The sequence below is a fragment of the Haemaphysalis longicornis genome, unplaced genomic scaffold (genome assembly GCF_048455015.1).
Source record: "Haemaphysalis longicornis isolate Haplotype H1 unplaced genomic scaffold, Haemaphysalis longicornis Haplotype H1 scaffold_9, whole genome shotgun sequence".
NCBI classification, from domain to species: Eukaryota; Metazoa; Arthropoda; class Arachnida; order Ixodida; family Ixodidae; genus Haemaphysalis; species Haemaphysalis longicornis.
This window is the reverse complement of record NW_027526460.1, coordinates 13,972,203-14,114,381: the sequence shown is the minus strand read 5'-3', so window position 1 is coordinate 14,114,381 and position 142,179 is coordinate 13,972,203. Positions and strand designations below refer to the sequence as shown.

At 47.6% G+C, this 142,179-nt stretch overlaps 5 protein-coding genes and 1 long non-coding RNA gene across 8 annotated transcripts in view; 4 read left to right on the top strand and 2 right to left on the bottom strand.

Annotated features, from left to right (window-relative positions):
* Positions 1-45,634, top strand: part of LOC144153076 (monocarboxylate transporter 11-like) — a 128,213-nt gene extending 82,579 nt beyond the window's left edge. The window contains exons 2-5 of the mRNA XM_077684721.1: positions 28,482-28,815; positions 35,271-35,547; positions 38,602-38,977; positions 42,431-45,634. Coding sequence (XP_077540847.1) covers positions 28,482-28,815; positions 35,271-35,547; positions 38,602-38,977; positions 42,431-43,137 — 1,694 coding nt within the window. The 3' untranslated portion in view covers positions 43,138-45,634. The remainder of the gene's footprint in view (positions 1-28,481; positions 28,816-35,270; positions 35,548-38,601; positions 38,978-42,430) is intronic.
* On the bottom strand, positions 20,047-21,472 carry LOC144153078 (uncharacterized). The gene is made up of 3 exons (XR_013319307.1): positions 21,387-21,472; positions 21,178-21,300; positions 20,047-20,133 (listed from the first exon to the last, which is right to left on the bottom strand). It is a non-coding gene; the product is annotated as an uncharacterized LOC144153078 (long non-coding RNA).
* Positions 45,635-51,764: 6,130 nt separating the features above from the next.
* LOC144151650 (putative U3 small nucleolar RNA-associated protein 11) lies at positions 51,765-60,734 on the top strand. 2 transcript variants are annotated; one of them, XM_077682764.1, is made up of 8 exons: positions 51,765-51,963; positions 52,065-52,126; positions 52,221-52,323; positions 52,399-52,512; positions 52,613-52,706; positions 56,906-57,033; positions 60,101-60,211; positions 60,589-60,734. In XM_077682764.1, the coding sequence occupies exons 1-8, from the start codon at positions 51,904-51,906 to the stop codon at positions 60,676-60,678; spliced, it is 762 nt and encodes a 253-aa protein (XP_077538890.1). In that variant the 5' UTR covers positions 51,765-51,903; the 3' UTR covers positions 60,679-60,734. The 2 variants fall into 2 exon arrangements, with proteins under 2 accessions (XP_077538890.1, XP_077538889.1); XM_077682763.1 differs by having other exon boundaries at positions 51,766-51,963; positions 56,906-57,037; positions 60,105-60,211.
* Positions 60,735-63,014: 2,280 nt separating this feature from the next.
* Positions 63,015-83,063, top strand: LOC144151648 (organic cation transporter protein-like). The gene is made up of 11 exons (XM_077682760.1): positions 63,015-63,414; positions 71,928-72,144; positions 72,533-72,636; positions 74,114-74,268; positions 75,882-76,050; positions 77,427-77,538; positions 78,025-78,179; positions 78,715-78,929; positions 79,514-79,698; positions 80,178-80,314; positions 82,460-83,063. Exons 1-11 carry the CDS (start codon positions 63,272-63,274, stop codon positions 82,521-82,523), a joined length of 1,656 nt encoding a protein of 551 aa, XP_077538886.1. The 5' UTR covers positions 63,015-63,271; the 3' UTR covers positions 82,524-83,063.
* LOC144151649 (uncharacterized) lies at positions 82,713-88,843 on the bottom strand. Its single transcript, XM_077682761.1, has 10 exons — positions 88,396-88,843; positions 88,138-88,313; positions 88,013-88,048; positions 87,850-87,927; positions 87,672-87,780; positions 87,150-87,256; positions 84,082-84,195; positions 83,785-83,840; positions 83,250-83,349; positions 82,713-82,867 (listed from the first exon to the last, which is right to left on the bottom strand). Exons 1-10 carry the CDS (start codon positions 88,508-88,510, stop codon positions 82,799-82,801), a joined length of 960 nt encoding a protein of 319 aa, XP_077538887.1. The 5' UTR covers positions 88,511-88,843; the 3' UTR covers positions 82,713-82,798.
* A 96-nt stretch (positions 88,844-88,939) lies between these two features.
* Positions 88,940-116,816, top strand: LOC144151647 (uncharacterized). 2 transcript variants are annotated; one of them, XM_077682758.1, is made up of 16 exons: positions 88,940-89,083; positions 89,551-89,663; positions 89,731-89,904; positions 90,987-91,090; positions 92,000-92,081; positions 93,720-93,988; positions 94,484-95,134; positions 96,747-96,949; positions 97,520-97,628; positions 99,336-99,509; positions 103,138-103,228; positions 103,847-104,546; positions 108,779-109,158; positions 113,021-113,595; positions 115,247-115,279; positions 115,365-116,816. In XM_077682758.1, exons 2-16 carry the CDS (start codon positions 89,621-89,623, stop codon positions 115,419-115,421), a joined length of 3,645 nt encoding a protein of 1,214 aa, XP_077538884.1. In that variant the 5' UTR covers positions 88,940-89,083; positions 89,551-89,620; the 3' UTR covers positions 115,422-116,816. The 2 variants fall into 2 exon arrangements, with proteins under 2 accessions (XP_077538884.1, XP_077538885.1); XM_077682759.1 differs by lacking the exon at positions 88,940-89,083 and adding an exon at positions 89,119-89,403.
* Positions 116,817-142,179: the final 25,363 nt, after the last annotated feature.

Below are 142,179 nucleotides of genomic sequence, written 5' to 3'. Positions count from 1 at the left end.
ATCCTGCATCTCGAAACGCTGCGGCGCGGCCGACTCCTGCATCTCGAAACGCTGCGGCGCGGCCGACTCCTGCATCTCGAAACGCTGCGGCGCGGCCGAATCTCTCTGCGGAGAACGACCCAAACAAGGGCATGTCGCTACGCCCGGAGGCGAGGTCACGGAGACGGCGGCGGCATCGCTCTCCCTTTCCCCATTGGCGGCGCAGCTGACTCACCGCTTCGCTACCATTCGTCGGAATTCAAACTTCAGGCAGCGAGAGCCCTGATTGGAGCATTTCGAACTTCTTGGGGCCACAACGAACTTCCCGGGCTATAAAAGAAGCGCGGAGGCTCTCATCGTCGGCATTCCTCGGCGGCTTCTCTCCGGCACCAGTCTCTTCGGAAGCACCGAGTGAAAGGGGTGCTGTCGCCTTTGTGCGAGTTATGTAACGTTTGCTTACCCTGTACATACTGTATATAAATGTTACTTCAAGTTTTCGTCGGCTCGAGAACTTCTTCGCTCGGCTCTGCGCCGCGTCGATAGCGGACGGAGCAAGGCAACATCGCTACACCGGTGACTGCGCTCGGGTGGCCAGTCGCAACAGCGGAGACAGCGTCGGGATGGCTGATTCCCAACATCGGTGACGAGCAGGAAGGCGAGTCGCAACCTTGGCGACCGCCCTGGGATAGCTCTTTCCCAACAGTGGTGACAGCGGTGGGATGGTCATTCCCAACCTCGGTGACGAGCGGGAAGGCGAGTCACAACCTGGTAACGGCCCTGGGATCGTCATTCCCAACATTGGTGGCAGCGGTGGGATGCTCATTCCCAACAGTGGAGGCTGCGGTGAGAGAGCCCATTTCCCAACATTGGATGGCAGCTGCGGGATCGACCGGCAACGGCTACTACCTGGTGTGGTAAGCGCTCGACGTTTTCTCTCAGTTCACCAGACTTCTCTAGCACAGGTTATGGTAGTTTAGAGAAGGGCTGGGTGAAGCACTGTGTATAGCTTTGAGTGTTTCAAGCCTAGAGAAAGTGCGGTGAAACCAAAGCTAGTGCCGAGAGTATAAACGAAGGAGCGTAGAGAATTACTTGCGCGTGCCCTACTAGTAGTTCGATAGTATAGGAACGGCAAGGGAATTCTAAAGCGGGTAAGCAGCAAGAGGCCAGTGCAAACGATGGAGGACCTTAAAGTGAAGGAACTCATCGAAATTTGCGAGGAGCTGGGCCTTGACTTAGGCCGTGCGAAACGGAAGCATGCGATCCTTGAGATCATGCGGAAGGAGAACGTAACGGCTGAGGAAGTCAATGAGGCCAGGGCTGATATCAAAGAGCACCGCGAGCGCGAGGAGGCCGAAAAGAAAGAGCGCCGGGAGCGCGAAGAAGCCGAATGGCAGGAACGGGAAGCTGAATGGCAGAAATGGGAAGCTGAAAGGCAGGAACGGGAAGCCAAAAGGCAGCTCGAGTGGCTCGAGTTGATGAGGCTAGAGTCGGAGCTCCGGCAGGGTTCGCCGGCGCCTAGCGTGACTTGTCTAACGGTTCAGGCGAGCGGTCCGAGAAGTCGGGACCAACGGCCGCCGTTCGTTGTTGAGAGGTCAGGGCCGGAAGACGGAGCGTCCAAGGCCAAACGCGAAGCGACCGCACTCGTATTCTTGGCAAGAGAAGCGAGCCAAGAGAGCGGGAACGGCGCGGAGGCAGAGAAGCCGCTTCGAAATAAAGATTTCGAAACGCGCGCACAGTCCGCGAGCAGTGGCCAGTGCATGGCACAGGGCATGGCACTTTCGAGTTCGCAAGCGGGGAGGCTCTCGGAGAATGTTGACTCTTCCCCAGCGAGCGAGAGGCGAAAGGACGCCGAGAAGCTTAGCCCGAACTACGAGCCGACCGAAAACCATCGCGGTAGGCTAGTGGAACCGCCAGCAACAGAACGGGGTTGCGCGAAATCCTTCAGTGGAGAAACGCAGCCGGGCGAGACGAACGAAACGTTGTCACCGATTTCTGATGAGAGGTTACGCGAACACGAGCTCAAGGTCGGAGCGCTGCCGACAGGGCCGACAGAGAAATCCGGTGAGCTCGTAGCGAGTGACGTTGACAGAGACCGTACCGCCGTCTCGGAGAGCAAGGGCGTACCTGAAGTAGATAACGCACTTGCTGAGACGTCCGATAGAGGGCCGTGCGGGTCCGCTGATCGCGTTCATGTGTCGGTCTCGGGTTCAACGATCTCGGCAGAACGCTCAGAATCAGAGGAGGCCTCGGAGACGGCTTCCAAGAGGATCGCGCACAGTGCGCGAGATGGCGAGGTTTCTCGTGAAAGTTTGGGCAGCGAGGCTAGCCAGACGAAGCCGCTAGAGCCCCCGGAAACAGAAAGCGTTCCTTCGGGTGCGAGCTCTAACTCGGGCGATGTTGTGGCTAAGCCTGCGAGCAGGACACGAGAGACGAGCGAGCAACGAAGGCCGAGCGGCGAGCGGACCGAAAGCTCTGGCAGTAGCTTAATCGAGCCGCCGTCGGCCGAAGCGGGTTGCGCCATCCCCATCGGCGGGGAAACCCAGGTGGCCGCGCGTTGCGAGGCGAACTCTCCGTTGTCCCTAGTTCTCGATGGCTTGCTTGAAAGCAAGGTGGGGCACTTTCACCCGCATTCCAAGCCAGTGGAAGTGGAACGAAGGCGCTCAGGGCGAAAGCGGGAGTTGAGAGCTTTCTGCTTTGAGCGGAAACGCGATTCGGAGGCATGCGTGCCTGCCGCTGTGTTGACCTTGAAGTCAGCTCCGCGCGAGATTACGGGCGTCAGCTTTGCGAGGCTTGTATATGACCGGGGAAAGAACGCGTTTCGAATGACGAAACTAGCCTGTGGGGAAGAGCTAGTTGTAACGCTGCGTTCTTCGTTTCCCCGTTAGGACAGTCCGTCCCGTCATGTTCAGCTTCGGACTGAAACACGAGCAGTATTGCTTCTCGAAACATAACGCATCGGGTGTTTTGTTGCCTGTCGTAGTACGCGCTCCATTACCTCGACGATGTCGCCAGCTTTTCTAAAAGCACACATGGTAGGAGCAAGTACAGCACTTACGAGTCGTGCTGAGGAGGCTCAAAGCAGGCCTATCAGTCAAACAGTCAAAAGTGTCACATAGGATACGCCGAAGTGACGTATCTAGCGCATGTGGCGGTGGTAGCGCGGCCGACGCAGACCGTCGGAAATCGTAGTGGCCGCAGACGTAAGCTATCGCCGACCAACGAACAAGTCAGAAGTCAGAGATAAGGACTTTTCGGGTTTGACTGGACATGGCTAGACTTAGCGGAAAGATTACTCTACACTGGCTAGTCTTTTAACTGACGCTCTCAGAAAGAGTGAGCCAGTAAAGGGTAGAATGGGACACAAAGAAGGAGGACGCGTTTTGAGCGCTGTAACGAGCCTGAGCGAGGAGCTAGTTCTAACGGTCCCCGACTTTTCGAAATGTTCGTTATTCAGTGCGATCGAGCGATCGTGGCATGGCAGCTGTACTATGCCAAGAGGATGCTAACGGCCGGGAACGACCATTTTGTACTTCAGCCGCAAGCTAACTTGCAAGGAAGAGGCTTACAGTACTTCCGGAAAGGAACGTGTCTGCGTCGTGTGGCAGTGCAGAAGTGTGCGTGCTCTGTAGCCGGTAACGCAGACGCACTAAGCCGGGCGTTCTAAGTAGGGCCGCCTTCGTCCTCCCCGTGTCTTTCGTTTCGTTCTTCGTGAGCAGGTAGATGGGAGCAAAATTATTGCCCTCATTTGCTGCCTCAGTTGATTTTTCCGCACCGCGTGATGTCAAGTAATCAACCTTAGTTATCATTTAATGTCGTGTGTTACGTTTGACACTTAGTGTGAGTTCTTCTTTTAAGAGTTTTACGTCCCGCATGGGCCGCTTGGTGTAGAGGGTCCAAATTGGGGATAGACACTTAGCTAGGAGAGTTTGTCACGTTTTAGAGTCTGGTGTTCTGACAGAGGACAGAGGGTGCTTGCTTGCGCTGGGTGTTGCCTGTTGTCGGTCGGTTCTTTGCAAGCTCCAGAACGATGAGCAACCGGTGCTGAGGACAGACCGAGGGAGCCGGACGAAACTGGTCGAGACACCTGGGCAGCACGGCGAGGTACCTGTGATCCAGACCTGGCAGGCGGTACCTGTTCAAGAAGAGGAACTTGGTGGAGCCGCCCTTTTCCTGGGGCACTGGAGGTGTACCTGGATGAGCCTGGCGAACGAGCGCGCCCAGCATCCGAGCCACGTGGAGGCAGCTCGTCTTCACGGCGCATTGTCTGGCGGCGGGGGTGCTGTTGTGCCAGAGCGCCTGGCCCAAAGGCGTTGCACGAGGCGACGCGCCGACAGCGAGGCTGAGTCACGCCTCTCCCTTTGTCGCTGCGGCGCGGCCGAATCCTGCATCTCGAAACGCTGCGGCGCGGCCGACTCCTGCATCTCGAAACGCTGCGGCGCGGCCGACTCCTGCATCTCGAAACGCTGCGGCGCGGCCGAATCTCTCTGCGGAGAACGACCCAAACAAGGGCATGTCGCTACGCCCGGAGGCGAGGTCACGGAGACGGCGGCGGCATCGCTCTCCCTTTCCCCATTGGCGGCGCAGCTGACTCACCGCTTCGCTACCATTCGTCGGAATTCAAACTTCAGGCAGCGAGAGCCCTGATTGGAGCATTTCGAACTTCTTGGGGCCACAACGAACTTCCCGGGCTATAAAAGAAGCGCGGAGGCTCTCATCAGGGCTCGCAAGCTTGGACGTTCCCTGTCTTCCCTATAGGCGGCGTAAAAATCGACGCCCCACGTGACCAACCTTGACCAACCTAAAGCGCTGTTTTCGACCATCAAGCCCACCAGACGGCGCAGGCAAAATGTTACTTTTGGTATAGAATACAAAACATTCATTCCGTGACTCAAAGAGCCCACACAGTTCGCTTACAATGTGTTATTTAAAAATACTATTAACAAGTTCCGCATCAAACATCTGTTGAGCAAAAATGTACGCAACTTTTTACGAACAGCCGACTGGTGCACCACCTTGTTTCTGAATTCGCAACCACAAAGCCGCCAATTCAAATTGAAACCGCTGCAACGGCCGACCGTTTCAATGTGCGCGGAGCACCGGTTTCGTGACTGTTATTGCTGTTATGTGCTTTTGCGTCCATCAGTTGTTGAGAGGACTGGCAAAACACGAGAATTGAGTGCTTGTGGAATGACAAATGTGGGAAATTCCGCATCGGAAGGCAGCTGTCGAGGCCAGAATATTCGATTCTTCAAACAGAAGGTGAGTGTTATGCACTCCGCTAGAAAGACGGTGCAAAGGAAACCGTTGTCGCCGTCAATACTTCATTTGTGCCCTTCGTTCGAAATCTTAGCGCAAGTGAACGAGTTGTTATGGCAAAAAAAAATGTTGTCACGAAAGCGACGTACAATTGCAGCGATCGAAATGAAATGATGTCCTGGCCTCTGTAAACTTGCGGATGTCAATAAACGATTTGTTCTCACTTGCTGCTCACTGTGGTCTGTGCCAGTCGAGGCCATCTGGTCACCTGGCGTAACATCACTTCACTAGCGCGGCGCAAGTAAACACGCGACCAGCGTGCCAGCCAGGAGCCAGCAGGAGCAGCCACGGCCGGACTCGACGCCCCTTTCGCGCGCGGGAGGAGGAGAGTCGAGTCCGGCCGTGGAGCAACGAACCGGCGGCCGCCGTGCGAGGGCAGCCATGTTATTAAGGAGCTCAAGCGGCCTGTGCAAAAAGCATCCGCCATGTTTACAAAGCCGTGTTTACAGCGCCATCAAGCGGGCGTACTGGGTAGTTCACGACGCCGCCACTACGCTTTTTCTGGCACTACAGGCAAAGCTAGACCTTTGCTTCTCTAAAATCCTCCCTGTTCTGTGCTCTCATCGTCGGCATTCCTCGGCGGCTTCTCTCCGGCACCAGTCTCTTCGGAAGCACCGAGTGAAAGGGGTGCTGTCGCCTTTGTGCGAGTTATGTAACGTTTGCTTACCCTGTACATACTGTATATAAATGTTACTTCAAGTTTTCGTCGGCTCGAGAACTTCTTCGCTCGGCTCTGCGCCGCGTCGATAGCGGACGGAGCAAGGCAACATCGCTACACCGGTGACTGCGCTCGGGTGGCCAGTCGCAACAGCGGAGACAGCGTCGGGATGGCTGATTCCCAACATCGGTGACGAGCTGAAGGCGAACCACAACCTTGGCGACCGCCCTGGGATAGTCATTCCCAACAGGACTAATACATTATTTCTATTGGACCAATACAAATTTCTATTGGAATTTTTGCTAGGGCAGGTTTCGATCCGAGGACTTTGCGGGCCGCAGCCCGACGCTCTACCGACTAAGCCACGGACGCCACGCTGATATCGGTGTGAGTAACGCGCCTTATATCTTTAACGCATTCAAACTACGTCGTCAGCGGCGTGCGTTGGCGACTCAGCGGCGTTATAGCGGCTTGATAACTGCGTGGTGTACACGTGATACTACAAACCCGATGGAAGAGATGGAAGAGAAGGCGGCGAGGCGGTGGGCTGCGGGGGCCGAGCGCAAGCGCCGCAAGCGGGCCGACAACCGTGCATTCGCACTTTCACATTCTCCCCCTCGGGGAAATGCGGTGGAATTTTTTCGTTCTTCTCTCCAGGTTATCGGCTACCTCGACCATACATAACCACCCGCTTTGTTTATAAACATGTTGGCTAATAGCTGGTAGTCAAGGCTTGGGACCAAGCCGTACTACCATAAAAAGCCCTGTGAGAGTACATCGTTCTGATCTGGAAGGCGTTGAGCGGGTCTGCTTAACGGGGAAACAGGCGTTTCGCTGGCAGGGAGGGAACGTGCGCGTTGGTTGACGGGACGCGTCATAAATTACGCGCGTGTTCCTAGGCTTTGCGTTGTATTTTGTCGTTTTCGTTCGCCCGGTCGAGGTGTTTACCTAAACGAGCTCTCTTCACTCGTGTTTGTTACGCCAGAGGCACCCAACTCACCCGGTAAACGCGGTTTTGAGAAGCGAGAGGTGTTCTTTTTTATATATAAAGCCAAGAGTATGCTTGCCCTGTGATTTCACCGTAAAACGGGAACAGAAGTGCGTTTGCAGACAGCGTGAAACTAGCGTGGGACGTTGACGCCAGCTTCATTTGAAAGTGATGATTTTAACGCGGGTTAAACTTCCGTGTTCGTTTTCTTGTTGCAAAGAAGGAGGTAGATTGAGCAGAGGCGAAAGCTGTAACCGTTTAAGAGCTCTTATTCACTGGTTGCGTTATGCACATGGTGCCAGTAACCTCATTTAGCAGGCCGAATTGTATATTACTTATCTATCTTTTTTTACATATCCAAGCCACTCGCCTTGTCACTCACTCCGTCGTGTCTTTTCAACAAGGTTAAAGTGTTATTTATGAAGACAAAATACAAAATAAATACAAGGAATTATGAAGACAAAATACAACTTTGTTCAATTTGAAAAAAAAACTAGCCTTCGGTAACTCACCATGCTCCATTCCTGCCAACGGAGACGTTTTTGTAAGAAAAAATGCAAGAATACAGAAAAAAAAACTGTGGTTGATTCCTCGGTCATAGGAATCGGTAAAACACGAAAGTGAAATTTGCAGCGAAATCTGCAGCTCAGCATGATTTGCTGGTCGTCAGCTGTCTTGTCGGTCTGCTTGGCGACCGACGTCCTGCTGGCGGGTTGCTTCGGCAAAGGTGTACTGGCGCCGTTTCCGTGGTGGATATGACGTCAGTGAAATCTGGTTGTATCCCGGCATAAAACACTTTCTTGTCAAAATATAAAACCCGAAGACAAACAACCCTAGGTATAACGTGCTCTTTAATGCGTAAGGTTGCTTCCCCGCAAGAAGACCCTGTGTACAGGGGTGCACCCTTTACAGGCCGCTTGCTCCGTTGTTCTCGCGTCATTTTCGTGACAGATATCACGTAAGTGAAATCTTGGTGTATCCAGGAACAAAACACTTTCGTGTTAAAACTTTCAAATTTCATGCTACAACGTAATATGGGCAGGGGTTATGTGCTATGGGCAAGCACTAAATCATAGTTATCAGTGTGTTAACTGCAAGACAGCATTCAAGTGATGCAATCAAACGGAACTAGAGACCCCACTACAATCGTCCAGTCACGTGTCTTAGCGATCGGTTAGCTCGGGGGCCGCCAATCGCACACACGAAATTCTGTGACGTCATAGAGAAATCGGTGGAAAGTGGCTGGGGAGTCGCCACTGCTTCGTCTGTTTTCAGCGCGATCTCCTTTATTTGTTTGGAGTTTTAAGTGCAGAGCACTTAAGGGCCGCGCCTTGTCGTCGTAGCTCGCTCGCTGGACCCAAGTAGAGCCACACGGCGTTCCGTCGTCGCGGCGTAACCCAGAGGCTTCGATAGCCAAGCGGTTTATATAGTCATAAGCGTTGGAAACCCGTGAACCGCTGGCGCTTGTCATACATCTCCCCGTTGCTTAGCGCAAAGAAAACTGTAGGTACATTTGACGAAAAATATAGGTAATTAACCGGAAGCGCCCGCGTTAATTTAGTCTGGTATGCTCGTTGGGTTGGCTGTTACGATAGTAAGCGAAAAAAAGTGGCAGTGCAACGCCGGCACGTGCGGGAGGAATAGCAAGCACAAAAAGAACAGAATGCCCGCTGGCGCAGCTTCAGGCGAGGGGCGCGCGAGCACTTCGAAGGCAAGAAATTGCATTGGGTGGTAGCAGTGAGTGGATAACGGCTTTCACGTTTAGTGGAACTGCTTTAATTTTTGATAAAATGTATAATGTTGTTATCGGAACAAAGCGGTCTCTGTAAAGGTCCAAGCTTGGATTTTGTTTTCGGGACCCGTTTAATTAAGCAACGCGCAAAACGACTCGTTTCCCAGAATACAAACGCGCCCTCCCACTTTCACTTCGAAAACAAAAGCAGCGGGAGAGTTGCCACCCCATTTCTCGCGAGATCGGGGCAGATTATGTTGTAAAACAACAAGGTGCGTTCGGTAGTGTTGCTACACCGAGGTGAGCGAGAAGGCTATTTTCGAACCTCTCCGCGCGGAAGGCCGGCCGAAGAGGAGGGATTTGACGTCACTCCCGTATACACAAAAGAGAACGCGCCCGAAGCGTTGGTGCTCGCATCCCACCTCGGAAGTTCCAACGGAAATGGGAAATAGGATACTCAGCTTCGTGGAGTGGTCTGGCGAAGAATTTGCTTCGTCTAGACCCGCGCTATTCCGGTTTGTCCCACGGGTAGCGACATCGGTTACATCTCAGGCGCTGAGCTGTGAATTTTGTGAGCTTGGGAAACTTATTTTCGTTTATCATCGTCATCCTTCTCTTTCTTGCTAGTTGATGCTTAGATCCCGAGAGATTACGATGTAAAGCGAACCGCAGGCGACATTCCACGGAGAACATTTTCGTCTGCGACGGCTCCGTGTAGAGGGAGGCGTACAAAAGACACTCTCCGCGGGAAGCTATGCTCAAAGAAGCCGCTTGTCGAAACACGAGTGCACTGACGGCAGAAACTAAGAGCGGGCAAGATAGGACAAAGAGGAGTTAGTGGAAGACGTCGTGCACAGACGCCTCCTTCATGAGTCAGTTATCTGCGGGTTGTATAAAGGAACAAACGACGAAGCTTTCGCGGTTTCGCAGTCAGGAAATGGGCATTGAGCAACGCGTACAAAAAAAAAAGAAAAGTCCGTTCTCGCGGAATATTTCGCATCCTTTTCGTATGAGCCTCTCCGTGTGTCTTCGAGTTCTCGTCTCCCTGAGCGTCGCCCTAAAAAGGTGAAGTGAGCAAAGCGTCACGCCCGTTTGGAGGGGTCGTCGTACAAATATAGCCCTCAGAACAATTCCCGCGTGTTGCGGGGCTCTCCCCGTTGAATCCGGCGGCGTTCGCTGAAAGCACCCCACGCGTGACGAAATTGTTAGCGACGGCACTTCGCGGTGGGTCCTTCGTCGGCAGCTCTCCTTTTTTACGTTAAACGCGCTCATTTTTTACATTTTTTATCCCCAATTTCTTTTCACTTCTTCACCCGTAGTATATAACGTGGTTTTAGGCTTCTCGTGGAAACGCTGGATCCTTTTTGTCTCTCGCCGTAAGGGCTGACGTCTACCAGTTCACTTTTACGCGAAGTGCCTAGCGCGGATGGCTAGGCAGGGAAGTATAGCCAGCCTGGCTGGGTAAACAAAATTGTATGACCATAAACGCGAGGGAAACGAACAAATCTGCTCATAAGCGTCCTCTTAAGAAAAGGGAGGAATGACGAACAACGGAAATATGTGAAGCACACGCGTATGTAGGCGCATACGTTAACGCGGGGAGGATGAAACTAACGACGTATGGGGGTACGCTGCAGATGTGACGTTCACGTTACACCCGCTAAAGCAGAGCCGTCGTCCTTAAATTCTTAACTACTAAATGGTTATGTTATGCTCGTGGGTATCCACAGGTAAAAACTCGGTGTCTCGTATTCAGTTTTTTTGGCTCACTGTGCAAAACAACGCATCCAAAGGCAAAAAAAAAAAGAGAGGGACACGTACAAGTGCTACTTTTTTTTGCCGCGAATTCAAAACAACCTTTCGAAAGTTATGTTCTTTTGCATAAAGTTTTCCCTGCGCAACAGTGTTGCTATTTCCAGAAAGATGTTTTCCGATGGCAGCTGTAATCGTTATTGGCCAATCACTGAGTCGGCATTCGTCAAACTAGACGGAGAGACAGAAAATACGATAATATTATAAGAGGCAGCCCGTAGTCATTTCATCCTTCACTAACGTTGTCGGTGATGACTGTAGCTGAAAAGTTCATTCCTCCTTGGCCCGCACTTCCCGTTAGGGAGGCTTATGTGAACCAGTCCTGAACTGCTTCTAAAGACCTTTTGGTTATTACTTCAACTTCTGATGAGCGAATATGTGTGGATCGTGGGCAGGCTTCTTGTTTCTGGGGCCACAAAAGACCTAGATGAATGTGAAACTAACAGTTTCGCTTAAAAAAAAACATATCTAATCGATTCACGGTGCATTCTATATCCGAGGGTTGCAACATACTTTGCCGATGAATTTCACATCACAAAAACTTTTTTTGCAATGTTCCCTAGTTCTTGGCTGGTTTCTTAAAACTAACTGAGAAGAATTCGGAAAACGGTTCGTGGTCCTCGTCTCGTGATCCGCTTGTACGGGTGCGAGAATTTCGTTAGAACGCGCTGAATGGTTCAACAACCCAGTTCACAGTTTATTTGCTCCGAATAATAAAGGCAGCAACTCTAAAAAAAAAAGCACAGCACTCATTCACAACTCACAGAGCGTTGCCAGACGCCTTGTACAAGCGAAAGCAAGCCAAAAGTATCGACAAGGTTGTCCTTTCGCTATTTATTCTGTGCGACACTCGCGCTGGGAAAAGGCCGACGCCCTGTTAACAAAGACGGATTCTTTTCGCGGTCGTAAATGATCCGTCGGCTCTTTGTTCTGCTGGTACGAGATAAAAAAGCTGGATGAAAATACGTTGTGTGTGAGGAAACAGAAACCGCGATTCTTTATAAGTTTGTGTTCGGAACAAGTATTATGTGGCTTCACTTGCACTTGTCGTTTTGGTGTTTCTGAACAGCCAAAACACAAAAAAAGCTTCAGCTTGTACCCGCCGCATCGTCTTAATTCATACGTTCGCAATGGATAAAAAAAGTGTGTTAGAATGGCTGTATTTTTTTTCAGTGATTATATTCAATGGAAAAAACCTTCTGAATCTAAACTAAATCCCACTACACAATAGGTGTTTGTACTTGGAAGTGCAATTTTTTGGTTACATCAGACAAAAAAATCGCAGACAGAGGGCACTTGGAATGGTTACAAGACGTTTTTTTTTATTTCTTCTTCAACAATGTGCTGGCCATAAAGCCTCAAAATAAAGTAAATGAAAACAAAATACAATTTTGATGATGTACCATCACCCGCCTCAATGGCTCAGTGGCTAAGGCGTTGTGCTGCTGAGCCCGAGGTCGCCGGTTCGATTCCCGGCCGCGGCGGCCGCGTTCTTGATGGAGGCGAAAGGCAAAAACGTTCGTGTGTACGAGATTTCGGCGCACGTTAAAGATCCCCAACTGGTCAAAATTAATCCGGAGCCCTCCACTACGGCGCGCCTCATCGCCTGCGTTGCGTCTGTGCGTTAAACCCTACAATCAATCAATGATGATGTACCGTCAGCATAATTGGTGTTTAGTCATTTTAATCGAGTACGAAGTGGCTACATCATTCTCAGAATTATTTGAGACAGATAAAGGTGTTGGGAATTGCGGTAAGCACGTCTGGGGACTTGTTATGAGGTAAAGCCAATATATTCAGGTTTTTTTTTTAGACTGATGACGGTAATCCTCTATTCTTTGTCCCATCAAGTTCGACCAAACTGCTCACAAAATACGTCGCAGCGAAATAATTGTGCGTATGAACAACTGTGCGTACGAAGGCAACAGATTAATTATAAAAAATGGGGCGTATGATCTCCTCAGATTGTTATGGTTCCTCGAGCATATATTTAGGGCTCAGGGTGGAAAACAGTGCGAACAAAAACATAGCGAGGGCAATAGGGGTACAAACAGCGGCTGTCAACTAAGATATTCCAGTGGGGTCAGGCGTTACCCATGTAAAAAAAAAAACGGTAAATCCCCATCTAAATTAGCACTGAGACAAAAAACAAACTGAAAAAATTTCGCTTGCAGAATTTGCGGGAAATTTTCCTTAGGAAACCGTAAGATGAAGAACAACACAGGTTTGAAACGCTGGACGCAAGTGATAACAAAACTGTTATGTCTACGCCTCAAAACTGCGACTCTAACCATCGCGGAAATCTCGCAATTAATTTAGCTTAAAATATCCGATATGCACGTACATCTCAGCTCAGAAGTGCTTGTGCCATTGAGACCAAAGTTAAGGCAGCGAAAACAAGCACTGCTTGCGTGAAGGGGGTGTTTTTATAAAACGCACCGTTCATTTTATCCTTGTCATCTGATTAATCGGGTCATTTAAGTTAAACCCTTCACATAATTACGCGCTATACTTTATTGTAGTGCTTAAGTTGTGACCCTGTGCTCATCAGAGGCTTGGAGAACATTTTCCCGTCACCCTTTGTAGACAGGAAAGACATCTTCTCCGTCTAACTACAAAGTTAAGCAAGAAGACAGCTTTACAGACGCTATCTTTCTCGTTCAGTCGCTTAGTTAAAATCCCCCTTTACAGATGGAGGGTTGAATTCTGGTGTTACAATACTTAAGTTATCTGGAGCGACACACGCTTCAGTGGAATGTTTCTCTACTTTCTTATTTCAGGCTTCCCCTTCGGAAGTGCTGCCTTTCAAAGATTAGAAAGCTTAAGGAAGATTAGGCGTATTTTTCTTAGATCACGTGGGATGTTATTTAATGCCTAGATGAACCGCAGGTCTATGATTAACGCTTAAGGGTTTGATCACTTTTCTGGCGTGAATGATTTTTTATGTCGTGCATACACAAACAAAGCGCATTATTAATTTTCGGTGACCACTTCAATAACCCTGAATAAATTTGTGGCACTGGTCCTTTAAAATGTGGAGTGCTACTGTATAAAGTTTAGAAAGTACAAAGGATGTCACCAGCACTCTCTGAGTCTCAAAATGAGCATGAACAGAGGCTTCGTGAATATAGGGTAAAACAAAGTACAAGTCAGGTTAACCTGTCAGTAATATAAAGCCTGGTGTAGTGAGAGATATATAGAAAAACATTTTTATTGAGCTCTATGGGGCTCAGGGGGCGGTTGTGGCCGCTGCATTGTGCTGTGCGGCGGCGTCGGCAGCTCTGGTGACCAAGGAGGTTTGTACCTCTAGGTCTGCGCTCCCCAGCACCTACTCCCACTGCTTGTAGTGATCCTACACTATTAAAAAAAGTCAGGAAGTATTGTAACACACGCGCGCACTAGAACAAGGAATGTGCGACTACATCTTCAATAGCTCAGCTTATGATAGCGGCAGTAGTATCCACAGCCAATAAAGGTGAAAAAGGACGCTCTATTTCAAGCAGGCCTAAATATCTGTTTAAATTTATTTTCTAATGGCTTCCGAAGCAGTAAGACAAGTTTACAACAGAGATACGATTAAAATACGCCAGTCAAATACCATTAAAATTCTATTTTTTGTATTTAAGTGGCACATTTTTTTGAAAAAGAGAAATTGGAAAATGTACTGGATTACTTACGGAAAATATAGGGGGGGGGGGGGGGGGGGGGCTTTTTCGCGACATTTTATGGAAGTTAATAACAAGAATATGGTTGATACAAATTTGACATTACGTGTATGGGTGCCAGAAAATTATGGGTGCTAGAAAATATTCCTGCCAAGTGTTGTAAAAGCACCGTTGGGGTCGATTAATATTGCTTACAAACCTTATAATAAATTTGCTACTAATATACGCAAGAGAAGCCTTTATCACAGACATGGTCGTTGTTCTGGCAGTGATCTCCATGTCTGGGCAAGCGAAAAACCGATGGGCAGAGATGCTAATACACATAAAACGAGTCTCATCACAACCAGGCTGTAAAACGCGCGTAGATAACGTATTCAGACACGGATTTGTATGGAATCCACGATACAAACACCCTCCCCAACTCTATCCTCCAACCCTCCTCCATGCCCGAACACTGTCCACCGCACAACGTAAGGCTTAAAACCACTTGGAAATAAACGTTCCAAACAAACAAATAAATAAACGTAACATTCACATGTAAGTTGTTTGTTTAACGAATAAACAATAAGGGTAACCTTCCATTGGAAGCTGTTTGTTTTTGTTGGCAAACAGTTCGCGACGTTAGCAGGCCATTCCTTCTTTTCCCCAAAATAAATAAGCAACCAACTATCCGCAATCTAAGTGGCTTCTCTCGTTAGGCTCCCACGCTACTGTTGGCGAGCTCCACAGACGTGGTGCACGCAGGACCGCGTTACATGCGTCTGACATCGGGCCGTTACTGCTGCCAAGCGATTATTTGCTGACTGCGGGAGAGCCATAATGGACGCTTCTTTTTCTCACAACCTGATCCCGCCCTGGAGGCCAGCTTCCAAGAGGAGGCCTTTGTTCCCGTTCCTCCTGTTATTTTGTTGTTGTTTTTTATCTTCGCCTGGAATAACCCATCTCCATGTAATGGATAGGTCTTGGTTCGAATACAGCTTGAATAAATAGGTAAATAGCGAAGAAGACTAACTAAAGCGCAAAGAAAAAGTAATTTGACTACATGACAATGCAAAATGTTAAGAAGGCACGGTTTCTAAGAAACGGGAAGCCGCTGTTTTTATTTCTGTTTACTCTCTTCTTCGGTAACTGAGTGGTGCTGCTTAACACCGCCATAGAATAGATCGCGAAAAAGGCTACTCTATTCTTCGTGTGTCAAAGGAATAGCGTACGCTACGCACTTGGTAAATGTATCGAATCTTTGTGAATGCCGAAATTAAAGGCAAAATACTACATCAGACGTTCCATGGTATGCATACAGCAGGTCATTCATCTTGTAAACAGTGGTTTGTTACTTTTTCTAATGTTCAACGCGCTTAAAAGGTTTCAGTTGCAGAAAATTTCTATGGCAGCCACATTGGATGCGCTGCTTGCGACATCAATTTAAGTACTGTATTTAGACCTTGGAAGATGCGCTCAGGAAAATAGCCTGTCTTGCAACAAAACAAATCACTAAGACTGTTGCCGTTTTGACAGGCTGTCAAAACGGCAACAGCAACGGCTGTCGTTTGAGAGGACAGCTTCACCCAATTTCAGACTCTAGATCTGAAGGTGCGATTCAGGAAACTTCTCAGTGCTGTCATAGACAGGAGATGACGGGTCCGAGGGTTCGCTGTAGGTTCCCAGCAGAAAAACGACAGGCTTGCGCGGGTACGATGTATATCTTGCGAAATTATGACCCTAAAATTGACGCAGCATACACTGGGAGTGCACGGCTGGAGAAACAGCAGAGCTGGCTGCCCCTCTCCCTTCGTCGGAGACCTCGGCTGTTGCACATTTATTTATTTATTTATTTATTTATTTATTTATTTATTTATTTATTTATTTATTTATTTATTTATTTATTTATTTATTTATTTATTTGGCATGCTGTGCGCCCGGAATGAGATGATAACTCAATGCAACAAAGACAAAAAAAAGCGATGATGGCTCAATCGAACAGACGCCGGTTTCATAACGCAAGGAACCCAGGTTCAATTCCAACAACGGGAAGCGTTTTTTTTTTTTTTCTTACTAATTGGCTGCGCGTGTTATTGTTCCTAGACGCTTCCCACCCCACACCCCTCGGGCCTTTGGAAGGGCCCAGTGGTCAGGTTGCCGGTTTCACGGCGTAAAGGTGCCGGGCTCGGTTCCCGGGACCTCCCTAACCACTTTTTTTTTTTCTTGAGGCGCACGCTCTCAACACCTGCTCGCGGGCTCCTTGCCTCCTCGCCACATTCCCTCACACTTCGAGGTGTTGTGGTGCAAGGTGCGGATATTGCTGTGCCTGAGCAGCTCCACTGTTAAAATATACATAAATGGGGCAACTCTCAATCACAACTGTGAGGGTGCAGAGTACTTAAGTAGAAGAGAACATAGCTGAGGGGTGGATTTGTCTATCAAAAGGTGGCAGGATGAACCGAATGTATGTCGCACTTCAATAAACAAAAACCACATTTGAGGCATCGAGTGCCCCATTTCGTAGGGTAGCTAGTTAAAAACACGTAACGTACGTTCCCTTAACGTAATCAAACCGCCAGCAGTCATGGGCGTGATTGGTTAAGTTTCACGATACGTGCACGCACTGGGGCGACCACTTCCCCCGATAGTTCAACACGTTGAAAAAAATCTCTCCGAGAAGTAAAGTTAGATCAGCAAAATAAATTAACACGGGGAAATAGAATTGGCCCCGGGTCCGGCCGCAGTGACCGGCCTCCATGGCCACGCTTCACGACCGTTGCGATATACATAACAGTAGCCCCGCATACATAACGAAGGAAGGTCTTTGTTGACTGATGGGTTCAGATTATCTAGATCCTGCCACGTATACATCAGCCCCAAACGGTGGGTCGAGGTGAGAGGCGATCGCAAGTTACAAAGACCCTTGCATCGAAGTGAGTCGCGTGCCAGTACCGGGAAGGTGAAGGTCGGCAGACTCGGCACAATCGCGATAGCAGGTGATAGTCGTCAGTTGTGGATTGATTGATTGATTGATTGATTGATTGATTGATTGATTGATTGATTGATTGATTTAACACGCCGAAGTTACACGTGGGCCTTTAGACGTGCCGTATAATGCTCCGCATTAATTTTGACCCCCTGGGAATCTTTAACGGGCGCCAAAATCTCGACACACGGGCGTTTTTGCTTTTCGCCTCCATCAGAAAGGCATCCACCGCGGCCGTGATCGAACTCGCGTCCTTGGGCTCAGCAGCGCAACGCCATAGCTACTGAGCCACTGCCATGGGTGCTTCGCAGAAAGGAGCCACGTGATTCCCCAAGTCCCAATGGCCGGCCGAGTCAGCCCGACCGCTTTGTATGCTTTTTTGAAGAAGGGGCCGAGCGGGTCACCCAACCCTTGTATCCGTGTCAGCAAGACTCACCCCGCCGGCTTTATGACTGGCGTACATATGTATGTAAAACAAAACTGTCCATGTACTCTTTCCTCCCTATCCCACCTCCCCTACACCAGCAGGCGTTCCGGTGTCCGCCCCTACACTCTTAATCTGGTTCCACGTAAGATCCACTTAGTAACTGGAACTTTTTTGCAAAAAAGTTCCAGTTATATATTTGGAACCGTGTTCCACATATCCTGAAAATTAAGTGGAACAGTGCCCCACATATTTTTGCATCTAAATTATGTGGATCGGTGTTCCAAATAAAAGTATGCGGATCACTGTTCCAAATAAAAGGGTGGTTTAAGTTACTGGAACATTGATCCATGTAAAATGATTATGGAATTTATCCGGTGCACCGTTCCAGGTACCTTCAGGCCAGCTGTTTATATAAAACGGTGTTCCTATAGGCATTGGGAAGCTGTCTATGGGACTCCACTTTTCTAATATTTCTGCTTTCCTGTCGGTATACACCGAGGTCACATGCCAGGCTGGCGGATGCATTGGTATCAGCAGGAAACCGCAAGCACCATTTTAACACAGCCTTGATATATGACCCGCAGTGATACCAACAATTGGAAAGCAGAAACCACCGCAGCAGTGTGGTCCCTGACAGTTCCCAGCAGTTGCCTATAGGAGCACAGTTCTATATAAAAGTTGGTCTGAGGCACCAAGAGCGGCACACAGTCTCTGGCTTCACCCGCAGAATCCTCTTCTGACTTTCAGCTGCATGTAAAAGAAACAATATACTTGCATTAAAATACGCACGAAACCAACTATTATGACTCATACACTGATTTTCAATATACTATACAACTTTATTGGGTGTTAGTATGCATACATTTCAGATTTTAATAGCTGTCTATTTTAAATTGCACAGAAAATGACCAACGTACAAGGAATAAATACCATAACGATAACACTAGGCTCCAAGTGGCATTTTCACATATTCACCTTTACTCAAAAACATGGTTAATAAAGACGGTATTAGGGGCAACTGCTTCACAAATAAATAGACGTGTGCGTCTACCGCGGCACTGACACAGACATTATACAACAGTGAGCTTCAAATATGCTCTCTTATCAGATAAACCAAGGTAATTCAAAGACGGAATGACTCATTGCGCTTGCCATACTATGTTTACGGATAACTGTTTGGGAAAATGCAGTTTGCTATTACATTGTAGGGAAAGGGCTAAAAACAAGCCATGCACGGTTGTATTATCACAAACCTACAACAGTGCAGTGCAAGAGTTTAGGAAAACAACGCTCGAGCCAAGATTAACGATGAAACATTTCGACACGAGAGGTCAGATGTGGCAGTATGCCACCATTAAAACATGATTATTAAATATAGTAGTTTCCTGACACCAGACGTAAGTGTAACATCAAGCTATTTGTAGGCAAAATAGACTTTATGAGCGTCCTGAAAAGGCCTGACTTAAGGCACGTTACTTGCCCAAACAATATGTAGTTGTTTAAAATAATTCATCCCAAGAAATCTTACAAAAGCCAGCGTGAATTTTATACAATTTCGCAAACCAGGTAGCTGGAAGCATGTTACACATATTAAAATTTAACAAGCAGACTAATTATATACGTCATCAATTCAAGCGGGAACAAGTCAGACATCCTTAAGAAGCAAACAAGCCAGCGTTGAATCATACAGGTGACCAGTTTTACAAAGCAGACTTGAAAGCATTTTTTCCAGCCTCAACATTTTACCTTAGGTGAAATTCACAGTTGCGTGCTATAAAAACCCTCCCGTCTTGCTATCAGTGTAATTGTGACCAAAGCCCTGCTTCTGCCAAGCAAGAAATGCAGCTTTGTTCAAAGAAGAAAACTTGTTCAAGCCAAATACGCACATTTTCAATTCTTCTAGTTCACGGGTGTCAGCTCATATCCGGTACTAAAATTTATCAATGAAGGCGGAAGCCATCTGCGTAAATAATCACTGTCATTTTTGCATCAGCAGCAGCACTGCCATGAAAAGAAATCTCATGAACTACACTTGAATAATAAGGACGTTACAATGCGGTGCCATGAACTACATTAACACCCACTATAGATTCAAAGGCAGCCTGCGCATTGTGCCAATGATAAAAATAAGGCACGACTTCAGTGTTCAGTTGACATAAAACTTGCATGTGCCAGTAACTTAAACCTCTTAATCTGATTTCCCCCCCTTCATGCCTTTCATCTGACCTCCTTCATGCCTTTCAAGAGATATTTTAACCTTTAACAATAATTTAAAATCCCAAGTAGAGCTCAACACTTCAACTATTTCAACAGAGACTCCAACTTAAATGACACCAGGCCACTGTCAAACTTCTCATGATTTCCAAGAACTCCATGCAAAAGTCCCAAGAACTCTCCCAAGGCACACAACCATATGAACATGATGACACGATGAAAAAGATGACATATGCGGCGAAGAGGATGACCACATCCTGAAGTTACAATGCAGGCGACGAATCCCTGATGTGTTTCTTGCGAGCAATATTGATGCCGCCAGTCCCTTCTCTCAGAATAACCGGGCCTCGAGAAGACTTACTGCTCACCTCATGTACCTTCAAGGGAACAAGAAAATTTGGTTACAAGGTTGCTTTAAATGAGTGAGTTGCTTAGTCCCTTTCATAACACAGTAATTGATTTAAAATCAGTGATTTCTTGGGTTTTTTCTGGGAGTGCTGCTAGAGGTGAAAGTGCGCTAAACAATATCACCACAGACAATCAATGAAATTGCCCTGATTCTGGAAAGTATCCAACTTTGCTGCCTCGGTATCCTGAATATAAGGTTTTTTTTTATCCCGGAGAGGTTTCGTTTATTAATCAAATAATAATTACTATAATCACCTTTCGGCATTATATTTTACACACCTTCTCTCTGCAAAAAATGTTCTCTGTACTGTATAATGTGCTCCCTAGAATGCTGTAGTGAAACTGGCTTATTATAACTTACAGCTAAACGATGTTTCTACCACAAAAGAAATAAATGGCCAGTCATAGGAAATCATAAATATCGCACTGTGGCAAAACATTTTTGGAATTAGTTCCCCCTAAAATATTTCCCTCTCGATATGTATTACCTCCATGGTTCGTAGTGGTATGAGGCAGAAGTTGAGCTGACTAATGCTGAAGTAGGCTGTTGCACAATTTTCTTATAAATCGCAACTATAGCACATTTTCTTGCAGACGCCACTTTCTATGCTCTAAACAATTCCCTTTAAAAAATTACTCCTTATTTAACCACCTGTCAAAATCTAATGCAAGCATTACTCATGCTACGCCTGTATTTGGGAGTATTATTGGTGCTACGGGCGTATTAAAAGCGGGAAATTTAAATCGTCAGTTGCCACCGTATTGTTGTAGCAGCAACCACGTTGGGCGTGTCCGTGGTGCTGGCAAATCACAACTGTCAAGGTGTAAAAGCTAGATATTTACAAAACTAAAATACAAAATAGTGTTTTTTTTGGCCACTGTTGGAGCATCCGTAATAGGCGGATGTGAACACAATGGCCAATATTGGCGTTCACGATGACTTCTTAAGGACGATTTTATAAGGACGAAAAGACCCAGAAATTTAGTCTCGCAAAAACAAAATGCCAGCTTACCCAACCAAAATTAAGACCCGGGTGTTTCTGCCAGGGCAGTCTCAAAGTGCACTTCCAGGAAAGTTTCGCTAACGTGTTCCGAAAAGCTCCTACTGTCACCTTGAGCCACAGGCCAAGCTGTCACTGAAAAGAAGTTTCAAACCATTAGTTATAAAGAAACTACCTAAAAACGCGCCATGAAAGACCCAAAAATGGCAGTGCGTACTTACTTGTAGAATGCAATGATTTCATCCCGTGCAAGAGCTTTAATGTGTTGCCTTCTGATGATACTTCCAAGAAGGGGTCCAAATAAAATGGCCATATGCATTCCTTGTACCACTGTTTTAGGTCTATCTTCGCCATATTGCCTAGAAAATAAACAGTACAAAAATATCAGAGAATAAATTTATGCCTCGCTTTACCCAGGGAGCACGAGAAAATATTGAACAATGTCTGATTCGTTCCACGAAAGTAGAATGTATTTTTTACAGCGGAAGCCCTGGTAATCTCTCCTTGCTAAACAATTTGAGATATGAAAATATTTGAACATACTTTAAGCTCACCTGTCCTTGGTCTATGCGAACTGGTGAATATCTGCACAATATGCACAACTCAAAAAGTACTCTTTTGTGGCTTATGAGCTCCACAGGGCATTCATAATCCGCCACACTCTCCCCGACGACCCTTCAGCATGCCAAAGATGTCTTCAGCCAGTGAATGCCACAGTCATGACTTCGCAGGAGCATGGAAAAAAAGGAAATAATTTGTTTTCTTTTTTTTTTTGCAGAGGAACAAAAACATTTGTCACAACCTATCAGTGGAGGGCCAAATGTCTCCACAGTCAGCCATATACTCTTTCTGAACCGGTCATAGAGTATGAATACAGAATGTAGCAATCTGCTTTTGCAGTATAATTTCTACGTTCAAATTAGAACAGAAATGGATTAATGTTTGGTGCACATCATGATGCAACAACTTTGCACCCGAGCATTTTGAAAATTATTCCAACTCTCGAGCTGCCACTGACATTGATAGCATAAAATGGCAGGAATGGATTATTTTTAAACTTACTTTGTGACGTTAAAACTTCTAGTAGTCCACACGTGAGTTTTATGGGTAATTATTCTGAGGTCTCAGGTTACGACTGACATTGACAGCATAGAAACAGCACCACACTTTCTGCGTGTTTCCACCTGCCTTCCCCTCCACAAAAAAAACGTTTTGTTACTACGCTACTGCTCAGACAACCACTTTCCCTTGCATTTCACTACACGTCAGGGAACCAACTAACGTTGACTAGTGTAAATAGACCATCTGAATTCATCGAAGGCATTGGAAGAAACAAGGAACAACTACACACACAGCACAGATAAACGTAAGCAGTGCTGCCGCCAACGCCTTGAACGCACATCAACATTAGGCGGAATAGCGTGATTAGCACAGTAAATTTATGGCTCTCAGAAGACCAACACAACGCAATTAACACGGATGTTTGAAAATACCGATAAGTCTAAAGACAGACGCTCCGACAAACATGTTGTGCAGTGTGTGCGCATGAGACAATAGCGTGCGACTAACCCGAGAAGATTCAGTACCGCTGACAGGTACAGCAACCGTCAATATACAACTAAGCAACACCACACCATAAGGGGACATGCAGAGTCGAGAAATGCGCGCACCAGCCACTTTCTAAATAGCACTAGCTAACGTACGCAGTCATAAATGTCAAGCCGACTCCGACCCACAAACACACAAGCTTAAGTGAATAACGGCCGCAAACGTTTCTCGCATCGAACAGGAAGCGGAGCGGCACGTTTATCGGACGCAGTGATGAACAAGTCAAAGAACAACAACCGTTACCTGAACATAAATAAGCAGCACTGACCTTTTTTGCGCCTCCCGGCAAAACTTCACTTCGTCGAACAGTAAATACAGCCCGAGGACATGAAGAAATCCGCAGTTTCACGCCACAACCAAACTGGTAACCGTTCCCGCCAGTCTGACCGACAGTTCATTTAGTACATCAGGCGCATAACGCGAGCAATAGAGAAAACCGCTATAGAAGGCCACTGGTGGCGCTGCATGCGGACAAACAAAAACTAGCTTGCGTGAACGTTGAGACGTAGGGGCGCTGTTGTCGTTAAAAGTGTTCACGCAGTCCCGTTTTTCCCTCATCGTCGTTGTACCCGTTGCCGTCCCACTATACTATGCATCAACGCAAGCGGCGCTGCCTTGTATTCTTTCCTCCATGCTGTCAACGCATGCGCACGGCATGCCGCACTGAAGTGGCGGTCGTTTCGTAATCGTTTCGGCCAACTTTTTCTTCCTCCGTGCCTTTGGCGATGCACGCCGTGGCCAGTGACCAGTCCGCGGAAGAGATCACAAGCTCGGCACCCTTGATCGCTTATATTTGCTTCGGAAAATGGGAGTAGGCCTCTAAACGGACGTCTACGCTGCTCTGAGGGTGGAACAAAGAGCTCAGATATTAGCCAATTTAACACGTTAGTTGGGCTAAAGTTGTTTCTCTCCGCGGTTCGTGAGCGCGTGTGGTATGTGTGCATAAACTTTGATGACAGCTTTATTTCTTTCTTTGCAGTGAAAACAAAACGACGCTTCTTTATTGACTGCGTTCTCTTGACAAGTCTTTCCAATACCAATAATATATACTGCGACGCTGTTTGATACCCACGTTATAGAAAACTACTTCCGCATAGTGAATCCAGTGTGATTACTCGCTAATTAGCGAGTAATAATACATCTGCCCGTTTTCCAGCAGTTTTTCTTCATGAACACCAATAGTGCAGGAAAAGAGCAACGGGGGGACCAGCAGGAGAAGGCAGGTCATTCGGGGAACTTGAATTACTACGGCAAGTAACAACATTAGGGTAACACTGCGAATTTTCGCGATACTGCAATGCATAATTTGAAATAAGAATGCCATTTCAGTATAAATATATAGAATGTAAGGCAGATGCCGCGGGGAAGATTTAGTTCTCCGGGTTTCGTGTCATTCTCCTCCAGCAAAGAGGCTTTCGTTTTTGCTTGTGAAAATTACTAGCCGGGACGAGACAAAATACAAAAACTAACTTCTAAGCATATAACTGCATGCGTATACATGATGTGTGGTGTAAAATGTGACGCAGTCGGTTACCATTATGTATGTACCCCATCACTACATAAGTAACGTGGACTAAGTACCATTGAGCGCGTACTACACCACAGCGAGATGATGACTGAATGTTGAACAAAAACTGCCGTTTCTGCGACGCTTTGTAAACCAAATGCATAAAATGTAATGGCCTCAACAAGTATTTCGTAATGAAGATGTTCAGAAAAGCACCACGAATTCTTCAGCGCTATAGCAGCTATGGCTTTGCCCGAACGGCATATGGGGAAAGGGGAGACGTTTAGTCCTTCTCAAATTGAAGTCACTGGTAATTTTGTACTTGACGCCTCAAATTAGAAAATTACGATGTTCACGAAAGCGGTTTGGGTGCCGCAGAACACCTGGAAATGGGTTCCTGCAATTTCTTCTTTTGCCTAAGATAGCCTCCTCTCGACATTTTTAATGCTTTGTACGGCGTTGACAAAAAAGTGGGATTTCGTTTTCTGTCAAAGGACGTCACTAAAACTACAGCTTAGCCGTATTATGAAAGTAAACTGCTGCAAGGCAGTATCATAGATGTCGGCGGAGTTCATTAAATTTTATGTGCGGTGTGCGCGTGTATATTAAACGCGCACGTGCATCTTGGGTCGAGAAGCACCTAATATATATGCGGTTCATTGTTCCAGTTGATGCATGAAAGAGTGCATACTTCACTGCCGTGCACGAGTTATGTGGAACAAGACACGAGCAAAAAATATACAAACGCACTCTCCCCAACCGTTTACTGGGACATAAGTGGAACAGTAACCGGAACCGCCGACATCGCATGACCCCATTTCTTCGGTTCCAGATAAAAACCACGAACATAAAGAAAACAAGCTGACGGTTCCAGATAAGATCCACCTATATGCCTCGTTCCAGTTATTCATTCGTTCGGATCCACATAAAATATATGGATCACCCTTTTTAACTGGAACTTATATGGAACCAGATTAAGAGTGTAGGCGAGACAATTTACGCCTCTTGGTGGACCTTCCTTTCTTTCGTTTGTGCAATAAATACATGCACACATGCATACATACATGTCAACTAAACCCTTCCTCGTCGGGTGTATGTATATAGCCTTGGTTCTACAAACGTTGTGTATATAAGGCCACAATAGCAGTCATTGTTCACAGATTATTCTAAGCGCATTCGCTCGACGCATTCCGCTTTTTCTGCGCCGCACAGAGCAGCGCCCTGGCGCGCTGCTTACTTGCGCTACTGGGCGAAAGAAAGAGAGGCACGCGTTGCGTTCCTTTTATTTGTGTTTTATTTCCGAGGCACGCACTATGAAACGCGTAGCAACCAATGGGCGCGCTCCTAGAAGTCGTCGCAGCCACTGGGAATTCGCGGCGAGCCTGCAACAGACGGCGCAAAACGCCGACGCCGGCTTTTTCGCTCAATGGGCCAATCAATGCCGCTCAATGGGCCAATCAATGCTTTCGCTTTAAAAAAAAAAAACTTCACAATATGGTGTCGACGGGCAGTATATGGAACATTCATATTCAGTTTTGTTCTCAGTACTAAATACCAATACCGTTGGTCACTTTCCAATGTATGTGTAAACTGCAACCATTGCTTAGATAATAAGCATACATTTTTGTAATATTTGTAGACTATTCTTTGGCAGGCTGCTGAACACACCGGTTGCGGCACATTTTGTTGCTGGCTATACGTAGCCTGTGCGCTGCAATCTTCTGAAGGCGTTGGCCTCGGACAAACATATCCACGATAAACCAGCGACGAAGTGATTGTCCTAAGAAGCCGGGCGCACTAAACATCCCCAATCACACTTTTCCTGGCCTATGCCCCTTAGAATTGTATATTCACTTATACTCGCATAGAAGTGCGAGCTTGAGTTCGAGGTGTCGACACCCGAAGAGAAGATACACAAGGCTGCAGTAACAGATTGGTTTTTAGTGATTTTCGGAGTGGCAACTGAAGCACCCGTACGTTCACGTGCATGCTGCATTCGAATGGGCACTGAGGGCCCAGGGCAAGGCGCCGGTGTTGAAAAGGCAGTTTAGTTGAGTAAACCATACAGAACCGTACTAACTTTCAGAGGCAGACATGCGGCACGTGACTGTACTATACATCGGCTGCTTTATTACAAGACAATCTGCCGAAAAGCCGGCAGACACGTAAACCAGCCTTCTGTCGTGCAACCAATTTTATGGCTGGATCAAACCAAATATTCTTCCTTGTCATGTCTTTTTGGGACTTCACGGCTGCTCAGTGCCGGATAGGTATACATAACATCAACAGAACTTATTTATTTAGCCCTTTGTAAGTACATTAGGTAATTGCGCGGACGGAGGTGATTGTATGTATGTGCAGTTACAAAACGTAGCCATTATTATTCAATTTCTTATTTTCGTCGGGTCGTTCTCTGTTTGGCATGTTTGTTTTGACTACGCTGTGCAGTAGAGCACACGGAGGCTTCAGAGCCCAACCATTTTGTCCTCTGTAGCCTCACACACAACATACGTAAGGCGCGTGCATCGAAACTCAGCGACCACTGTACTCCAGCTCTTCTGATTTCGGCGCACGTTAAAGATCCCCAGGTGGTCGAAATTGATCCGGAGACCTCCACTACGGTGCGCCTCGTCGCCTGCGTTGCGTCGGCGCGTTAAACCCTACAATCAATCGATCAACCCATCGCGGTGGCTCAGTGGCTAAGGTGTTGTGCTGCTGAGCCCAAAGACGCGGTTCGATTTACGGCCAGGGCCGCTTCTTTTCTGATGGAGGCGATAAGCAAAAACGCCCTAATGTTCGAGATTTCGGCACACTTTAAAGATCTCCAGGTGTTTAAAATTAATCCGGAGCCCTCCACTACGGCGCGCCTCATCGCCTGTGCAGCGTTGAGGCGTTAAACATCGCAAGCAATCACTCAATCAATGATTACAGCCTCATGCCGAAACAATCAGCAAAATATAATGTCCCTAAAATTTCAAAAAATTTCCCGCGCATCTTGCCACATCTCTGCAAATGTCGCCGAAAGAAGGTATTCTTTTGTCGCTCTCGCCACGTAACTGCCTCTCCTTTCTCCCCCGCCCACCTCTCACTCTCTTCCCCTCCCGTCTCTCTCCCCCCACGATAAATACTGTGGAGGTTTGCTCAAGTGAATTCAATTTTTTCGCGTTTCATTGCTCACACGCCATCTATTGGAACATTTCGTTACTGTTGGCCTTGGAATGCCACCACGAGGTCTAGGCTCATGCACGAGCTCTTTTGTATTTTTGGGTCAAAATATTGTTTCCAATAAGTTCGCTATCGCAAATATCAAGCGAACAGCTTTTAAATTAAACGAACACTGCATAGTACCACTTGTGTATTGATCTTTTGCCTCGAAATGCCTAATGTTTTCTTTTTACTGAACAATGCTGACAAGTATGAAGTGTGTTTCCAGATTTACTGGTCCGAAATAGTTTTGCCTTTGGAAATTTCTCGTTCAAGAATTATTTTTAAAGGGACCCTGCAACACCTCTTTTAACAGTTTTGACCACTTAAATGATTGCAGAACGTAGTCACCTAACAAACCCAGTATTTAGATAAGGGGGTTGCAAAGTACCTCAGCAAAAATTACTTGTCTATGCCCATCAGATAGCTTGAAAACTCGCTGAAAAGATTTTTCTCTCTTTCCCGGTCTTGACGTTCTTCGACGGCTCGAATTACGTCACTGAGGCCATGTAGCGGCTGTTGGCCGGTTTTTCTTCAGTTTCAGCAATGAACGCTTTTCGATAGCAAATAAAAAAAGCCACAAAAACGAAGCAGTAACGGAAGGCGTATCTGCTGCGACGAGCAAATCGCGCAGTGCCGCTTCGTACTGGCGATAACTGTAGCTTTTGCAGTAGTTCCAGACGCGAAGGAAAGAGTGAAACCGTTTATCGAAAGTGCTGCAGGGTCCCTTTAACGTTGAATTGAATTGAGTTGAATTGAGTTTAAATCGGTTGAATTTAGTGACAGACAGACAGACAGACAGACAGACAGACAGACAGACAGACAGACAGACAGACAGACAGACAGACAGACAGACAGACAGACAGACAGACCAATTTTTTTGGAAGAAAGTACAAAGCTGTGTGATCTCCTATCTTGCTATACCCAGTGTATATTTAAGAAGGGAACGGTCACCCCACGGATGCTCGCCATGACCCTGCTTCCGGTCGCTTTGCAGCGTGGCTGGGCTCCCTGTCGCTGGCCTCGTCGCTGTTCGTGTCCCCCGTGGTGGTGGCGTGGTGCCGGCGCAAGAGCGCGCGCCTCACGGCCGTGCTGGGAGGCCTGGTGGCCGCGCTGGGCTGCCTCTTCTCGTCGTTCGCGTCGCAGCTGCACCAGGGCCTGTTCAGCCAGGGGCTCGTGCTCGGCCTCGGCCTGGGCATGGCCAGGGACGCCGGAGGACTCGTGCTCGCCCAGTACTTCAAGCGGCGCCGCCCCTGCGCCGAGGTGGCCGCCTGCGCGGGCTCAGGACTCGGAACGGCCGCGCTGGCCGCCTTCCTCAACGCCACGCTAGGGTATATCCGGCTTTTGTTGATCTCATAGCATAGAATGATGGTGACGGAGGACACTTACGCTTGCAGCTGCGGGGCGTGGCGGAGTTTGAGTGAGAATGCGGCAGTTTCAGTGTTTCGAATTGTATATTCTGTGAACGTCGTAGCGGGGCCGGCGCTTTGCCGCGTGCGGCCTTTACCAGGACCCAGGACCCAGGAGAACCAAAGGACCAGGCCGCAGGAGAACCAAAAATCAGTGTGTCAATTTGTTTAATATAAGCGGCATTTACTGCGTATGATGCCTGGCTGGGACGCATTTTGGACGGCTTCTATTCCAGTCAATATTCCTTACATTGACTTTTAAAGCTTAACGTAAATTTAGGCCACTTTTGTGTAGGTAGGTGACGCAATGTTGGAGCCGGCATCTGTTCCGTTGGTAGAGGTGTCTGGTTGAGGTGGCATCTGTTCCGGGTGTGGTTGGCGACTGTGTATACCCAGCATTGGCGATCACCGACGGTGCGTCAACGGAGTTCACTACAAATGCGTGGTGCTGGCTGAAACCACCTTTTCGTCATAATAGCGAGCTTTAGCAGTCCGTCTGTTCCGTCGTTTACGTAGTTACCGTGCTAACCGGGACCCGACTGCGTCTGCGCGAGCGGAAGGGCGAGGAGGGCACACCCACCGTAGCGAATGCGCGAACATGGCGAGGGCTGGCCCGCGATCCCCCCCCCCCCCCCCCCTTACCGCGACGAATGCACGAGTGACCAGACGGGTCCCGGTCAATACGGTAACTACGTACAACACGGAGCATACGGAGTGCTAAAACTCTCTATTATCATTGACGGGGAGCGTACCGGCAAGCCTCCTCCTTTTCACACTCCAGTTGTCGCTACAGCAGACTTTTGCTTCGGGTTCGCGCTCGCTTCTGATTGCCGCCGTCGCTGTTTCCCGTAGGTGGTGATTAATGGCATCTCTCCGCAGACGCTAGTTAACACGTCTGATAACACCGGCAGCTGCGGACGGCTAACGCCCACGAAAAACCGCTTACTGAGCCAAGCAACGCTCTCGAGCTAAAAAATTAAACCCGAACGTCCGCGAGTCGCGATATATAACGCCAGTTCCATCTATCTCTGCGACAACATGCAGACAACCGAGCCACAGAATGCAAACTCGGGGATGGTATGAGAAGTACAGGTGTGGACAGAGGACTCACCGGAGGAATGAGATGGAAATTCGATGCTGAGGACCGAATTCAAAAGACGAAGGGAAGGAGAGGCTAATAATTTGTTAGTGGACTTAATTTCTTCAATAAGCATCGTCAGGCTGAAGATGTTACACTTAAGGCAGAAAATTGGGCTAGTTCAATTGTGGTCTAGCGAGCGCCCTGTGTTCTTCTTCGTCCGCGTCTGTTTTTCGCTAGTAAAATGCAAGCTGAAGATGCTGCGTCAGATTGCCGCATCGAGCAGCGTCGGACCAGTGGTGCGACAAAGCGAAATTTGCATTAACTGCCTTATAGAGCCACTTGACAAGGCCAGCTCATTGGGACGTATGCTGCTGAATAAGGATATGATCTCTATACATTTAGCATGGTCTGCAGTTCGAGTTTCTCAGCCGGTTCCTTTTTCTTTCTTCTTTTTTTTGCGATCGGGCGAAAAGGACACCGGTCGCCTTCAGCGCTGCTATTTAGAACAAAATTGTTTCTTTAAATTTTCCGCGGTAATTATGTATTTCCTTTTTTACCTTTTCTCCCCTGAATGCGTTTTTGTAGATCCTTAAAAGTGTAACCAGTACTGTGAACGCCGTTACTACGAGCAGACGAGCAAAGACTGCAACGGTGTGAGAGCAGACTAAAGTTCTCTCAACTTTTAAATTCCAAAAAAAAAAGGTTATTCATGCAAGAAAAAGTAGGGAAAAGTAGGTGAGAAAATAATAATAATCACGCCCGGTCTGGACGTGCTCGCGAGCTCAGCGAGCTCAGCGCGAACAGCAACAGCAACAGCAACAACAACAACAACGAGAACAACTTAGTTTCATAACTTAGTTTCATAGCTTCATAAAATTTCATAATAGTAAAACGTGGTGAGTGCGAATAGGAGGGCACTGTGGTCGACCGGTATGCTGTTCGCCCGCGACGGTTTTCCTTCCTGCCCGGCACGCACCCCCACATGCGTTGGATTGGAAGCTAGCTCGAACGGCAGAATAGCTACTTTTCTAGGAACTATAACAAGACACTAACAGTCTTTTGCACGCGTGAATGGTGCTGTCTGTTGTGCACGGACAATGGCTCGAGGCTGCCAGTTACACCGCAGCGACTGCCGAGCGTGTAACTAGGCATATCGCTACACGCGATCGAGGAAGCAAACCGTGGCGATGCACCCCAGCCAACCACCCGCGTTTACTATCCCATTGTCCCGCCGTGTATATCCCCACGCACCACGCACGTTGACTGTCCCCCGTTTAGTCTCCAGTGCATGACGACGAACGCTGTTCCGTAGCGCCTCGGTAATGCGGTCAGCGGGCCCGCGTGGCGTAAGTGAAAACCGGCTCAATTCCGCAAGCGGCGTTCCGCACCAGATTCATTTCGGCGACACGTCCGCGGCATGGGCGTCGCCTGCTGCAGGAGCGTCGCGAACCCGCTAATGGAATCGTCGCCCTCAGCTCGCTGCAAAAATTACCGTTTTCTTCGCTGGCGGCGTGTGCCTCGGAGGGGGAAAACCTTTATCTGTTCGTCCGTGTTGAATCAAACGCCTTCCAGATAAAAGAGAGACCCCGTGCTGCACTGATGTAGTTGGAAGAACGATACACTTGTAGTTCTTCTTAATCGCCGATGTTTCAAGAAACTGTGATACAGTGGCGTGACACACTCCCATCAGTTTGCGATAAAAAAGAGGATAAGAGGTGATGTGGAGGCTTTATTGCCTAGGAGGCGTTAGTTGAATCCTGTCGGGCTGCCGCGTACTCGGCAGCTGGCGTGAAAAGGAACAAGGTATAGAAAGCCGTTGATGGTACTTGTGCGGTCGTAAAAAAAAAAAAAAAAACAATTTGACGTGATTGCGGGCACGTAACTGTTGGTCCTACTTTTTTGTGCATTCATATTTGTCGCTAGCAAGGTTGCGTTGATTGCGGCAACGATCGGTAGAGCACGCGCTAACGGTTTGCACCGGCCGTGGGTGTCCTATTTTCCGTAAAAGCATCTTCATTTGACTAAACACGGCTCCCGCGCGCACGTTCGGGAGATTAGGATCTTTCAGCACGGCACGTCAGGTTTTCAGTCATTCTTGTTAGTGGAGAAACAACTGCGTTGGTTAACGCCCCTGCAGGTTATACTGTGCCCGTTTCAACGATTTTTTGTTCCCTTGGGAGCGGCCGAAGTCGTTTTGTGATGACCGGGGCGGGGCATTTGCTGCAACTTAGGACAATTTGTGAAGAGTCCTATGCGTGTTTATCTGCCTGATGTATTACTCTACTTTCTAGCAAGCTTGAAATTTCATCCAAATGTCCCCTCCACGCTTCCAGAAGACAATGCAGCGTGATAAATTGGTAGAAGCGCCTAAGGTCTATAAACTGCGCTATTTTTCTTTTCGGCGTGAGTCTTCCGTTTTCGCCTGTCCAAAGGCGCGCATGCGTGGGCGCTTGTGTGCGTGCGTGCACGCGTGAGTGGTGCCAGGTCTGAGCTAAAGTGCTAAAACATTTCTGACCTTTCGCGACGCACATCTCAAACCACAAGCCGGATCAATTGCCTATTTTTTTATTTCGCGAAAGAGACGAGTTTTAAGCATTGAAGATATTACCGCACGTTTTGAACCACGTCTGTGTAATTTCACTTTCATTCACGATTCAAAGGAATGCCAAGACGCATTAGGATATGGCCGCGAGCTATGCGTTGTGATTTGTTTGGTAATGTTTTCTTATGAGCGTATGGTCGCGACCGGTTATCTTATTCTGAGTTTCGAGCGGAATGCGCGTCCCCTCCTTCAGCCGTATGTCACGCCCGAATCTTGTTTGATAGGAAAATGGTGTTATTGGCGGTTCTTGTTTGATCGGCAATGTTTTCGATCTACTTTGATGTATCTGTAAAGGAGAGCACTAAGAGATAAATGCAATCGTTTCGCCGACGTTCAACTGTGCACATCACTTCGTTAACTGATTCTTTGGCGTTCGTAGTTTTATTGTAACATTTGCTGAGCATAAGTTCACCATAATAAACTTCCTTGCTTTAAGAACCTTGCGTCGTTCTTGACTCCGCGGCAATACTAACTCGCCTTCAACGTTTGAGAATTCAACACTGCAGGGGTCCCACCTGCAGTGTTCTTCACGTCTGTGTACTAATGTTATGTTATTTATTCTGATGGCCTAATAAAGTGAAACTGAAGTGGAGTGAAGTGAATTCGTCCCACTCTTTCTCTCTCGCCTTACACGTCGTGTCGCCGGTGCCGCACCGAAGACAGGCGCGGCAATCTGTACTAGCAACTGCAAATTTCTCTCTTCATGTTCTACAAGAAATAGCCAGCCGCACTTAATTTGAACCCATCAGTTCTTTCACTTTATCGCTGAGTGTTATGTATGCCTAGTTTCAAGCAAAGGTGCCCGCGCACAGACGCACGTACGCACGTCACGGCGCATCATCACCCGTTATTCGCGAATATTCGCGTCACGTTAGAGGAGCGAAATGATAAGGAGGATCACGATCCGTCCCCGCAGAGGAAACAGTGCCGGGGGATGGCGCTTCCAATCTTAGCGAAGGGGGCGCGCCGAGCAGTGGCATCGCAGTTGCGCCCCTTACGGGGAAGATTGGAATGGCAGCTGGTGTCCTTTCTGAAGTGTGCAGTCGTCATCCTTCTGATGAGGTCATCCTGCAGCCGCATGAGGCACACCTCATCTCTACTCTAAGCGGGCAGCAAGACCGTGTGCGTGTGTCAGTGCACCCTTCAACCACCATCATGTTTTAGTAAATGATGAAGCATTTCTCCGTGGACTCAAACAGGAGACCCGTCGGTCGGTGTGTAACGCTTGATGTGTTACGCTGTCAGTGCATGAGAAAATGCTACTAATGAAAGGTTACAGGGCCGTTATATTTTCGTTTAAAATTGCTTGTATGAACCCTAAAAATGTCTTCTTAGCAATGCAGTTGTGCTTAGCGGTGAAGCCAGCTTGAGCGGGCAAGAGCTCGTCAAGCTGTCCACAGCAGCTTCTTCTCTCACCCCATCACGTCCTGCAAACCACATGAAATAAACGTCTACTTTATTCTATTCTATTCTATTCTATTCTATTCTATTCTAATGTATCTTGGCGTATAGCAGCGCTTCAAAGGGGTTCATTGGGCCTTGATGAACTATTATTTGAAAAGCCCCAAGGGCTTCGTGCTTTCATATCAGGTTGCTTGTACGTCCCCTGAACAAAGTTTCTTCCCAGCAAGGCATGTGTATTCTGAAGTGAAGTCGACTTTATCGGTACTTTGGTATCTGCCAAAGTACCAAAGGTACTTTGGTACCTTTGGTACTTTAGTGCCTGCCCTAAGCAGCGCTAGTATTAAACCAAGAGTGTAAAACATGGTTGTATTAGTCCTTTTTGGTAAGATGACATGTCATCGCACCGCTTCAAAGGGGAAACCAATAGCAATAATAATCATCATCATCACGGTTGTACTGGCTTGTAGATACATGGGTCTGAGTTCAGTGTTTAATGGAGGCCCTGGGCTCAAGGGCTTTTATACTTCATATCGGACTGCTTATATCGCCCCTAACAAAAATTCTTATCAGCAGTACTATTTTGTGTTGTAGTGAAGCCGACTTCAGAGGGCTTGACGTAGAGCAGATGGGTGTGTGCTTACGCATTGCCCGACACCTATCTCCACTTGGGGGAAGTTTATGTAAATTTTTGTTCCCTCATAAATTGCCCGAAAGAAAAATGAACCCGATTTTTTAAAGTGCAAAGCACTTTAGGCGCTCGCCTTGTCGTCGTAGCTCGCTCACTGGACCCAAGTAGAGCCACACGGCGTTCTGTCGTCGCGGCGTTCCACAGAGGCTTAGAAAGCCAAGCGGTTTGTATATAGTAATAAGCGTTCGAAACTGGTGAACCGCTGGCGCTTGTCATACAACTCCCAGGTGTTTAGCGCAAAGAAAACTGAAGATACATTTGAGGCAAAATATACGTAATTAAACGGCAGCGCCCATGTTCATTTAGTTAGGAACGCTCGTTTGGTTGGTTTATATGGTAGTAAGCGATAAAAAGTGGTTGTGCAACGCCGGCACATCGGTGCGGGAGGAAAAGCAAGCTCAAAATGAACAGAACTCCCGCTGGCGCAGTTTCATGCGCGCGAGCACTGCGAAGGCGGGAAATATGAATTGCATTGGGTGGTAGCAGTGAGCGGATAACGGCGCTACAACCCATTATGGCGAATCACTGCTCTACACTTCTGAAAGCTTTCACATTGAGTGGAACGACTTTAATTTCTTTTGTCTCCGTCCCGCCTCTTTCAGTTCCCTTGGCTGGCGTCACGGGCTGCAGGCGGCCACGGGCCTGGTGTCGCTGAACTTCGTGCTGGGCGCCTTTTACCGTTCGGCGTCACTGTACCACCCTCAGCGGCGCGCCATACTGCACCTGAAGAACCAGCGGCGCAAGATCAAGGAGAAGCGGCCGAGCACCGAGAAGCCGCCCTTCTTCGACTTCGCCGCTCTGCGCACGCGCACACTCAGGGTCGTCATGGTCGCCGCGGCGCTGGCCGCGGCTGGCCTCTACACGCCCTTCTTCTGCCTAGTACGTACGCGGGCGTCGTTCCCCTTTCGAGAAGCAAACGGGCCGCTGAAACAGCACGGTTGCAAAATCGTTTTCCGAATGCTCGAAGTTTTGCTGCACTCACGCTACATCATGAGACGTTGTTTTAGGGTCGAAGCCCCTTAGGAGCTGGGGCTTTTGGCGTCTGCTGTCGTCGTTGTCGTAGTAATCGTCGTCTCATGTGTTCAAGGTGCTAGTCACGGTGCTAAGACACCGGTACACTCGTTTACGCCTCGCGCTAGAGAGCTCCGTGCTTCGAAGATTCAAAGACACTAGACTTTTACAGCATGGCTGCATACTTCTACCACCCAAGTTTAATTACCGTTGGAAAAAACGCCAAGGCGCCAAGAATACACTTATACACTGCATGCTTCGCTCCTCCCCAGGTTTCACGTTAGAGGAGATGGCCAGGGATTTTTTTGGCTATTTTTCCTCACATAATAATCACTCTATACACGCACATAAAGTATTGGACGTACCCACACAAACAACGAAACAAACAAAAGGTTCATAAACCATTCCACCCTGTGTAGGTGTATAAACAGATAAGCCTGAGTCCGGACTATACGTGGTGTCCCCTTAACGACGGCAGAAGACAAGTGAAACTCAAAATTCGAAGAACGGAAACTTTTCTTTACATTGGTAGCGCCGCCCGATGAGCCAGAGGCAACTAGGCAGAAAAACGCTTGGAACGCCAAGGAAAGCAACGGCGTGAGCGTTGACATTGCCGACGAAGGTCGCAGAGCGGCAAACCTATGAGGAACCTTTATTATCTACCTGAGACCTACTGCTATGAAAAATGGTGCCTATCGATAGCTATAGTCTACACAAAATGTATATCAAAAGGATGAGACGTATAAGTTTGAGGGAAGCCATTTTTGAGCTTGAAAATGGTGGCAATTAATAACTAATCAAATCAAAATACATATGGAACTAATGAGACGTATAGACTTGAGGTCACCACCATGTACCATATATGTTACTCCCTTATTCATTGTCAATTCGACGTTCTTGTAGATACTGCCAACAGCCTCATCATCGTAACTAGATGTTGGTGCACAAGCTTGTATTATCCTTAACTTCTATCTCTTGTTTGGTTTGATCACAACGGCTGCGACTTTTTTTTACGCTAATAATCCATCCTCATTCCCAGATATCCCTTTGTGGATCAACAATCGAACGCCATGCTCCCTTTTTTCTCAATGTCCTCGATAGTACAGAATACATGTGCACCCGCCATTCCATTACACAAAATCTCTTCTTCTAACCTTGCTTAGTTCTAAAATACCCCACTTAATGCTTGAGAGCTCATATATTAGCACAGCTAAGACTACCTCGCTCGACTAAAGTCGCGTGTTTAACGCTGTCAGGTTCCAACTCCAAAGGCGGCCTCCCCGGACCCAGAGATTCTGAGCGCCCTCTACTATGCGCTAAAAATGCTGGAGACCGAGGGTCAAGGCTTTGTTTGTTGGATCACGATGATGTTGTGGCCTATAGTATTTCACGAATAGAGCCAGATCATGTTCTGATGAGGGAGTGCTGTTTATATCCCAGATAGCCTTCCTAATATTGTTGTACCTATCCAGTATAGCCTAACTGAAATCCGAGAAGTCGTTTCCTTCCGGAACAGGTAGCACTGCAAACCTGGGGTAATGGCATCTACTTTCAGTGTTCCCTGGGGTTCTCCTTGTTAATTATTAGCTGGACATAGTGGCCCATGTTGCAATTAAGTTGGGAGAAACTTATTCGCAGCAGTCCGTACTATACACTACATAATTACCCTGGTTGAGGTCCATTCCTGTTAGACCTGGGCCTTGCGCTATTTTCTCCGACAAAAGCGCGAGAACTGAGACGAATAATTTAAAGGACCGAACGTACAAGCTATGCAGAATAGCGCGGAAACCACGTGTAACGCTGTCCCACTTTAAGCTAGGTATAATACGACAGCGCTGCGCAACTGTCATTTTATAAGAAACAATTACCTGGGCCAGGGCTTTCACCTGCACCTTTTGTTGTTAAATAATTAATCTCAGTTAACGGTTTTTTTTCTATGGTCAAAGCTCCGCTGCTGGGGAACGTACAAGCTATGCTGAAGAGAGAGGGTGCCTCAGTGCCTCACAATGAACTTCGCCGCCTGCTGTTCATCGAAACAGACGCTCGTATCTACCGCAGGAATGAAGAGGAAAGAGGCGCGATTGGCGCTACACAGTAAACCCTAACTCGCCGACAGCTCTTCTGTAAACCTACATTCAGCCCCGCTGGACGGACGTGTAAATTGAACTTAAAATTAATTAGGTACAGTTGGACCTCGTTATAACGAACACTGATACAGCGAATTATCGGATATTGCTAACTAAATACGAACTTTGGTTGGTCAGGCTTTATTTTAATGACACTTATTCTTTTTATAACGAAACGAAACCGCCGTAGCCGCACGCGATATCGGCTATGACAAAGAAATATTTTGTTTGTGCGAGGCTTTAAACCCGACAGCTGGTTTGAAAAAGCAAAATAAAAAATATAGAAGATAACAGTTTGTAAAACTACAAAAGTAGAAAAGGCTCTTTCGCGCGTGGACGCTGTAAAACTTCATCCGGCAGTGCTGTGAATAGCCACTGGGCGAAAATCACACCCTTCTTCAATTAAATTAGAACACAGACCTGTTTTGGCAAACGTACTTTGCTCTGTTGTAATTTCACGTTGCCATGTTCCGGTCCATTTATTTTTAAATGCCAATAGGAGACAGCTAAGGATTACCTCGTGCATAGCGGGTTCGAAGCCTACAATAATGCGTTTATTATCCAGGATTTTTGCGTGAGCCAGATTGTCGATTTCTTGTAGCCTGTTTTTACCTCTACTGTTACAGCGAATATCGTATATAACGAAATAATTTACTGCCCCGATACTACTTCGTTAAACGAGGTTTGACTATACCTGTCGAATGGAATGGTAAAGCAGCACGACGGCACGACGGCACGAGACGGCTTGGTGTGGTTACTAACGTTGATCAACTGCGCTTGTTCCTCCCTCTCTAAGGTTCCCCTGAGCACGGCCGAGGGAGTGCAGGGCGCCTGGGCGCTGCAGGCGCTCCTGGGGCTGGCGTCTGCGGGCGGCACGGGCGTAGCGGGCCTGCTGATCGTGCGCCAACCGGCGCAGTGCCTGCTCAGCCGCCGCTGCCTGTGCCAGCTGGCCCTTCTCGGGGCCGGCCTAGCCATGCTCGCGCTGGGCGCCCTGAGCGGCTTCGCAGGCTACGCGCTCTTCGCGGCCGTCTACGGGGCCAGCGCGGGAGGGGTAGCATACGCGCTCCGCATGCTCGTCTTCGAGAGGCTGCGGGCGAGACACTTCGGACGCGCCTGGGGCTTCGTCCAGTGGGCACAGTGCCTGCCCGTGCTCGTCGGAGTGCCCGTCACCGGTACACTCGCCTAGTCATCATCTGCATGCCTATCTCGTGTTCGTAAACAAAGGCGGAAAAGATGTAGGCATTCGCCGCCGGTATGCCTACAGTTTTGCAGCTGCCGCTATTTCGACATTCGACAGACGTCACTCCCAACACCTGAGATAACGCCAAGACTGAATTAATGCCGGAATGCTTGCACTTTAGCAGCCACCGCTATTTGGCGGTAGTCGCTAAAATCGCGGCGGTAGTGAAAGCGTGACGTTACAAATATAACGTTTGCGCTGGTATAGGTTGTATTCACTGCAGTGAATACAACCTATACACACACGGCTGCCGCACTCCATGGAGTGCGGCAGCCGTGTGTGTGTCGCCTAGTAACGGGGACGCGAAGGCGCGGGAATGGTGGCGAACGCATGAGGTAATCCCAGCGAGCTCAAAAACATTACCTCAACGTTAACTGCTGTTGCGCGCAGCGCCCTACAGCCTACCTGTCGCAAGACACGAGGGAACTGATTACCAGCTGCCGTGTTTTGGTATCGGCCAAAAATTGTTCAGCTTTCTACGAATGCTTCCACTTTGGCCATTCGTAAGTTCGTGGTCCTGATCCCTTTTGACTTAGGGCAGGCGCATCACGCGCAACAGGAAATTCGAACGTATGTTTGCAGATATGAATAAATTGCTTTTAATGTAAAAGCAGCGCTCAAGACGGTACACAAAGAAAGAGGCAGCCCACACATAGCGCTGAACCGTCTTGATCGCTGTTTTTGTATGAAGTATGAACTAGAACCACTAAATAACCTGATCTAGTGGCTCTAGTATGAACCAATGGGCTTAAACACTTCCATTGCTCTTAATGCGCAATTCGGTCACTCGCCGATAGATGTCCCTAGTCTTCCAGCTAACAACGCACTCACTACTACGCCGCTACGCTACCGCCCCAAGATAAAATGGTAGCTGGTCCCAGTTGGTTTATGGTTATATTCCCTGCTGGAACTAGCTGGTCCAGCCCCAAGAAAAAATGGTATAGCTGGTCCGGACCAGCTAGTTCCAGCTGGGAATTTGACCATAAACCAGCTGGGACCAGCTACCATTTTCTCTTGGGGTGGTATCTCATCGGCATTCGCGTGAACCTCACAATTTTTCGGAAGCATTGTTTCGCTTTTTTTACTGGATGACTCTGGCGTGGGCAAGGCGCGGGAGAACCTGTGTCTATATCCGTGCTCGCAGGCAACTGCGCTGCAGCGTAAGCATTTCGTGCGTCGTGCCGCTTTTAGCGACCACGGTGCTATTCTCCAGTTGTGATGCGGAGTTCTCTAGGGCAAGTAGAGCATCGCCACGAAATGCCACTGCGATTATTCATATCTGTTGACTGACGCCATGGCCGAGAACTGCGTGGTAACGGCGCAGATGACGGACGACGGGGCCTGTTTCTTTTCTTTTTTCTTAAAGATGCGGACGCATGCGCAGACACGGTGCACACGGCCATGGTGGCTTTCAGCTAAACTTTTATGAGAATACCATCTATGTATACCCTAACTGCCTTCAAAATAGCAGCAGTTTTAAAACCGCAGGCACCGGCGCTTGCATCGGTGGCCACTACCGCCGAAATAACGGCCGCAACATTGTATGCACGCGAGAGGCGAACACCTACAGCGAACACCATAACCTCTGTTTACCCGTATGAACAATGCATACACGCCATTTTACGGTTTACGGCTGTAAACTTTCTGACTGCATATCGTTGGCGAAGGCGACGCCCCACGTTCGCTGTCTGATATTTTCCCGTTGTGAGGCTCTTGGTTTGTGAGAAGTCTTTTTCCGGGCGTGTTCCCCACCGAAGAGAGGAACAGTGAGTCGGATAAAGGAACCGTGGCCAATGTACAACCGAACCCATTTGCAGCCATCTCACTTCGTTACAACAAACGTTTGCCTGCTGAGAAAGAACGTGATGGGGCTGTCACAATATGCACCAGGGCCACAACTGTCAAGTTATCACAACCCGCGGCTTATTAGAACCGAAGTGGCCTGGACTCTATGTTCGTCATTACAGGGCTCTAATATGTACTAATGGGGTACATGGTGCTTATCACTGGCGTGCGCACGGGACTTTCTCCCGCTCCCTCTGCAACATATTTGGATTAGGGAGGGAGGGAGGGGGGAAGACCAGGCCACTACTGTCCTATCATTAGTCATCACCATCATCATCATCGACAACAACAACAGCAACTTTGTTATATGTGCACCAGAACGAAGGCCGCACCCAGGCAGTTAACGACTACCAATAGTTATTTAACTCGAGCAGGAAACCAATCTGTCCGTCTATAATCGTTGGTGTGCCGCACTTTCGCCACAGATAAAAGTTATACTTTAAAAGGCACTACTGCCTCCGTATTTTGATACCAGACCCCTTATATTGCCGCTAAAAATGTATTCCCAGCAATGCCGTTGCGTGCAATAATGAAGACACAAAAGTATACATGGGGTCCTATAGACGTATTTAATAAAAGGCCCTATAGGCCTTCCTTTTTCGACCCAGACTTCTTTTCGGCGCCAGAAAAACTATCTTCCTAGCAGTGCATGTAGGTGCAGTAGTGAAACCAACTTCAAAGGGGCTCAATGGGTCGCAGTTGAGAGTTTTTGCAAATTTTTATGCCATGAGCGATGCACCAAGGGTACTTGGTCTTGACATCTGCTCTAACCACAACGACCAGTCATTCTGCAATGCCCCTAGAGGAGAATAAAACTGAATAAAAGAATTGGAAGCTTTTTAGAGGATGCCCACTGGAACTAGAATTCTTGTATTTTCAGTTTTGAGTTCTTTTTTTTTTAATGCATAGAAGCACGAGGTTCATGCGTTGCGCACGGCTATTCGTACCTTCCTGTTATGTTTTGTTCCGTTGCTCATGGCAGCTGTTAACCTAATTATAATATCTTAATAGTTACTACTCGCAAATTTGGACGGTTCCCAGATATCTACTTTACTTGTATAATAGAGACCCGTAGTTGAAAGTACAACATGAAAAGGAAACAGGTCGCGCGGACAGTTCAGATTTTATGTGCAGTCAGTTTACTGATGCGATAACAATCACCCTATAATTTGTATATAGTCGTATGTTATTTCACTGAAAGTCGTATATTAATTCAAATAGTTATTTATAAAGAGGCAAGCTTCGACAGTGAATAAACTTCGTTAAGAAATTAGATCTTGGTGCGGTAGGGAGAAAAGACAATCTCGGGGCGCTGTTTCTCTCTACTCTGGCCTTTGGGGTCCGTGTGAGTTGCTTATTAGAAAACATCAAGGTGACCCAAATACTGCGCTTTCCTGCTTTCCCGCGTTGTCTGGTAATATCCTAAACACCTACTTCCGACGCCGTGATTCTTTTTTATCCGTCCGCGTAACTGCTGCTACTGCGAACGTGTCTCTTTAACATACCTATATTCCTTGTGTACGGATGTCCCTAAACGCAGGCTACATCAGCAAGTCCCGGGACGACCCCAAGGCCGGCTTCTACTTCTCGGCCGCGTGCACCTTCGCCGGGGCCACGAGCCTCTTCTTCCTGCCGGAGCACAGGAGCGAGTCCCTGGTCTGTCACCACGCCGGTCCCCACGAGCACAAGATGCACCGGCACCACCACCACCACCACCACAACAACTCGCACGACGCCGCGCACGGCGAGCGGCAGTGCGCACTGCCGGCGCACCAACGCCACCCAAGCGACAGCGACAGCCCGTACAAGGGCTGCTTCGAGCAGCCGAGTCCGGCGGACGCCGACGTTGTGTTCGTCAACACCCCGTGCACGTGCCGCCGGTCCCTCCTCTGCTACCAGCGGACCATGTCCTGGGCCACGTCCGTCGACGTCCTGGACGAGCCGGGTCTCGGCCGGCTCGGTCTGGACGGCGAGTGCATCGACGACGAGCTGGCCGACATCGTGAGGAGACCCGAGCTGTTGCACTGCCTCGCTGACGAGACACTGGCGGGACCGGACGCTGGCACGTGCGCCGCGTGCGGTGCGGCGGTCGCGGGAAGCCGGTGCGACTGCGTGACGCCGCCGCCCACGGCCCGAGACCGGACAGTGGTGTCGCCCAAGAAGAGCCACGCCACGCGCTGCGCCCACGAGCCGCTGCTCTTCCGTTCGACCATGACGCCCATCGAAGAAGTCACCAGCACCGTGTGAAGGAACTGCGCTTGCACGCGCAATTACTTTCCCCCTGTGAGGCCATTTTGTGAGGCATTCCGGGACGATTTGTGTACGGCGCTCTTCGCTGCCGAACTTGCGGCGTCTACAGCACAAATGTATAGCTCCCGGAAGCTCTTCACTCATCTTAACACCGTTCATCCACTTCGCATCGGAAACCACATTTGTTGTGGACGTTGTCGGGATGAAGCTTATGACACTGCGCTCGAGATTATTTTCTTGATTCAAGCGCAGGTCCTCTTGTGCTTTGAGTGCACTTTTAGCATGTGCCAAGTGGAGAATTTTAAACTGACGTTGTCGCGTGTATTTGCAGGTTTAGCTCCACTTTGAAAATTTAAGGTGCATAGGTACCTGCGGATGGCATCTTTAAAGAGCGTTCCTGACGCTGCCCTCCAGACCTCACGAAAGTGCTATGTTACCCCTCTTTGAGGACAGTGTAGCCCCTGCCTCGTGAAATGAACCATTCCGCACAGAGTTAGCGGTTTATTGCGTAATTAGTATTGAACACTGAAGAATAACACCAAAATGGGAGCAAAGTTTAGAAAAAAAGTGACGTGGGATACGATTATAAGTAAGACTACGCTGAACTACGTTTGTCATGTCGGAAAGTATCCACGTTAAGAAACAAAATTCATGATTTCAGGCAGCTCTTATACGAAATACCACAAATAATAACACCAATGATTCATCGGCGTTTGCGTATGTGTCCTCCAAACACACTGGACTGACTCGTCACGGCAGATTTTTCGTTCCGTGTCGACGGGACTCGGGAGTCCAAAATATGTCAGATGTCAGATTCTGAACCTTCGGTTCCCTTGCAGTTGCCAGAACTCGAGACTGTTGCCTTCATTCTTAGGTCAGTTCAGGAAGACGTCGGTACAAATAAGAGGCATCAGATAAAAGAGAGGTTGCATCAGCATCGTCTGATCCGCAAGAGAGACCATAAATATTTTTAAGTGTCTATAAATTATATGTGTTTAAGGCTGACCGCGAGCTTTTTGGACGTTGCGGGCGTGGTCAGTGCTTCAATGTCGTCATTGTTGTTTGTCATGCGTCTCCATTACGGGATACAGTCCAGCTCGTGATTTGCGGTCACTGCTATTTGAACACACAAATACAACACCACATACATTAGAGACGTTGTCGCAGAAACTCTCACCGGCGCTACAACAGTGTTTTGACTCCCACCCGAAAGGCCGGCCACCCGCCGCGGTGGCGTCCAAGTAACGCGGGTGGCTGCTTTTCCGATGTAGGCGAAAAGCGAAAATGCCCGTATGTCGAGATTCGCGGGCACGTTAAAGACCACCAGGTGTTAAAAAGTAATTCGTAGCCCTCCCTTACGGCGCGCCTCAGAGCCAAGATGTAGCTCAAGCGCGTTAAACCCCCAAAATCTGAAATATTTTCAAACGGCTGGCCCAGAGACATGGTGTATAAATGCTTGCCTTAAGTTGTCGTTTATGTCTCCAAAACAAATTGCGTGTAGCTCACGCTAAAGGCAGTACTGTCCAGCTACCTAACCCACGGTGGGTTCGCGTGGTTCCTACAAATCGAAAGTGTGCAGCCAACCGCGTGTGTGTCACAATACGGCGTGGGTTCATCTCACAGGACGTCCCCAATCACAATTACAGCAAGGATCAAAGTACCACAGTATTATAGTCAACGGACACTGTGCGCGAAGCATTGCGAAATCCTTCCTCGAAAATAACATTGCTTAGTTGTAACTGATACTCTAAGGCTTGAAGCAGGTGAAAGTGTAAGCAGACAGCAAAATCATCTATCTTTATTGTGCTTTATACAACTTAGTCAGCCAGGAAACACGCGCGGTGTTTTTCGTCGGCTTATTATTTCTAGCGCCAGTTTGAGCAATACATTCAAAACACTCATCCAGCAGCTATGTGCGGGGCTCGAAATTACGCTTCTGCCTTTATCGGGTCTTTTTTGTTCCTTCTTACCGAGCCGCGTCTGAATCCGTCCTAACGTATTCATTACCGACAACTCTCAGGCAATCGTTTCCGTGACCACCAGATTCAAATCCCGCGGGAAAGCCTGTGGCCGGTTCATAACAATTTTACGTTGCCATGGCCGACAGTGCTAAACAGTGTACGTAATGCATTAACAATTTTGTGTTTTCCTATCTCTTGGTGTGTGTGTGTTCATGCTACTAGCTGTCAAAATCATTGCTGCACGTGCACCCGTAAAAACTAAAACAAAAACAAAAATGACAAAACAGTAGACCGAGGGTCACAGAATACGGGCAAGCTCACATTAATTGTCTGCAGTGTGTTACCACCGTCTTTCCCATGCACTGAATCCCTACCCTGAGGTATTTTAGCTGCCATATTTGTCGTGACCGTACAAATTCCCACCGAGAACTACCCACAAAGACAAAAGATATTGTGGGGCGAAGATGCATGCCGATCAACTTGTGAAGCACATGTTTTGTACATGCTGGTATATAAGAGCAATAAAGCTGAACCCCAGCGTTCACGATGTAGGTGACAGGAACAATTGTACGCTTACCTTTGCAGGTTGCCCGAAATGCAGAAGACTGCTCTGGTGAAAAGGTAAGCCCGCCTTCTCGTCCACGGTTAAAGCGCAAGTTTTAAGGGAAACTACCTTGCGCAGAGGCCCGACCATCCGGAACAGTCGGGACAGCGGAGTTGCAGAAAGTTTGAAAGAGTATACGGCAAAGCACACTAGCGTGGCGTAGAAATACTTTCTTTAACAGGCGTTTCATTCCAGGGTTCCCGAAGATTTCACTTACGTCATAGCCGTCACGGAAGTGACGCCAGTACAACGAAGCAAGTGGCCTGTAAAGGGTGCACCCCTGCACACAGGGTCTTCTTGCGGGGAAGCAACCTTTAGTACTGAAGAGTTCGTTATACTTCGGGTTGTTCGTTTTCGGGTTTTATATTTTAGCATGAAAGTGTTTTGTGCCGGGATACGATACACCAAGATTTCACTGACGTCATATCCGTCATGGAAATGACGTCAGTACACCTTTGCCGAAACGACCCGGAAGTAGGATGTCGCTCGACCCGCAAATCATGCTCAGCTGCAGATTTCGCTGCACATTTCACTTTCGTGTTTTACCGTTTCCTATCACAGAGGAATCAGCCACAGTTTTTTTTTTCTGTGACGAGACAAACAACGACACGACGGTTGCAAAACGTATGCGACAATTGCGCATCCCATGTGAGCTGCCCCCAGTCATCGACAATAAGAAATTCCTTCGGGACGCCGTAACTAATACACTCCCCGAAACAACCGAGAGAAACCTTACGTCCCATAAATGCCGCCGCGACCACACACTCCAGAGTATCCCTGTCTAATACCCCTGTCACACGGGCACTTTCAATCGCGATTGAGTCGATCCGGATCGAGGTCAATCCGGATCGGGCCTCTGCTACACGGCAGTTTCAATCGCGATCGAGCTCGATCCCGCTCGAACTCAATCCCGGTTTCTCAAGCGCGATCGAGGCTTCCAAGCGCGATCGAACGAAAGCGGCGATACTCTCGTCCCCGCTGAGTAATGGCACAGAATGTGACAACTTCAACTAACGCCACAAATTGTGTCAAATAACTTGACCCAAATAAGCGCGAGGTAATATTTACATAGTTACGTATACCTACGACCGCGCGAAGTTACCAGACGCCGGCCGCAAGTACATTGTTAGCGCCATCTGGCGTACAGAAGTGCAACCGGTGCAACTTCTCGATCGCGATTGAAACGGGCCGTGTAGCAGCTGCAGTACGTCGAGCGCGCTCGAAAACTCGATCGCGATTCACTTCAATCGCGATTGAAAGTGCCCGTGTGACAGGGGTATAAGAGACTCTGGGCTATCTGACGTCATTCGATCCCTCCCACCCTCCCGCGCACATCTCATTTGCTGCCCCTTCCTCCCCCCATGTCTTCCCTACCCTCTGATACATGCGCCCAGACCACAACGTTGAACGTCGGGCGCACGCCCGATGTTTGAACGCCAAACCATTGCTTCTAACGCCAAACCATTGCTTCTATCGCTTGATGTAACTGGCTCCTCGCCACAAAATTTGTGAGCTGCAAGCTGTGCGCTATTTTAAACAGCTTCTTCACACGCAAGCCTATTACTCACAGCACGCCCTGTGCTTTTTTCTCGTTCCTGAAGTGTAGAGCGACATCCACTTCGCTGAACACCTGCACTCCGTTGCTCAACTTGTGCCAAAGCTTGGCTTTGCCAAAGTTCTGTTGCAGAAAACTCCCTTACTTTTTGTACCGCTTGCTGTCTCTTGATGTCTCTTGATGTCTGAATCGAAGGGGCAAGATGTCACGTGCATGTTTTTTCCTGGTGTGGCGATGCCATCACTTCTTTTTTCTTTTTACCTGTATACAAATGCATGTCCGATGACAGCAAGAAAGTGGAGAGCATGTGCAGAATTTATGGTAGGCCGTGTGTTCTTTTATTGGATTTTGTATTACACATGACCGCAGTCAAAAGCGCTCCTGGGTGTTTTTGTTTCACTTTTTTGGCCCTTAAGAGAGTGGTTGGGGGAGGGGAGAGGGCGTTTTTTCGGTATTAATAATCAGGGTGTCGAACCGGAACTGGAACCGAACCGAAAACCGGAACCGAACCTGAATTTTTACCCGGAACCGCAACCGAATCAAACCCGCATTTTTTTCGCCATTTTGGAACTGAACCCGAACCGGGACTAATCGCAGGAACCGTTCCGAACCGGTTCCGGGGCTGCAAAGATGTAATTTCTAGATTTTGATTATGGTGCTATATAACGCGTCTGATGGTATTTTTACCACTCGCTCGACAGCACCACCAAATATTATGCATAGTCTGTAGTTTCACAACCCATCAGAATCTCTTCTTCTTATTACCCTCAATTCAAGACAAAGTTGTCCGTATAAACTATAAGTTTGCGTTAGATACTTCCCATGTGTCCCGGTTTTATTTTGCATTGAGAATAAGGTAACTTTGGATATAAATCCAGGAGGCAACATATCATGGCTTATTATTTATGGCCCCTACGTGCATGTTGTTTAATATTGTGTAAAGTTTTCAGTGTGTGGTTAATTTGATTGCATCCCTGCCCCCTTGTGAAGGCCTTCGGGGGCATCATCAACAATAAATTCTTATCTTCCACTTATTCTAGTTTGAATAGGCAGTTATATACAAACAGTAGTGAGATGCGTAAACACTCGCAGTCTTCAACGTCACCGGAACTTCTTCTTGTATGGTGACATTGTGTCCAGTGATGCTTAAGGAAAAAAATTCCCATTTCTAGGTTCAGAAATTTCCTTCTTTTAGCACATTTCCCCACAGTTTTCTCAAGAATTCCTCCAAATTTGCTTGCATTCTCTTTTTGCAGCTGATAGATCTTTACGTGGATTCCTGTTCGGATTTGGGCGTTAGCCAGCGCCACCTATGTCTACTTTACGCAGCCTTCCGGACGCCGACGCCGTTAAGAGAATCAGAGTTTCAGCCTAAACTAAATTACACTACATCTGCCGCTTAGCAGCATTTGGCTACGCATTTCAAGTTTTGCAACAACATTTAGTGCCAACATTTTGTAACAACAAGACACATTGTTGGGCTATTGAGGCTTTTTATTGACTTAGATTCAGTACTACGCCGACGTGGTACCCTATAAAATCAACTGTGCATTCTGTGTGTGAAGAGCGATATGTTTCGGCGTAACTTTGAAGCTCTTGAAGCAAATCCCTTTGGGGCTAAATCTAGGGGGCACTACCATAGTGTATTTCAGAGTCGGGTCATTCCATGCCAAACGTCCCAGCCATCACGGATTTGCTCAGTAAAAATTGTGGGTCATCCTCGCATGGCCGAGCCACAATGCTCCCTGAAAGTGTTTTTGTGCAAAAAAGAAATTGTTCTTTTTCTAGCGGCCCTTTTACCTCCAGGATTTATAACAAACTTACGTCTGTGAAAAAATTCATGAAAAAGTAACTTCTCTTACAATAGCCACCATTTTTTGTGAACATCATGTTGAGGCCCTGGGCTTCTCTATGGCGCATTTTTAAAATATTTTTTTTTCCTTTTTGTTCTGTGATTACGTTATTCAGAAAATACACCATGTCGAGCATTTTCAAACATATTTAGCAAATACGAGCACATTCTCTCAGCCAATGAAGCATTTTTACATGTATCTCAGCATTGTGGAAAATTGGTAAAAACTATATTTACATTGAAAAAGGTGAAATGTGCGAGAAAACGTTTCTCAAACTTGGAAAAATCTCCTTTCTGGCCCATATTCACCTTGAAATTGCGCGTTGTTGTGCTCGTAGCAAAAATATCAAATACAAGCCACTCACTAGTACAAATGATCGCAGTTTATTTCAGAAAGTTTAATCGGAACAGTTTTTGTTTTAGCAGAGAAAAAAATTTTTCAATTTGTACAGTGACACTACTTCACCCCGTTGTTCCACAGAGCGTCTTCTCTGCACGGCATGCGTCTGCCTGCATGAAAGAGGCGCGAGTCAGCGGGTTCGCGCTACAAGAATACCTTTCGTCGCAATGGTATTTGTAGCGTCAGTGCCGGAAAGAGGAATAATTCGCGTGTTAGTGGGAAAAGTACAACGTGGAGCTATCGGTGGTGCGCCTATTCCATGACTACGGGTAACTCAACGGCTGGACACCAGATGTGCATTTTAAGCATCTGGTTGTGTAATTTCCGCTAACGCATACAAAAAAAAAATCCGTTTAACTCGATGACTCCACCGCTGTTTATTTCGTAATTCGTACTGACACAAAATTTTGAAGGCGAGATAACTTCGGAGATAGATTGGTGGGAACACATATACATCATCTGCAGAATATCAGCGGCGAATACAGCCTAGAACATATTTAAAATCAATTTTAAAGTGTGCGAAACGCAACCGAGCAGCCAGCAGAGGACCACGCGCAATCGACATCCCGATGATATTGTGTAAATAAACAACATCCAAACACGTCACGAGTTTGTGTTTGCCGCTTCCGCACTGCCGGCGTTTTTCGCCGGCTCGCCCGGCTCGCCGCTCTAATCGGAGGGCCAGAGGGCGGAGCTTCTGCTCTCGAGAATGAACGACCCGATCGTTGGCGGCGGAGGCGCCGTGATTTCGTCAGCTAATCGGGCAGCTGGCCGCGACCAAAGTTCTACAGCGATTCCAGGCACTCTGTTTCTATTACTGTTTATTACCATTGGATGCGAAAACGCGCCGGAGGCACGAAAAGCCCACTGAGTTAGCCGCACGGTCGCTGTGCAGGCGGCGGCCACGGCCGCGATGTGGCCCAGGCCGGCGCAGGTAGCTCGAGTGATAGCTTGTTACCGCTGCACGAAATTGTCCCCAAGTCCCGACCATGGTGGCTTACATGAGAAAGGAGTTAATGATGCGATGGCGGGTTGCATTAAAATTGTCATCTGCACCGCTTACGAGAGCGGCACTCGAATATCCGCTGCAGTGCTAAGCCGAACACATCTGTAGGCGGACCTGTAGGCAGACCGGCCGGCTGCTCCCAGCGCGCGTCTTGCCACCCACCGTCTCGAGCGTCGCGCGTCGTTCTTTAGCCGCGGTAGCATTTGCACTCGCAGCGCCTGCGTCGCATCCACGGTCGCTTTTTAATTAAGCGCCTCACGAGATCAGTACGTGAGGGCTCTGTGATATCCCTCCGACGGTCACGTGGTCAGCTTTGTTCACACAAAATCCACAAAATCCATCGTTTCGCGGCACTCGCTGAAACCGAAACTGCGACTGGCCGCATTGAAAATGCCTCTAATTAAACAACCGTCGCACGCTGAAGCAAATGAGGTTTCTACAGGTTATAAGTAGGTCACTAGCTACTTATCGCAACAAAAAAAAACAAGATGCAAAATTTGTGTGTCAGTGCCCCTTTAAAAGATACCACGTATAAAATACCCTGCTTCTTTAATTGCACGTCCATATCCAGCCTGCCGTTGAGTTACCCGGTGTACCGGGTAACTCAACGGCACCGGGTAGGTGTACCGGGTACCACACCGGTCCCTGTGTGGTACCCGGTACACCTGCGCATGCGCACAACTAGTTTTTCCACCTACCGGGTACCCCCGGGACCGGTTCTTCGCTCAGCTGTAACTAAATCGATCTGTGTACCGTGCGTACCGTGTGTGAATACTATGCGTACAGGGACCCGGCTGGACATGCGCGCATTCGTTCCAGTCGGGTGGCTCAGTTCAGGTGCCGTGGGCTGCACCTCTGAAATGAATGGCGCACCTCCTGAACTGGTTCACGCAACCACAGAGAACTTTAGGAGCAGTAGGAGTGTGCGAACGTTCGAAACTTTCGAAAATTTAAGCGAATAATGCAAAAATTCGATTCGGCTTCGAATTGAATGGCACTGCTAAAAAATTTCCAATACTCGAAATATTTCGAGGTTTGAAAACACGCGCCGGCGTTCTCCGCTCGCGGCGAACGCAGGAGCGGTTCACTCAAAAAAAAAATTGACGGAGTCATTTTTATAGTAATTTTTTAAAATTCTACATTTACAGCTAGGAATAGTTTTTTATTGATGATTTTATAACAAAGTATTGCCATCTGTATGGTCCTCTATTCTTTATGGTTTCGGCGTTTCGGTCATCATCACCGGTTAAAATGGCTGCCCCCAGTCGTGTTAACGTGTGAACTGCTTAGAGCTGATTTTTGTCGCTTTCTTGCAAGTTGCAGTATTTTGGCGCATCACTGACTTGCAACGAGGTGTTAGGCTCGTGTAGTCACGTTTAGCGAAAATGTCTTCATTCGCGAAAGCTGCGAAGGCAAGCCAGAGGATACACAAGGAAAGACAACAGGTAAGAGGTGTTCGTCAGTGTCTCTCATTTCTTGTCGCACTCATGAGAACACGTGCCGTTGGGATTGACACTTTGCTGATATCATTTCTTACTGCTTTCAGCCTGACTCGAGGCGTCATTTGGGTGTCCTCGAGAAAAAAAAGGATTATAAGCTAAGAGCAAGGTAAGCTGTCGATGTCGGGCAAGATGTCAGTGTTTTGTTCGTAACCCCCTGTTTCGCTTCAACTTGGACGTATTTTCTTTCCATTTGCTGTTAGGGATTTCCAAAACAAGCAGCTTCGACTCAAGCGATTGCGTCAGCGAGCGCTCACACGAAACCCAGATGAGTTCTACTTTCACATGGTGAACTCCAAGCTGGATGTAAGTTCCGAGTCTCCGGGTTGTTTGTCCAATTGTGATGGCCGACGGGCTTGAAGTCATCTGCAAACTTTTCAGGGAGGAGAGCATTACGACAAAGTGAAAGGCGAGGAGTTCACGCCGGCCCAGCTGAAACTTATGCAAACTCAAGACCTAAATTACGTCACCACGAAACGTGTAACAGAATCAAAGGTTTGTAAATTGTTCTCCGTGCTGCAAAGTGTTTTCGAATTCACCGTTGCTCTAGACGTGGCTTCAATCGGCCTGCGTTGCCTGCCCTTTCTGATTCTAGAAAATCGATCGTCTCCGAGCGAACCTGCATCTCCTTGGCGATGACAGTGGACCCGTGAATACCCACACATTTTTCGTCGACTCTAAGGAAGAAGGTATTTCAGAACTGTTTTCTTCTTCTGTTTCACCTTCGCGCGTGGTCAAAGCGATTCGCGGGCTTCGAAGCGAAGTGGGCTGCTGACGTGAGTGCACCTTCACTCTAGAGCATTGGCATGACGCAAAGAAAAAGCAGTGACAAATGTTCTTTTCAGACACAGAAGTACCTTTTGCTATGACTTACGGCTTTTCAGCTAGGTCCTCACGCTCAAGTTATAAAGTTTTCTACCTAACTACTGTGCTTCAGAACAGTGTGGTGAGGCTTTTTCAAGTATTACTTCGAGGCCAAATTGTTGGCTGTGAACGAAGCTCCCTTGTCAGAGCTTGTTTCATTGACATTCAGTCTTTAATGCACACTGTGAACCAACCCTCTCACAGTTTACAGAAGCCAGTGCATAAAAAAAGGTAAAATGCCACCCTAAGGCTCCTGCTAGACGCATCAACGCTTTGCATTGTGTATGCTGAGTCACTCACTGCTGTCTGCTAGATGACACGTCCTTTAACTTTGCCACAGAGCCCATTACACAGTCAAACCCGGTTGTAACGAACCCGGATAAAGTGAATTATGCTATTTATTGAACAAAAACAAATCAGCTACAAAAATACATGCTAAACATTTTCCTCACACCAAAGTTCACATCTGATATATCGAACTCGGCGCTCCTAGAACTGCCACCGAAATGCATGGTCTCGGAGTGGTGATCGAGATGTTGATTGGCTGTGATTGAGATAATAAACCCGGCATGGAGCAAAGTGACACCCGACATTTTCCATAACTGCTTCCAACATGCGGGTCTAGTGACGGCAGCATCGGCAAACTGAGGGAAGATCTCAACATTGTTCCCGATGCTGTGCCATAAGCAGTGTCCGTCGAGGATTTCCTGAGGGTCGACGATGGCGTTGCCGTCACTGTGAGCCCTTCGAACGCAGGCACCGTCACCGATTTCATGGCAGCTAGTGCTGCTGAAAGAAGGATGTCACCTGTGAAAGCAGTCCGACACTTATTGAAGTGCTTTCGGCAGTCCATGTGCTCCGCAGATATTGCTTCGATATTGAAGGTCACAGACTCCAACTGGTGCACACGACGTTTCGTGTAACGAATGCTGTGCTAGTTGACGCCGCGAAAACGAAAAGGAAAACAAAATTCACCACCGCTTTTTTGCAAAGTAGGCAGTTAAGGCACAAAGCAGTTTTATTGCTTGCAATCATTTATAAATGGATAAATCTTTTTATAGGCTTGTACAGCTCCATTGAACTATTAGATATATAGAACTAATCGCGGTGCATATTACAGTTTGCTATTACCGGGTTTGACTATAGAGCCAGTCTCTGCAATCTCTAAAGCTGCACTTACGGGGCAGGTAATATGTGGCGTATGTTCAGTTATTGTCTGCTGCCTTTACAGCTCCATTTTTACAGAATTTGGCCCGACTGGGTTGGCAGTGAATACTTTAAAGAACTTAAGCATAGATATCAGCATATTACTTCTCCCCCCCACAACGCCTGAAGAAAATCGTGTGCGTCGCATTTTCTTCCCTCAACTCTTGGAGGCTTAAGCATAGATATCAGCATATTACTTCTCCCCCCCACAACGCCTGAAGAAAATTGTGTGCGTCGCATTTTCTTCCCTCAACTCTTGGAGGCAGAGTTGCTAAAAAATCCACAGAAGCAACTAGCAGCTTCTCGCCAGAAGCGTAGGGGGGGGGGTATAGGAATTCAGTCCCCCCTCCCCCCGAAATTTTGTCGCGCTGTCATGCATGGCAACCAGGAACCCATCCTAGGATTTTGTCTAAAACTCCTGGAATCCTGTCCGAAAAGTGCATCTACTCTCCTTTGGTGGCCGTTTCCCTCCTCGCATGCCTAACTCTTGTGCAAGGCCTTCATCAATGGGGGTCTGCTAGCTTGCGCTCTGCAACGCAACGGAGAGTCGCTGCTCAGAACAAACTATACGGGAGATTTGCGGGTGAAACCGCAGGCCTGGCTGCTTCAGTACCTCCATGCAACCACGGACCGCCGGAAACTAGTGCACTAACGACTTCGGACTTCGTCTCCCCACCCCTCCTCCTCTACATGTTGCGAATTTACTTGCAGATTTACTGCTGCAGTGCCGTTCGCGCGGAAAACGATCTATTGCCACAGCTACAAGAATTGGTAGTTTTGCCGCACGAGCGGCGCCGCAGCAGCAAATTCGCAAGTAAATTCGCACCATGTAGAACAGGCTTTCTGTATGAATGTACACCTTGTTGCCAGTGGCACTTTTGTTCCCCTGATCAAAATATTATCTTCTCGCTTTTTTCACCAAACTACATTTTGACGTATTTCTTGTGCCACTAATTTTGGTGCAATTATTTGCAGTACGAGCTGCTCCTACACAATATATTGGCATAAAAAACAGAGGTGTTAAGATTTGTCCTCAACCGTCGCATGTGTGCAAAAATGAGAAGAAGAAAAAAAGAAATTCTATGACAAAGCGACTATAAAAAAAATACAGCCCCAACCCACAAGTTGTTTGTTTTGGGCTTTTCACGTTTGTAATGTGCGCTCCTTGTTTTGTTAGTTTTAGATGAATTAGTTCTTTAGTTCCATGTTTTTTGCTTCGCTTATTGTTAAGCATATATGTTTATATTTGTTCTACATTTACATATTTCTTTAAGTGCTATTTCTTCTTATGTAGACAAAACAGAAAATTACAAGCAACGATAGCAGTTCTGCCACAATTCTCAGAACGTGCGAATAAATTGTTCCTGAAATATTTTGTTTTCCTTGTTATTGACAGTAATTAGTTATGTTTGTTCAGTTTATAATTGCCTATTTCAGGTAATAGTTGGTTATTAGTGATGTATATTATCAGTTAATATTTATGTATTTATATTCATATTTTTAATCCCTTGAAAACTCATATGGAGGAGGACAAGGGGAAATCTCAGCCCCCCCCACCCGCTGGCAACATTTATGGCTGCTTCCCTGCTTCCTACTGCTAGGTGTTTGCCTTGCATGTCAACACGGTGTTAATTGCACTGCTGCTGTCAATAGACACACTGTTACAGATGCACTGGCATTGCCTTTGCCTTTATTGTGTCCCCCCTCACTCAACCATTAATTTTTTGCCTTGTATTTGGGACAGTTGCTTAGGCACATACATTGTTTTAAATGCTACACAGAGTTATCGTGGTTGTGGCAGAAATGGCTTGATCAGTCTACCGAGGCTCGAAATTCTCTGGCGAGGTTATGAGCTGCAAAGGGCATGCTGTGTGATACGGCTCCATCGATGGGAATGGAATATACCGTATTTACTCACTTCTAAGCACCCCCTTTTTTCCAATTTCGCGATGCCCAAAGTGAGGTGGGTGCTTAGATTCGAAAAACCGAGATTACCTCTCCCCCCTCCGCCACTTTTTTCGCGGCCGTATCTCGACGAGACGGGCATGAGGAATAATGTTTTATTTGACCTTTCATCAGCCGAAAAATAGGCACAGACAGTGAACCCACCGCTTTCGTATGATACCCAGTCACCTTCACTACCATTTGAGTCCGTTGTGCCGCTGGGGCTGCCACTTTCAGTATCTCCAAGCAGGCCGTCTTCTGTTCTGTTGAAGTGGTTTGTAACTGAAAGCTTCACAAATGATTTGGCCACAATGTCAACTCGAGCCCACCTCCACCCGTCTAAAATCCACCTTGCGATGGTTGCTTATAAAAGGGGGTGCTTAGATTCGCATGCAAACGTTTTTTTCCGAATTTATCCCCGAAAGTAGGGGAGGGTGCTTAGAATAGACTAAATACGGTAATTGTAATGTCCTGCCAAAGCTCTCCATAAAGCTAGTTTGAGGGTAAACAGTGGGCGAAGCCTCAATGAAGTGCATAATGGACGTTGTCGAGCATTGTGGTGACAACTTGATGGCCAGTGCCACAGGTATTTTCAGTGCTGAGAGGCAGTGGGTGCTCTGGCTTTGCACTTTTTGGTGCCTTTTTGGCAGTCGTTTTCGTGACAGTGCCTGGTTGTTGGGCAGAGGACAGGAAATCGGGTCGTCGGTTTACTCTAGTATGGGTGCAGGGAGAGGCCTTTTGGAGAGGCCTTTGCCCTGCAGTGGGCGTAGATAGGCTGGTGATGATGATGGGTGCAGGGAACACCCTCGCCTTTTTCCACGCTGTGCAGTGCCCAGGGTCACCGTCTGAAGCTCCCTCGTTCTCTTCCCCACAGCCAGGAACTTTGACTTTGCCAAGAAGCTGGGCACCCACCCTTCCCTACTGGGCCGCGCCTTCAACCGTCCCACGCTTGAGACCCTGCACAAGGAGTCCATCGCAGACGTGCCAGAGGATGTCATCGAGGCAAGTCATACGTTATTTCTAAATGGTGCTGAAGGGCGACACTAAACAGTGTCAATGCGCTGCCCTCTTTTTGATACACTGCCTTCAATAACATTGGCAGTCATTAGTCTACTCAGAAGCTAGCCAAGTAGTAACTGCATTTATGTTTCCAACTGTGGCAATCTAAATTAGGTTCTTCATTCTGAAAAAAAAAAAAAAGTGATGGCTATAGGAAAATGTTGCTTCCTCCTTCCTTTCTCTTTGCTTATTTATTTTTTTAGCATACTTCACACTTAACATGCAATTTTGTTTTTACTCGGTTGTCAAGTACAGCTGCCGTTACTGGTATTGTGCATGTGACTGAAAGCCGAACAGCTTGTGCCCTGGCTTGTGGGTTAATGTCAATTGTCAGTGCCGGGAGGACTGTTACGCTGGCCGTCCACAACACTAGGCAAGTACTTTATGGCTGCGTTCCAATTTGTGGATAGCATGGTGGACAGCTTAGAAAGCAATCTAATTAGATGTCTAAAGCAGCAATAACTGGGACACCACCATGGACAAAATGACCGTAGCAGATGTGCTAACAAATGCAGGCTGCAGTTTTGTAAAAGACAAGTACATGATCATAATAACTATCAGGCAGTAAAAAAGTAGTCCAAAGCAGCCTCACAAAAAATATATTATGTGAGACATTTAAATAAAATAATGTTGTTTATTGCAATATTAATATGTACAAAGGTGGTGTTTGCGTTGCCTGCATCATTGTGGTCTTCAATGCTGTCTTTGCAAAGCAGTCTTTGCAGGGATTGGAACCGGGCTTAATATGGCAGAAAATCCACTAAAATGGCAGTGAATCCATCTGAAAGGAAAATCAAAATCGAAGTTTATTTCAGCATTGCTTGCAGTGTTGTGGTCTTCTTGGCAAAAACTAGTAACAGCAGCTTGACAAGGCCAGAAATGTGAAGCATTTGTTTGCGGTTTCTGGCAGCTTTCTTGGCGTCACTTTAGTAAAGCCAATTTCAGTTCCTGGTTGCTGTATCGTTGCAAAATACACACCCTTCACACGATAGCATGTGCGAAAATGACAAAATACATGTACTACTAGAACAGGTGGCACCGTTCATGCATGTTAACATTGTTTAGCAGAATAGAAACCTTGGGTACATTTGATGCAAATGCAAGCACATAGCTGAAGGCATCAGTATTATTTTAACCAATATACACATTGGACTGGTTGTTACAAAAACAAAACAAAAAAGGGCATGTAGGTTGAAAAAAGAATGCAGCTGAAAAGATATCAGCTAAAAAAGACAAAGGAAAAAACACCTCAGCGATGCCGTGTCAAAGGTGACATCGCTAATGTGTATCACATGAGCAAGTGGTCAGTGGTGCCACTGGCATTGACTGTGCTGGACAGCTTCGGAGCCATTGGAGCCTGCCTGTTTGACGCTTAGCTGTGCAATAGAGAGATATAAACGGGGGTCTGTGACATGTTGCCGGTTGCATGAGTGGCACCAATGAATGTCCCACTGACGACGTGGTCCATAGCAAAGTGGCCAATAAATGCACCCTACCATTTGCCAGTTTTGTTCTCATTTTTATTTATCGCATACTCCGGACCAAGTGTGGTCCACGCAGGAGAGGACAATCCAGTTCAAAGATCCTGTTTACATACACTGTGGCTCAAAATATACTCATATTTCACGAAAAACTATTTGTGAAAAACAAGCGACAAAAATACAGACCGAGAGCACAGATCAAGCGAGAAGAACAAGTTATGTATACAGTTTCACCTTGCCATTTCAAGCATAGGGGAATAATGGGCGAGAGCATTCCAATCAGAAACTGTTTTTGGAAACTGGTTTAGACATAAAGCTTTGGTCGGGCCTGTCCTGTAGGCCATTTTATATTTCCCTGTGTGCCCCTCCTGGCTTGGTTTGAGGTTGCCGCGGCGTACAATGAGAGTCGTAGGAATGGACTCGCACTACTCATGAAATACCCACTCGATCATCGAGCAATGCTGACAATCACTCATGGCGAGCAGGTGTATGTGGCTGAGTAAATGCATAGTTTGCGTTCTCTGAGTGATAAAATTTCGTGGGGTTTCTAAAAGAAATTCATTGATGCTCGCTGTATGTACATGGCATGTAGCGCAATATTCAAATACTAGGACTTTTGCATCGATTTTACGCATTTTTTGTAGCCCCTGCGTCTCTACCAACTATCGGTGCATCATTCCTGAGTGGGTGGCTGTTTAATTGCGAGTCCCACTGCTCTCCTTAAATCTATAGTTTTCTTGCTCTGGAAGGAAAATTCAAGTAGGATTTTCGTCTTCAGAGCAAGAAAGCTTGCTCCAAGGCAACCAGTGGACTTCACCGAAACACTATATTCCTTCTGGTTTATTCGTTATACGATAATGGAGATATGCACAGCTCGTAAACATGTTACAACATTTTGTACACTTTTTTTTTGAAATAATTTGAAAGCTAAGGAAGGGAGTGAACCTGTGGGCGGCCTTACGAAAGAACCACGGGCCATCTCCTCTAGCGTGAAACCTGGGGAGGGGCGAAGCGAGCAGTATACAAGTGTACTCTTGGCACTATGGCATATTTGCCCACGGAGATTAGAGGTACACAGCTTTGCTGTAAAAGTCTTGTACGAAGCGTTCTAGTGCAAGGCATTGGAAAACGAGTGTTTTGGTGTGTTCTTTTAGTACTCGTTGCGTTGTAGCGTGAGGCTTTAGAAAAAGTGTGTCCCGGTGTTTTAGTATGGTGACTACATGAGATGGCAACAACAAAAGACACCGACAGCCCGAGCCCCTAAAAGGCATTAATACAGCCGGCTTTGGCTCTGACACTTGAGCAACCACTCAGGCAAGATAGTTATCGCAAGGTTTTTGTAATAGTGCATGCATTTATTTTGTTCTCAAGCAGTGTATGTCAAACCGGCTTTTCTCACAAAGTTCATTTGGCTGACTGGAGCCATGCTGGTTGACTGTTCATTGCCTGTGAACAGTTGCTGCAGCTATACATGTTCGAGGGCATTGTCATGTTATTCTTTATTTTTCTTTTTTTTTTCTTTTTTCCAGGAAGCAACGCGCGAGATGAAGAGAAGCTACCGAGAGCTGACCAAGCGTTTGAAAAGACAGAGAGAGCTGGCCGTGGTTGAGCAGAAGATGAACGTGAAAAAGAAGCTGCTTGTAAGTTCAGCTGCACCTGACATTGTGCTACAATGTCTGCACCTATTTTAATTGCTCGTACGGGAAATTTTCAAATGCAGTCAGCCTCTTGGTCATTACTACTGTAACTTGATATCTGGTTAAGATTGTGGCCGTTCAGATCAGTCATAACCCTGAATTTGCACCCCTTGATTACCGATACAAGATTTGCACATTCAAAGAAATCCGAATTAAGGATTAGAAGGGGTAAGATCTGAGTGGTCATTATTGTTGAAACCTAGAGGTTGAAGTATTAAGCTACTACAAGTGAAAACCTACAGTACCAAAGCATGCTATGTGTCCTTCTAGACCTGCAGTTGTTTGTAACTCCGCTGTGGCAATGGTATTGTTATTTCCAGGACAAGAAGAACCCACCCATGAAGAAAGTGAAAGAAGGAACTAAGGATGCAGCTCCAGTGTACCTATGGAAAAAGGAAAGGAAGCGATGAGGCAGTGTATCTCTCTCCTATTGTCATTAAATAAAGCTCTTTTTTTTTTTTGCTAAGTTTAAAGATCTCTGAAATAAGGCAGAGCCAAACATAGAATCTCTCTCTGAAGGGCCTCTGGTTTTTTTAAGCAGTATTTGCCTTCGCATCCACCTGCTGGAATCTTCGTTGTGCTGCTAGAGTTGCTCAAAATTATGATTCAGAATGATGTGGCTTAGAAAAATATAACTTTCCTATTAAATTCCATAAAAGTTCATTAAAGCATGCTGCTTTAGGTGTGGGTATTTTGGTTTGTTTTTATTTATACTTACTGGCTTGAGCCTGTTGTAACCTTGACAGACACAGGTTTACTTGGAACTTTTATTTTATGTTCATATAAGGAATGAGCAGCAAAGAGAGAAACACTTACCCTTGCATTTGACCTGACAAAAGCACATATGGTTCAGTGTCCCAGCTGTTTCGCCATCTGGGAACGCACACAGGTTTCACATCCAGCTCGCAAAAAAAAAACATAGTTATGTGAATAACAAATTGAAGAAGGCAAAAACAAGCATGGTGCAGCTCTAATGTCATACAGAGTAAAATACTAAATTATACATAGACTACTAACACTTCAGCTGATGAAATCGTTCGGCATAGTGCATTGCTACATCAAGTCGCAGTCTTGTTTTGTGGTATGAGCAGGTGCATCTTGATCTTGATTGTCTGAGTGGTTTCCGAGTGGTAGTAGCGGAGCAACTCCCTAGTCCCAGGGCTGTAAGCCATAGATAACAGCCAGCGGAGCATTTGGAGTACTCTGGTTTGCGCTGTCGTTGCATCTTCTGAATGATGGCTGCCTTTGCTACTCGTAGGCCAGAGCTGTGAGACCAGCTCCACTATAGGACTGCCCTGTTTGCAGCTGGGGCCTGCATTTGCTCAATCTCTTCTACCGATTGGCTGCCGCTTATCTCGCCTAGGTTTACGTTAAGCTCAGTTAACATTCCATTCTGCCATCCTTGTCTTCTTTGTCAAAGCTTCATGTTGGTTGGTTAGCACGCTTTCACTTCCACACGCATTGCTCACGTTGGTCTTATCTGTTTCCAGTCTGTTTCTTCACACCGCTTATTACTGGGTTTCGCTCATGCTTAATTATTTCCTGCTGTGGTGTTGGTTATGACCTCATCAATATAAATGCAATATAAACACTATATAAACTTCAGAACTGGGGTTATGACCTCACAACTATAAACACTATACAATGTAAACACAAATGTAAACCTGGGAGCATTTTAAGCAATAGAAAAAAAAAGTGCTGAAATCAAAATTTTGTTCGAGCAATAAGCTGTGTAAACAGAGCATGTTTGAACTTTCTTTTAATAACATTATTTGCTGAGAAACGTTAAAGGGGCCCTAAATAGGCTTCCAAAGGTTGCCATTTCAATCAGGAAATCGCTAGAGTGCCCCTTCACGACAACTTCTACCAAATATTGCATCTTTGCGTAAAGCTGCAAGGGCCGCACAAATGTGCAAAGAGGATCATCCTTTCTTTCCTTGTTTACCTACTGATCCTTGTTGCCAGACTGCCTCTGACTTGCGGCAGAAGGCCCTGACGGAGCCTCTATGACACACGAAGCACTGAACAGTACGGCGCCGCTATTGGTGGGCCAAATGCTGTGGCCAATCAAAACGAAACTTTTCTTAGAAACGGTGACAAAGAATTTTTTTGTGAACTGAAAGAAGCTGAAAGCCTACATGAAAGCTGGTGTTCATTACACATTATACCAGTGGCTGCATTGCACAAGCGTCTTGTTTGAAGTTAAAAAATTTTTCCCGTACTTTTCTGTGAGATTGGCCAGCAACTTCCATTTCACCTGAACCTTACAACCCCTACTTGGCATTTAAATTTAAATACAATACTTGCAGTCATTTTGGCCTGTGGTATCCGCCCGTGGATGTATCGAGAAATCTTTGTAAACTGGTGAAGGCAACGGCTGCTGTGCGTGTCATAAATGGCATGCGAGGAGAACGTTCGCACTTAAAAAAACGCTGGTTTTACGCGTTCGTCTTTGCAGGGCTTTCTGGTAGTGCAAAAAAGCCAACCTACTGGTGTTTTGGGCTTAGCCGCGAGAATACCAAAATTTTTATTCGCGAGCATCAAGCGCCGTCCCAAGTCGCCGTGTTTGGGTTTGCGTTAGAAAAAGTTAATACTAAAGTCTAGCCTCTGTACAAAAGGTGACACGAGGTTTACTACTAGATTAACGACGGTTATTCGGCCATTCACAAAACGAGCGCGACGGCGTCTTCGTCGTCTGCTACGCGGCGCTGGATCCCAATGAGATAAGCAACTGTAGCGCTCCGCGGCGCGGCATCTCGATACAGCGGCGGGCGCGCGTGAGCGAGCGGCTCTTTCGCTCCCTGGCCCGCGTGGTGGTGTCATGTTCCGCCGGTGCAACACGGCCGTGGTCAGTGGCGGCGCAGCTACTGCTTCGATACGCTTTGGCTAGCATGCCCGCCGCTGCGCCAGCTCGCGTAACGTGACGCCGTGGGAGTCGACTGCTGCTGCTGCTGCTGGGCTACGGAAACAGCGTCGCAGCCGCGCCGGTTGCGGTCGGACGCCATGGGTGCAGTGAGCGTGCTCGACCACATCGGCGAGTACGGCAAGTTCCAGCTGTACGTGCAGATTCTGGCCTGCTTGCCGCCCATCCTCAACGGTGCGCACCAGCTGGCACACGTCTTCCTCGCGGCCACGCCGGAACACAGGTGAGCTGGCACCGGGGCCGGGACCACCGTCTTGGAGGATATATCTTGCGAGCATAGCTGGGATCTCGTGGAAATGACGGGACGAGATTTCCCAGCGCCACTTGCTAGTCGTATGGTTATAACAACTTTGAACGACAAACAACTTGGAAGCGCGACCAATGGGATTCATGCGACAGTAATATTACTTTAGGATTAGTTGTTGTCCGTTTTGCGTGATGTGATGAGACGTGCACCGATTTATGGTTTGGAACTGTTCGTGATAATTCATCTCCAAACGCTGTTTTCTTTGTTTCGTCTACACGTCTTCGCATCATGGTCTCGGTGAATTGTTCAGTCGCTCTTGTACACTGAATTACTCGTACCACCCGTAGAAGGCGGGCGCCGTCCATGGGTATACTTATCACTTAACTACACCGCTCACAGAGCACAAGCGCAGACACTAACGCGACATTCGCAACACGCGATCCTGTCCCGACATGCATCGAGGAAACGGCATCTACCGACGGGCGACTGACCCTGTGCCATGGACTTTTTTCTTCCTCCATGCCCTGTGCGAACCACGTGCGTGACCATAGATTAGTTTTTCCTTCTCTATGGCGGGGCCGCATTCGAGCGCGTGGCTCTCGCTGTGCACCCACCGACAGACAGGGTTTGGTTATCATGAACAGTCTAATGCAATCCAGAAGCTTGTGCTTACGTAATTTAGTTCATGCATCATCGCATATCATCGAACAAAACTGCGAAAGGAGGAAACCTGTTCAACTTAGCTGTCGTCGCTAAATCTGTTTTGAGCCTAAAGTTTAGCCGTGGAGGAGGACAGCCCCCGTGCAAGCATACCTGAGATTAGTCATACACGAGCGTAAGAATCGTGCTACATCGCATGCTCTAGATTCTGGTGTGGTTGCCCGCTGTCAAACTAAATTTTTTGGAATGCGCAGAACGAAGCGCCAGAATTTTAAACGCAATTTCCTTATTGTGCGCGCGTTCGTATACCTGAAAATTTCTCCGGTTTGCCGAGCTGTAGTTTGGATGTGCATTTTCTTTCTTGTGGCAGGTGTTTAATATGAAACTCCTTTTTTCAACCTCTAATATCGGGTCGTCTGAGCAACCAGTCTAGAGACGGGGTTTGTGTTTTAATCTTGATCGTTCGTTTCCGCTCACGAAACGTGAGAGATTAATTCCCTTTGGTTACAACGTGTCATTTGTATCCACAGCACGTGCCTCAGAAAAAAGCGAAAAGCAAGCACCGATGCCTCACCCGTCGGCGCATCAGTCTCTAGCGAGCCAGGGCGCCATGCGCGGCGCTGCGGCCTCCTCTGCTCCGAACGCGCAGGAGCACTCAAGTGCATACTGTCGCATATTTTTGTGTCTTAAGAAGCGCTTGTAAGTGACCTCGTTGGTTTTTACTGGGCTTAGTGCGAATTGCGCCGCGTTCCGACTCGGCGACGTCCTGCTGAGCCTTGCTCGTTTCCTTCCATTTGCACTTGGGAGTACTATTTCGTGAATCAGTCAGTCAGGGAAAACTTTATTACACACCAGTCAAAGAGGGAGCGTTAGGTGCCCCCTCCCCCCATCAGTCGGTCGGTATCCCTTGGGACTTGGCGGCTTCTATAGGGCGAGACTGATGATCTTGCGCTGGGCTCGGACGTTCCGCTGAGGAGTAGTGCCTCCCAGGATGCTACGTTTCGGTGCGGTTTCTTGTTTGAAGGACAAGCCCACACCATGTGGACGAGGTCCGCTCGACCCTTACATTTTTTACAACTTGGATCGACGACTTTGGGATGCCATTTACTATATAGTGAGTGTCATTTTTATCCGTTATCGCAAAACTGTGTGTGTAGTTTTACTGCCGGCCTGTGTTCTCCGGAATTTTAATTGCGAAAGCCATCCTACGGATCTAAACACGGCTCTCGAGGCTGTTATTTCTGAATCTGTCGCCAGAGGTTGGCACGTGTGCGCCGGAGGGCGACGGAGTCGCCATCGTAAAACACGTCCGAGGCGTCATCGTCCGTACAATGCGGCGATTGCTATGAAAGTGTTTCATTAGCTAATCGTCGTAATTAGCATAACAGCTCAGAAAAACGCGGATTCCATTTGGGATTCGTGTCAGCAATATGACACCCCGCAATAGCGAGCAGCTCGGCTGGAGGCTGAATCGCGCGCCCAGACAAGAATTTCGTGTGGCCCCCATCGGATTTTGCTTCTCAATTCCCGTCATTCCAACCAGATTGGCAGGGAAATAGCGGTTAAGTCCACGTGTTGCGTGACCTCTTTCGGGATCGGCGCAGTATGCTCTGGCGATTCAATGGCCGGGTGGAACTGCTCCAAAATTTCTTGCACGAATGCTGGACATTAGGACAATTCCCGTGTTCCGATACTGGCTGGAAAATCAACGTGATGCGATGTCACCCCGCTTGTCCTTCAAGTCTCAGTACCGCGAGACGGCATTATCCGAAGAAAATCAACCGAAAATAATTATATTAGTCATGCCTGAACGTTTTCTGATGGACTTCATAATCGCTCCATTACCCTTTCTTCTCCGATACAAATTCTATAACCATTCCCAGGTCAGGCCTGGTGCAAAATTGCGCTCGAGCTACATCTTCCCAGTTTTTTAGGCGACAGTTTTATTTCTAACTACATTTGATAAGTACAGGCGGTTCCAGAAGCACAGGTAGAACCCATTATCCAGCAGTAGCCGAACCAAGCTTTTACCTGTATACGGTACTCGTAACTGTATATAGGCTGGACTAGAGCCACTAAATAAGCTACGCTCTAGGCTGGACCACTGTGGAAAGCATCGCTGATGATAGTATTTATTCTACAGGCAACCTTATGAGTGTAATTTCACTGTGTGCCTTCGAGATTTGCTGTAAGAGTCATGACTATGATATAGTGCCCAGCAGAAGAGGATGAGCAAAAGAGTAGGAGTAAAACGACTCCCGCAGGTGTAGCGCGCGTGAGAGCTTTCGTGTCGTCACGTCAATCTTGAAAACGCTCTGAGGGGCACATTTTGGAGACGTGCCCTCGGTAGACGTATCGAGCTTTTGCGTTCTTTCGTGTGATCAGTTATAATCCAGCTGGTTCATGGGAACTCGCTAATCGCACGCAGTAAAGTCCGTGCGCGAAGGCAAGAAAATGGCACGCGTCATCGCTGTTTCCCTGAAAGCTCGTATCGCGTCGTTTCCGTTTCGAACGAGTAGCTTCGTCGATAAGTGCGCATTTTTGTAGCGCGCGCCTGCGCGGCTAATTGCAGCAGCTCATCTGGTCGTATCTCCGTTTACTGCTGCTTTTTATGGCCCTTCAAAAGACGACCGCGCCTATCGGCTTTTCGCCGTCTCACCGCGCCGATAGCGCGGAACTGCCTACTCGCGCGCCGACCTGGGCGCAATCACGTGACCTTGTGAGGTTTTCGGGCGGCATGCATGTTCGGAGATTCGATCTGTTTCCCTCTAGATATCATGTGGTACGGCAGCCCAGTCGAAGAAAAACCCTTGGACCTGCAGAAAACACCATATTGGACCAATGGAACCCATTACATTTCCAATTGGTCCAATGTTGTTTTGAGCAGGTCCAATCAGACCTCCAATGTTTTTTTTTTGTTTTGTTTTTTGGCTGGGCGCACCGTTGCCTTGATAACTTAATTTGCACACTTCAGACAATAACGACAAAACGGAATAAAAAGCCGCCCCCCCCCCCCCCCCCCCCCCAAAAAAAAAAAATAAAAGGCACGCCGTAGTGGAAGGGCTCAGAATTAATTTTGGCCTTTTGAGATCTTTAACGAATTCTTGAACGTGCATGAATATTATTTGACGATTAACAAACCCGGCAAATTTACCCTTTATGCGAGAAAACGTGCACACTTTCAAAATAAATACAATATTGGCCAAGCTTACAAGTGAAATCGCTAAATAATGCAAATGTTGGCGATTGTTGCTTTAAGCTAGAGCTCAAGAACTATGTATTATAAAAACTGTTTCGTCGAATGGTGGCAAATTACCCAACGAAGCCATTATGCATGGTTTCGTTGGGTGATTGCGCCCATCATTCGCGAAACAAAATCCCATTGACCGGGATGCAGTCCTAATTACATCCAAACAGTGCTTGAAAGTGCTCCGCCTTGCCGGTGGGCGGCGTCCACTTGATTGGCGGCGGTAGCGCGGACATTAGCCTTGTGTACCGCGGACTGTGTACCCTTTCCGCCCTTTCCACGCCACTCTTCTCCCCGCGCCTCGGATGCTTCTGCGTCTTTCCCTTTCCCCCTCTGCCCTCACCGCAGCGGCGAGTGCCGACGATCCTCGCTCACACCCTCGCCCGCACCATGCCTTCTCTCTCACCCGTTTTCTAGACACAAATCAACACCACCTAGGTGGTGTTGCACAAATGCATGTACCCCCCCCTTCCCCCCTCCAATTTCCGGGGTTAAGATAACCAGGTTCTCCGCAAAAAAAAAAAAAAAAGAGAGAGAGAGAGAAATGAATAAAAAATAACGCACGACACGACGCACTAGCTTTGTGTCGTGCGTCTTCCCAGCAATGCGTTGGTGTGCAGTGGTGAAGCCTACTTTAAATGTGCTCAGTGTATAGCAGCTGGCGCATGACCAGACACATACACATTGTTTAGTGCACGTGCCCTGCAGGTGTGTGAGAGAAGTCTGATACCACCGCAACTGTCTACACTCAAGCATGTTACTGCGACAGCTGTATTGGCGATGTTTTGCAGCATCAATGATGGTAGTCGCGCAGCCGCATACGCAAGGGAGAGTTTACCGATTCCTCAAGTTCTGCACATCATCATCATCACCACCACTACCAACAGCCTATTTAGGCCCACCACAGAACGAAGGCCTCCCCCATTCACCTCCACCTGCTTCTGTCCTTTGCTGCCAGAGTCCATTCTTTGCCTCCGAATTTTCTTGTTTCATCTCTGTATCAATTGTTACTCCTAACATTATTCGCTCCATGGCACATTGGGCAGATCTACGTATGCTTTCTAATTGTTCAGTAAGGTGCCAAGTTTCCACTCTGTATGCCATCACCTGCAGGACGCATTGGTTGAATACCTTTCTTTTTAGGGACAGAGGTAGCTTACTTTTTATTAGTTGCTTGCCGAATGCACCCCACCCCATTCCTACTCTGCACCGGATTTCTTTCTCGTGGTCGGGATCAGCACAGTCCATCTGTCCAAGGTAGTTATGTTCTTCTACTTGTTCCAACGTTTCACCACCTATGCTAAAAAAGATGTGTTTAGCATGTTCATTTATCATTACTTCAGTTATATTTATCTTTAGCCCCACAGGGAAGCTCTCTGATTGTAGTTCTTCAATCATTTTTTGGAGTTCTGTACATTCACTGAGCAAGACTGTCGTCTGCAAACCTTAAATGGCTCAAGTATTCCCCGTTTATCCGTAAGCCTAATTTTGTCCAGTCAGGGCTCCTGAATACTCCCTCCAGACATGCTGTCAACAATTTTATTGAGGTGGTATCATCCTTGTTGCACTCCCTTGTGGATCGGGAATTTATCACTTCGCTTGTGAAGGGTAATTCTGCTTGTGCATTCCTCATATATGCTGTGTAGGAGTCTTAGGTAAGTCTCCTAGCTATTCCTTGGTCCTTTAATGTCATGTAAAGCAGCTTATTATATTCTGTGCATTTTCATATTAGTGGGCTGATGACATGGATGTTGCCCATGTAGAGTATCCTTTTCTAAAACCAACCTGTTCCCTGGGTTGTTGGAAGTCTAGGCTGGTCGTTATGCAGTTAACTACTATCTTGGCAAATAGCTTGTATACAACTGACAGAAGGCTGATGGGTCTGTAGTTCCTAAGATCTTTATCTCCCTTTTTTATGAATTAAAACTATGTTGGCGTTTGCTAGGCTTTGGGTACCTTAATTTTTAAACATTCTGAGAATAGTTTAGCAAGCTTTTCGAGTATTATATCTCCACCCTCCTTTAGAAGGCCTATGGTTATTCCATCGTCGCTTGCAGCGTTCCCTCTCTTCATGCCCTTAAGCACCTATTCTTCGTCTTTATGTACTGGTGCAACATCGCAAGCTAAGCTTGCAGGCTCAGTAGTTCCCCCTTGTCCAACGTCGCTGACGTATAGCCTGGTGTAGAATTGTTGTAACCATTTTATTATCTTCTATATTGTGAGTAATGTTACCCTGTTCACCTCTAAGTGCGTGCATTTTGTCTCTGCCAATAGCCAGCTTCCTCCTTTCTTCAATGTTTCCTCAATGAGTGTCATGCTGTACACACAAATGTCATTTGCCAGTGGCATGCTTCCGCATGCCACTGGCAAAGATTTGTTGCATGTGGCTTAGAGAAGCCAAACATGTTCCTAATACTGTGTAACAGTAAAACGTCGTTGTAATGAAGTTGAAGAAGAAGTTGTAATTACTTCATTATAACCATCACTTCGTTATAGCCAACGTTCATTTTTACCGCCAATTTACGTGCAAGAGAGGATGTACTTACCACCAAAACTCACAGCAGCCGCAAAAACAACAAAAACAATTTAAAAAAATTCCAGCAAAAATTGTTACTTCATTCACGCTAAACCGTACGGCTCATCGATAATCATTTGACAGCACACGAGCTGGCGGCTCACCTGGCAGAGAAAAAGTCCTTGATAGATTTTGAGGCGAATGATGGCTTTTTCAGCTGAGCCGCCATTTCAAGTTCATTCTCGCTGTCATCATGAGCAACAAAAAAGCGGCGCAGCAGGTCTGCCACATCCTGGTAAAGTAGCTGGAGAAGGAACATCCAGGCACCCTATCGGGGGAGCAGGAGAAGTGCACACTCGCGCGTGTTGCCAGGCACATCCAGCCATTTTAGCGCTATGTGGCGGCCCTTGGTTGTAAAAGCAGTAGTTTTGAATTGCCGCGTCCCTGATGTGACGTGAACCATCGCGCACTATAAGACGTTGTCCTGGCGGGTACCAAAATGGTCCGCAAATTTTTGTTGTGGAAAAAAATATTCGTTATATCCATTGTGAGGAAATTTTAGGTTTGTTTTAGGTTACGATCTTAAATACTTGGGCATCTATGGGAATCTCAATGGGAATTACAATTACTTCATAATATTCATTAGTTCATTATATCCCACTTCATTATGACAAGGTTTTACTGTATTTGCAACTAGTGAGGCCACATTCCATTACAAGATAAGTACAAGGCGGGCACTTCCTGCACGCACCCAGCGTCATTCACTGGTTCACTTGGAATAACTCATTCTGTCGCCTTAAACAACTGCTAAAATACCTGTTGTTGAACCTCAGTAGTCTAGCCCTTTTGGCCCTGCTGTCATTTGATGACACAACACAGAATGTCCTCTAGTGCATCGAGAACAAACCCAAAACTGCTAGTTTTCTATTCAAGAGCTCAAGGATGCCTCTTGCGACAGACATCAAAATTACATGCTTGTATTATATTTGTATACCGCTTTTGTTGTACTTCCAATGTATTGCGACCATGTTTTGTTTTTTCGTGTGGAATCGTGATGCCTTGGTTAGGGTTTTTGGGCCCAGTCAAGCTGTTCATACTCAGCTTTTAGCCCGTGAACCCTTCCAGAATGTTGTTGTTGTTTTTTCTGGAAAAATAAAAATTGAATTGAATTGAATTGAATCACCATAGTAGCATTTTTCGCGGAGCTGGACGCTATGAAAAAGGTGAAATGGGAGCGCCAGTAGACACAAGGTGTGATGACTGGGCTGAGAAGGAAACTGAACTCGGGGCTTCGCTGATTTTAGGAAAACAAAATTTTTTTGTTCTACTTGAAAGAAATTTTATTTGCTTAATGACATAATGAACTGTCATGCCTGTAAATTAATAAGTACTTGCACTACCAACTCAGTTTTTCATTTCTACGCTTCTGAGGTCCAAAACTGTACGAAAACACGCAGAAAAACAATTTTTGGTCGAAACAAGAATTCCAAGGCTGAAAGAATTATGACAGCAAGAAAATTCAGCAAGAATTTATATAGGGGTAGAATCGCAGGTTTTGGAGTGAGTGGCCTTGGTTTGAGCCCCAGCAAAGCAAGTTTTTTTCAATGACCTGTAATTTTTTTTTCTATACTGTATACGCTTAGCCCAATTCTATGCATTTCTGTAAATAAGTGTGGTTTGTTATCTATTTTATTACGTTAGGAGCAGGGCATATCAACATGTGCTTCATTGCACCGGAAATGCTGGGATAGTATCTATCTCGGAACAAAATTTGGCTACATGCACATTTGCACACAACCCTCCCCCCACCCCCAACACACACACACACACACACGTATCTGTGTGTGTGTGGGGGGGGGGAAGGTGTGCTTGCATGTACACGCGTGTGTGTGTGTACATAGTGTATATACAAAACACATGCAATACGTAGTCACATACAGGATGTTTGAATTCTATTGCATGCAGGAAGCGGCATATAAATAATGTGGAATTCCTAGTCCATTCAGCAGGAGCCTTGTGTGTTTTTGCAAAGCTTACCTGGCACTTTTATTGTCTTCCAATGCGCAGGTGCTTTGTGGATGGCTGTGATGGCAATGGGACAGCGTTCCATGCTCCATGGGCAACATATGCCATCCCGGACCACAGCCCAGAGGAGGTGCAGTGCTTTCGCTTCAACCGTAACGGCTCCCAAGGCTGTGGCCCCCAAGACTTCCTCAACACATCCAAGCGCTGCGACCAGTGGGTCTACTCCCATGCCGAGTTTGACACCACCATCGTCACCGAGGTACTCCGTGCCTGGTGGGCACATCCTACTCGTTTTCATGGGCAGCTTACCGGAGTCGCAACAAGCTCAAGTGGGAGAAACCTGGTAGCACTGCACTCTAGCTGTAATTTTTAAATGGCACTAAGATGACGCGTCTGTGACCATAACTGGCTTGGCATTCATTTTTGTTAATACTATTCCGACGATACTGTGTGTAAAGCACTTCTTGCACTCCGACGATACTGTATGTAAAGCACTTCTTACACCTTTCTTAGGATTTTTCATGTGTGCCAAATTGTGGGCAACCCAATCAAAATCTAAGCTCTCTACAGAGATGTTTTCGTAGCCTCTGTATCACTGCACCGCGCGACACCATGATTAGATTGACATCACTGCCCTTTTGTTTCAGTTCAACTTGGTCTGCGAGAATGATTGGCTAGTCAGCACGTCACAGTCTTTGTTCATGCTCGGAGTGATGATTGCATCAGTGGTCTTTGGTAACTTGTCCGACCGGTGAGTGAGTCTACGCTCCCCGGCTTGTTTTCTTTCTCAATCTGTCAGCTCCTCACAACGACAGCTGTGATCGGAGCAGTGCAAGGCAGGCAAGCCAGGGGCAATCAGTTTTGGACCCCTTTTGCCCTCTGCAGTAGCCTTGAGCTGCTCTGACACTTAAGCACTGTAAACTAGCCCAAGCGTTCACATTGGCAGCGGTGAGGACTGTCGCCAAGATGAGAGAACTTTTAATGCGACTGCTCTTGAAAAGCACAATAAATAAATCCAATACAGTAAACCCTCATAACAAAATTGCTTTGTTCAAAATCTCACTTTATTCAGTTTCATGGTCCCTATGTACTATAGTGTATAAAGACCATTCATACCTGCTTTTAATGCAGTGTAAGTTTTAAAGGGCCATGCAGACAAAACACAGCTTGGTTCATTCGAAAGGATGCCTTGTTAGAATCATACTGACACCACTTTCAACATAAGCTTCAATCAAATAGGCTACATAGAAAATAAGGGAATGGCCATGCGACTCACTAGCTCATTTCCCGCACTAGAACATGTGACATCGTATGCACAGGCATGCGATTGGCTGAGGGTGGCAAAAGCAAATGCAAGTTAGGCAGGGCTTATGAGCTTGCAGAACGAGCTATTTTCGTTTCAGTGTAATACATATTCCTTTTATAGTAGTACGAATGGTGGAGTGAAACAGTGGAAGTTCGAGAGGACACGTAAAATAGAAGCACCAGTGCGTACTACTGTTGGTATTGCGCGCACTGGTTTGGCGCTTTGGGGTGGTCTCGCACAACACTGGCCGATTGGCGCAAGCGACATTGCCTTACAAGACCCTATTTGTCTGACATACCCCCTGTTTCACAAAATGGTTACTACCTACCGTAACAAACAGGCCAGGTGCAGATGTGCTCAAAAACAAAGTAAAAGCGAATAGCAGCGCGGAGTAGTATGGGGGCGCGATCTATGAGGGATGACAGTAAGCAGGGCTCCGGAGCCCGCTGCAGACTGAAATGCACATTTGAAGTTCGCTTGAAGACCCATCCAATATGATGACGTTCAGAAACACACAACTTGGTGGGAGAATCGAAATTTTAACTGAAATTAATTTCTTGCTGCAGAAAAAGCACTGGGGGCACTATAAAAACGCCAAATCTTTCGAATAAACAAACTTGTATTTTGTCTGCATGGCTCCTTTAACGAAGTCAGCTTGCTGTCCCAAAGACTTCATTATGAGAGTTTATTTTCTGGGTGAAATCATTGGGAAACTCTGTATTGTATATTGGAATTAAAGCATTTGATCAAACAATTCCAGCATGTAGATGTCGGTCAGATGTGCTGAGAACTTCTTGGGAAGCAAAGAAACCCTTGGGTTAGCAAGCATTTGCAGTTTCCGAGTGCATGCATGAGGTTGGAAAACACCATGTGCCCATTGCCCACAGCACTCTCTAAAGCCGCTCCTTGCGGGTGGGAACAGGTATGGCCGGCGGATCTGCTTCCTCTTCATTCCCCCGGTGTTCCTGGCTTCCGCCTGGGCCACAGTGTTCACCGCCAACTACGCCCAGTTTACGCTAGCACGCATTGTCACTGCCATGGGTGCGACTGCGCTGTACCAGACGTCCTTTGTTCTTGGTAAGGGTGACCCGTGCACTTTGCTTGCCAGTCACTTGACGAAAAAGTAGAATGAAAACTTGGGCTAGTTGGTACATTACGAAAAAGAAAACTGCACATAAAACAAGGACACAAGAGCAGACGACTAGACACACCGGGTGCAGTACTGTGCCCTGTGCGCCTAGCCGTCTTCTCTTGTGTCCCCGTTTTATACGCAGTTTTTTTTTTTTTTTTTTTTTTTGACATGAGAAAGACTTTGAGACCTTGTATAATTATCTAGTGTGCTTATATTGAGTTATCTTCTCTGGTCTAACTATCTCATGTAATTACCCTTTTTTACATTGCCTTTCAATTTGAAACAGAAATATACAATTTGAATGCTTTTTTTTTACCCATTATACCTTGGAGCGGTACGGGATGGACCTCTATTGTATGAACCCATTTAATAAAGTTTAAATGAGTGCATCATCTCATATTGCCATTTTGTGATACCTGACATGGGTATTGCCACTACTGTCTTCTTTTTCTGTCGAAATAAGTCGCACTGAATAAGCTACAATAAGCCACACCAAAATAAGTTAGTGCTGAGCTGGCACTGCTATAGATCCAGGGCTCTTTGATTAACAGTATCGAACTTATTGCAAACTCCCCAAGAAGCAATCCGATATTCGTTTTTCATACTTTTATGGTACAGTGACTCTCCATGGCTAAAAATCAAACAGCCAGACTGACTGCACTCTATCCTTGCGCACAACGTACCGAGTGATAAGAACTAAACGGCTATGAATGTGTTTTGCATGCCTTTTCTGGGAGGAAAACAGCTGCTTACATTTTTCAGATCCAGTGTCTTTGTTTAGTATGTCCCCACTTCAACGGTTTGCTATTACTTTTGAGGTGCTCCATGCGTCATGCAATGAACACATGAGAGGCTTTTGTCGCTTCAGTTGTCTGACATTGCAAAGGTCTCGCAGGATGTGTGTCAAGGGGCACTGCAACGGTATGTAAAAATACAAGACGTTGTCCGCTTAGCAACATGGAAAGTTGGGCGAGTTGATGTACATTTAGCATAATACTAGCTGTGGAAAGGATTAAAGACTAGAACAATGAACAGGACAGGCACCAATTGACATGTGTCTGTGCATGTCATGTAAATTCTTGGCATCTTTTGTCCTTTGCGTAGCCATTATGTTAAATGTCCGCTCAGTGTCCTTTGAAAGCTCCGAAGGGAAGCAAGCGCCACTGATTAGGAATGAACTCGTGCCAATGACACACTAGCTCAAATTAACAGAAAACAGTTTGGTTGGGTGTGGAACGAAGGGCTGACAACTGGCGGGCTGTGCAACAAAATGGTCACTAAGGGACGCGGTCAGAGGTACGGAAAGGCAGAAAGCTTGGTGGAAAGGATGGGGGCAAGGAATTGACTTAGATGATGCTTGATTAGGTGTTTGGAACTATGCGGAAGAAAGTAAGTTCTTTAGTGAGCTGGTGAGGCCAGCTGCCCAACTTGCTATGCCAGATGTGGGTGTACGTCATATGCAGAGATGAGTAGACGTAACCGGGCAGGTAATGTTGATGACAATGATGATTGCCCTGGCAGTCGTCGGTTGTAACCTGCCCCCCCCTCCTGCTTGCAGCCGTGGAGCTTGTGGGCCCATCCCGGCGGCTGATGAGCGTGCTGCTGTTTCAGCTCGCCTTCCCGACGGGCGAGTTCCTGCTTGCGGTGGCTGCCTACGAGCTGCCCAACTGGCGCCATCTGTCAATGGCGCTGGCAGCGCCAGTCTTCCTGCTTCTGCCTTACTATTGGTACATTCACAAGCACTGTCCACCTGATAGCTCCACAGATGGTGGTAGTGGAATTGCTTCTGTTCCCTACATTGGTGACTGCCTTGCGGAAAGGGATGCTAAATGCGAGTTTATCTCCTTAAGTTACGTCGCAGTGATTTGAGCTTTTACGGCTTTCCTGCCATTTATCCCACCATCATAGGGAATTCATTGCTTTTTTTAAAGGATAAAGCAGGAATTTCTCGCCCCATTGCCTTGCGTTTTCCTATGACACAGTTGTCAGCACATATAGAATAGTGTAGGTGGTATTCATTAAAAAGGTTAGCTGTCAATTTCTTCGTTTGGCAACACTGAAATGGTCACAGACATGGCCGAAGCACCGCGGGCGTGGCACGGCTTGTGCCACTGCGGCCGCACGCCGAACAAAAATATAACACCGGCGTGCATCGTCCGCTCCATTTCCACCCAATTCTTCAACGGTGGTGTCAACAGAGTTATTAATCGTACGCACATTAATTTCACACTCACTCACTTTGGGTTCGGCAGGGTAGAGCTTGGAATGTCCAACCCATATCATGCGCTTAGCATGGACAAGTACCGCCATCCCACGGAGCCCGACGTAACCAGTGACGGCGCACTCACATGGTTGCCTGCATGCGTGCCTCACTATTGAATACAGGCTATTAGCTCGTAAGCTTTCAGAAAAGTTGCAGTAGTCTTGCGTCGACCTTGCGGACACGAAACCTGATTTTCAGCTAAGCAGTTACTTTCGCCAAAGTCCATAATTAACCCACACACCTTAAACTATGCCTGCCCATCACGCATGCCACTACACTGGTAAATTAAAGCTTGGTGCGACATGAAGTTTTTCTACAACATTGCGTTAATGACCTGTGCACTCTGTAAAGCATTATAGTGATTTCGACTGTACGTATTAGTCATTCTTTCCAAAGGGCATAATTAAGCCGCATATTTTCAACTTCTGCATATCGGTGATTCCTGCAAATTTGAGCTGTGTGCCAAACTTAGTTCATTCCATTTTTCATTTTCATCAGCTGATGCACTCTCTTTGTCTTGTTGAGTCATGCCCGATATTTCATTTTTCATTTTCATCAGATGATGCACTCTTTTTATGTCTTGTTGAGTCATGCCTGGTTGCTAACAGAAGTAGTACAGTTTTCTAGTTAATGCCAATACCTGACAGGCCAAAAAAATAAGTTAACATCCCTTCCGACTTGTGACCAGTGGCTTGATTTTGAGAACCAGATATTTGCATTCACATGCAATCCCGATGTCATTGCTGGCTGCTCAATTACAAGTCCACATGCCTCATGCACAGATCTGGCCTCTGTAGAAGCAGTGCTCCACATTTCTGCAAGTGGCTTTCTTTTTTCTAGGTTGATGCCAGAGAGCCTGACGTGGTGCATGCACAACAAAAAGCACGCTGAAGCCATTGCCATCATCAACAGAGCTGCCAAGTGGAACAACCGACCCCTTGTGAGCAACTTGGTAAGTGGGCAGGCAACTGATGAATGCCGCAAATTTAAGACTGCATTCGGCCATTGGCGTGAATGCACTGAACAGCCAGATATATCTGAAATTTCAAAGGAATCGCAAATGGTGCCTGCTAGTTTGTATTTTCTGTTACAGGTAAAAGTTGGTGTTGTCGTAAGTCGCACTGTCCTGCTTTCACTGCCGCCCAGCCTCTGTCTGTGCTATGCCGGTGCTAGACAAAACAATATAATATTTAGAAGGATGCTTAACTAGAACGATGAAGTTTGAATGCTTACTTCACATGAACACAGTGCAATGTAAATGGGCCGCTCAGGGCTGTGAACCTGCCTGCAAATTGAATCAACTAGGAGCTGTATCAGAGCAAAACATGACAGCTGGCATGTGAACTCAATCGGAACACGTGACTGTTTTGCTTCGGAGCCTTACAAAAGAGACAGCATGTTCGAATACACATACTTTTCCAACCCCCACCCTCTGCAGGATAGCATCCACACCCACACTTGCACAGAGTCCTGCACCAGCCCTTGCACTGAGAACCCTCCGCAGATGCCCAGGAACAATTCATCCTCGTCACTGACGGATCTCTTCAGAACTGCACGGCTCTGCTGCCGAACCCTCAATGTCAGCTTCAACTGGTCAGTTCTCTTAATTCCTCCTATTGTAGAGCCCATCCCAGGCAAACACTCGGTATAGCAGCCAGTTAAAGCTGGGAGAAAGTCGGTGGAAGAGTAGTTACTACCATGAGTCGTCAAAGAAATTCCTGCTGTGGCTGCAGCGAAAGGACGGTGCTGTAGCGTACTCAGTAACGCTAAGAAGGGGACCAGTTCGTACTGATTCACGTTTGAGTATACTGAGTGTTTACAAGGAACGAAGACGAACAACGGGGAACATGCACCACACAGGAGCAAACTGTCAACTGCTTTGTTGCACAGCTGAGGATTTTTTTCTTTCCCTCACCTTCAATACATTTACAACCGCATGTATGTTGTGGATAAAGCAGTTTGTAGTATTCGCCCGCCTCGTGGGTGTTCCCAGTCGTTTGTCTTCGTTCTTGTAAACACACGGCACACTCAAGCATGAAGTGCCATTCACTAAGGTCAACGAAACCATGCATGCAGCAACTGAGTCGCAGTGGCAGGCAAGGCTCACAACGGTGATGTTCTCGCGCAGGCTGGTGAATGCCATGGTCTACTACGGCCTCAGCCTGAGTGCAGACACATTGGGAGGCACGACGTTCCACGCGTTTGGCCTGCTGGCCCTGATCGAGGTGCCCGGGGTGGTGCTGGCTGTGCTGGCGCTCCAGTGCATCGGTCGCCGCGCCACGCTCTGCTCCTTCCTCGTGCTGGCCGGCTGCTTCTGCGTGGTCGTGCCATTCGTCCCCGAAGGTGAGGAGGTCAGCCAGCTGATGCGTGCAGCTCGCAAGGCTCCCAGATGCCAAGGGCCTGTAAATGCGCTTGGCACGATGTAGTAGGCTGTTGGTTACGCGGTGGTACGGCTGTGTCCAAGAATACCTTTGGAGGTGTGGTCACATGCTCTGTTTATTGCTAGCTGTGCTACCGCTCTAGCTGCATTGAATTATAAGCCCTATAGTATAGTTCAAGCAAACTCTAATCTTTAATCACTAATTGAGACACTAGTTTAGCCTGGAAGCCATTACAAGACTACTTCCTTTTTACAGAGGCAGCTGTAAATGCAGATGGTTACCGTTTTTACAAACATGCCTGCATGAGCACACCTGTTTAACTAAGGAATGCTGAGGTGAATTGGAAGTATTATTTATAGTATTATAGCACAGTTTCACCCATTTAATCCATTACGGGGCTATTATGTACATATGACACATTCAAAGTAACGTGCATGGTAATAGTAATTTACACTGTAGGCAGAAACTGCCCTTGTTTTGATCGTGAAAAAAGAAAAGGGATGCTGGGTGTGTTGGATTATGTGCTCTGCACTCCCCCCTCCCCAGATGTTCCCTGGCTGTCGACGGTGCTGGTGACGGCGGGGAAGTGCTTCATCACGGCGTCCTTTGCCTGCATCTACCTGTACTCGGCCGAGGTGTTCCCCACCTCCCACCGCAACACAGGCATCGGAATTGGAAGCATGAGCGCCCGCATAGGCACCATTGCATCGCCATTCATTGCGTCGGATCTGGTGAGCTGCCGTTCACTGCATCTGATTGGCTTTCAAGGACTTGTGGTGCAAGCCGTACTTTTTCATATGGTAAAAAGGCAGCGTAAACAGTGTGACCCCCAACTTCACTCTGGATCCTCACCATCATCATTACCTGCACCACCCATTGCTAAGAGGTAAAGCGATGAGTGGGATCCTGATCCAGCTAACACAGAGTAGCAGGTCATCCCACTGCTGACATAATTGACGAGAGAGACGATTCCTCTAGTGAAACGGAGACAGAAGAGTGGACAATGGAGCAAAATGTCATGTCGCTGCACCGCTTCCTCTGCATGATGGATTGAAAAAAGACAATCACCGTCCCTCTCCTCAGTAGCGACAATAACCGGTCATCCGCTTCCCACATAAGTCTAGAGTAGATTCTATATGCGTGCATGTGTGAACTGTACACTCCCCACATTTTTCGACAGAGGACTTAACCCTGAATTCCCCACCTGCAGAGCAAAGTGCACCCCATGGCCCCCATGATAGTCCTGGGTGGGCTGGCCCTCCTGGCAGGCGTCTTCACCCTGACACTTCCCGAAACCAGGGGCCTCCGGTTGCCTGAAACCATGGAGGAGGCCGAGAACTTGGGCACGTGAGTAGGCTTCGCCCTGACTGCCTGCACTCCGCTGGCCGGGATGTTAGTGGCGAGATCAGCTGGTCACCATATCTGGAGCAATGGCAGCCATGCTCTATATTTCCACAGGCCTGGCATTTGCCTGTTTGTACAGTAGTTCTCTGGCTTTCCATGCAGAGCACAATTTCACAGCAACTTTAGATGCACTTCTACCAAATGCAACATGGAAGAATGTGCTGCCTGGAATGCAACAGAAAGTGAAGTGCAGTATGCTGCTTTCAAAACTGGTGAAACAGCACTGTTTGTTCGGGGAAATGGGCACAAAAATACAAGGCTACGTTTCGGGTAATTGGTGCTAAAATAGAGGCTTGCGCAAGCGAACCTAGAGGTCTGAGAAGGGCAGAGCCGTGTTTCTGTGACATGGGGCAAAGCTCCTTAGACCCAAGTCATGCATGGACCCACACATAGGTAACCATAATTGGGGTGGCAGCTGCAACATTATTGGGTTATCCTAAACACTTGCACTACATGCAATGGAGATTTTAACTTGTTCCGTGCTGAGCTAACAGCAACAAATTAGTGACCGTGGCATACAAAACAGAGCATAGTTGCCTGCAGCAGTTGCCTGTTACGCAAAGGGGCCAGTGCTGGCTGGTCGGAATTTTTTACTGAGTGGTTTCAAAACTGGAGGCACTTAAAGGGTACATGCGGACAAAATACAAGTTTGTTTTATTCGAAAGGTTTTCGTATTTCACAGTGCCCCCAATGCTTGTCTTGCATCAAACGGTGCCGTATTCACTGAGAAATTAATCGATTTAGGTTAACACTTTGATTCTCCTGCCAAATCGTGTGTTTTCGTGACGTCTGCCATGAAGTCACAAAAGCTACTGTCAGTCCTCCCAGATGGCACTAGATACTGAGCTGCGGAGCATTGTCCGCCGTTGCTTTGTTGTTGACCGTATTTGCACCTGGCTTATTTTTGTTATGGTAGAAAGTAATCGTTTCATGAAACATGGGGTATGCTCGACAAACAGGGTCACGTAAGACGTCACTTACTCCAAAGCCAGCAGTCTGCTGTTCAGCTAAAACAAGCATAGTCTGCCCAGTACCAACAGCAGTGTGCATCGGTACTTCTACGATTACATGTATTTTCGTAACTTTCATTGTTTACCCCACCATTCTTACTGCTATAAAATGAATATGCATTACATTTTAAGTGCAAATAACTCGTTCGGCGAGCTTATAAGCCCTGACTAATTGTGTTGGCTTCTGCCTCAGCCAATCACACAGCTGGGCACATGAAATCACAGATCCTGTTACGGGAAATGAGCTAGTGGGTCGCATGGCCATTCCCCTTTTTTCCTAATTATATAGCTTATTTGAGCGAAGTGTGCTTTAAAGGAGGTGTCAGCATGATTCTAACGAGGCAATCTTTCGAATGGACCAAACTTGTGTTTTGTCTGCATGGCCCCTTTAAGCTGCAAATGACTACAGCTCCCCTCCACTCCTTGTTAACAAACGTGGCATAGCATACACAAAAGTAATGGGCACCGCTAATTAAGCCACGCTTTAGAGTAAGGCCAGGCTTCAGGGCTCTTTCTCAGCCAGCTTTTGAGAAGTCTACACCCCTTGTACCACTCTACCGAGTAAGCTGTCGTTTCCTGTCAAAGTAGTGGCCACAAGTACTGCATATTCTAAAAAAAAATCCCGGGCCATTTCTACTAACATGAAACCTGGGGAGGGGCGAAGCATGCAGTGTACGAGTGTATTCTTGACGCCTTCGTGTTTTTGCCAACGGAGATGAAACCGTTGGGGGTAGGGGTATACAGCTTTGCTGTGAAAGTCTCATCTTTGAAGCATGACGCTCTCTAGCGTGAGGCGTAAGCGAATGTCCTGGTGTTTTTTTTTTTAGCACAGGTTACGTTCTTGCGTGAGGCGTAAACAAGTATCCCGATTTTTTGGGGGGGACCGTGACTACATGAGACGACGATTACAACGACAGGAGACTTTAATAGCCCCAGCCCCTAAGGGGCTTCACCCCTAATACAGCGTGCTCATGACAGTAAAATGAAAAGTATGAGCAGTCAGTTACATGGTTAAAGCTATAAGTAATCTGATTTAGTTTTCTGAGAAATATTTGTGCATTCATTTTTTTCTTTTCAGGCCTTACTACCTCAGCACAGAAGAAGAACGGACGTCTCTCATTGACCCCTCTACTGATGACTGATGAATCCATCTTCGTTTATTATTATTCTTCGTGATAGCATTCCAGATGTGACTGGCACCATGTTTGGAAAGCTTAGTTAGCTTTCTCTATTGCGTCTATTTGCTTTATTTTTTGGGTTCGCCTCGGTGCCCTACGTTAAGTTCATATACTCATTATGCATCAAGTAGCTATGCGATCGGCAGGCAAATCTTTGACTTAATACTGTATACGAGTTTATTCACCATTTTGTTTTGACACCAGAGTTTGTTCCGTTGTTGTTGTTGGTTTTTCTTTCTTCACTGAGGCTTGTAGTTCTCAGGGAGTTGAGATATGCAGATGCTCTGGTCCCAGCTGCAGTCTGCAATCTGGCAGAACAGACAAGGCGTTGACTCATGTGAAGCACTGCGATGATAAATTAAGTCAGAAGTGCTGACGAAAACATTGCTTAAGCTTTGACCGGGATATGTTCCTCCACAACTATCATTGTACTCTTCAGATCATTGAAAGAACTCGACAGCATGACAGAATAAAGTGCATAAACAAATTTATGCTTGTTCTGGACTTGTCGGTGTCAAACATTCAATGCATGGGCACATTTTCAAAAAAGCACAATTGAAGTCTTTGAAGTCGTGTTAACAGCACTAGTGGGTTGTTTCATGTGACATCTGTGAATCGTGTGCAATTCTTAAGGCTTCCATTTCCAATCCAATTGCTTTTGAGGGCTTTAGCATGCACAGGAAGGCATACCTGATCTTGTATGTGCACATTGAAGTCCAGCCCATAGGTGAACTCCTTGTGGTTTTTCAGAATGAGAAGGGCTTCATTCGACTCTTTCCAGTCCCAAATCCTGGTGGGAAAAAAAAAAAAAAAAAGTTAGAAACCAGACCTTTTTGCAAATTCAGCTAAACGCAGCATTGGCAGAGGTGAAAAACCTGTCAGGAATGTCATTGAGAAATTAGCCTTAAAAACACCTTTGATGTTCCCGTATCGAGCACTTGTGCCAACAGAACACACACTACCTCTCCACATTGTAAACAAGATGCCAACTGACCTTTGCAGGCACATTAATAGTACTTGACTCTTATTCACACCAAATGGTGAGAACCTTTCAGCAGATGATCAGTGAGAAAAGGGTAGAGAGCTGTAGGAGAACCTCACTGTCAGTTCAGACTGCCATAAACACCAAATGAACTTGAAAGGCAAAGTTAATTCAATGCTAAAACCTTGGTGGGGTTGGCTTTTAACAAATGGCGAAATGCCGTTCACCGACAGCAAAGCTTACCTGGTTGAAAAGTCGTAGGAAGCTGATGCCAGGATGGACCCGCTGTGTGGCGAGAACTGCAAGGGAATTTCGGTGGTTCTTTTGTGGACGAATTTGATCCCATAATTGGAAAAAAATTTACCCAAAAGTAAGGCTTTATTTACTGTTTGCAGGTAAATTCACACGCATTACATCCACCGAAGCCTTCCTTAGTTCACATCCAAAACATTGTGATTGTCACAACCTTTTGTTGTAGAAAAAAAGCCTGCGAGAGCCATTCTTGAGAAACGGGAGCAGGCCAAGGGCACCTTTGCCTACCTTGACTTTGCGAACAGCATAACCATGGCCGCGGAGCTCGAACAAGGGTCTGGCTGCATTGCGCAGGTCCCAGCCACGAATGAGGTTGTCAATGCCGCCGGTGGCCAGGATGTGCTATAGGTACGAAACGACAAAAGAAGAAAAAAGGTGGGCTTTCAGGAGAAGGCTTCAAGAGAAAATGACTTCCAGTCCTTTCATACAAAATGCAGACATGCAAGAGATGGTCAAGTAATCACTCTAGATTCATGATGCGTGGCCTGCAGCAGATTAGTACTCTGGCCACTGCTCTCAACACCCATACAGTAAGGTGACCACAGTTTGTTTGCCACATTTTTTCCTGAGTGTTTATCCTGGCTTTGGACTAGAGCATCCTTTTTAATGCATGCCATGGTAGTAGGCCCCTGTGCATCAGATAGTCTCCGGCATTTCATCTCATTGCCTCGCGCCATGAATGGCAGGCAGTTTTGAGGCGACTCGGTGTCTAGCACAAACCATCTCTAACAATGGCGACACCAGGGGCCCTAGCCAGGCCTACACTGGCTGCGCCCTACTGCCATAGTGAAGGGCAACGGGCTCCACTGCATCCAATAAATGCAGTGCTGATGTCTACTTTCTGCCCCCCTTTTTCTACACAGGCACTCTTGCTCCTATCAGCATTCTTGGGCTCTTCACGACTCTTGGCCTATTCTGTCTCGTATCTAGCGCACCGTTTTTATGTGGTAGGGCTCAATTTGGCTTTCAAACGGAGGGGAGTGGTCTTCCCCACCGACTTTGCATGAACCCTTTGCAGCTAAAAATGAGTATTTGCCAAACATTTACTACAGGTCAGAAAACTATATTAACAACTACAGCACCACACACAGGCACTGAGCCGTATGAGCACTTTTATCTAAGTGCACCTTTCCAGTTTATTTTGCTGCTGCAAACTGCTCCGTAAACATTTTGCACGAGCTTTGTGCGAGTCATTTTGCACCAAGTGGCTCATGCCAGAATTCTCAGACAACGCACGAACACAAGTATGACGGGGCAAATGTTTAATTGCCAAGCTAGCTTCCTGGTTGAATGTGTGCAAGCGATGCAAAAGCATCTGCTCCTGTGAGACCCCTTGGCGCAAAAGGCTGGTGGGGTGTGTGCCACAACAATTTAGCCCCCAAAGCTCAAGCTGTGCTTGCCATAGCGGGCTGCACCAACAGCGATTCCCGCTAGCCCAAATCTGTTCTATCCAATTTTGCTATAAAACAACAAATGAGGCATGTCCTGTGGGGCAGTGGTTACTTGAAAATTGCAATACACACAAAAACTGCTAGCAGCGCAACACAGCTTTTTGGGCTTTTTTTTCTTTTCTTGCAGTAGTTGGCTAGTGTTGTACTAAAAGATCATACTTGTGTTCCAAGAGTCAATTTAACAGACTTTCCGTTCACCAAGGACAGTGTTCAACCACAAAAAACATCACTTCTTTTTTTCCACCACCAAGCACCTTATTCATGAAACGTACTATTCCGCATCAAATAAACGCTGCACAGTTCCCCACACGCAGACAACGACACGTGTACTGAGGGAAAGCTTCCTCCACGAACAATGTTTACTGGAATAAAGCAAACCAGGTAAGCAATGCATTAAATTGTGGATAAATAACCAAGTTTGAAAACTTCAATACTTTGCAATGTCAAAGCATTAGCAAAGTCCTGCTTAGCAAAGTAATGTATTGATGGCTGCAAGCTCTCAAAGTTGGGGCAAACAATAGTACTTCCTGAAAAGCCTGGACTGCTTAAGGCGGTTGAAACTGCTCATACCCCCGCCCCCTCCTCCTCCCGTGAGGTTGATGAAGCAAATGCACTCGCACAGACTGTGTTTCTAGAGGAGGAGGAAGAACTTTATTGGACTGAAGAGCTGGTAGATGGGCAGGGTCCTTAGTCCAGAACTCCGTTGGTTCTACCCGCCGTCTTCGCCCTTCCGGTCAGCCTTAACTGCCTATTCGGGCGAGTGTGTTTCGAGAGTCATGTTGCATTCGTAAAGCAAAAAGTGCAAAAAAAAAATCTTTTGTCTACTTACTACCATCTATCTAAAAGTGCCCCCACAGCCAGCAGGGCCAGTTAGGGTCTGTAATCCCTCCTTGTCTTCCTTGCAATATTCCAATCTCTGGTTGCATGCATAAGATTTGTTAAAACACTGTGCCCATCAGGTTTCTTTGGTACAAAACTATTTTCATAGCCTTTACAAAGCATGCACAAAAATGCAGCCCATATTCATGATTTCCTGTCAAAATGTTGAACGCTCCCGATCCAGGTAAGATATTGGTGTTTCACAGGCAGAATGTTTGTTCTCTTGCTACACTGTCTACAATAGATGCCCTGCTTCTGTAGGCCCACAGGGAGGTTTAAACATTTTTTTTTTTTTGCTGTCTTCTTTTGAAGGTTTCAACTTTTTTTTTTTTTTTGCTGTCAATTACCCAACTGTTGATTGTTTTTTTTTTTTTCTGTGTTCATGCCTTGTATCATTTTTTATCGTTCATCCCGGCCGATGAACTTTGTTCATTTGTTTGTTTAGCTGACATTCACTGAACATCTGTACCCTTGTAACGCTTTTTTCTTATTTTATTTGTTTTCTTTGTGAATTCTTAGGCATTTTCATATAAACTACATTTAAAGAGTTTTATTTTCTGCATTCACCTCTGCTGCTACCCTGCATATTGACTGCTTTCGTTGCATTTACTTATCGAGGGTCCTGTCGCAGCCCCTGGACTTTGGGGACCCTTGTCTGCAAAACATAACCTCTGTATTCTCTTGTTCAAATAATAAATTTCATTTGATTTGATTTGAAACATACCTGTAGCCATAGTGTCGGTTTTCTGTTCAGCCACATACCAACTTGCCCAAGCTGTCAACTTAGCTAAGCTCACTTCTGCAGTTGTAACCTGTGGCATTTCATACCACTGACTTCTCAGTTTGCGTGCCATGCCTTCGTGTTTATTGCATTATACCCTCCCTGATTGGCCGTCTTTTCTAAAAAAATAATTTTCTCGCGTTACTCTATGCTTAGCGTTGCAACAATGCTTAATCTCGGCGTACCTGTTCATACTTGGACCAGTCACAGCTGAGAACTTCACAGCTGTGTGCCGGTATGGCTGCCAGAGGAGCAGGCTGCTGGAGATTCCATAAGCAGAGAGATCCGTCGCCTGCCACACAAGATAGGGAAGGGCACCAGGATTAATGCTTAAACATGCTAATTAGCATGGGCATGCTTGATAGCATGTTAGTTTAGAACATGCTTGATAGCATGATAGCTTAGAACAAGAGAATTGCAACGGTGCCCATGACCATCAGAATTGTGATCTTTGCTAACACAGGTCGCACTCCTAGCGGATGAAATCAAGCGAATATTCCCAACACCTTATGTAATGCTATGACTTTGGCATACTAGACGTGTTGCTAAGAATGAAAGCAACTCTTTTTTGACAAGCACAATCTAACTGAATGTGCATGTCCCTCACTAGACGTGTTTTGAAGCCTGCAAACAGGTTTTGGCTGCGCATCTGCTCGAAGGGGCTGAGGTTGGTGCGAGTTATTGGGAGAAAGACCACGTATACGTACCTGCGACAGAAGCAAACAATCCCGGAATGCGTGGAGACCAGGCAACCGAGTAGACTTTGTTTGTGTGACCAGTGAATGTGGAGAGGAGGTTTCCTGCCTGGGGGTCCCACTGCACGTTTGGCAGAACGTGCGTGAGTGATGCTGCTCGCCAGACGAACCACAAAGCGCAGAAACTTACTACTTTGACAAGGTGATCCCAGGAGCCTGAGAGCAGCAACTGTTCTTGGCGTGTTTGGCTCCAGTCTATGGAGTATACCTGCACACACAAAGGAAGTAGATGGTAGTGACAAATGCTGTTTCGATGCCCCTAACACCAAGGGGGAAAAAAAAGGCGAACTTACCTCTTTGGTGTGTCCTTTGAGTATCAGCCGCGGAACCTGCAGGTAAATTTCGTTGCGCTCATGAGACTCCAAGGCCGAACAATCGTGTTAAAAAGAAGAAAAAAAAAGTAGCTCAGAAAGCTTACGTTGGCGCGGTTCAGTGCGATGAATATGATGTTTCCATCGGCCCCGCCTCCGATGACAACGTCCTCCTCCAGCTCGCTCCAGGTAACGTCGTACAGACCATAGGGCCACTCAAAGGCCTTCACCAGCCGAATAGGCGTTCCCGGCACATAATCGAGGATGAACAGCGTTCCTCGCCCTTATTAAGAGGCAAGGAAACAAGTCTTTAAAGTTCAGATCTACAGCGCAAAAGGAACGGGGAAGTGGCAGAACGGCTCTACCTTGGATGCCGTAGTTTTGCGCCGTCGCACAAGCGAAGATGGTAGGGCTGAACGGCGAATATCGCACGGCGTAACCGTGGCGATTGGTCGTGGCGTACCTCTCCTGCTGGATCATTGCGCACGCTTACGATTTTCTACGCATGCACAGGACACGAAGCGTCGACTGCTCTCATCGCAGGGCGCGCGAAGTTGCGAGGTGATGAGGTACCGCGCTTCTCTCCGGTTATGCGATCACCCCTCACGCTGCATTTCACGCTGTCTCGGGAAACATCGGGTGGACGCTGAAAGTATGCAACCGTTTACTTTTTACCGCAAGGGAACAGGACGGTGTTTAACGTCCCAAAATTGTCGTGAACAGGTAAAGGCGGCATAGACAGCAAAGCTGTGATAGTAGTTGCCTCGCTGATTCCTGTCACGTACTGTCGCGCACCCTGCCTAAGCTCCGCTAGAGGACCTACCGAGCTTAAAAATTTCTCGCCGCACAACGTTTACTGGTGCGGGAGCGCCGCAGTCGCATCCAGACTTGGCTGGTTTGCCTGGATGAATTGGCTTTACATGGCCCACTATCCCGTATTTTATTGACTATTACAGATGTCGAGAGCGCGTTGCGCTTTCGTTTTATTTATTTTAGCGTCCTAGGCATGTAACCGTTTAGTTCGTAAATATCCTGAATTTAAGGCAAAATAAGGTGAGATAAAGGGTTGATGCTTGTCTGTTGTAATTGTATCTCATTGTTGCGGTTGGTGCTAATATTGCTGCGCGTCCCCGCCTGTTCACGCTGTGTGTAAGCCCATGGCGGGAATGATCTTCTGTGAAGTTTAAAGAGCAACGAAGTTTCTGCGGGCGCGTTCATCTTGTGAAACAAGAACCTAACTTAACCGAAAATGTTTCCGTGCTTAACCAGTGTCTAGCGCAAAATGCGCGAGGAATACTTCTGGCACGCACTGTCCTCTCAGCCACCAGTTTTGTTCACAATATAGAGCCACCAAAGCAAAACACTGCAGACAAGTGAGCATTCCGCCGTATTCCTAGCTTTCAGGCTGTCTGGGCTTGAATTGCCGTGCAGTCACGCGTCGTTAATGAAGTGCTTCTTCGTTCAATTGTTCCCTGGCTCGCCTATGATGTATTCAGCCTCCCGTATTCTATTTCCCTCAGGATATCTCGCACTCTACTTTGCCTGTTTTCGTCGAGTTCACGTGCTTCACGCGCGACGACAAGAAGCAGTATGGAGTACTTGATGCCTTCTGAGATTGCTCGCCTGGTCCTTGGTGAGTATTCGGCTTTTGGGTGCTTCCACATCGATCTTGTTAACGAGCGGCGTGGTTTCTGTTGTAGGTTACTTGAAATCGGCAGGATGTCACTCGGCGTGGGAGGCCTTCCTAAGGGAAAGCCCCGACCTCAAGGAGTATGCCGAATACGTGCGCAGGGGCAGAGAGTACCCAACCAACATCGCTGGCAAGAACCTTATTCAGCTTCTCGATGCTGGCTTTCAGTTCACCCAGACCCAAGGTGGGCCTTCAATTTTTTTTTCTTACCAATGCTCATGGAAAGTACAACCTTAAAGCTGTGGACAAGTCGTTAGCGAGTTTGCTGATAGTTTATGATTACATTGGTTGCTGATGGTTTATCATTACATTGGCTTTATTTTTGGGACACAACTTGGAAACCTTCCGGCCGACAGTGGGGCTCTTCGATTTACAGTCTCGGACTCACCGCGGATAGTCCGCGGGTAGTCCGAGGATTCCCCGAAGCCATAGGGATACATGGGAAAATCGAATGCCGGACTGCTTCTCGGGGAGTCCGCGGTGAGTCCGAGACTAAATCGAAGAGCCCCAGTCTCGGACTCACCGTGGGTAGTCCGCGGATTCTTTGAAGCCATAGGGATACATGGGAAAATCAAATGCCGGACTGCTTCTCGGGGAGCCCGCGGTGAGTCCGAGACTGTAAATCAAAGAGCCCCAGTGTGTTTATGGTTTGCGGCTTTGAGGGCGCACGTGACAAGTGCGTGCTTGTGTGCATCCTTAGCCGAGTCAACTTGCTGCTTCAGCGAGGAGAAGCGACGGGTTGGACTAGTTGATGGTACCTGTGCACAGGGTATACGAGTAATCGGAATAAGGGCATAGAGGACACAGATATATGCACTGTTTATTTGTTCTGCATTAGGGCATCTTTACTGCATAGACGTACTCTCACAATCCTGCCACTTCCAATTTACCCTGTTTTAAACAACTATTAGTGCGGTTAATTCTTCCATATGAGCTTTATAGTGTCGTTTTTCACTTTTCACTTGGTCACTTATTGCTCCTGGCTTGACCACAGAGCTTGTTCACATGCATATTTGTTGCTCTCTTATTTGCGGAGGGCCTTTGTGGCATTGCTTCACAGCCGTTTGGTCCGTAATCAAGTAGCCTGATTTCTAAAAAGAAATCATCCCTAGTCTAGGTTGTGTGATGAAGGCTACATGCTTGCCACTACAAGACCAATGCCATTATTTTGACCGGGGCACTCCCCTTGGGATGCTCCTAGTATGTTCAGCTATTAACAAGGGTGGTTTTGCATTGTACTTTTTTTTCTTTGCCCTATGCTTTCAGGACCAAGCAATACATCTGGGGAGACAGTACCAAACCTCCAGCAAATATCTGCCCAGTTGACCACACTTTTAGCCCAGTTGCAATCTGCTTGCGGTGGAAATAATGTGAGTTGATGCAGGCTTGACCTGTAACTGTAATGAAGCCTTGTGATTATACTGTATATTGTTGTATGGAGTAACACTAAGCTGTGAGGCATAGGCTGTTGGTTTAGGGAGCCACCGTAAACGTGTCATTTTCTGTGAATCGCACCAATGCACTGCTTCATCTTGCGTGAAGGGCCGCAGTGCACACAGGCCGTCCTCATAAATGGGGCACGCCCGATATTGGCATTTTCATAAATTGCATGCGCACAAAATAATATGAAGTGCCCACTTTATTAGACCGCAAAAATAAACCTACTGTAGTAGAAAAATGCATTACAAAATGAATTAGGGATTGTAGAATAGCTGCTTACAGTTGGACTACACAAACAGGTGTAGTCAGGTGTAAACCATTTCTGTATGTTCTGCTTCACTGGCAACAAGATTAATTCTGCAAGACCTTCAGCTTGTTATTTCTCTTCTTTTGCCCTCCCCAATGTACACAGCGTTGTACAGTCCTTAGCTGTGATAGTGCCTTTGACTAGATTAATAAGAAAATGTGAGATTGCATGTAAGTACAATCAGTTTATCCTTTCCCCTTTATGGCGCTGCTGTGTACACTGCTGGTTTTGCACCCAAGTGGGCGCATTGGGGATGCTATGCAAGTTGAGAGATTACGTTCACGTCAAATGGCACTGCACGCATTCTCTATGGCCTCTTGAACTCCACACAACTTTGCTGTCTTACCTGTTTAATGGATGCACCCTAGGTTTTTACCACTGAGCCTTTGCACTTTGGAGAGGAGGGATTTTTACGTTGCAAAGGGTGAGCTGTGTATGACATGCTGAGGATTTAATTGCGCGTTATGAGTGCTAAGACTGATCTTCACTTGTCCCCAGCCTCAGTTGTTGCTGTCGAAATGCTCTGTTGCAGGGGGGAAACCACAATGGCCAGCCCTCGCCACGGCCTCAAGGTGCCACTCCCTCATCCGCAGCCAGTGGAGCCCGCTCAAGTAGTAAATATTGCTTTATTTTTATCTAATCTCACTAGTATTTTGCGCTGCACACATGCAGATTCCCCCAAGCTGTTCAACCTGCAAATTTCTCTTCCAACCTCCTTTCTTGTTGATGTGCTGAGCCTTAAAGAGTCATCTTTTTGCACTGTGATGAGCAGTAGTAGCTGTGCCTGTTTGCGATGCACAACTGTGTGTAGGGCTGGCTCGCCAAGGATTTGTGCCCGTTGTTCTGTAACACAATAGCTCCTCGTCCTTCCTTGCCAGTGTGGAGCAATGTGCGGAGCCTTCTTTTACAACAGGTGTTCCGCCTTTCCCATGCATGAACAAGCTAAAAGTGTCATGAAAACAAGAAAAATCCTGGGCCATCTCCACTAATGTGCAACCTGGTGAGGGGCGAAGCATGCAGTGTATGAGTGTATTCTTGGTGCCTTGGCGTTTATGCCGACGGAGATGAAACCGTTGGGGTGCAGGTATACAGCTTTGCTGTAAAAGTCTCTTGTCTTCGAAGCATGGATCGCTCCAGCGCAAGGCGTAAACGAGTGTCCCTGTGTTTTTCTTTTAGTACGCGTTACGTTCCAGCGCATGGTGTAAACGAGTTTCCCGGTGTTTTAGTACCATGACTACATGAGATGATTGCGACGATGACAACGGGAGACGCCACAACAGCCTCAACCTCTAAGGGGCTTCACCCCTAACACAAGTATGGATAATTAAAAAGACTGCGTTCTCCCAATTACAGTGATACCAATCTTATCGCCAGCTTCTAACGAATAATCGAGATATTGAAGAAAGCAGATAAAGCAGTGGCGACTCTCCAGCCACTTTCCGGCGACATCTCTATGACATTACAGAATCTTGTTTGGGTGATTGGCTGCCGCCACCCTAAGCCACGTAAGAAACATGATTGTGCAATTGTAGTGGTGCCTCTAGGTCAGTTTGATCATATCACTTGAACGCTAAGTATGCACATAACACTGGTTCCCATATTGCGTCACTGTAGCACGAACTTTGCAAGTTCTTCGTTGTTTCTTGCATTTCACTTCTTTTTTTCTTCATTTAGAAAATTATTAACAATAAAGGTAATGATCCCAATAAAGTACATATTAATATTTGAAATCCAGCCCACTCAAAAGGTGATAATTTTTCCTCATACTTCAAATTTTTAAGTGAAGATAATATTCTAATAAAATAAATAAAAAAAAGTTATTCTTAGTTACCAAAGGCTACTCCTTTCAAATTGAACAATGTTGTATTTTGTCTTCATGGCCGCTTCAAACACTCGCCAGAGATTGATTGATAGAATTGATTGGGGGGTTTAACGCGCCGACGCAACGCAGGCGATGAGGCGCGCCGTAGTGGAGGGCTCCGGATTAATTTTGACCACCTGGGGATCTTTAACGTGCGCCGAAATCTCGCACACACGGGCGTTTTTGCTTTTCGGCTCCATCAGAAAAGCGGCCGCCGCGGCCGGGAATCGAACCCGCGACCTCGTGCTCAGCAGCGCAACTCACCAGAGAGCATGGCCAGTTTACCTCACCTGCTGTTCTCATCGCAGCCATCCTCGTGGCTTTCTTTTGTGCGTACGGATGGCTTCGCTGTCATTGGTCGGGAGTAAATGGGGAGCGTGATGGCCCGCAGGTCCCAGCACCCTGCCCCAGCCACGCTACGGGGCAGACCCGGAGCCGCCCCAGCCGGCGAGGGTGTCAACCGCAACCCCCGGTGGCTTTTCCCAGACGCCCCGTCCGACCCACTCCCAGCCCAACGGCAGCACCCTGAGCTACCACGTGCACACGCCACTCCCGCCCTACCCCCTGCTGCCGCCGTCTATTGCCAGCATGCTGAAGCACAAGCCTCTGGACAAGGCCGACAGTGCGGCCAGGTTCGAGCCACCTGAAAAAGACCTCGGGGTGCGTGCCCGTCCATTCACGTTTCAGCATTCATCTGCCTCCTGTGGCTCACGAGGAGGGATGTGTGTCTTATTTAGTTTGACACTTTGTTTACTGCCGGCTGTGTTTCTGATATCGTCGCATGTGCGGTCAATGCTTAGTGTCACTGTACGCAACATTGAGTGGTAACAAGCCGGTGAAATTGGCGGCTCAACATTTTCTTGTGCCTGTGCCTCGGGCCAAAACAGTCGGGGAAGGTGCCAAATTTACAAGAAACACCTGTTGATGCCAAAATAAGAGCAGACATTTGTTGCCGGCCAGAAGAGGCAGATCGTAAGTGTTACGTTGTTTCGCAACATGCCTGACCACTAACCTAAAGACTGTGAACAAATATAACATCCCCCTGGCATTTTGCGCTTGGCTCCAAGCGATTCTCATTTGTTCCCGCATATGAGAAGTTTTCTTGGTGTTCCGCATTTCTCAAAACGTGTGGACCCTTACCCCTTTGTGTTCCAGGCCTTTGGCCCTCACCCCCTAGATCCCAAGGCCTCGGCATCAGTGCCCAGCTATTCTGGGCCTCCACATCTCGCCACCCCGCACCTGGCCGCCTACAGCGACTGCTACCTGGCCTACATCAACTCCCTGCCAAGGCAGATGTATGCTCGGAACCCGTTCATGGGTGATGAGGAGCCCGTCAGGGACTCCGGCATCGACCTACGCAAACGCCCCGCAGAGAAGGATGACCAATCGCTGTCAGCTGCTCAGGCAAGCCCAGCGCGTCCAAACAAGGCCTGCCAGGGACCGTGGGGCCAGGACGATGCTCTGCTGCCTGACAATGAGCGAAGCAATGCCAGTTGCGATCATCACAACAGCATGCCAACAGAGGACATCGTGGCAAGCGCTGTTGTTGAGCCATCAAGTGAGGGCTTCGAAGTCTCCGAGACTGTGGTCGAGACCCGTACGGAAGCAAGCGAGGAGATCGATGTGGACGGCAGTTCTCGAGGTCCGTCGCCCGGGGGCGATGAGCATGGTGCTGCGGTTCTATACGGCCAACATTCCACCACGGTGGTCCGGTCGGTGGCACCTTCACCGGTGACTGCCGTGCCTTCCACGTCTGCAGCTTCATCTCCAGTGCTAACAATGGCGTCTTCAGTGGAACAGACACCGGTGAGATGCTTTGTTTACCTGCTGCCGACTTTGGCAAATTGAGGGATGTAAACGAGTCATTATTTTCTTGGTTGTGTAGTAGTGTTGCTTTATTTTTTTACCCTTTTAAACATATTGGTTTTCTTGTCAGAGAAATTTTGTTTTAAGAGATGCTTATTGTGGGCTAACCTAAAGATAGTGGGGGTAGGGGAATATTGATTGGGGTTAGGGAGGGCGGGGGAAGTGGCAGAGTTGTCTGAGGACTAGGGCGTGTATGCCTTAGCAGGCATGTAATAGGTCATAGGTCTTGCTTCAAGACGAGATTCCTTCAGTATTATTTCGGATGAGCAGTTGCTGAAACCTCGTCAGTTACACCGTGATTAATATGTGATGCTGATCTGGTTAAGCACAACTTGGAGTACCTTTGAGCAAATTGATTACTGTGTATCTTGGTGCACGAGATATGTTTCTCTAGTATTGGCGTCTTAATTTCAGGCCACTGCAGTCATGCATACGGTAGTTATACGTAAAAATGCTAAATGAAGGGCTGGTTAACCCTTTCACTGTCAGGTCATTCTGGCCGTCATGCACCCCCAGTGTCGGCTTGGTTTCCGGAATATCATGGAAGAAGCGTAGTGATTTATTGGACTATGATAGCATCCGGAACGTAACTCGTCGAAGGGAAAGAGCGTGGGTGAGAAATCGCCTTTCTTCCAGATATTTTCAGTTTGCTGTCCGCGCTTCCGGTACAACGACCCCACAGTTTCAACATCAGAAGCTGATGCTGTAAAACTCCCACCCCTTCCTACAATAAGGAACTCTCAGAATGCGAATCCAAGCTCGGCTCGTATTCAGATCGGAATCAGAAGAACCATCGCTCCTGTCCGCAGTCGAAGGCCCCATGCGGTCAGCCATCCGAAAATAACCGCGCGCATGGAGGGAGCACAACGCACAGAAATGACGCGTTGTGGAATCATGATGGCAGATAGAGATAAAAAGGGGATTCAGCATTGATACAACAACCTCGTTTGTTGCTGACAGCGGCTAGTGAGGGCGCGGTGAGCGAGTGAAAACCGCGATGGAGTCATGTTTCGGTCTATTAAAGAGGCAGCGGGGCGCTGGGCTAACCTGGCGTGCTGTAGCAGACGTGGGAACAAAAAAAAAAATCTAGAAACACGTTGCGGATGGCAGAGCAACCCTCGCACCCGTAATTCACGAATGCCGCATGGTCACTCCTCCCGACAGAGTACAATGCGCAAATTGACCAAGCCCCCCAGCAATGAAGGGTGGGTGCCGGTCGCTCCGTACTCTTCAATATGCCGGAGAAAGACAGAGTGCTAGCAAGTGAAAATACGGCCTACTAGAGAGATTCGACAGATGGTGCGAACAGTCCAAACACATGCCAACTTTGCGCTATGGCACGAATTTTGGGATGCACAATGAAGAACGTACCGGTACATCAGTGGCACTGCGGAGGGGAAATGTGGAAACGTATTGGTATGTCAGTGACAGTGAGAGGGTTAAAGTCAATTAATTTAGGGCTATTTCTGGCACGTGTGTATCCCGAATACTAACCACGTAATGTGTGCCTACACTTGCTAACTAAGAGAATAAAAATTTTAAATTCCTGCAGGATCACGCTGGCTCGCAGAGCCCGGTTGCCATGGAGACTCCAGAAAATGTTGGACCGCCACCACCATTACCACAGCGGTTCCCAGCACCAGATTCTCCACGGGCTATCTTGTCTCAAGAGCGATCACTGCAGCCGTCACTTTCAACACCCGTCAAGGAGATCCGTTTCGACATCAGTCGCTTTTACTCGCCCCGGCGCAAAAGGTGCTTCTTTGTGCATTTCAGTTCCTGCTCTTTCTCTCTGATCTGCGCCAAGATTCTGTTGTAAAGAGGCCCTGCTTGCTGTGATTTGCTTTGTCTTGTGAAAGTACAATTTATATTGTTCGTTTTTGAAAGGGAGCCGAGTGAAGTTCACAGCAGTTGTTTGCTGACAGCTTCATGGCAGTGCAACTTTATACAAAGCGAAATTTTGGAGATTTGCAAGAGGGTGGCGTAATCAGTTAACAGCATCATTCTTTGAGTGCGGGTTTGCACGGAGACGAAACAGGAGGGTCTTACACAAGACGGCCTTTCTGTGTTGTGTTGATAGGTTGCATTGTCATGAGTGTATATAAGTATTTTCTGTATCTTTCAGTCATCTACATATACGTACGAGCTGCTCCGTTCATCGTACAAGTGTGAAATGTAACGAGTTCTTGGCCCCAGGAAAGAAAGACAGGGCCTTTTTCTTGTTTTCCTCTGGTTACTTTCAGTGGAGGAGTTACAAGTTGTCGTATTGCTTTCACTGCTTCAACAGTAAGTCCGCAACAGGCTTCTCAAACCTTCTTCCTGCAGCCTGATCCCAAGGCGCCGTCTCCTGTCGGGCCCTTCTCCATCAAGTAAGCAGGTGGCGAGTTCTGGGGAGGCAAGCTCCTCACTTCCAGAGGAGCCAAAGGAAGCTTTGGTATGATAGTTCTTGAAATCTACTTTATGTGCCATTTATGAGGTGCTTTTATTTCTCACATTTGTTTAGCAGTTGTGCAGTAAAAATGCTGACGTCTAGTCTTTTCGCTTGCTTCTCTCTTCCAGCCGAAGATGGGGGTACGTAAGTAAAGCTTAGTTTGGACACACTGCAAGTCGCTATATTAGAGTGTTGATTTTTGTGGGCCTTCGACTCTTACATCAATAGGAATCTCATTGAACTCTAAAGTAAACATGAGCAGCTTTTTTGGGGAATTAGAATGGAGGTATAACTTAACAACGGGAGGGTTCGAGCTAGTTGGTACTCCATAGTGGAAATTTTACTTTTACAATCGTTGTCTCCTTTAGTCTGTCAGCAATTAACCTGTCAAGGTGGGCTATTACCAGGTTGCTCAAAACAGGGGCAACGCATGAGCCTATACAGACTCCTTGCTTTTGGATGTACACGTGACCATCCCTCTGGACATACGTTAAGTAGAGCCCCAGTAAATCCAAAAAAATCTTGAACAGAAAGGCCACATTCAGTCTGAAAACGGTACTGCACCAAAAGCAAAAATGGCATCTTCAGCACAGGTTAGCATCAGGTCATGTGGCAAGGAGTAGTATAAGTCTTTAACATCGACAGAAAAGCCATTAAACCCCACTGCCGAATTCTGTCTCAGATATTCAGCCACCTGCTCCGAACTCCTTGTACCAAAAGGGTCATCTACATTCAACAGGTTCAAGTTGCGCTGCAGAAAACCCGCTACACATTCTGCCATGTCTGCCTTTCAGACACGATAACTCTAAAGGGCGTGTCGACTTTATGAGTCTTAGCGCTGAAAAACATCTCCAGTCCCATTTTTGCGCTACTGTCTATCTGTTTAACCAAACCGCCGAGGTTGAGTTTACTGCACAGAGCCTTTGCTTCCCGTTTAACTTTGTGCAACGAGACATTGTCGCAGACACGAAAGACAGAACCAATAGCTTCGTGAGCTTTAGCAAAAAACCTAGCGTAAGGAAACACCCCGAACCCACCTTCCTTATCGGACTGTACAAGACATAGGTGATGATCCTTTAGCTAAAGTAGGTGGCTACCCTCTTTACAGGCAACGTATTCTTGGGGACCCCAGACCGCAAAAGAACATCCACACCTTCTGACACGCACCTTTCTTTTTCGTTATCCGGCGCCAGACGTTGTGGTGTTAGTTGACAGTAGCGCTTGTCCTTGTGTCGTTCGTCTTCTGTCTAAATTTGTTGCGCTTTAAATTTGCACTATAGAATGGAGGGGGTTGTGTCCGGAATGTGAGTTGTTTTTATTTTATTTATTGTGTAAAAAATATCAGTAGCGTTACAAAGCAAAGCTAAAGCTTAACCTTTGAGCGTAACCGAATTATTTGATGGCTGCAAGAGAACAAAACTTCTCTCGCCAGCTTTTTGAGGTCAAAAAGTTCAGTCTGACTCGAGAGGAAATATTGCAAGTTGCAATGCCTATTAACTTTTTACAAGGCCAAGGAGCTTTTAGCAAGGTCCGTACATTTGATGCAGCAGCCGTTGGAGTAGGGGAGCTCTTGATAAAGCTTGGTCTAAAAGATCTACTGATCCTCTGTATTTGCTCACAGGTTCTTGTTCCACCTATGTGTTGGCCCCGCACAATTTGTCACTAGTAGCTGTGAGAGAGATAATGCATATAGAGGCTTGCCTTGTGCAGGTTTTGCTCGATGAGCTGCTGCAAAACCACCCCTTTGTGGAGAAGCTGGTGGAGAACATCAACCAGGCCGTCGTGGGCCCCGAAGGTGTTGAAGCAGGAGTGAGTGCCTCGGCTCGACTCGAGCCAATACCTGAGGAAGCTGCCATAAGCACCAGGGACATGCTCACATCGCAGGTGAGGCCCCTTCTCTGCTGTCTTTGTGGTATGGCTGAGCAGCCTTCAGAAACTTCGGTGACTGTGGGGACCGGATTTTTTGCGCACCTTGCTGATATACCTCTTCTTGGCATGAGCCAGGGGCTTGCATTTCACCGAAAAAAACTCGGCACTGAAAGTGTTAACGAAACCTTGAAGAGAAGGTACAGCTATGCTTTATTCAAAAGATTGGGCAGTTCATGTTTTATTTTTGCAGTCTTGTTAGATGGAAAACAATGCTGCTGTCACTGAGCAGATTGCACTTCGTTTTTATGTACAAGCAGCACCTCAAGAAAATATCAATTGTGACCTGCTGCGGTGGCTCAGTGGCTAAGGCGTGCTTATGAGCCCAACAACCACGCTTGATCACAGTCACAGTGCCCGCTTTTCAGATTAAAGCGAAGAGTGAAAACACTCGTCTGTCATGGTCTTGGCGCAGATTAAGGGGGGACGCGGGTCTTAGAATGGTCAAAAATGGCCAAAATATCGATTTTGAGAAAATCCAATTTTTGGAATTATTGTACCTTCAAGCACCTGCCTTCAAAATATCAACGCGAAATTCCATCGGGAAATACTCTAAAATCATGTTTTGAAACGCCTCGAGGGCCACGAAATGCCCAGAATTGGGCAAAAGTTGCTTCAAATTCCCGCGCGCCCCGCGGGCGAAGCAGCCGACCGATCGCCGCCATCTTGGTCTTGTTTTGAAGCTTGTTTCTTTGTGCGCATTTTGCGATATCTCAAAATGGCGTCGCTTGAGTAGAACGACCGGCCTTGCCAGTTTTCCGAAGGCACCTTCTCGGCCGCTGATTGGCTAGAGCGGGCGCGCGCGGTTTGAGTTCGCCATACGACCCCTCCCATTGGTCGGCGCGACTGCTGTCATGGCGGTCGCCATCATGGCGTCTGCTACGCGCGTCTGACGGAGTCCGCTCTTCTGGCGCAGCGCTCGCTTAGAGCAGTTTTTTTTACAGTTTCTTCTAATTCTTCCATCGCGTACTTTCGTGAATGATGCCAGGAGACGTACGTTTGAAGAAGATGACCCTTCATGCGCCCGGGAAGCGAAAGCGTCGTCCGCCTATCCCAAGGTCGCGTGGTGCGACTTCGGGCCGCTCGACTCCGCCGGATGAGAATCGTTCGCCGCCTCGTATTGCCTCGCCTGCCCCATCGCCTGACCAACCACCTCCGGAATCCATACCTGGTCCAAGCACGTCCTGCCGGCTTGACACGAGGTATTACACGGCGGAGGAGATCGCCGCGCGTACGGAACACGCGGACGAGGTCAAGCGCGGAACGGAGACTAAGTCAGCAACGCAGCGGAAATTCGACCTCCTTGAAGTGGATTTGGCGCACTCAGAGGAAGAATCCGGCACAGATTTTGTCTTAGTGGATTTTGCAATGCTGAAGGACCTTTTCGCGCACGTCAGGTGCGGCAAGTGCGGGCTGGCGGCGCCGGATTTGAGGAAGCCTGACTGGCAGTACGGCCTCGCCGTGAAGCTCGAGGTGACGTGCTCGATTTGTGAACACCGTGTGGAACGTTTTTCCTCGCCAAGGACCGAAGGATCTGGCAATATCACTCTTTTTGAAGTGAATATGAGGGCTTTGAAAAGTATTCAAAGCATGGGGAAGGGGGTGACTGCTCTTTCAGATTTTTGTGCTGGTATGAACTTGTCCCACAGAGGCCTGCACCACAAGACATTCCAAGCGCACTTGAGGAAAGTGGTTCAGGTTTGCGAGGACACTGCAGCAGCCTCTGAAGCTGATAGTGTGCGTGCCATCAAGGACTTGTACACCTTGGTCAGCCGCCAAACAACGTAGATGATATGTTTGATGGCACGTGGATGACAAAGGGACGGTTGTCACACATTGGAGTGGGCTGCATCATTGGAGTGTACACCGGCTTGGTGATTGATCATGTAGTCCTCTCTAACTTTTGCTTAGGTTGCACCATCAGACCCAAAGCTTCAGATGAGGGCTACGAAGATTGGCTGGCAGACCATGAGTGTCAGCGAAACATTGACTGTGGTGCAGGACGCATGGAGGTAGAGGCAGCCCTGATAATGTTCAAGCGCTCGCTCTCCAAGAATGGGCTGCAGTACACAACCGTGATGTCCGATGGAGATAGCCGCACCATGCACGGCTTGAAGGAAAAAGGCGTCTATGGGTTTATCCCCTGAGGCCAAGAAAGTTTGCCTTCCAGCTACATTTATTTTCCCCAAAAGACTCTTTTGAGGGCCAACAACATGATGCATTTGCGGAAAACGCACTGCGCAGTGTCCCACCCCTGTATCCTCTCAAACTTCCAGCATAAAAACCGCGAATGAAATAGCCTCACCAAAGAACAAAAAAGGGGGGCACCTAAAGCAAGTTTCACCCTCACACTTTTGCCGTACACAATATTCTGGGTACCACAGTGCACTGTAATAGATGATGGCACTTCACGAAGGACTGTTGCAGTTTTCACGACGCCAGCAAGACACCACCAGATTTCACAACGCTAACAAAATGCCAACAGATTCGAAGTCGATAAATTTTGCTGAATTCCTGTTGGGGTCCGTTACTTGGCCTTTTGTATCTCCAGTTCTAGTTGACATTTTTGGAATCCAAAGACAGATTTGAAAATGGGAAGAACATGTCTTTGTTACTGGGAAATTTTGAAGCTACACTACTGATGGTTCATCTCATAACACATGGCCAAACTTCAAATGCAGTTTTCTCAGTTTCATATTTTTGGTCACTTCCCTCAGCCTTACGCAGCTTTTTGGAAACTTATTTTTGCTTCATAAGGTCAATCTTGGTACCATTTTTTTCAGTACAGCCTGAGGCAGCCGATGACATTCTTAGTTTTTCTGTTTAGGCTACGCATAAATGATGACTTGCAGTTATTTTGATGAGCCAAAATATCCAATACTGCCATTTTTTGTACTTGACATATTTTTTTAGGATGCCGTGACTTTAGAGAAAAACGAAGAATGTCATCGGGTATGGGAACTCTCTGGCTATCCATTCATGTAATTAAAAGCGACAAAATGCAATGCGAAAGTTCATTAAAGCTGCGTAAGAAATTACCTAATTGCGGTTTAGACTTTGTATGATAACTTTTGAACTAACAGCACCAGCTCAAATATAATTGCATATTTGAAATCTACAGAGAAAAGCACATCAGTGTGCAAATTTTCATAAGTTTCTACCCATAAATAAAAAAGTTAGTTTTAAGACCCTCGTCCCCCCTTAAAGATCTCCAGGTGGTCATCAGAATTAGTCCGGGAACCCTTCACTTCAGCAGGTCTTATAGCCGAGCTGTAGCTTCGCTCATTAAACACGTAAATGATGTGTTTTGTTTCTTTATCATTTCCTTATTTATTCTTATGCTCTTATCTTCGAATCTTTCATAATAATTCTACGCTTTCTTCTGTACTGCATATGTCTTGCATTTGATCCTGGATCGTACAGCAAAATAGACGTCATGTTGCAAAAATTGGTAAGGCAGTTATGCACTTTAAACACTTGCCGTTATGCTGTGTGAAATGTGTGTGGGTTTTCTTTACCCCTTTTTGATGTGGGCATTTAAAGAGTTTTTGTCTGGTCATTTTATTTTTATTTTATTTCCCATCAGGACGGCAGCGTGTCGGACACCTTGATCAAGGACATCTTGGCTAGGACTGAGAGCGATCCAGTTTTTGAAGAAGTCCTGGCACAACTATGTGGTAGGTCTCTGAAACTTTCCATGGTGTCTCAGGGCGCACGGTCACGGGCTAGATGCATTCATTCAGTATCCGTGGTGTGACTTTTAGATTGCTCAAACTTTTCCCACCTTGGAATTGGCCTCCCAGCTCAGGCGTGCACAGGGAAAAGATGTCAAGCACCAACATTGCCATTCAAGTCCAGTTTGTGGTTAGTTGCACAGTCTAGCGTCTCTTTCTTTGCTGCAGCCAGGACAAATTCTTGCTGCTTGGCTTCTTTCAATTTGATGCTGGTCTAAACAGGGCCCCTTTGCAGGCTTTTGATTCATAGCTTTCTTATCTGTCTACACTCCAAGGTTCATTCTGAAATACTTTCAAATATTGACTTAAATTAGCATGCAGTTATAATTTTGCTACGTTCTGCCTGAATTGTTAAAATTCTGCACACAAAAAATTCTTTAGTGCTGGAAATTGCTTTGTGGACTGCCTTAAATGTGGGAAAGACAGTTTAGGATGCTTTGCAAACAGCCCGACTTGTTCTTGTTCCTTTGTTGTCGGTGAAGCCATTCTTGGGAGTGTTTGCAGTCTTAGTAGTTTGCCTCGCTAAGCACCATTCTTTCATGTGTGCCCTGGCAATCGCAGAAAAGCTGGACACGACGAGCGAAATCCACGGAGTCCTGGTGACACCCAAGTCTAAGAGCTGTTCCAAGTCGCGCCCCCAAGGGGGCGGCAACGTCAGTCCGCCCAGGACGCCGCGCCAGTCACAACAGCCCATCTCCCTGCCCACGACTCCGCAACTCATCAACATGTTGGAGCCGCCCGTGACGCCCGGTTGTGGGGCACCACAAACACCAAGGCGGTCACCACGGCTGAACACACCAGGGACACAGCTGCAGTGGAGATCTCCATCGCCACCAAAGACCAGCTCTTCAAAGGGTGGAGAGAAAACGCAGCGCAGGACGTCGCCCATCAAGCGAGGCAAGCCGATTGAGAACGCTGCCAGCCAGCCCCTCTCCTTACCGCGTTCAGCTCCGAAACAGGCGTCCCCTTTCAAGACGCCGGCTTCCAGAAGCACGTTTAGCATGCCCGTGGGCGTCCCCTTGAAGGCTCTCCTCAAGACCCCGTCACGGCCTCCGGAGTCCACCTGTGCGGCGCCTTTGCCCGCAAATCCTGCGGTGCAGGTGGTGTCCAAAGCGATGGAGGACGGGCAGACCGTGACGTGCATCTCCATCCCGGACCTCCCTCAGCCGGAGGGGAGCCCTGCACGGTGCACGACGTTGGCGGACGTCATCAACTCGATACTGTCGCCCGAGCACCGGAGGGCCCTGTGCCAGGCGGACAGGTCAGACTAAAGTTTGAGCTTGGGCTAGTTGGTTGCATGACATGTCAGTGAAAGCAGCGCAGGGACAGGGATGAAACACAGGACAGTACAGGCACTAACTAACAACTTGCACATTTATTTATACTGTATTTACTCGCGTAATGAACCCACCTTTTTTCCAGAAAATTCGGCATGAATTTGGGGGAAGGGTTTAATTATGTGGGAAAAAAATTGCAACAGTCTTAAAAGTTAAAATTTCATACAATTAAGTTGCTAAGAGAAGCACTGTCAGAGCCTTGCCATTTTCTTTTTGAATAAAAAATGCAGCGGAGATATGTTTTCATCTCAGCATGGTTGCTGATGCTGTAGACGATCGTAGTAACTTGATATCACGACACAGTACACGCAGAAATGCTAAAAACGCATTCCAACAAAACGAAATCTCAACACTAGCCGGAGACGTGAGTGGGAATGCTGTGGCTCACAATTTAAAAACTGCGCGCTTGCGGTGCGCCACCTGCTGAACACAAAAACCTTGTGCCATAAAAACATTGCAGCATGCGAACAAAGCGCAAAACGCACTCCACACTCCTTCCCTGCTCTTTGTTGTTCCGGCTGGTTTTGGCGGCGTGCAAACAAAGCACTAAACGCACTCCACACTCCCCTGCTCTTGCTGTTCCGCGACTTCGCCATGACGATCCGTGGTGTTGTTGTTCAGCTGTGTTCCGACCTTTTTTTTGTGCCCCCGGTGCGCGCTGTACGATGGGCCAGTACATGAGCTGCACAGACGGTTTTAAACTGAAGGTGGTGGAGCATGCGTTGATGCACATGGAAATCGCGCAGCTGGGCAGCATTTCAGTGTTGACCCACTGTGTGTACGCTATGGGCAAAAACAAGGTTTTTGGTCAGTGAACAAGGATCGTCGTATGTTTCGTGGGCCCAAAAAAGGGAAATTTTGGGTGTGAGAAAAGAAGTTTTGGAGTGCCTTGACGGCACGGAAGACTGCGCTGTGGGCCGAGTACGAATGTGAAGCCGCAAGCGACTTCAGTGAGGAGGACAGCTCTATGGCGAGTGGGGGCCACTGGCATGTTCAGAATAAAAAAAAAATTCTATTACATGATCACCCAGGTGTTCTTACGGAAATGGTAAGGCTCTGCCGCGCTTCTCTTAGCAACTTTATTGTGTGGAATTTCAACTGTTAAAAAATCTGTTGCAATTTTTTCCCGCATAATGAACCCTCCCCCCAAATTCATGCCGAATTTTCTGGAAAAAAGGTGGGTTCATTACGCGAGTAAATACGGTAATCAAATTTCTTTTTTATTCGCAACATGCTAGTGGGTCCCTACTCGCCATGAAGCTATCCTCCTTAATAAAGTTGCTTGCTACCTCACATTTGTTGGCCCGCAGCGCACCGTCTTGCGTGCTATCAAAACACTCCAAAACTTCTTTTCCTACACCGGGAAACTTCCCTTCTTTGGACCCACGAAACACACGGCGATCCCTGTTTCCCGCCTAAAAACCTCGTTTTCGCCCATAGCGTACCCAAAGTGCTGCCCAGCCATGCGGTTTCCATGTGCATCAATGCACGGTCCACCACCTTCAGTTTAAATCCGGCTGTGCAGCTCATGTATTGGCCCATCGTACGGTGCGCACTAGGAGCACAAAAAAAAGGTCGGAACACTGCTGAACAACAAAACCACGAGCGTAATGGCGAAGTCGCGGAACCTCAAGAGCAGAGGAGCATGAAGTACGTTTAGTGCTTTGTTCGCATGCCGCCAGAACCAGCCATAGCAACAAAGAGCAGGGAAGGAGTGCGGAGTACGTTTTGTGCTTTGTTCGCACGCAGGAACATTTTTACAGCGCAAAAAGGTTCGTTTTGCGTTCAGAAGGTGGCGCTCCGCAAGCGCACAATTTTTTAAATTCTGAGCCATGGCGTTCGCGCTCACGTCTCTTGCTAGTGTTGAGATTTCTTTTCGTTGGAATGAGTTTTTAGCATTTCTGCACGTACTGTAGCGTGATATCGAGTTACTATGATGGTCTAAGGGATCAGCAACCATGCTGAGATAAAAACATATTCCCGCTGCATTTTTTTTTTTTTTTCAGTGACAGAAGAGTAAATTCTCAAGAAGACAAGTGGGGGGAGGGTTCATTACGCAAGTATTTAATATATAGTTCGAAACCCAAGTGACGTCGCACCCTAAATAAGATTAATAAGATTGGGAAAGGAAAAGAAATAAAGAAGAAAAACAGAAGTGAAGGGCATAGTTAAAAACAGAAAATGATGTTTGGAGTGGCGTTGCCTACAGCATCATGAACATCATGTTGTATTTCTAGGCTCTTCCCTTCTCTTTTTCTTTTTTATTTCTTTTCTATCTTCTTACGGTGGGACGTCATTCATGTTTTATTTATATATTTTTTAAATCTTTCTATATATTTCAGACCGCAATAAATATGCGCAGTTGTTGGACAGGTCGGCCTTGCGTTGTGTGGAGGATTTCTCATTCCCTTTGGGTGTTTTACAACTACTTATTTGCATGGCTCAGATGAGGTTACTTGAGCGTACTTTGCTGTGGTGGGAAAATGGTGCCGTGGCTGAACCATAACATTATAGAAATGTTTGGGGGCATATTTTCTATCCTACCAATGTGAGTGCTCTTCGTACCAGTAAGCCCTTTGTGCAGGCTAGTTCAGCACTCCTTTTATTTGTTGATGGCACAGCAGTTAGCACAGCCATAAAGTTGACACTTCTGTATTAAGCCTTTGTAGGTCACCTAACGTTAGTGCATTTTAAGTGCGAATGCACTTTATAAGCGACCCCAAACCATCCACCGCCGGCGGCGGCGGCGTCCGCAGTGCTCCTCTATATTTAAAAAAGAAACAGCATCCGGCGCCAGGTTTCGATCCGAGGACTTTGCGGCCGCAGCGCGACGCTCTACCGACCAAGCCACGGACGCGACGCTGATATCAGTGTTAGTGACGCGCCTTATATCTTTAACGCATTCAAACTACGTCGTCAGTGGCGTGCGTTGGCGACTCAGCGGCGTTATAGCGGCTTGATAACTGCGTGGTGTACACGTGATATTACAAACCCGATGGAAGAGATGGAAGAGAAGGCGGCGAGGCGGTGGGCTGCGGGGGCCGAGCGCAAGCGCCGCAAGCGGGCCGACAACCGTGCATTCGCACTTTCACATTCTCCCCCTCGGGGAAATGCGGGGGAATTTTTTTTTTGTAGTGTTGCGCTCAGCTGAGCATAGGGAGCTATGTAATAGCCACAACTTCATGTTCCACCTCTACATAGCAGTGCAAGCTCTTATTTTTGTTTCTGTTCGGCATTCTAGAGGTGACGGCATACTGTCGGTGCCCAACATTGCACCAGGGCATGCCACTAAAGGTTCTCTCAGACCCATACATTTTTCAGCACTAAAACGGTTACCATAGTTACTTGAATCTAACGCACACCTTTTTTCTGGAAAAATAGTTACCAAAATCACATGCGCATTACAATCGAGTACAACTCAAAATTGCGGTGCCGTATCACCATCAACATTTCAAGACGGCTACTTGACTACTGAACGCGTGGCCAGCGCTTCGTAGTCAGCGCATGTTTCCCTTTGTTGTCTACGTAGTCTTTTTTTGCATTCCTCTGTTCTTTCCGCCATAGAATTTCACACTGCAAAGACGCAGCGGGTTCACCACGATGCTGCGTTTAAGAAGAAAGTAATCTTGTGCGCGGAAAGCGATGGAAATCGGGCCGTGTCACGTGCGTTCAGTGTTGCGGACACCTGCGTGCAGGACTGGCGCAAACAGAAAGAGAAAATCTTCGCAAGCGAGGCGACACGGAAAGGGTTCAGCAGACCAAAGAGGGGCTGATATCTCCAAATAGAAGACCCGCTGGCGGAGTATGTGCAGCAGCAGCGAGCGGGTCAGAGACCCGTAACGACAGAGCTGTCGCTGCCCAGACCGTCGTCGTGGTGACTGTCTTGCCGACAATAACCGGCACATTTCATTTTGTGCCACCTTTGGAATAAATCTTGCTTGTTGCAAGTAAGAAAAAGTTGCATTTTTTTTATTAAATAATGAAAGGCCAGTGCGCGTTACAATCGAGGACATAGCGTTTTTTTTCTTCGGACCACGAAAAACGGTTGCGCGTTACAATCAAGGGTGCGTTAGATTCGAGTAAATGCGGTATTTTTGTATTTTTGCTTGTACAGCACAACTGCCTCGCAACAAGCCCCACGTTCTTCTGCTTGCAGTGTTGCCACCCTGGCTGTGTCCCAGCCTGTCCCCCAAGCAGACGGCTCAATTGTGGTCGGTCCTCAAGTCTCCCAGGTGGTGTTGTGCACTGGTAGCAACGCTGACATGCGCATCCCCGGTCAGGCACCTGCTCTGGTCACCACTGCAACAACGTCGGCAGTGCCGAGCCTGGTCTACCCGGGCATGGTGCTGAGCTCTCCCTTCAATATCGTGGTGGCCAGCCCAGCCGTAGCCAAGCGCCAGCTGCAGCCAATAGCAAGCAGCAGCAGAGGCACTGCCCAGGCACAGAGCAGCAAGCCCATAGCAAAGAAACGCCTGCCCCTGCTGCAGCCCAAGAGTCCACTCCCTACGGAACCTTCGCCTCCGGCTGCTTTCAAGCGTTAGTGCCATTAATCCCTTCTTTTGGAGAGTCCATTTGCTTACTTTTTTTTACCTTGAACACTCTGGAAGAAAGTGATGCGGCGCAGTTGATTTACGATGCTTTTGGGGGGTGGTTAAAATTGCTGCGTGTACTGTGCCATCTGGCGGAACTCTATTACAGTGCCATCTGGCTGCATGATGTTGCCTCAGACATGTCTTGTACTACTTTCCTCTCTCTAGTTTAACCTAACAAACAACAATGATTATTGAAATCTCGGAGATCTTAGAAAAGTCATTATACTGGGAACCAGAATTGCGCTCTCCATATCATGAAGCGAATGCGTTGCCACCGTGCCATCATAGCACACTTACAATATCAGCTAACCCTAAAAATACAAGCCCAATCGGATGGTAGTGTAGGCAGTGTGCGAAAAAAAACTTTGGCCGCCACAAAGTTGGCTTAATACTACCGATAATTTAAAAACTAGTCTTTCAACCTGTACATTGTACGTCAGCCTCACACTTAAGTTTGGCGCTGTCTGAGGTCGTCACCACTGTGGCATCAGATTTAGTAGTAAAGGGGTTGTTTGGCTGTGCAAATATTGGGTGGTCTGTAGTTTAACTGCCAATACCTGGACTGCCCATGTTAAAGGAGCCATGAAGACAAAACACGACTTTCGTTCATTCGAAAGATTGCCTCGTTAAAATCATACTGACATTAGTACTGACAAATTAGTGGAAACTTGACTTGTAATGATATCAATAGTGCAGAAACAAGCTTTCGTGTATGATGAATTTGAGAATTATTGTTTCTTGATTGATGGCGGGGATTTAACGCAGCGACGCAACGCAGGCGATGAGGCGCACCGTAGTGGAGGGCTTCGAATTAATTTTGGCCACCTGGGATCTTTAATGTGCGCCAAAATCTCGTACACACGAGCGTTATTGCTTTTCGCCTCAATCAAAAAAGCGGCCGCGGCGGCCGGGAATCGAACCCGCGAGATATTGTTTCTAGAGTGCTTGATCGGAAGAAGTCACAGGTACAAGTTAGTGGATTGGCCACTTGGTATTTTCAGATGACATTGTCTTGTTCAGTAAGTCTCGAGAACACCTACAAGGAATGCTTCAGGAACTTTACTCGAAAAGCTCCGTTGTAGTGTTCAAGATGAAGAAATCGAAAGTAATGTTGAACAAACATGCAGAAAGCCTCACATTTCACATAGGTAATGAAATGCTCGAAGAGATGGATGAATCTAATTACCTTTGGCAAGTTTTCAGTGCTGATCCTAACCACAGAAAAGAAGACCAGTGCAGAACTAGTGTAGGTCGGGGGGCATTCGGCAAGCTCTCGAATAAGAGGTGTCATTGATAAGGATTAATGATGATTGTCATTGATAAGGATAGAGAGGTGTCATTGATTGCTACCTCTGTCATTGATAAGGATTCTGAGGATGGTATACAATGAATGCATACTGGAGTAATTACTTATTAACCGGAAATTTGGCACCCATCAAAACATTGATTGCGAACTTAGTAACAAGCCATGGAAAGAAGAGTGATAGGTGATAAGAGCTTAGGAAGAGTGATAGGAGCTTACAGATAGGAAACTAGTGTCTTGAATTTGGGAACAGGCTCGGGTGGAAGACATTCTAGCCCAAATTTAGAGGGAAGAGGGAGAGGTGGACTTGGGCTGAGGATTTAATTAATGTGGAGATCTAGACTACAGGGGACCCATCGGGGTAACAGAGTGGCTACCAAGAAATGGGCTCAGACAATTAACTCATTGAATGAATGGAACGGGAAAATTTGGAGGCGAAAAGTGGATGCGGACATAGCAGTATGGGAGTCTATTGGAGAGGCCTTAGTCCCGATGTGGACATACAAAAGGCCGATTATGGTGATGGTGGTGATGCTTCCATGCAGATAGCAATAAGGAAACAAACTAAAACCATGCTTTCTTTTGCTAAATAAGTCATGATGATGCCGAAAACATTTCCCTATCAGTTTCATAGTCGATGTGATAATCTAGAATTCGGGTAATGCAGACAATTTTTTCTTGTGTGAAAACTGAATAACGAGTTTTTACTGCACAACAATTCCAGGTACACGAGTGTACTCAGGTATGCTGTGTTTAAATATGGTTCACAAAATGCTGACTGCTTGGACTTATGGTGAATTCCATTGGGCGAACAGGAGCAAGTGGAGCGAGCAGTCAGAGCAGCACACGGGAGTAACGGGGACGTGTGCTTTCGTTCCGCGAATGAAACATTCACACTGCTCCGGGAGCAGTGAAAAGAGGGGGAGGGCGAGATGTCAAGAGTCATGTGACCAAACGTTTCCCGCGCTCGCTTCCCGGAGCATTTCGCGCGCTCGTGATGTCCACACGCAGTTATTCCTCGCCAGTTTTGCCAGATATGGGCCGGTGGTTTTGTGTCTGCCTTCCGCATGGCGACGAATGAAAAAGCCGAGCGGATGTTCATGTTCATGATAAAGGGGTCACCATCGTGTCTCCCAAAAATTAGCTGCGAACGATAACAGCGTCCACCGTCTTTTCCAGATACGACTCTACCTTCGGTCGCTGCTCCGGCGGGGTGAACAGGTGCTCGAACATAAACTCATGCAGTGTCAAATCGTTGTCATCGTCGCTGCTGCTGCTGTGCGATGATGAGCTTGCGCTTGAATCCGTGGTGCTTTCATCATCTAAAAGTAGCAGCAATTCCTTGTCCAGACGGCCGCGCTTAGCTGCTGCCGTACGCACTGAGCGACTACCGCGGCTGCTGGATTCCGCCATTTTTCCTCCGCCACCCGGGGATAAAACCAGAAGTGACGCAAAAGAGGTCATGTGACTTCCGCGGCGTTCCCTGTTACTCCGCCGCTGGCGACGGAGCACCGAGAACTGCTCTCGGCTGCTCTCGGCGCCAAAAAAGTGCTTCTCATCGACCAATGAAACACAACGCCCCTGCTCCTGCCCGACCACCGGAAGACGCCCGAACTCGCGAGAGCACTTTGGGTGCAGTTAGAAGTGCACCTGTTCGCCCAATGGAAAGCGCTATTACTTTTACAGGGACAGGGACACTGACGGGGGTAATAAACGCTGCCTAATTCCTTTGTAAGGCTGAAGTCCAGAATGTTTAGCTTATTTCCAGGATTTGTGAGGGAAATTTACCTGCATTTTATCCCGAGGACAGTGTGTTGGAAAGTGTTCTTCCCCTTGTATCATCCTCCTAGGCGATTGGGCAATGTCAGCTGTGGCAACAGACTGATGGAGCTGCAGGATTGCCAGCGCAGTTAACTTGCATAAACCGTCCATGAACAAACGAAGAGGAAATTTTAACCAGGAAATAAATGGACATAAAAAAACTGAAATTGCTTCATATTGCATTGTGAACCAGTTTATGTCAGCATCACAATAATTTGTGAGATGGCCGTGAGTAGCACATGGTGTTTTACCTTGCGGCCTTTACATGTCTTCCACAACATGGTGAAACGAATGGTTACGCGTTTTGAGCCATGCAACACAGCCACGTACACAATTTCGACAAACTCACCTCAGTGTTCCTTTTTAAAGGGCATCAAAATCGTGTGTGTAAGAAGCTCAGAAAAACAACCACAGTTGGTTGTTTTATTTCTTATTTTTTTAGTGAAAATCTGCTGTTATCACCCTGCAGTGGATTGGTGGATCTTTGGTAGTTGCTACATGATTTGAACAAAAAAATTCAACCTGACAGGTGCCGGCAATTATCGTTTGCTTCGTTGGGCACATGCTGATCTTTTTTTTTTTTTTTTTTTTTTTTTTTTTTTTTTTTTTTTTTCAGCAGCTCAAGTGCGCAAGTTTTAAAAGTAACAGCGTCCCGCCTTTTTTTCTCCACCCCCTCTTCCAGGTTTGGAAAAGCCGCGGTTCAGCTCCGTGATGAGCTCACGCCTGAGGGGCAAGAAGCTCACCAAGAGCCTAATGAAGGAAGTAGAGTCGTCTCTCGAAAGCAGCGAGGGCTTATCAAGATCATCGGCAGCATCCAAACGAGCCAAGTCTACAAGCCAGGGGCCCCCCCTGGCTTCACCGCAGTGTTTGTCGTCTTCTTCGACCAGCTGTTCTGGACCGTGTGTGCAGAGGGTCGTTACCTCTGGGCCGGTGACCCCGACTACGGCTTCGGCTTCATCGAGGACAAACCATGAGCTCAGCCCCCAGCTGAAGTCGCTAGTCAGCAGAGCGTCTAAGTGCGTCACGTCGCGGACTCACGTGCGAGCACTGGACTTTGGCGGCTGCCTCAGCGAGGCCGGTGCACAAGGCAGCCAGGGCCTCCCTGAGGCAGGTTCAGGTGACCAGACGGCAATCATCGAATCCATTCGAACCAGCCTGGCGGGCGCCATGAACAAAGCGCTCAGAAACGGCACACCTGGTGGTGCTACAACCACCGGTCGGGATTCGGCAAAGCAGAAACGGAAAGCTGGTGCCAGTGTAAGTCGGAGATACTTCCCAGGTATAATCATGGAGGAAGGGAAGGTGCGAGGGTGATGCACAATAGAGAGATGAGCTAGTTGGTGAACATCCATGAGTGAAACTTAAAGGGGCCATGCAGACAAAATACAAGTTTGTTTTATTTGAAAGATTTCATGTTCTATAATGCCCCTAGCGGTTGTCTGACAGCAAACGATGCCATATTCACTGAGAAATCAATCAATTTAGGTTTATTAAAACTTCGATTTTCCCGCCAAATCGTGTGTTTTCGAGACGTCAGCAATGAATCCGTAAGAGCGCGTATTGAAAAGAACTTCCACTGCGTTGTTCGGCTCTGCAGCTTTGCTTGCCATCCTCCCATATGGCGCTACCATAGTCATCCACAGACCGTCGTCCGCCGTTGCTTTGTTTTTGACTGTATTTGCACCTGGCTTGTTTTTGCTTCTGTAGAAAGTAATCGTTTCATGAAACATGGGGTATGCTCGACGAACAGGGTCACATAAGACAACTCCAAAGCGGCGGACAGCTGTGCAGTTAAAACAAGCATATTGCGCCCAGTACCAACAGCAGTGCGCATCAGTACTTCTATGCTGATATGTATTTTCATAACTTTGATTGTTTACCACACCATTCTTATTGCTGTAAAATGAATATGCATCACATTTAAACGCAGATGGCTCATTCAGCAAGCTTATAAGCCGTGCCTAATTTACGTTGGCTTTTGCCGGCCTCAGCCAATCGCACAGCTGGGCATGTATGACATCGTATGTTTTGTTGCGCGAAATGAGCAAGTGGGTCGCATGGCCGTTCCCTTTTTTCCTAACTATACAGCTTATTTGAGCGAAGTGTGTGTTAGCAGTGGTGTCAGTATGATTCTAGATTTATGATTCTAATGAGGCAATCTTTCGAATGAACCAAACCAAGCGAAACAAGACCAGTGCTTAAACGAGATCAGCGCTGGTCTTGTTTCCCTTTCTCGTCCCTGTGTCAGTTTGCGCTTAAGTTTCACGCGAGGGTGATGTTTTATTGACCTCGTTTGCCAAAGCTTCTTGTTCTGATTTTGTTGCTCAGTTTACTCAAAATCAGTCAAGATAATCAGCCTATTAAGGGATTCAAAAAGAGAAGCGGCATAGTGACTGTTCTTGAGCATTTCTTCATAAAGCAAGCTTTTATTTTATTTGTTTGTAAGACAGGCCTACATCATTTGTCCGTTTGAGCATTTTAGGTATGACCATGCTGATGATAATGACACATGGCGTATTACTGTCGCTGGGTTGACTGAAGTTATTTGATCAAGTCTTATGTCAAAAGTGGACAGTCCCCTTTGTGAGTATGTGCAACTCTGAGGATATCTGTAAGCGATAACTGCACAGGGTGGTGTGAATTCCGGATAAAAAAAAGATAATTTACCATCTCAAGATTCCCTGGCATGATCAACTTTCTTTGATGTATATATGTTTCTGCTGCACCACCTGAAGGTATTTGTTAAAGTTGTTGGCTGATTGATGTCATTTGATTGCCTAAGTAGTTGATTAGAACTGTCAATTGAATGACTGATACTCGGTCAATCTCCCTTTGTGGGCACTAAGGCATATGCAGCATACCCAGGGTGTTCTTATCAACCTAACCCCAACTACCTTTCTTTTCATAGAATGCTGGGAAAGCCAAGAAAGCCAGGAGTGAGGTAAGCTAAGCCGCTTTCCTGGTGTGCAAAGCATGTTGATGCGCTCATCACCCATCTCCATTTCCCCTGTGTGTGCCTCCTCTAGGATTACTTGAAGAGCATGGATGTGAACAAGTTTCTGGACAAGGTTCATCAGACGTGACTGCAGCGGTTTGAAGCGTTTCACCTACAGCAAGTTGGGTGTCACTCATTTGTACAGCTCACTACACACAAACCATGTACACGGTGTCTCACATATTTTCAGGAAAGGGCTGAATTGAGAAATACTGAATTTTCCAGCACCGAGTTAATTAACAATCGTTTATCATGGCGCGGACCATCTCACACTGTTTCTATGTTAGGGATTAACAAATAAATTAAAATAAAATGCTGAATTTTTAATGCGAGTCCAGGGGCAAAAGTGGCTCGTTAAGGAGTTGTAGGGCATCAAAAGGTATGCTGAATAACAGTTTTTGCAAGTTTTTTTTTTTAACAGAAGGGAATGTATAGTGCTTAATTAATATAACAAAATGTGGCTGCTGCGTGCTAAAATGATGCGCTTCACCAGCTGGTCACTTTAATTCCGAGCGTCTTTTTTAAAGCTTATGCGTCCACACCAAAGCAGTTCTGGAGAAATATGCTGCATCTGGAGTTGTTCATTTTACACCCTACAACTTTGTGTTGCATATTTTTTACTTTTGTCGCAGTGGCCAAGGCTTTGATGTGCTGAGCACAGGACTCCAAAGCGCAGTGGCTGCTTTCTTTCTTTTTCGAAGAAAACAACAACAAAAAAACACCCATGTGTCGAAATTTTTAAGTTTAAAATTAAACACTTAATTTTTAGCCCACTGCTGTGGTGTGCCTCACAGCTAAAGTGTTGATCGACGCCTAAAGCCACAACTAGAGATTTTCTATTTTTTCTGTGTACACTCGTTAAAAAGTTCGACTGTTTTGTCTTATTCGCCGCCGTAGCTCAGTCGTTAAGGTGTTGTGCCGCTGAGCCCAAGGACACAGGCTTGATTCCTGGATGCGGCAGCCAATTTTCTGATAGAAAAGCAAAAACGCCCGGGCGTTGAGATTTTGGCGCCTGTTAAAGATCCTCAGGTGGTCAAAATTAATCCGGAGCCCTCAACTACAGCATGCCTCATAGCTTGAATGTATCTCCTGCATGTAAAACAACCATAATGTTGGTAGTTTGTTTTAAATATTCTGGTGATTAGCCAAGATAATAGTGTGAGATGGTCCATGCCATCCTGAATGATAATTATTTCCTTTGTTCAAGAATTCAGCATTTCTTTTTCAACGTGACATTTAGCACCCTGTATATACTTTCACATCCCCTTGACCCGCCAGGCAGTCCATTGCAAGCCTCAAGTCTGTATTATGTACATATGTTCATTGACTCATATATAATGTATATTTTCACGCGCATGAAATTCATTTTTATCAGACATGTACATTATGTATGTACTTGACCTAGGCAAATGTTTTAACATATTTACACGTGTTCTACTCTGACATAGTCATTGAGACAAATAAACTCAATTTTACAAATTTATTTAACTGGTTCCTTTTTCTGATTCATATTTAGCTACACGCTGTGCATTATGAGTCAGTGGGATTATGGTCTTAGCATAAAAAGCTTGTCTGAAATACTTCCAAGTTGAATCTTTTGGGGAAGCATGAACTCAAGCCCAACATTAGCGGCTTTATTAAAATTAGAAGGTAGTGAAAAAACAGCAGTTCCCTGCAACTACTCAACCATTCAGCATAGAGGTGGTTGTGTCTAGGTAGAAAAAAAAAATCTGCAGTCTTCTGGAAGGTGGGGTCATAGTATCGTACTAGGTCAGCAAAATTAATGCCCAAAATTGCAATTTCGTGAACGTTTGAGATGCTAATTTTGGAACTTTGGTTTACGAAACAAACTAACTAGCTAGTAAGTTCTGGCATATTGAAGTACCCTATTAAGGGAACAAAAGCATTTTTTCAAGGCACCATCAGAGTCGCAGATGCAAAGTGGCTGTAGGGTGAACTTAAACGGAAGCTTAAATGAAAAGACAAAATTCTCCAACCAAAGGCTTTAATGGAAGCATTGCCCACATCTCGAAGCCTACTTGGCTCCTTCATCAGGGGCGACTAGTTTTGGCCTGCGGGCAGCAGTACATAGGGAAGAGAATTTTTTGCTGTTTCTTGCAATGATGGGCAAGAGGCCATTGGCGTAAATGCAGGGAAGGGCACCCACAGGGGTTTACCCAGAATTTCGGTTTTAGGGAGGTGTCAAAATCCTCCAGGGAAGGTGTTGGGGTGGGGGTGGGGGGAAAGGGAGTGCTAGGGGGGGGTGTGAGTAAATCCCAAGGAACCCAGCAATCGGATGAGGTTTTCTGCTTTTTTTGTATGTGCCAAGTCTCCAAGGGAATCTTTTTTCAAGTAGTATTCACCTCGGTGTCAATAACCTGCGCCCTTACAAAGCTGATGGGGTAATCCTCTTTTTCAGTGTCCAGCTAAAGTGCTGCACTGTATTCCCAACTTCCAGATGCCATTTTGGTGCTGTCTGAGTCTTTCTAGGAAGTGCCGTGTTTTGTCATGGCAGTATAGACGAGGTATTGTGTGCAAGGAATCCTGTAAATGATGCCCTGTGCTTTTCCTTTTGGTTGCGGCAGAAGTCGTTCAAGAGTTGACACTGGTTTATGTGTTGAAGGCATCCTTGTAGCTCACAATTCTTGTACTATTGATGATGCCAGAACAACCTGCCAGGTAGTTCCCCTGTTGCTTTTGGCCTATACAACTGCTTTCAAGCTTATCTTTCTGCTGCAGGTCGCTTGGATTGCTAAGGACAATTGCTAAGGAACGCATTTGTCCATTGCAAAGCTGTTGATAAAACCGAAGTGTTTATGATATAGTTTTCCGCGCTTAGCCGAGTTGTTTAAGGGGTAACTACGGGTTCTGGTTGAAGAGGCACAATCGATAACTGCTGCCTAAAGACACAACTGCGCTTCGAAGAAAGAGTCTGCGTGGCTGTCTAACGCGAGCTCACTTGGGCGCACGGAGGCTGCGAGGGGCCCTAGCCGGACTTTTCTTCGTTCCGTCTGATTTACGAGGTACACATTCTGGCCAAGACTGGCTTAGGTCAGAAGGATTCGTTGATGGAGCAGAACGAGCTCCTCGGCTCTTCACAACACAGATGAATCCCATGGATAGTACAGGGAGGTGCAATACTTCTGTAGAAATTACTGAGGTAGTCTGTTCTGCAGAAGCGGATGACTTGTGAAGCTGCAGGAATAACACCGTTCACTAACTATGCGCTATATACCGATTATCAACATTAGACAGCACGCAAGATTCTTTGGAACTAATTCCCTTAATGAGAGGTTCCCAGATGACCTTAAAGGAACCCCGAAAAGCTTTGTGAAGGTGGCAATCAAATGCATTCAGGTGGTAGAACACATAACGGGGGATTTTTGTGCCAAGTGTGAGCCCCATACGTTGCACGGATAATTTGTAAATTTTTGAAAATCGCCTTTCTCAGCCGATGAGCGCGACGCCGCAGCGAGCCGACCGCGGCTGACGCGACGGTGATCGCGGCTGACGCAACAGCGAAGGTGCTCCCTGATTCACTTAATCGCCGGCGAGGTCAGCTGCCGGCGGCGTCTCTGCCATTGGCTTCCGGCTGCTCTTCCTCCTTCCTGCACGATCACGAGGCAAAGGCGGCAAAGGCGGGTCCGCAGCGATTGACGCGTGCCTAGGCGCAGGAATGTAGCTAGTGCAGAACGGAAGTCGAGCGTCGAGATGTCACATGGCTATTCCCAGTGTTTCCAGCTGCTTTGAAGGAAGCAGAGAGGGAGGAGGAGTCGATCGGCAAGTGGGGAGAGGTGCATTTAATTGCTTCTGGCGCAGCTAATACTGAATGTAGATCAATAATTCCAACGGCATTGCATCGCTATATTGGTGCTACGTGACAATACAGGCATTTTGTAACTTTTACAGAAGGCTTTTCTGGGTCCCTTTAAAGATTACCCGGCCGTGGCAGATGACCGGTGTAACGACTAGACTACTTGTAAAGTGCTGAGATCCCCATTCCTAAGCTCCGTTTCTTGTTCCTTCTTCGTGCTACGCGTACTGCATCGTGCCAGCCGGCGGTGTACGTGTGATCGGCAGCAGACAGTGCACGTGTTCGTGGCATCACCTTAAAGCTTTGGTGTCTCAGATCTGCACGTGGTTTCCCACAGAAGGCGTCTTTGAGCTTGAGCGGCACGTACGCGGCTGTGCTGCGTTCATTTTAAAGACGATAGTCTTTCTTGGGCTACTTAACCCAGAAATTTTGGTCTGTCTGTCTGTCTGTCCGTGTGCCTGTCTGTGACTCGATTCAGCCACCCGGTCAAAGTAAAACAAGGCCTGCGCAATAGTCTTATATAGTCGCAGCTAAATGTGCCCGTCTAAGTCCGGTGTAATGTTCATACTTGTCAATGTTGTTGAAGAACAACAAGACATTACACAAGTATAAGACAACAAATTAATACAGAAGTGATATTTGCAGCATTCCTTTATAAAAAATCATACATGTTTGATTTGTGCATCAACTGCAGAAAAAAAATTCACTCCGCCGTCGCCTGCTGTCGCCTGCGCCTAATAGCTTCTGGGGGCATTTTAAGAAATCAAGTGGCAACAGTTACGAGAGGTTCCACTAGATAGGTTCCACATTCTGCTTGGAACGTACGTGGACTAGGGAAACGCGGTACTATAAACATTGAAGTATGGCGCCTCAATTCACGCGCGTCTCCGCCGTACGTCAGCGCTGGCAACGAGGCACCCGGCCTGGAGCAGTGGAACACGGTAAATTTAAATAGGCTTGAGCAAACCTTTAGCGTGTTTTCCTTGTAAGGAGCGCGACGCAAGAGGAACAACATGAGAGGTAAGCGGGAAAGGGAAGGGAGGCATTTACTTGGCAAATGTCGACAGACTATGGTCTTTTGTCGAAATTTGTCACGAAAGGAGCAGATACGCAGCCAATTTTTTTGTTTGCTGTCTTTTTATTTTGTTAGCAATAGATATGGCACGTGGACAGAAGTTTTACCTGTTGGTCCATGGACACGGCACGTCAGAAGGACATAGAACGAAATAGTTTGCGTGGACCAGGGTGACGTCGGTAAGCTTGGCTGTGGTGTCGCTCCGCACGGGTTTCTGGCGGCTCGGCCGAGGTTGCGAGTTTGAGGTGGTGGCGGGTTGGGCACGGTTTGGGCTTCTCGGCATGTTTGGCAAGACGCGCGGATTTTTCTCACATACAGCGTGAAACAAACACCCCGTTGCGGGCTTCTGAAGCGAAAACAGTGCCTGCAGAACATCGACTCAAAAAATCTAAAAATAACACGAAAAGGCATTTTTAGGTGCCAAAAATCCCATATAGTCAAAATAGGCACGAAAAAGCTCATAGTTAAAATAAGCACTATACTGGTATGTACTTGTTACCTAGTAAAGGCTAGGAGCGTTAGCTAATCACTCAGCAAAGTGCTTGCTGAACACACCCATGAACTCTTTTCGTAGGGGAAGGAGGGGCAGGAGGTCATCTTGAGAAGGAACGACTACCATGTTCAAAGGATGTGCTGGTTTATTATGAATTGCACAGACATGGTTTTCAGTTTTCACCAAGATTGGGGTTTCGAATGATAACAATACTGCGGTAACCCCCCCCCCCATATGTGACCCCTTTACGAACCTTCAGCCACACATGCGAGTGTTTTAAAGTAGATTAGATTTTTTTTCGGCCCTGGAACGAACATACGCTGTTCTTATGTTTGTTCTTTTGTTTGCATGGCCGCGCTTCTACGTGTGCTTTCTTAGTGAAAGTGACGATGAGCTTTGAGGGAAAATCAAAAGCTGCTTTCTAAATGCAAGAAATGCAACGGAGCAGCATTTCCTCTAAAGCGGTTTTGATAATCCGACTGTCAAGCACTTTGGTTGGCAAACTCTAAAAATTGTTTAAAAAAAATCCTGAACAATGCAGACGGTCTCATATAGGGAAGTATAGGGACCAGGCGGCCGATGTATGGCACCACCGTCGCTTCAGCGAACAGCGCCACCCGTGGCGAACCATTCGTCAGTGGAATGCCGGTGGCGGTCAGCGCAGCGTAACTGTGATTGGCTTTCTGTCGTTTTTCTGCGGTGCGACTTACAAAGCGTACGTAACCCCACGTGCATTTTTCAGATCGGTAAATCTTGAACGTGGATGTGACGTTTACAAGGCATGCCATGTGTGTGATTTACGCCCATACTCAGTATTTACAAATAGCAGACGACGCTCAACGCGCCGCGCTGGAAGTCAAGCTGGAAGTGAAAGTTCGTTGCTTCATGCACTTTTTTTATGCCTGCTTGCAGTTTCACGTATCGAGGAGTATACTGCAGCTAAATGCTCCCACAAAGCCGGTGTGTGCAACCAATCTAGGAATGCTGCGGCGCTGGCCTTGGGCAGTTGATGACGAAACGGCGTCGACGTCATGCACAAGCAAACGACAAAGTTGGGGGGTGTCTTCGAAGATTTACCTCAAAACAGAAATTGTGATGGACGACGCTTCCGTAACTTCATTACCTACGGCTGAAATGTGTTTAATTTCACAGAAATGCTCTTACTAGAGTCATCGGGAATCCTTGATAGAATAAATACTGCATGATAGTACAACGTTATTGCTTGTCGTGGAGAAGCATTGCTTTACAAGAATTGCAATGGTTGCTGGCTAGTTGGTAAATGGTTTTTCAAAAACCAATTCCTGCGTGGCTGAAGGACGCAAGACAGGAGGGTGCCCGAAACCTGTACTCAGCTTCACAACTGAATGCTGCGGTCGGTTTACAAGCTGCCACCTACGCTTGAAAAATCATGCACACCTTCGTCTAACGACGATGAGGGTTTATCACAAAGCTCTATCGTATGGGTTTCCTTGGTTGCCTTCTGGATTTAAACTGACTAGTTGAGGGTCGAATTTGACCAGCACGCAGTTTGGTCTTTTGATCGCAGCGTCTTTGACTTTGACCATTTCCCATTCGATTTCACATTAAAAAGCTTTGCGTTCAACCATCATAATCATTAGGCGGAGGGCTAGATGATTTTGCTGTTTAATTTTGAACTTCCATGCACCTCTCTCCAAATCTAAACTTTGTCTAGCGTGTCGGAAATGTGTCTGTGCTACTCGGGCTGATGCACCCATATTTTAGGCAACTAATCGCGCGTTTTTGGTGTCTTCACCAGGCATTACACGATTTTTTTAGGTACTCTGTAAAGAATACTTAAGCATTAAAAAACACCGGCTGACGTTAACGCTGCCACATTTTTTAACTATCGGTGCCAGCCTTTATTCTACGCAGGTGGTAAAAAGGGAAGAGGAGGAGGGATGGTGGATGGTTTGTAGCTTGGGCTGTTGAGTTGGCGAATAACTTTGGCTCTTGGTAAAATGACCACAACAAATGTGGGATTTCCACTTCGGCTTTCAGGCTCCCATGCTATCACAGTGTCGCTTACCAAAACCGAAGGCACAAAGCTCACGGTTACAGAAAGTGTAAACTACCGCAACGTTTCTATGGCTACACGGTAATCCATCTCATATGCAGGTGCCTTTCTATTTAAAGCACACGTATCGCGGTATCTCAGCGCTAAGGCTGGAGTGGAAACCGTAGTCATTGAAACCAGTGAAGATAATTTAAAGTGGTAGAAATTAATAATAATACTGCTAATAATTTATTCCTACTCAGATCGCACGGATCCAGGCGCAGAGCGCTGAAAAAAGCGCTCGTGTAAGTGTAGCCCATTCCCAACCTTACAAGCATCCAATAAGTTTGCGTAGTCGTTAGTGCATTTAAGAAGAAAATAACACTACTAATAGTAGTTTTATTCGTACTCAGAACGGGTGTAGCCAAGCGCAGATCGCTGCAAAAATTACACCATCTTCCCGTGGGGAACCCTGATGAGGATGCGAAGCATCGTGGCGGTTCCGTGTGGTTCCATTGTGTTGCCGTTATGTTGAGTGATGTGGTTTTCACTAGCGCCAGAGGGAATTCCGCGTCCGGGTCCACACCGGTGGCAAAGGCACGCAAGTGCTGTTGTGTTACGGTGAGTAGGCAGTGGTTCTCGAGGCGCCGAAACTCGTCCATCATGTTCTTGTCGATGTTGTCTCTGTGGTAGAATCGGTAGTCTCCGTCAGCTTTGGTGAGGTAAAGGTTGTTGACATTGGTGCACCGGCTGAGAGCAATGTACACGCCCTCCTCTTCGCAGCTTTGTCTTCTCGTTCTTCTTCTTCTTCGGCGGTCCCCCTACGGGAAGATGACGACGGTGGTTGAACGCGAACATATCTTGTGATGGATTCTTTGGTTGGCCAATCCCTAGGGGCATCCTGCCACAATCAGCATCAGAGGTGCTGCGGACGGGGCTGGTTGAGCTGCAAGGCGCGTGGCGCTTTCCGCTACAGCTTTCCCACAGGATATTCAGCATCCCCCTCTAAAGTTTTCAGCTCGTCGTTTCCGTTGACGTTCAGCTTCGCGTGCCTTCGTTGTATCAGTAGCTTCTTGACGTAGTCTGAATGAGTCAAGGACATAAGGCGCGTTCGTAGCACTTGCTCCTGTCCCGGATTTGTAGCGCAGTGGGAAGAGCACCGCGTACCTTTCGTTGCGACCAGAGAGTCGTGGGATCAAAACCGGGCGCCGCTAACTATTTCTTTTTTTTATAATGTAGTATCGCGGAGCTGTGGGTGTAAGGAGGAGAGTTGCGGATGCGCAGTGAGCGTGTGGACGGCGCCGCCATCAACGACGCAGGACCAGGCGAGCCTAAGAAATGCTCCGCATTTAAAAGCGCTCATGCCATTGCAGCCGATACCCAACTTTAGAAGCGTCCGACAAGTTTACGTAGTCATTACTGCATCTAAGAACCCAACACATTTGTCTAGACTTTGTTTCACCGCATATATACGCTCACAACACCACCAAAACATTCAAAGCACTGAAGCAAACACGACAAAAACAACGGGAGGCTGTGTAGTCCAATGCACCGGCTCATTCCACTGATGAGGGGAGCGCCGAGTGGTGGCGCCACCCGTCCAGCTGCCCGGTCCCTATAGTGCAAGCAAGTTCGAGAACAATGACATCATACTTGCTGCATTCGAAACTCGAAAGGGAAAGCGTTTATTTCATTTTTATAGCTTACGTTTTGTAAGTAGTTTTATTTTCTGCTCGTCTTGCTCGCAGGCCGCAAGTACTAATACCTTATGTTCGTGAAACTTTTCCATGTTATAAATTAGACGTCTCTGGTATAGCTAAAGTGTATTATATGCTTGTATTGTTGAATGGGTGAAATATTGAAACCGCTGGAGCACTACTTGAACTTGCCTGATTTTCCATGCTCGATTTTGTTAGTGAACATTGCTGGCGACGAATTAATAACGGTAGGCTACTAAAATGGCATTCAGTCAACCTTGCGGTATTGTTTCCGTTCTGAACTGACTTTGATTCTTTCGAAATCTCTTTCATTGTATAACATGCGCCCTGACTTTTCGTGCCATTTTCAAATGACGTCGCTTCCGGAAGGTTGCCTGTCCTACTGCACACAAATTCCGAATGCGCTCTGAGGATGCACCGTGCAGCACTGCGGGCTGACGCAAGAGTGTATCTTGATAAAGGGGCCCTGCAACATTTCCTTTACCTCTTGTGGCATGCTTTCAGAACGCATTCAAAACACGCATCCGGTTCTTACAATAGGGGGTCACAAAGAAATTTAGCCAAAACTCATTGCGCTATGGCCATCGGATAGCTTATTTCATTTATTTCATTTATTCGTCCTTAAGGGCCAGGAGGCATTACATAAGGGGGGGCGTACATCAAGGTTGTAACATCTTCGCAAAAATGTAACAAGGAATAACAAAAAAAGAGGAAATAAAAAGACAGAAATCAGCACTCAAGTGATGGCGTACATCGGGTTTTCAACAACTGCGTAAAAAAGTAAAAATGATCACAAGTTAACAAGGGACAACAAAAGAGGAAATAAAAAGGAAGGAAATTAACACTCAAATGACAAGGCGTACGTCGAGGTTGTAACATATAAAAAAGCGACAATGGTCACACATAGTAACTAGAAACAACACTAGAAGGAAATAAAAGCAGGAATGAACATTCAAGTGACAACAGCAAGACTAAGAATAAATTTTACAGGAGTGTAATAACAGACAAAGAAAGAAGAGTAAAAAAGAGATACGAAGAAGGCAGGTGGGGTCTTTAGGTAGCATCGTTTGGGTAGCTGATATACGTTAGTTTTTCGCGAAATTTTGTGCGATCGCTGCACGAAGCAATGTTGTCCGGCAGCGCGTTCCAAAGCGTGACGGTGTGGAGAAAGAATGAGCTGCTCATCGCCGTCGTGCGGCCCTTTATCGCCGCCAAGGGGTGAGTGTGAGATATACGGGACGATGTCCGAAACGGGCGTTTCAGGAGGGCGTGTCCTGACCGAGTAAAGTAAAAGGTGTGCAGGAGGCAGAGGCGAGAAATTATGCGCCGCGAAGCAAGCGGTTGAAGAGACAGAGTTTGTTTTAGGGCTGTTATGCTGGTTCGTCTTGAATATTCTGAAGCAATGAAACGAGCAGCGCGGTTTTGCACGGCTTCTAAGTCATCGCTGAGATAAGCTTGGAATGGGTGCCAAATGGATGATGCGTACTCAAGTTTCGGTCGAACGTATGATAAATATGCAAGTTTTTTTATTTCGGAAGATGCGGATTTTAAGTTGCGTCGCAAGTACCCAAGTGTGCGTGAAGCTTCACAGCGGATTGTTTGGATATGTGTCACCCATGATAGAGATGGCGTCATATGAAGTCCTAGATACTTGTAAGCACTGGTGTGGTCAATAGGAACGGAGTGAATGCAATAAATGTTATTCATGGTGGTATGTTTGCGCGTGAAAGACATTACTTTGCATTTTGTGAGGTTTAAAGACATATGCCATTTTTCGCACCAGGCAGCGATGGTGTCTAGATCATGTTGTAGGGCGATAGTGTCATTAGGTGAAAGAAGGGGGTTATACAGGACGCAATCGTCCGCGAAAAGGCGCAATTTTGATGTTATGTTAGTAGGGAGGTCGTTTACGTAAATCAAAAACAAGAGTGGAGATAAGCCTGCGCCCTGGGGAACACCTGAGGTTACATTGGTTACAGCTGACTGGAAATTGTTGGCGCAGGTAAACTGGACGCGTCCAGTTAAAAACTGTTCAAGCCATTTTATAATGTTTGGACTGATACCAAGGGGAGATAGTTTTGCAAGCAGATGTTTGTGAGAAACGCGGTCGAAGGCCTTCGAAAAATCCAAGAATATTGCGTCAATTTGAAGATTGTCTTCCATGTGTTGCAGCAGGTCATGTGTGAATTCGGCTAATTGAGTTTCGCAAGACGGAGATTTACGAAAGCCGTGTTGGAAGGGGTAAAAAAAATTGATTGATTCTAAGTAACACATTAGGTTAGATGCTATGATGTGCTCGAGGAGCTTACATGGGACACTGGTAAGAGAAATCGGGCGGTAATTGGAAGGTGCATCGCGCCTGCCTCCTTTAATAAACTTTATCAAAACAATTTTCTGTCTTCCCGTCTCTTGACGTTGTTCACGCTTTCGAATGACGTCATTTGAGCGACGTCATGGCTATTGGCCGTCTTTCAGTTGCAGCAACACAAGCATTCGATAGAGATTTTAAATAAAACCGCAACAAAAGCAAAGCAAAAACTTCAAGGCTTACGACAAACTTGACATGCAGTGCCACTCTGTGCTGGCGGTAACTGTAGTTTTTGCAGTGCTTCCAGGCACGAAGGAAACAGTGACACCATTTATCGAAAGCGTTGAAGGGTCCCTCTAAACGTATTTCTTGAAATTTTGTTCGGCCGCAGAAAATCCTCGAATAATCGCGCGGAAGGTTAAGCTAAACCTTTTTCCGCTCTCCCGTGCTGCAAAAGCGGGCACCACTGGAACGAGTTCCGTAAAAAGTTCCGCCTACGTTAACGGAACGTGCACCTATCGTTCAGACCCGTTTTTTGAGCACGGGGGAGGAACCGACATTATGGAACCTCAAAAATTCATCCGGGACTTCAAGTTCGCCGACTTTCCATATTGCTGAAGCTGTGCTTTAGTAACTTGCTTGTACTAGTGTTGTTTGAAACATTACTTCCGTTTGAGGCATATATATGCCGTACAGGTGCAGTCATAAGTACTTGGAACAAGCATTTGTAAATATCACAAAACATTTCTTTTACCGGCTTAATGGCACTAATCTTGTTTGAAACATTACTTCCGTTTGAGGTATGCTGTACAGGTGCAGTCATAAGTAATTCGCGCGGTTCTCAAATAAATAATACGCGCGGTTCTCAAATCCCCTCGTCGAGGCGCGCGAAGGCGTACGGTTTGAGTTGTTTGCACTACGAAAACGTGCAGCGCAAGCGTGGCGTTTGATATTGCATGACATCACAGAGCGACTCTTTTTCTTGGAATGCACGAGCCACGGCCCTACCTTTAACGCAACGCTGCTGCTTGACATCTCTGTAGAAGAAGCTGTCGTGGCGACATTTATGACGGTCACCTTGAGTATCTGTTGACATGTCAACCGTCTCCGCGGTTTTTGCACGTACTTGCAACGCGAAATCCCGGAGTAACTTCTTCCCATAGAAACATCTCTCAGAGAACGCCCCTCCCCCTTCCCCTCTTTTTTTCCTTCTGTTAAACTTCCATGGCAGCGCAAGAAGCTTGCTTCACCACAGGAAGAGTTCGTCTAGCTAGCTTCTCCGCATAGCTTGGTTCTCTCGCACAACAACAGAGCAGTGCGGGAAAGCCCCCTGTACGAAAAGTTGTGGGCTAGCGGGTGTTACGAATCGGCCAGCGCCGCCGTACTTTTCCCGCATCACTCCTCGGCTGTGCGGCGAAGCCACTGCGTGCGCCTTTCAGCCGTCAAGCGCCACCATGTCGGTGACTCATCATTCACGTCGGAACAAGCCGGCTCAGACGCTTCGCTATCGACGCATTTCAAACTTCAACGGTTGCTGGCCCGGCGAGGCGTGTCGCAACCCGTTCAAGGACACAGAGGTCCCGCGATCTCAGCGGAGTCCTCCTCTCTCCCCTCTCTCGGACTCAACGTGCGCCGATGCTACCGACTGCTTACGAACTCTGGAAAGAGCGTTGTGTGTGTCTGTGACGTTCGTGGCGTGTTGCCGCTAGTTGGCGTTTTGACCGTTACCGCTTTTGGGCATAAATAGACCCCTGCAAGCACTGTAAACCATTCCTGCTAGAGCAGCGAATCGATGCTGTCGCTCTGCTCGAGTCCTGTATTGTAACCTCGCCCGTCGGGGCATCGTTCTTTGGCTTCAGCTCACCTCTCGCTATGAAGTAAACAGTTACGTTAGCCTACGGCTTCTGGTCTTCTTTACGGCTGCAACAGCGGCTGGCCGCTCGCATCATACACGCTACCCATCGTATGCCAGAGGCCACGGAGCTCGGATCAGGTGCCCCCACTCGGTCGCAACACGGGTCAGTAATTTTAACCGCCAGGGCAAATTTTAAATGGCTGCGTCTGCTGCAACCGGGCCGCTCTGTCCGGCCAACAACAGATCGAGGTCGTGACGTCACAGCCAAAAGTCACGTGATAAAGGCATTTTCGTCACTTCCTGGACCGTGGGCTTTTTTTTTTTTTTACTTTTATCGCGAAGGCACTGCGCGTAGCATCAAGAAGCTATGCACGGCGGTAAGGTGTTTTTTTGTCACTATTGCGCAGGTACATACGCCCTTCCGCAGCGGTAGGTTCGCTTTGGCGTTTGTTTGATGCCCGAGTTTGTGTCAACGTAGCCGCGGGTCAACGTCGTGGACGGTTGCTTACATGATTGTCAAGTGTAGCGTCGAGCTGTTGGTTGATGAACGCGCCGCGTATCTGCTTTAAGCGTGTTCATGTTGCCTGTTCGACAGTCACTGACTCCACCATGACTCCGCTGTAGTACCAGTGCCAGGCCCATAAAAAGTTTGGATGACCGATCGGCCACCGCTAACTAGCGCCGCTTTCACCGCTAGCGCCGACAGGCTTTACCGCAATGCACCTGTGACGTGCGGCTAAAGGACAGGCGGAAGGAGTTGAAAAATACGAGCGCTACAAGAACAACGGACGAGAAAGGCAAGCAGCTGTCGTATTTGTCGTCCGTTCTTTTCATAGGCTGTTATTTAGCGCTCATAATTTTTTTTATTTTATTTTGTCAATATCATAGACCAACTCAACCAAAACACGTTTCGAAGAGAAAGGTGCTTTAGGAGAGCACTTTAATTCGAAAATATTTGTTCCTATTAAAAGCTAGTTCAATAAAACAGCTTTAAAAGCAGAATTTCATATCCTCGCAGCCCTGGTCTCTACAGAAGCTCCTATAAGATATATAACTAGGAGGATTGCGGGCTTTTAGTTAAGACATTTTGTAGTGGTAGAAATATTTCATCTCGTACCGAGTACCTATAGCATGGCACAAAAAAAGGAAGCAGCAGAGTAACCCGGACAAGCTGCTTTGATACCACAGTTGAAGTAAGGTCAAGTGGCAGGCTTTATCCATCTTGCACAAGAACGGAACCGATGGCTGTTTAATAAGTGGGTGGCCTCCCCTGGTTTACTTGGCTTCCTTTGCATTCTGGCTGCCTGTTTGTGAAATCTACCCGTGGGTATTCTAATTCTTGTGTGGTGGTAGTGTTGTTCCTCATAGAACAATATTGTAGTAATGATGTACACTGTCTGACCTTTTGAATAAAGCCAAGATGTAGGTTGCATACAATGTAGGGCTGGGCGTCGGTTAAAAGTTTTAATCCGATTAATCTGTCTGACCATTTTAATCCGATTAGCTTTAATCTGTTAATTAATCAATTAATCGATAGTGTTGGTTTTGAAAGAAAAATGACCAAAAATAATATTTAATGGAATCCACACACCAATGATAATAATAAAATGCTTCTCCGTCCCAACAGTTTTAATTGTTATCATCTCTGAGCATACTTGCATTGTTTTCTGTTGTAACGTCACGTAGGTTATTTGAACGCAAATATGGTCCTCGGCATGCACACACTTTCAGCGCGGTACTCCTGTTTCGGTTTGCTCACATGACTTCGACCGACTAAAAAATTAATCGCAACTAAAGCATTAATCGGAAAGTTGATCGATCAATCACCCACCCCTTATACATAGTCCATTCAAAAGCACCACATAACGTTCAACGAGCCGCAATTTGTGCCTTTTGTAATTTGCACTGGGGACAAAAATTAAAATTTGCCACAATGTGCTGCAAACACCTCAGACATAGGAATGTAAAAGGGATCACCAGCACTTTCTTTTCAGTGGGTGTGTTGGTAATAGCTGAATTGTTTTTGCACCACCTTCAGCAGTTATAAGGGGACAGTGCATTCCCATTAGGTGAAGCAGAAGCCACTGAATGAAGATATTTACTTTTTCTAAGAGCACTGCATGTGGTTTTTCTCTTCTAATAAAGCCTTTGCGCTTTATTGAGTATAGGAGGCACACCACCATGTATGATAGTTTTGATTACAGTGCTGTTACCTAACTCTGTGCTTGTGATGTCAGCTCAGAAAAAACTTCACTGAAACAAACATTGAAGCAAACTTGTGTTCTGAGGCCGTGTTGCACCTAACACCGACTTTTTTTCCAGGAAATTCAATTGCAATAAAAAGCTGAGCCCAAACAGCCTCGTATCTTTTCCAATTTCTTTTGTGCATTATACTACTCGCTTTTTCTCCATAGATGTTAACTCTTGATGGCTATTGTTAGTCTCACTTGTAGCTTACGGACTAATTATTAGGTGAAGCCATGCAGACTTTTAGTGGGTGATGTACTTGATCTCTCATGTAGCTGACCGACGTGAACTTTTGGGCGGCTTCACGCGTGTAAAGTGCAAAATTTGGATGAGACAAACAAGGATGACATGACCAAGTGCTACTTCCAACTAGGATTTATTGGTAAGATACACTCGCATATATACAGGCAAAATTTTGACAAGATACAAAGGATGACAGGAACAAGTGCAACTAAGTATTACTGGTAAAGTACAATCGTGTATATACAGAAACCGTGCGAACACCAGCAAAAAAAGCAAATTCCAGCACACAAAACAGTTATGCACCGGCACATAATAATATTTGTGACGCAGCTCACGCCCTGATGTACAAAGTATAACTAGAGATCGGAACTTTAGGCAAAATTCCCATTTTTTTCCTGGAGTCCCTGTAAACTTTGTTCGACATATAAGCACGAACTACAGGAATGAAATTAATCAACTGTTGATAGTGCCTATAAGGGCCTATTTTTAGATTCGTGTCTATATTGGCTTTTTGTTGCCCTAAAAATGCCTTTTTAGGCTTGCTGAGTCCATTTTACGTAACGTGTTGCCCCAAAACATACCAACAGAGTCAACTCTTTAGAACCTATACCTGCTATCAATGTGCAAGGACATTAAAAATTCACAGCTTAGTGACTCATGCATATGGATTTCAGTGGACAGGGGATTACATGTGTCCAGATTGAAAAAGTGTGAGGGCCACTCCAACTAGAAGCCTTTGGAGAGAAACTTCCTCCTTTCGGAAACAGTACAAGGCAGGGAGCAGATGCAGAGGCAACTTTGAGGGCAGAGATTTTTTAGTCTTAAGAAAGCAGGACCTGGAGGCAGTAATTTGGCAACGAGTCTGGTATGGTGAGGGGAAAATGGGGTCGGCAAAGTGGTTAGAAGCATTCAGGCTGTGTCTTTGCAATCACCGGATAGAAATATTGAATAGTGACCATGAATATGTTGGAAGACTCAAAGCATCTTCCTGTCCCAGTGCTTTACTGCGCTGATTGAGCTAGTGTACATGTGTGTTCTTGCATTGAGCATTTGCAGCTTTGACAGTATAATGCACAGCTGAGAGTTTCAAAGGCAATTGGAGTGACAATAGCATGAGTACAGGTGACTATTGACATCTCGATGGGGAAGGCTTGCATAGGTGACTCTTCCTTCTCTCAGTGGAATGGCTGCTTCTATGGGCAACCCAAAGTGGGTATCGGAAATAGTAGTCATGGGTGTATAAAGCCATGGGAAAAGGTGTTCTGGTCAGGGAAGGCTCGCCATAAAAATAAGAACACAGCGCTATGACCACTCACAGCTGGATGAACTTCGCTTTGCTCTGATTAAGTTTGTGATGATACTGAGCTGGGTGTGTTCTAAGAAAACAGAGGGACAATAAAATACCACAACACTGCAAATGGCTTATCTGTCAATATTCTCGTCCTGTACGATCACTGGGTGCAATTAGGGCAGTTACAACTGCAGGAGGTGCATATAAGACAGGCTCACCACTTGCTGTAGCTATAAGGCCTGGGACGTGCAGTTATCAAACTTTACATGCCTTCAGCTTCCCGCTGATTTACGATTTAAAGGTTGCTCTTTTCACTATTTGGGCAATGTAAAATAGTATGCATGCAATATGTAATAGCATGTATGTAAGGCACTTGTATTTGGAAGCCCGCATCATACAGCTGCCTGCAAAAAAATTCTGCCCGTGCAAGCATCGCACTCAGCCATCAAGAGCGCAGACATCAAGTGCGATAGCAAGCTAAGTGCAATGGCTAATCTCGCCTTTACCATAAAACAAATTCTCCGTTAGTGGGACTAACCTCTTCAGCTTTCATTAAAGGTTTTCTCTCTCTCTCTCTCTGTCACCGTGGAATTCGTAGATGTACCGGAACACGGTGAGCTCGACCACGTCTCGTTTGCGCATTTACCTGTCACCGCAATAACAAGCCGAATGTGGTACGTCCAGCGTGGCACCCCAATGCACACAATCATTTCCACATCACTGAATTCGCTGCATCACAGCACGGCATATCCTCCCTTGGTGAACTCTTTTGCTGCATGTTGTTGCTGACGGCAACGTGACTTGTTTTCTTGTAGGATATGGGGGCGCACAATTAGTGGTGCCACACTTCGTCCTCGATTGTTAGGGAAAAGATCGGTGTCGTCGTGTTGTCGCCGTTCCACCGGCGAGGGCTCAAGGTGACGGCTTCATTCGTGAACTGGCTCAGAAAAACAGACAACGCGATGTCGAGGGACACTTCGACGATACACTTACTTGATTTAAGTAACCGGCCATGACAACGTATCACGCGGGTATCATCTACGTGGAAAGAAACCAACTCGGGCACAGAACAAATTCCCATGGGCAAAATGACGCAATAACAACAATAAAAGCGGCGAAGCCAGCGTAGCTCACACACAGTGCCTTTGGCAATCGCCTCCACATGCTTTGGCTGAAGCCTTGGGTGAAACTTCTGACCGCGGTGCATGGCTTCTTGATGCTATCCGCATGCCTTTGTGATAACAGTAATACCAAAAAGGTAGTGACTACAGTGACGGGGCACCGTCACTTTAAAATCTGCACTACAGTGACGGGGCCCCGTCACTTTAAAATCTGCACTACAGTGACGGGGCCCCGTCACTTTAAAATCTACACTACAGTGACGGGGCCTTCTCAATATAACAAAATCAAAACCAGCCGATTAGCCGCCGCTTCTCGTTCGTGCTGCCCCCGGTGGCAGCACGAACGCAAGGTGGCCACGGCCATGGCACGAGCACCCCAGCCTGTGCCCCGAGCTGAGGCCGTGGCAACAGTGCGCACTGGGCAGCCACTGAGCTATGCGGACATGGCCAGGCGGCGCGCAGGCCAGCAGCAGCGGCCCACCACCAGCCAGGGACACCAGCAGCAGCAGCGGTCCACCACCAGCCAGGGACACCAGCAGCAGCAGCAGCAGAGGAAGCCCACCAGGTGCCCACCTGGCCAGCAGCCCCCAGCCGCACAGCCCGGGGTGCAGCAGTTGCCATCAAGCCCTGTTGCCGCCGGCCCGGATCAGATAGTACCCATTCTCCTGGCCCTGGTCCACAGCCTGGTGGGCCGCCTGCCTGCTGAGGACCCTGCCCGCCTGGCCGCCACTGCCGCCCTGGCCCAGCTGAACCCCTCGACCGCCCCCCAGCATGGCTAGCAGACACTGCAGGACAGGCCAGCGGCCACGCATCCTGCAGTGGAACTGCAACCACCTGGGGCCACGTCAGGCGGAGCTGGCGGAGCACCTGCTGCGGGAGCCCTTTGATGTCCTGGCACTGCAGGAGGCTGACCTCTACGCACACTCAGTGCGCCTGCCGGGGTTCCTGTGCCACCCTAGCGCCACCAGCTGCCACCTGGACTCCTGCGGCAGCAGGCCGTGCCGGAACACCAGCCACCCACAACGCAAGTCCCAGGCTGCGGTCTATGTACGGGCAGCACTCAACAGCGTCCTAGTTGATCTGGCTGCGGTGGCAGAGGGCCCTATGGAATGTGCCGCCGTCACGGTGCGTATGGGGAACACTGACACCACCGTGGCCAGCGTCTACGTGCGACCACAGCAGCCCTGGGACGCCACAGCGGTGGGCAGGCTGCGGGCCAAGCTGGGCCCTGACGCCGTGGTGTGTGGGGACTTCAACGCCCACCACCCGGCCTGGGGCAGCCGTGGCACCACCCGCAGGGGCAGAGAGCTCCTGGATGCCGCCACCTCCTGTGGGCTGCTTGTGGCCAACAAGGGCAGCCCCACCTTCGTCCGCCGTGGCCCACGGAACACTGTCCAGCAGACGCATATCGACGTGACCCTGGTGTCGCAGCGGTGCGCCTACTCCTGGGAGACTGCCACCAGCACCTGGGGTTCGGACCACTACCCCATCCTGGTCACTCCCAGGGGTGACCGCAGGCGAGCCGACACCAGGGCATACAGCGTCACCAGCTGGACTAACTTCCGTAAGGAGGTGGCGAAGTGCCTGGAGGACCCGCAGGTTGACATCCTGGCAGCCGTCGTGCGGAGCGCAGACAAGGCCACGGTACGAGGAGAGGTACCCCTCTGCACGGCACTGCCAGACCTGGAGCTCCTGCGCCTTCGGGCTCGCCGCAACCAGCTGCAGCGGCGGGCCATCAGGAGCAAGTGCCCAGCTGACTGGACGGAGCAGCGGCGGGCAGATGCCCAATGCAGACGGCGGGCCCGGCAGCGCCGCACGCAGGGCTGGGAGTCCCTGTGCTCCTCCATGGACTCCCGCAGAGACCCAGCCAAGGCCTGGCGGGTCTTCAAGGCCCTGCTGCACCCTGCCACCACCAGCAAGCACCCTCTGCAGTCAGCCGCCATTACCATGGGCATCACCGAAGAGGCCCTAGCAGAGCTCCTGGCAGACCAGTTTGCCCTGTCGGCCCAGGCCCCAGCTGCTCCTGTCCTCCTGAACCCAGCCCCAGCCGTCCCACTTGACCCCTGGGCGGTGGCCCTCTGCTCGGCAGAGCTCACGCTGCGAGAGCTGCGGGCCGCCCTTGGTCGCTGTCCCAAGCGCAGGAGTGCTCCAGGAATCGACGGGGTAACCTACCAGATGCTCCGCAACCTGGACGTCACCCACCTGGGGCCACTCCTGCTGCTCTTCAACCGGGTCTGGGCGACGGGAGTCCTGCCGCCACTCTGGTTGGTGGGACTCATCTCACCGATCCTGAAGGCTAGCAAGCCCCCCACGGAGCCTGGGTCCTACCGACCGGTGTCCCTGACGTCCGCTGCAGGCAAGCTCATGGAGAGCACAGTCCTGGCCCGCCTGCAGTGGATTGCCGACCGACAAGCGGTGTTCCCAGAGCAGCAGAGTGGCTACAGGAGGCACCGCTGCACAGCTGACTCGCTGGGGGACGTCGTCTCCATGCTTGAGCAGGCCTGCCACACCAGGGAGGTGGCCTACCTGGTGCTGCTCGACATGAAGGCGGCCTTCGACACCGTCCCCCACAGCGCCATCCTGGAGGCCCTGGACGGCATGGGCGTCGTGGGGCACCTTAGGAGCTACGTGCAGGCGTTCCTGTCTGGCCGGACCCTACGGGTGAAGGTCGGCCGGGCGACAAGCAGCCCACGGAACGTCTGCTCTGGGGTGCCCCAGGGGAGTGTGCTGAGCCCGTTCCTTTTCAACTTGGTGCTGGCTCCCCTCCCTGACTGCATTCCCGCTGGGCTCCGGTATCCAGTGGGTATAGCAGTCTACGCGGACGACGTCGCCATCTGGACACACGGGCCTACCAGATTGGGCAAGCACGTGAGGGCGTGCCTGCAGAAGGCGCTGGGAGCAGTGGCTGCCTTTCTGTCAAGCCGTGGCCTGCAGCTCTCGGAGGCCAAAACGCAGGCCATGATGGTGCACCCGAGTGGCGCCAGGGCCCGCAGGGCAACACCACCCATCACCCTCAATGGCCAGCCCCTCCCATGGCAGCGCCAGGTGAAATACCTGGGGCTGCTCATTGACTCCCGGCTGTCATGGCTGCCAGCTGTGCGGGCACTGCGGCAGCGCACTGCGGCAGTGCAGCAGGGCGTGCGGAGGCTGCTGGCACGAGGCAACGGCTGCTCCCACCAGGTTGCGCAGCGTGTCTTCCACAGCATGGCCTCCTCGGCTGTGCTGTACGCGCTGCCCCTCGCCAACCTGAAGCAACTGCGGTGGAAGGTGCTCGAGCTCGACCAACGCCGGGCCATCCGGCTCTGCCTGGGCCTCCCACGCCGATCTCCTGTGGCGGCCACGTACACCGAGGCAGCCACTTGGCCAATTGAGCTACGGGCCTTCCAGGCAGGCCTGCGCCACATAGACCGCCTGCAAAAAAGCCCGGACGGGGCCGCCCTGCTGCACCGGTTCCGTGCCCGTCCAAACTCACAGATGGGCAAGCTGCTGCACATCTATGAGGAGGACATTGTGGTGCCGCAGCGACCCCCTCTGGAGCCTCCACCGCCCGGCACAGGAGAGGCCCTAGACATCAACACCAAGCTGCCTGGGGTGCGCAGCAAGAGGGCCACTCCGCACCAGGCCATCTACCAGGAGGTGGCTGCCCTGCTGGAGAACAACGCCAGCCTCCACGTCTTCACGGATGGGTCGGTGCTCCCCCGCACGGGCAATGCGGCAGCCGCCTGCACTGCCCCGGCACTTGGCGCCAGCCGGGTGTGCCGCCTACCCTTCCCTGCCTCGTCCACCACCGCGGAGCTGGCCGGCCTGCACCTGGCTGCGGACCTGCTGCTCGAGCGGGCAGGCCCAGACCGCAAGGCCCTCGTCCTCACGGACTCCCGGCCAGCCCTCCTGCGGCTGCAGTCGGCCGACCAACCGGGCAGCTCCAGTGGGCACGTGGAGCGGTCACTGGTGGCCAAACTCCATGCGGTGGCGTCCCGTGGTTGCACTGTGCAGCTACACTGGCTGCCGGCCCACATGGGCATCCCGGGCAATGAGGCAGCCGACGCTCTGGCCAAGGGTGCCCACCAGCCAGGTACCCCTGCCTCCCAGGACGTGACGGCGTTTGACGCCCCACGCCAAATCCTGGCCCGAATGGCCCTGACCAGACACCCAGACCCCCGAGTAGTTTCTGGCCAGGCCCCGCCCGTTCTGCCAGGGCGTCTCACCAGGGATGTCCGGAGCCTGCTGCTCCGGATGCGCCTCAACTGTTGTGAGGTGGCGGCCCTGCTGCACCACCAAGGACGACGCGCCTCCCCCGCCTGTGCCGACTGCCCCGAACCCGAGACGCTGGAGCACCTGCTCCTGTCCTGCCCCGAGCACGCAGCACACAGAGCAGTGCTGCAGGCTGCACTCCAGCGTCTCGGACAGCCCAGACACAACCTGCAGGACCTGCTGTTCCCGACGGGTCCTGCCAGCTCCCGTCGTGAAGTGTTCCGACACCTCCTGGCATTCCTCGAGGCCACTGGACTAACCCAGCGCCTGTAGCTGAGGCTCAACAAACACTCGCGCCGAACACTTGTGCCGCTGTCGCTTATGTAATGCCCCCCCCCCCCCCCTCTTTTCTCTCTCTCTCTCTCTTTTTTTTTATTCTCTCTTTCTCTCCCTTTTTCTCTGCTTCCTGTCTTTCTCTTTCACACCTTTTCTATTCCACCCCTAGCCTCCTCCCAAGTCTTTTATCCCCTCTTCCCCTCCCCACCGCACTGGGTTGTATGCAGGTGAGCTCCCTACTGAGCTCAATAATATCCCCAGTGCACTTTCCTTTCCTTTCTTCCATCCAATCACTTCTCTCTCTTGTAGTCCGTGGTTCGATTCTCGCGTCGTGTTTTTTTTATTTTTTTGTATGTGTGTGTGTGTGTGTGTTTGGCCGCGTGGTTAGCGTTTTGTAACAGCAAATAAATTTTCACGCGGTGAGAGCAGTCGGTCTTGGTTTTTTACTCAAGCGGCCGAACCGCTCCCGCTCACTGGAGCCAAGGCCGACGTAGCCACCCCCAGTTACGCCCGATCTCCTGTAATTATTACCAGTGATTAATAATTAACAGTGACTCTGGCTTGTCAGTGAGCGGAAGCGGTTTGGCCGGTTAGGTAAAAATCAAGACCGACTGCTCTCGCTGAAATATTGTGAAGCGGGCGCCGGGTGCAGCTTGGAGATCCGTTCGGATAGGGCTAGAGTTAGTCGCGATCCCGACCATCTGTAATTGATAATAATGAGAAATAATTATCAGTGATTCTGGCTAGTCAGTGAGCGGTAGCGGTTTGGCCGGTTGGGTAAAAATCAAGAGAGACTGCTCTCAACGCGAGCAATTGCGTTTCCTCTGGACGGAACTTTTGGGGCCCCGTCACTGTAGTGCAGATTTTAAAGTGACGGGGCCCCGTCACTGTAGTCAGTACTATAGTGAACTAGAATGATCTAGTGGCGCGAACGGCGAGGAAGGGGCGTGCTCTTCTTTGTAGAAAACACCAGGTGGCGCTGCTGCGCCATCTTCGAAAGGCGCCGCCGCGGCAGGCTGTCGCTGTTCCGATGTTGGGTAGTAATTAACCCTTAAAAAAAAAATGCTACTCGCGTCTGGCATTTCCGTACCTTGCTAGGAACGTTTTGTTGCAAATCTGCCCGTTTGAGCTGTAGGGAAACGGCTATAAATCGAGTTGTTTGGTGTCGTCTGCTACCTGCGCAGACGATCGATGCGAGCGTACGCGTTCGATGTGCTGCCGGCGGACAACTGCTATGTTTAATTCTTTACGAATGGATTTACTTTTTATATTTACTGTAATAAAGTCCCGGCATGAACCTACTTGTGAATTTCACTCTACAAAAGCAAATTATACCCAGTATTCACGCGTCCAGTAGCACCCGGCTGATTTTCTCAGCAGCAAAGTTTGCAATAAACAAATTACCTTCAGAGGAAACTTTCCCCAGGCACTTAGTGCTGAAGGCAGCGTCTCCAAATGTGTCGTTTGAGATCGCAGCTTCTGTGTTAGCACGTGTAATACATCACTAAACCTCCTAGTCGTCATGGCCCCTTTGCAGGCCGAACTGCTGTCAGCTTCTTGCAGCACACTGTTCGCAACAGCTAGGGAATATATGTCACCGCTTCCGCATAACACACCACGAAAAGAATGTTTGCGACGACACTTTGTCGTCATGTGGATAGAAGAGCACAGATTTCTCGCGAAAATGTCTAGCTTTTTTTTTTTTTTTCGTATCGATGTCGTATAGCGAAACGAACGTTTCGATCGTCGGCACAATTTAGCCGGCACCAGAGCTTTGAAGGAAGCTTGACTTCTTGAAGATGGCTCATTGTGAAAGCATCATTCCACAGAACTTGCGACTTCATTTGATGAGCACTGCGGAGAGAGAGCCTCGTGTTGTCCCTAGCAAAAATTCTGATACAAATTCTAATACACGTATATGCTTATTGCCACTAATAGACCTATCAGTCTGTATTAGTCTATTAGGTCTATCAGTTTGTATCAGCCTATTAGTCCTATCAGTCTGTATTAGTCTATCAGGTCTATTAGTCTGTATTAGTCTATTAGGTCTATCAGTGTGTATTAGTCTGGTAGGTCTATCAGACTGTATTAGTCTGATAGGTCTACCAGAGTGTACTAGTTCTATCAGAACCAGTGCAAGTTCGAACAAAGCAATGAAACATGGCAACACATTTTATTATCAGGGTACACAGGCAAATTCCTCTGGCTGACAGAAATCTGGCTGAATAATTTAATGTTACATCAGTTCGTAACCTGATTAAGAACGAATGAATAAATTGGAATGCGAATCCACAAAATAGCTGCAGCATGCAATCAGAAAAGCTCGTCAAACCTGTACGGTCCAGTCGTAGGTACATATCGAGCGCATTAATGGCCGATTGAATACCATTCCCATTTCGATGCAACTTCAAAACGGCATTCACCCTTCCGCAAAACGCGATTCGAACGGAGTCTCTTCTTCGTGAGGCATTGCGTTGAGAAACAAAGGAGTCCGAAGCGGCGAGGTGACGGGTCAAAGATGGGTCGGGCGGCGGCCCGGATCACATTTGTCAATGTTCGGCGGGCGCTAGACACATCGCCAACACTTCTGGATGATGTGATGCACACGCTTTCTTCGATGTCAGGCGTTCGATGTCAGCATAGCAGACAGAGCAAAGATGTCCGGAGCCGCGAGGTGACGGGTCCATGATGGATCGCGCTGCGGCCTGGTTCATACTTGCCAAAGTTAAACGGGCGTTAGACACATCTCCAACACTTCTAGATGACGCGATGCACACGCGTCTGATGTGAAATAACGCTAGAAGCCGCTTCCTTCTAACCGTCTTCTTCCCGAACGTACACACACTCCAGCCGCACTGTGATACCGTCGCCATCTTGGCTACCCAACGAAGATCATTGGCATGGCTTGGCTTGACTTCATTGCAGTTTTTTTCGGCTTCGTTAGATTTCTTGCTGCTCTTCTCGCTTCTTGCAGCCTCGCAGGTACGGTCAGGTTAAAGCCCCATCATCTGCTTTAAACGCCGATCAAGGGCCTTTAGGTAAGGTTAGCGTCACTAAATAAAGGCGTAGCTTATTTAGTTACGCTAGGTCAGGTAAGGTGGCTTATCGCTGGCGCAGCACTCCCAGCTCCCATCATTAAGTAGCGCATTTTTTAGGAGCGAAAATGAAAAAAAAGTTGACCTATTTTGCATAAGAATTTGGTTGGAGATTTACGGAGATTTGTTAGTGAACAAAACGCTTCATAATAATATACTAAATAAACATTATTGCTCAAGGGCGATCATTTCAACCTTTTTTGGCTTGTGATTTTCCAGAAAAAATAAAATTCAGGAAATCGCACTTTGCGGGTCCATTTGTATTAGTTTTTATTAAAACCAATACGTCTCTATTAGTTCGTATTATACTCGGGTCTATCAGATCTATTAGTATTTGTAAACTAATACAAACTAATAGGTGTATTTGTATTAGACTAATACAACTTGTATATGAAACTTATAAAACTGATACAAGTTTGTATAAGACTAATACATGTCTTATACACCTAATACAAAAATGTATAAGACTAATACAAGTTTCTATCAGAATTTTTGCTAGGGGTGGCTGGTGCACCTCATCTTTTTCGGCTCTTCAGCTTGCTTGCTGGCTGCCGAAACTGAAACTCTTGTCCGCCTTTTCCTTTGCGGCTTCCGCGTGCATGCTCCGCGCAGAATTCGAAGCACAGTCAGGCAGGATGGTAGGTACAGCACCTGGAGCCAGTGACAGCTTCCCGCGTACAAGTCGCACTTTACAGCCGTTTATTACGTGGATGTAATCACGCAATAAGCACTCGGGCTCAAAGTGGCGCTCACCAACGGCTGAAGATATGGTCAAGAGTTTGTCCAGTCTTCCCAAATTTTGCCCCACTTTTTGCACAGTTCATCGTCCAAAGGAGCGGCGAACAAAGACGCCTTGGGAGCACCTGCAGGGTAACCACTGTGACAACCCGGAGCAAAGCAATAGGTGTCCGTCCTTCGTTTTGACATCGCGTACCCGGCCTGGCCAACCTCTATTCGACAGCACTCGCAATAACTATATTCCTGACGATTGTATACCTCTTGCTTCTGTGGAACATCACGGAAACGTAAAACACGCAGAAAATGA

Bases quoted from the DNA above. Each gene is read 5' to 3' on its own strand.
- LOC144151650 (XM_077682764.1), top strand. From the start codon at position 51,904: ATGTCTTCATTCGCGAAAGCTGCGAAGGCAAGCCAGAGGATACACAAG. The intron at 52,513-52,612 runs GTTTGTAAATTG...TTCTGATTCTAG, and splicing joins AACGTGTAACAGAATCAAAG to AAAATCGATCGTCTCCGAGC. The intron at 60,212-60,588 runs GTAAGTTCAGCT...TGTTATTTCCAG, and splicing joins ACGTGAAAAAGAAGCTGCTT to GACAAGAAGAACCCACCCAT.
- LOC144151647 (XM_077682758.1), top strand. From the start codon at position 89,621: ATGGAGTACTTGATGCCTTCTGAGATTGCTCGCCTGGTCCTTG. The intron at 103,229-103,846 runs GTAGGTCTCTGA...TGGCAATCGCAG, and splicing joins AGTCCTGGCACAACTATGTG to AAAAGCTGGACACGACGAGC. The intron at 109,159-113,020 runs GTTAGTGCCATT...CCCCTCTTCCAG, and splicing joins GCCTCCGGCTGCTTTCAAGC to GTTTGGAAAAGCCGCGGTTC.
- LOC144151649 (XM_077682761.1), bottom strand. From the start codon at position 88,510: ATGATCCAGCAGGAGAGGTACGCCACGACCAATCGCCACGGTTACGCC. The intron at 87,928-88,012 runs GTAAGTTCGCCT...TTGTGTGTGCAG, and splicing joins TCAAAGGACACACCAAAGAG to GTATACTCCATAGACTGGAG. The intron at 87,781-87,849 runs GTAAGTTTCTGC...CCAAACGTGCAG, and splicing joins GGGATCACCTTGTCAAAGTA to TGGGACCCCCAGGCAGGAAA.
- LOC144151648 (XM_077682760.1), top strand. From the start codon at position 63,272: ATGGGTGCAGTGAGCGTGCTCGACCACATCGGCGAGTACGGCAAGTTC. The intron at 74,269-75,881 runs GTAAGGGTGACC...TCCTGCTTGCAG, and splicing joins CCAGACGTCCTTTGTTCTTG to CCGTGGAGCTTGTGGGCCCA. The intron at 78,930-79,513 runs GTGAGGAGGTCA...CCCCCTCCCCAG, and splicing joins CGTGCCATTCGTCCCCGAAG to ATGTTCCCTGGCTGTCGACG.